General features: G+C 37.7%; 1 protein-coding gene and 1 pseudogene across 1 annotated transcript; both read right to left on the minus strand.

Moving 5' to 3' along the window:
- Positions 1-7037: 7037 nt before the first annotated feature.
- LOC149184643 (proteasome subunit alpha type-3) lies at positions 7038-116490 on the minus strand. The gene is made up of 11 exons (XM_089417640.1): positions 116305-116490; positions 97868-97950; positions 97721-97760; positions 97448-97531; positions 96145-96218; positions 95863-95949; positions 95607-95691; positions 76581-76627; positions 76325-76390; positions 75386-75476; positions 7038-7576 (listed from the first exon to the last, which is right to left on the minus strand). The coding sequence occupies exons 1-11, from the start codon at positions 116323-116325 to the stop codon at positions 7505-7507; spliced, it is 750 nt and encodes a 249-aa protein (XP_089273766.1). The 5' UTR covers positions 116326-116490; the 3' UTR covers positions 7038-7504.
- Positions 18111-28665, minus strand: LOC149184644 (uncharacterized; annotated as a pseudogene).
- Positions 116491-144179: the final 27689 nt, after the last annotated feature.

A 144179-nucleotide genomic window follows, 5' to 3' on the forward strand; every position in this document is an offset into this window, starting at 1 on the left:
AACAGGATGGTGATCCAGCTATTCATACGATATTGCAGCAAACATCCTAAGCTTTGGGATGAACACTTGTGTTATGTGCAACATGCTTACAACAGAGCAAAACATTCTTCTACACAGAAATCTCCTTTTGAACCCTATTTTGGTTTCGCACCAAGGTCTCCTTTGGATTTTGTCTTTGGTAAAGATACCACAGTTGATGGACACTGTGATGTGGACAAGGCAACTAGGTTCATTGAACAGATCCAGGAGATCCACCAAGCAGTACAAGAACCGCTGGAAAAAAGCCAAGTCAAATACAAGGCTAGGCATGATAAACATCGGATGGAGCATAGTTTGTAAGTTGGTGACCAGGTTTGGCTGTATATCAGCAAGGATAGGATGCAAGGTGAAGATAAAAAGCTAAAGCCTATCAGGTATGGACCTTTTAGGATACTTGAGAAAATTGGTGAAAATGCTTTTCGTCTTGATCTACCAACTTACATGCACATCTACTCAGTCGTAAATTCAGATTGCTTGAGATTGTTTGAACCTTCAATGATTGAGGACCCTGAAGAGTAGAGTCAATTGCCTTCTATTGATGCCCTGCTACCTGAATATCTGAATGAATTGCAGGAAGACACAGTCTTAGACAGGAAGGTGAGGACAACACGCAGAGGAGATGTTGAGTACCTCAGAATTGGACTCAAAGATTCGAAGCCGAGCAGTGCGAAGTGGATTGAGATTGGGCAAGTGAGACAACAATACCCTCACTTAGTCGATGCTTGAAAGAAAACCAACTTTTGGTGGTCCAAAAGCTTTTCAGTGGGACGACCGTGATTCGAATTGGATCCATAAAGAATGATCAACAGAGCCATGGTTGTACTAGGTTGGGACAGACTTCAAAGAATTTAAAACAACGATCAAAAGCACCTCTAAACCAGTGACAGTGGCAACGAGCGTGGAACGATGAGGACCTCGGTCAAAGCGTGCTAACCGAGGCCCATGGAGACTGTGTGGGAGGCGAAATTAGCCACTGGGAGGCCCCGGATCAGGAAACAGAGGGAGTTTTTGATGCGCGATTAGCGCTAATCGCGCATCGCTGGGCGAAAACCCTCAAAATGGAGAAGCCCCGAGCACTCGGTCACATGGGAGCCGGGAAAACCGTGGGACAAAAGGCTAAGCGCTAAAGGCGGGACCCGCTCCAAAACTGGCAGTATTGATCGGGGGCATCCATGGGCAGTAAGCAGTTTTGATGAAAAAGGAGCGATTCCACTCAGCGCCCGACACGTGGCAAGCGGAGGAGAGAGAAAATTGCCACTCATCGCGTGCTAACGGTCAAGCTAGTCAACCGCGCGGGACGAGCGAATGGCGTCGGATCTGAGGGCTCCAGATCTAACGGCTGAGATCGCGCCCGATGGAGAAGACGGAATTGACGGAGGGTTAAGCCGCGATTTAGAAGAATTTGAGGTCCGCTTTGACCGCCAAGGTGGCAGAAGACTCATTCCACGACGTAATTGAAGAATTGAACCGACAAAGCAGGTTGGCGCATTTCGCAGGAGGACAAGTGGCCATCCTTGAGAGCCTGATGATGGCACCGAAACAGGGAACTCCAAGTGCAGCTGCAGGCAGGCGATCCAACGGAGGCGGGAGAGGAAGCGAACCACCATGAGCTCGAGGGCTTTAAAGCCATGTATAGACAGGACAGAGGGCATGAGTCGGGAACCAAAAGACGGAACACTGAAGACAAAAGACAGAAAAGAGAAGAACCAGTGAAGCAAAAAGCAGAAAGAGGACAGAGGACCGAGCTGACCAGAGGCAGTGTCGAGCACCAGAGAGCTTGGGAGATTCAAGCCATCCCTTAGAGGATCTGTCACACCAGAGAGGTCAAAGCGCTGGCAAAGAGAAGAGTCTGTGTACTCTAGTGGTTTTGGGGAATCCAAGAACCACCCTGCCAAGCCAATTCTGTTTCAGGAGACTCATATTGAGCTCTTGCATTGTAATTCTCTGCTTCAAGACACAATAAAAGAAGGCCACCATTGAAAGCTGGACCGGAGATGTAGCCCTGAAGGATAGGGTGAACTCTTTATTAATTTCTTGTGTTCTTGTATTTGCTCACTGTATTTCTCTGTTGTTTTCCATTTCAAGTGTCTGTGTATTCATCTGATTCCAGGAAGTGTTCCTCCAAACATCAGGCCATACAGATATCCCTATGCCCAAAAGAGTGAAATTAAACGTATGATTGCAGAAATGCTAGAGGCTGGTATAATTCAACCAAGTCAAAGTTCTTTCTCTGCTCCAGTCATATTGGTGCACAAGAAGGATGGATCATGGCGCATGTGTCCAGATTATAGGGAGCTCAACAAGCTCACTATTAAAGATAAGTTTCTCATTCCTGTCATTGATGAATCACTGGATGAATTGCATGGATCAATTACTTCACCAAGTTGGATCTTCGTTTAGGATATCATCAAATCAGAATGAAGATTGACGACATTCCGAAAACAACATATAGAACTCATGAGGGTCATTATGAATTTTTGGTCATGCCTTTTGGCCTTACCAATGCACCTTCAACATTTCAAGGTTTGATGAATTCAATTTTCAAACCGTTCCTTAAAAAATTTGTGTTAGTATTTTTTGATGATATACTAATCTACAGAAAGTCTTGGAAGGATCATGTTGAACATGTTGATAGGGTGCTACAACTATTGGAGGAGAAACAATTATATGCAAAAAGATCCAAATGTTTCTTTGGAGTACAAGAGGTGAAATATCTGGGTCATATTGTATCTCATGAAGGAGTTAAGGTAGACCCTAGCAAAATTAACGCCATTAAGGAATGGAAAATACCCACATCCATAAAGCATTTGCAAGGATTTCTCGGGTTGACAGGGTATTATCGCAACTTTGTTAAGAATTATGGGAGAATAGCAGGCACCTCTAACAACATTATTGAAGAAAGATGCATTTTCATGGACTCCAGAAGCAACAAAGGCATTCGAACATCTTAAAGAGGCAATGTGCCAAGCACGAATCTTAGCTACACCGGACTTCACAAAAACCTTTATTGTGGAATGTGATGCTTCAGGAAATGGAATTGGTGCTGTTTTAATGCAAGATGAAAGACCCATTGCTTTTGAAAGTCGTCCAATCAAGGGAAAGTTTTTACACAAAGCTATTTATGAGAATGAAATGTTGGCAATACTCCATGCACTTAAGAAATGGCAACCCTACCTAATGGGAAGACACTTCAAGGTAAAAACAAATCATGATAGCCTTAAATACTTTTTAGAACAAAGATTATTCTCTGAAGAGCAACAAAAGTTGGTCACAAAGATGTTGGGTTATGACTTTGAAATCATCTACAAAAAAGGGAAGCAAAATGTGGTGGCAGATGCACTCTCAAGAAAGAATGAGGATGTGGAAGCATTGTTTTGTGCTATTTCTATTATCCAACCAGATTGGGTAAATGAAGTAAGGGATGAATGGAAGAAAGACGAAGAAGTATGGCCACTTATTCAAAAGTTGCAAAAGATCCCAATTAAAACAATATTGTCAGAAATTGAAGAGGAAGGAAAAATCATATTGGAACCTGGAGCAGTGACAGAAGAAAGAACCTGACAGCTACGAAATCGATCAATTTCAGAATATCTCATCAAGTGGAAGAACTTGCCCGCTGAAGATTCCACATGGGAGGACAAGAATTTTATACAGAAGCATCAAGAACTACTCAAGCGTTGAGGACAGTGTTTTTTGAAGGAGAGGGGCATGTTAGGCCCCTATACTACTAGTGTAACCCCTTATTGTTATTAGTACAACCCACTTATTATATTGATGTACCCATGTAGTGCCCATATTGTTACTATTGTGCCCCATAGAAACCCATTATTGTTATTATTGTGCCACTACATTATTATTGTTATGTTGGCTCTAATTATGTTATGACCCCTTAGACTCCTATATATAGAAAGGAGGTCTTTTCATTTGTATCATCCAAGAATTGTTCATTTATGTAATGTAAAAGAGGTTGCCCCCTCGAAGACGCTGAATTCTAAGACGTTGATCTATATTTTCTATCTTTTCTTGAGCTGGTTCCATAATAAGTGGTCGGTTGTCAATGTCCTACAATTGGATACTTTCTAAGATTGATTTTTGGATAAATGACATCTTCATTCGGATCAATCTAGTGTAGTCCATCTTCATGGGAAGGGGTCGATTGAAAAAGAAAGGAATCTTACATCAATTACATAATAGTAAAAACAATGGAATTGGAATTACAGTTTAGTGAACTTGGTAATTGTCTATAGGCATCAATATATAATAAATATCAAAACACACATTTCATGATACATTTTCCATTGCTAAAATTTAAACCAGAGAAAAAGGAAAATAAGAATTTTATATATATATATATATATAAACTTTATTTTAAAATATTATTATTAATAGTCATAATGAGTCAACTCAATTGGTTAATCCAAGAAATGTGAAATTGGTGAAACATATATATATATATATATATATATATATATATATATAAACTTTATTTTAAAATATTATTATTAATAGTCGTAATGAGTCAACTCAATTGGTTAATCCAAGAAATGTGAAATTGGTGAAACTTGAAAAGCCCAGGTTCAAATCCCCCTGTTGTAACCCGGGCTATGAGGAGGACATATCATAACCCCCCAAAGGTTACTGGTAGTTACGTGTCACGTGGGCTGTTGGGTTCCTCTAGGTTACACGGGAACGAGAAAAATAAATAAATAAATAATTAATTAATAATAATTATAATAATATAATTAGTTAATATATAAATTCTTCATATATACATTAAAAAAAAATGAAACAAGATTTTTAACCATGAAAATTTGCCTCACCTTTACCATGGATATTCTTAATTTGTAAATAGGTTTTGTTCCAATACCATGGACCAATGTCATGATCCTAAAAACTATAATTCACTTCATATGACACTTGTTCATAACATTTTTTTAATTAATCAATTTAATTAAAAGGGTAAAAAGAGCAAAACAAATTTGGAGATGAATCTCAACCATTGATTTGTATATTACTATGAATATTTTGGCGTATTTTATGGAGGTTAAATCTCTATCATCCACCTAATAGTTATTGATGATTAAATTAAAATTCTAAAAGCCCTATTCCAAAATAGACACGCCGATACTATTTTTGTGTTTTAAAAAAAGATATATATTTGATGGCTTATATGTAATTAGGTTGTTTAATTTACATTTGATTTTATCTTGCTATCTCACAAAACACAGGAAACCCATAAGCACAGTTGAGTGACATTTTGTAACATAGTCCCAATACTACATGGAAAAGAAAATGTTGACCGATATAAAACTGATTCTTATGTAAGCACAGTCAAGTAACATTTTGTAACATAGTTCCAATAAGGAAAAAAAATGTTTACCCATATAAAACTGATTCTTATTGATTGATCCAAAACTTCCACATCATTCCTCTTATCCAATTCTCTTATACCATCCACCTCAATGAAACGAGTAACTATTTTAAGTGTGCGCCCATATTTCTCTTTTACCATCCACCTCAATGAAACAAGCAACTATTTTTATGTGCACCCATATTTCTCCTCTTATACCATCCACCTCAATGAAACGAGCAACTATTTTTAGTGTGCACCTATATTTCTCTTTTCCATTTCTCTTGTTTCCACATGTTATTCTTATGTTCCACCAAAATTTTGGGATGGGTGAGCGGGAGCAAGGAAACACACAAAGGTAGACATGTGAGAGCACCCCCAAATTTTAGAGAAATTTAGGGGAGACAACGGGACATGGAGGTCCTTAATTTAGGGTACATATTTCTAAAACTACGTAAATAAAAATAATAATGATAAAACCCGAGAATAACAATTCCTCCCATGCAACTTCATCGTATAAAAACCAACGGAAATTCTATAATCCTTTTTTTTTCACTCTAATATTTTTTTCTGAGGGCACATGCCCAAAAGACATCCCTTGAGAAAACGTTTTCCCATGTGTTTCCCGTATAAAAACCAACGGAAATTCTATAATCCTTTTTTTTTCACTCTAATATTTTTTTCTGAGGGCACATGCCCAAAAGACATCCCTTGAGAAAACGTTTTCCCATGTGTTTCCCCACGAGGATTGTGGGAAACATTTCCTCAGGCACCCAAATCAAATCCCCGGAGCATCAGAAACCTGGGGCCACGCCCACCAACCTGGGGATGTGTCCACATGGAACAGTGTGTTATTCTATATCAGAGTCATCCATGATGTGATAATCCCAAGCTAATGAAATTGGTACTGATTGGATCGCCCCACTGAGTGCACTTTTAATAAGCTTTGGATCATGCCCCGCTGAGTGCACTTTTAACAAGCTCTACCGTGCAGTGATTTCATGAAAGACACTTGAGCAACAATAAATACGAGATTAGTTGATGTTCATATCGTAACGCAACTCTGTGATTCAGTTTGAAAGATCTAAACATGAACCTCAAGCTGATCCCACCAGCCCAAATAATCTCTCACATCCAGATATTGCAATATCGTTTTAAGTTAGAATGCAGCACAGACTACGAATTACCTAAGTCCATTACAGCAGGTGGCTAGAAATCCCATTTATGCGTCCCTGTATTACAAGAGAGACAAAACCATTTTCTGGTCTGATTTTTCTGACATAGAGAATAGAAAAACGTGTATTTCTTCAGCAAAAGCAAGTTGAGTTTGACCTGTAGGGAACATGCCAAATGAGCCAGAGCTCACTGCTTACACTCTACAGTGGAATTCCTGTCTATATTAAAATATAATTTTCCGGTCTGATTTTTCTGACATAGAGAATAGAAAAACGTGTATTTCTTCAGCAAAAGCAAGTTGAGTTTGACCTGTAGGGAACATGCCAAATGAGGCAGAGCTCACTGCTTACACTCTACAGTGGAATTCCTGTCTATATTAAAATAAAATAAAAATACTTAAAAAAACGCCGATATAAACCAATGCAACTAAAAAAAAAAATTAAAATACAGGTCTTTGATGCAGTCGCCAGCATTAGAAAATAAATCAGCTTAGGTATCATGTCTTGGTTAAAAAAATACTGTCAGAAGACACCAGGCTTGGTAAATAATTGGCCTTTCGAAAAGAGTAGTTAACCTTGCTTCTAGTTTAGAACGCAAATATCTCTTTGCCTAAATTGCCAAATTATGGGGTAGGCACCTTTCAGTCACAATATTCAAATCCTTGGTTTAATATCTCGGAAAAGAAAAGAGAATGCATAATCTGATGTTTCAACGGAATATAGAATGAAAAGCCAAATAAAAATTACTTCCTCACGTTGGGAATAATTCTAGGAAAATAAATAATTTTTGCCCCACAAGAAAAATGTTCCTATTCATTTTGGGGTACAATGCAGCGTCTGAAAAAGATTATCATTTTGAGATGTTTTCATTCCATGTGTTAATGCTTTGGACTACATGGCACTTTACTCAACGAAGAAAATGGGAAAAAGCTTTTCTGGTTTAGTCTGCATCCATGTCTTCTTGTGCGGCCTTCGCTGCTTCCTTGGCTTCTTCTAAAAGATCTGCTGGAACCTGCAAAAATGAATTGCAACAGAATGTCAAGTAAATTTCATGGTAAAATAAGCAACAGAATCTAAAGCCAATTTCACTCGTAGTTTGTAAGATCTTTCTGTCAGACAATTTCACTCCATTAAGATGTGTTGCCCAAAATACAGTGAGTACAAACAAAAAGCACATGCATAGGAAGTATACAACAGCGGTGGTGTTTAAATGTCCTGAATTTTATGGAATGTTAATAATAACAAGGCATTAGTGCAAAGGATCCTCTTCACCAAATATCTGCGCATCCACCAGCTACAGTTGAAAGGGGACTTCACAGGTAGTGATCAAGCTCGTCAACAGTAAGGCAGAAAAAACCACTCCACGGTGGGAGATCCAGGCTATCGTTTCTATGCCAAAGCCCTCTCACAGCGCCTTCCAGCTAATAGTCTTTCAACCGGAGATAATAGATTCCAGACATAAATGCCAGCGTCAAAGTAGGAAGGACAGGGAGGCTCCACATATTCCCCCATTAATCATATCCTGGGGGATTGTGCGGACTACTGGCAAAGCTCAACGGCATCAATTAGGATGGATTACAAAGCTAATCATTACACCCAATAATAGGAGGCACACCCTAACTAACTCCGAAATGGCTTAAAAACTTGTACTCGTAAGCTCTCATTGGTATTGTATAGAACATCACCCTTGTCTAACTAGAATTAATGTTCACATGTTTGTCAGCTTTGGCATATCCATATGTATTCGGATTCCCATCCCACACTCTGTAATTACTCAGGCACAGAGGCACCTTCTTACTGCCCCCTCATGATCTCGTGTTTGTTCATCCGTGCATAGTAGTTGAGGAATTCATGTTAACTAGAGAAGTAGATGGTTCCTCCAATGCTCCTTTTCATTGCTCTTATCCCTAAGGTGGGTAAGCCAGTATCCTTTGATGACTTCAAGCCTATCTCACTATGTAATTGCATTTATAAGATAATATCTAAAGCACTTGCAATTAGGCTGAAGAAAATTCTATTAGGCTTCATCTCCCCAAAGCAATTTGGTTTTTTGGAAGGCAAACAATATCACGAGGCCATTGGTTGTGCACAAGAACTGTAACATTCCATTAGATCGAAGAAACTTTCAGGTATGGTATTAAAGCTAGACCTCTCGAATGCATTCGCAAGACATGTTAGTCGTACTTGAGGTTACTTCTAATACATATAGGTATAACTTTACTATTAGTTAATCGGATAATGCAATGTGTCATGTCAATGTCTTTTGTTGTTAAAAAAAGATGGAGTTGCCTCTCTTTTCTTATGTGTTTTTGTTGGTAGTTCAAGATTTACGTTGAGCTATACAAGAGCCCAGACGGCAAGGTCAATTAGAAGTGGTGAAGATTGGGGGCAGGGAATTACTCACAGAACTACATTTTGTTGATGATGTCCTATTGTTCACTAATGGCTCACTTGTTTAAGGCAAGTGTTGAAACAAATTCTACAACTTTACAACAAGGCCACTGAAATGAAAATTAATTTAAATAAATCTACCAAGAGTTTTCATATTATAGATGAGGGTTCCTTGCAAACATTAAATCATCTATTTCCCTTTTTCTCGGTGGATTTGGATTTAGGAATAAAGTATTTAGGAACTACTTGAAACCAAATCGATACAACATATAGGACTAACAGTGTCTCCAAGGCAGAGTTGAATCAAAGATATTTTTTTGGTGCAATAGGTCACTTTCTAGAGGTGGTAGCTTAACTCTTGCTAAATATATGCTTGATGCCATTATATACGGGCAATTGTTGGCACTCGCACCTGAGGGGAACAAGAAAGGATCCGAAGGTCTTGTTTTAACTTTCTATGGAAAGTCAGATACAGGGAGTAACATCTAGTAAAATGTGACAACCAATATGGCACACCAATTAAATATCCAAAATATTTGGTATATAAAGAAATCCATTCAGGATAAAATAAATTTATATTGAATAAATATATGAGAAATGTTACAATCAGATTACAATGAGGTATATATATATATATATATATCTTAGTAGGAGTGCCCTTTCTTTTTTTGCTTCCTAGGTAATGTGAGTCATAAGATGACTGGCACACCTAACCTGTGGCTTGAGTAGCCGTGACCCAGGGGCATCTAAGCCGTCAAAATCCCCTGGGAATCGCACCTAGCCTGGGCCACACCAGTCCTTCGCATGGCTGGATTTTTGCCCATGGAGTTTCGAACCAGTGACCTCTACACCACAGAGTACCTTAACATAACACCTTGTCACTGTCTGCTTTATGCCCCATGGGCAATGGGAGTGCCCCTTCATTAAGAGTCATGTCCTTGCATTAGGATCTGTCTCTTCACTAATTATTAATCAGTGATTATTATTATTTGTATTTATATTTATTACACCAAAACCTGTACAGTCAATGGATAAAATATTGCAAGATGAGTATTAGTTTCATCACTATTTTTGTATAAAACACACATGCCTGCTCTTGGGTTAGGACAAGATTGTTCAAAGCCAACCCCGTATGTAGAATTGTCTTCATAGGAACTTGAACCTACAAGATCTTTGAATATAATATAACCACCTTTTTCTTTTCCTTTTTTTTATTATTTAATTTTATTATTATTCTGGTTGAGCCTTGGATCTCAAAGCTATATAACCACGGAGTGCCTTAACATAACACCTTGTCACTGTCTGCTTTATGCCCCGTGGGCAATGGGAGTGCCCTTCATTAAGAGTCATGTCCTTTAATTAGGATCTGTCTCTTCACTAATTATTAATTATTGATTATTATTATTTGTATTTATATTTATTATAAATAAAAAACCTGTACTGTCAATGGATACAAAAATTGCAAGATGAGTATTACCTCCATCACTATTCTTGTATAAAACACACATGCGTGGCCTTGGGTTAGGACAAGATTGTTCAAAGCCAACCCCATATGTAGAATTGTCTTCATAGGAACTTGAACCTACCATATCTTTGAATATAACCACCTTTTTCCTTTTCTTTTTCTTTTTTTTTTTTTAATTTTATTATTATTATTATTCTGGTTGAGCCTTGGATCTCAAAGCTATATAACCTAGCCTTGTGTATTGTCCTCCACTCTTGTTCATTAACCAACCCAATTCATCCTTTGACTCTCTTATCCTAATATGTCCTTTCTTAAGCTCCTCCAAGTATATGTTCCACCTGGCTGCAAATTCACCTTCTAAATCCAAAAACCTTGATGATTGCCAACCTCAATGCGAAATATCAATTCTGTATACATTGAAAACTTGGTCTACCGTAAATATCCCTCTACCATGTAAGGATAGGATCAAGACTTCGTGAAGGAAAATGCTATTTCTATAAAACAAGATGGCATTAGAACCAACCCTAACCTGCCTGCCAGTCCCAACCCATCAAGCAAGATATTTAGCAATGATTGGAAATGAAAATACCAAGGCTTTCTAGTGGCTAGAGTCACCCTTTATATTTTTCTTTTTCTTCCTAATATAATCCAACATTGGTTTTCGAGCAATGTACTTTCGTAATACAATTATTTACCAAAGAATCCATTTGGATGAGATTTTACAGGAATCTTGCTGCTAAATTTGTATCAAAAAGATGTATATGCTTAAGTCCCTAGACACAATCTTGCTTTGATTGAGCAATACCTTGTTATTTTATGTAATAAATATAAATTCAAATCGATTATTATTAATATTAATATTTGTATTTATATTTATTACATTTGGGAGGACACATCTCAATGATTGAATTTGGATGACATATGGATTGAAGATAATGTTGATTCCTACTCGCATACCTAGTTTCAAAGCAGGGAATTGAAGTGTTTGAGAGCAATCCCTTTTCTCATTTGCAAGGGTATTTGGTTGGTGTGCAATGGGCTAAAATTTGAGAGACCAGAACTTACTTTCCATGTCTCAGCTAATCCTTGTATCATCAACTTATGAAATTCGGTTCCACTATAAGGACAAGGCACATCGGAGAACTTCTAGTCGACAGATATTGATGTTGCATGCCAGTAGGAGGAGAATATATGTAGCTTGGGAGGAATTTTATATTTCTCAAACTCCATTTTATAAAATTGAAGGCAATTTTGGCAAGTGTTTCCAATAATAAAGTAGAATTCATAGCACTCTAGTCCTTATTAATGATAGCACACTCAAGGGAAGTTCAAAATTTGCAGCTTTATGGAAGTTCAAAATTTGCAGCATACTAATCTATGGGGGATGGCCTCTCAAGTGCTGGAAAATACTTCAGAATTTGATCATATTACTTTCACTTATATTTTTAGAGAACATAACGCAGAGGTTAATATTTTGATTAAATAGGGTATTCTTTAAGAGACTGGGTACTTATGGTTGGATGAACATAATGATGGTTCTTGAAAAAGAACCAACAGAGTATATAACTTACTTTTCATGACTCCCTTTGGAGATTGTGCAAGACTTAGTTTCGACAAATGACAGCCATATTATGTGATGATTATAATAGTGATTGTAAAAAGTCAGGATAGATAATGATGGTTTGCATAAAGCTATTTGGGTGATAATAAAGATAAAAGAATGGATGTTTACTGATCCTAGAAGTCGTTTTCTATACAAATATCATAGTGCTATAGCACTCGAGTCTTGTATTATTTATTTTCTTTTTGAGTATAAAGTACATTATTTTTCTTTGGAAAAGAATAACCACCTACAGGAAAAAATACACTTGTTTTCTTTTTAATGCACTTTCTCATAGCTAAAATAGACCCTACAAATTTTGTAAGGAGAGGATTCACTAAAATTAAGCCTTAAATAATTCACTTCCCTGAATAGAGCACACCACTCTCTAGGTAAACATAGCAATGTAGGCTCATAAATATAGCATGAACGACTTCCCTAGACAAAGTGTTCTCTAGCTAAGGTCACATGAAAACTTCTCAAGGCTCTTGATGTTCTAAAATAGCTAGTACACCACCCCACCAAGACCCTCTTTACCATTGCAAAATGTAACCTATCCCTAAAATTTCAAACTGTTGTGAATGCCCTGAAATCTAACCCTGGTAATGCACGCCATACTAGGTATTCAAAAAATTGGTGACCATGTTAAAAATAACATTCTAACACCAGCTTGAAATCCACTAAAACTGGAGCCATAGGTAAATCTCTCAACCGGGTTCTCAAATATGTAATCATCCTATCAATTGGACCACTCCCAAAAATAGTTAAAAAGACAGGTTAATAAAAATAACAACTTCTCATTTTGGTGCTTCAAATTCAAACCCCGTGTAAAGCAACCCAAATGGTGCCTAAATCTATAATTAGATCCTGAAAAGTGTTTTTAAGTCTGAAAAAACCAACATAACCATACCTTTTGGGGGTACTCAACCTCCCATAGCTACTCTAAATACTACACTGAACCTACAAGTATGGGGTGCTTGCTCCACTGAAGCTCTGTCCATCAATATATATCTCTGACTTGCTCCAGAAAATATCCAATAATTTGCCCCGAAATAACAAAAACATGCAACCATGTGCAAAGTTTGTAAGGCACTCATTCTGGGACATGAAAGTGGGAATCTGCCTAGATGCTACCATAATTGAAAGTTTCTTCGATCAAAAGTGCATTCCAAAATGGGGATTTGCAAGAAGTGTATGTGGAGAAACTTGAAGGATTATATGTTTAAGGAGAAAAAAAGCTGGTATGTAAGTTGGTGAAGGCCTTTGACGGAATAAAACAAGCCCCTCGAGCTTCGAGTGTGGTATGAAATTATGGGACATGAAGTGGGAATCTACCTAGATGCTACCCCATAAACCATTCATATTGCCAATGTGTTACCACCTATATTGCAACAGGATTGTACATGTGGCCCTTGGTGACATGAATCAAACTTTTGCAGGGCGACATTTTGATCCTAACTTTCAAAAAGTAGGGATGTTGATGAAAGGCTTCTTCAGTTGTGCACCATTGAGATGTTCAGTTGGCCATGTCTCACTTCTCCTAGGTGTTGTGCTTGCTACTTATGTGGTGGTACCTGGTTCATGGTCGCGTGAAACTCTGAAGTTTATGGTCTCAGGGGATCCTTTGGTTAGTGGTGAAGCACTCTATGGTATATCCTTAGTAGATGTTGTCATGATTTCCCTTGGACTCCTTTTCCAGTGACTAGGGCTTATTCACTTCTATAACCATGGTAAAAATCCTTTGTGAAGTATACCCCATTGACATACATGTGGATGCAATATATTATTTTACAAGCCAATAAGCCACCCCCTACGTCCATTCATTAAATCTTTTTAGTGTTGGCAACATTACTATGAGTTTCACCCTTTACACCATGATCCTTTCATAAGTCTGACCATATATTTCATCTCTTCCATCTGCAAGGAGCTCACACGTATAAAAAGGCACCTATTTATTAAACCTTTTGTTTATTTTTACCTTATACTATAATGAACCACTTTATTTCTAAGAGGGGATTCACCCACCATATAAACTCAAATCCTATATACCATGGTGAAACACTTTAATTAAAAATTATATCGACCCTATCTTTAACCCCATTTGCTTAATAATAACACACATGCGGAGGCATGATAATGTATTTTATTTATTGAGAAGCCACCTTAATAAAATTGTGGGTTCTAGCCACCTTGTCATGATTCCCCTTTTGTAATGGCAAGGATACCATAGGACATGGTATGAACTCAATGCTATATCATTTGAAATAGAGGTGTCCTTTTGACCCAATCGTTGTGGAGTTGTTTTGGTTATAATGCATTTCCAAAGATTATTATATATGTGAACCACATCTTACCTTATCAACTGTGGCATGAAAGAACCACCTTGTCTAAACTAAGACCATGGAGAACCCAACCAGCATCAAGCCACCTATTTTTTCATTTGCCCACCCATTGTCAAGAGGAACATTGAGAGGGGCATGCATATGAAGTCACATGCCCACATTCTCAATGATTTTCATGTTTAACATTGTATCAACCTACGAATTAGGGCACGAGGATGAGACATGTAAATCAATTTACCTTTTTCCAATGGAGCCAATATTATGGTGGACCATAAAGCCACGACGCTTCATTTGGGGTGTGTACCATGGAACAAGCTTTTCCATAAATAGTCTTCTAGAGGCAACTGGGACCGCTTTCACATATTATTGTACAGGTCAGCTAGATTTTCGTTTGCCATGAATGTGGTTAAGGGGAACAACAAACTTGTTGAGATGATTCAACAGAATGTACCATGTAGTTGCCTTTTCAATCAACCATTACATACTTATAAGTTAGTTTGGATCAATGTTGCAGGAATTGCCTCCCCCCCCCACCCCCACAACTCAAAGGCCGAAACCACAAACCGTGCAGATCAATGCCCAAACCGCATATAGAAAAAATGGAACCGTGATTCACAAGTAGAATCATGGTTCCTCGACCTGTGGGAATCATGACAATTCTTGGACCTATGGGAAACCATGACGGTTTCGTTCGCAGTTCCGCAAGCTGAACCACGATTCCGACATAGTTCCAATACACTTCCCATGCGGTTCCTGATGGCACATGGACGGTTCCACGGGGAGGCTATTTTTTTTAACGTGTGGGTTAAGTGGGACCGAGGGTGAGTTAAGGGTGAGTTTAAGGAAAGGGGCCACTGGTGCATTTCACGCAGTTAGAGATAGAGGGAATCTGTCTTCTCAAGAGTGGTGGAACATGCATGGCGGTGCTACTCCACATCTACAATGTTTGGAAATACAAGTGCTCTCACAGGTGTTAAACACTTCTTCTACAAAGAAGTGTTGGAGCACCTATAGTTTCATCCACAGTGTTGAAAGAAACGAGATAAATGTAAATTGGGAAAAGATCTTGGTTTATGTTTGTTACAACTTGCAATTGTTGTCCCATTACTATGAGGAGGAAAAGAAAACTAAAGACTTTAAGGTTTGAGACAAAAATCCAAAGGACAATTTGGAGGATAAGTGTTGTATTTAGAGCAATTGGAGGATGCTCTTTTCCAAGATGATGATGATTGTGTTGAGATGCCATCCCCATCCAGTGCAATGGCCCCATGTTCCAGTCTTCAACAAAACCAGCGGGGCTTCATCTTCAGTTCCACAACCACCATCTTCTTCATTGCCACCACAAGGAGGCTCACGTAGTGGTTGTGGTGGTGTAAGGAGGAGAAATTAGTAGATAGATTCATAGTTCACTACTTTTTTTGTCATATTCTATAGATGATAGATTAGAGTCTTAGACTTTAGTGTTGTGAATTTGAACTTTTCAATCTTCCTAGTTCATTGTGCAGTTGGTGGTAGCCACGTGGCCTATTTTGTAAACGTTATTATTTGGTCATGTCAAAAATTGCTAACTTGTTAGATAAGTTATTTGATGTTTTATCTTCTAATGATCCACTTTCTATTATATGCTTAAAAATTTGATGTTTGTTTGGAATTGCTAGAATCTAGATGGTTGATGCTCGAATAATTAATCATTGATGTACTATGGATGCCATATCTATCTTGGTTTATGTACAAATATGCATGTTTTCATATCTTTTGCAACTAATTTGGTATTTTGGATTTTTTTTAATATATAAATGCAAAATAAGATTATGGGGGCTAAGATCTGAGACCTACCATGAAATTAAACACTAAACAACATTGAAACAAAAGAAAGGAAGCAAAACAATAAAAACCAAACAATATGATAAAAACTTGATTCTTAATTAAATGGGAAAGAAATACTATTACATCTACATCATGAAACCTAAATGTCCTTTTGAAAGGTGAGACCTGTTATTTATAATATTTTCAATGCCTCCTTGAGTTGTATCTTTTTACCAAAGGCGGATACCACTTTCCACTCGGATCAATTCCTCCCCCATTAGGATGTAATGATCCCCATTGTGTCTAGTGCCCGCATGAGAAGCTACTGCTAAATGTGTTTCCTATTGAATTTTTGTCACTATGGTCGGTCTTCATAAATTTTTAAGCCCTCAAAATATGAAAGAAATGACAAATATAAATGTATACTTCAAGACGACTTCAAAAGAGGGAAATTGAATTTTTGAAATTCAAATTAATTATCTCCACAAGTTCAAGTCGGCCAGCCTACATGACACACCAGTTTGGGTTCATGAGATGACTATATAGAGGCTACTCGTCCTCCTCCTCAAGGCACCAATCTGGAACACATATACTCGTCTTTTGTTCACACGTGGGAGTTTAGAAGAACAAATTATGAGGTAGCAAACCGAGATTCTTTTGAGGTAGCACACTAGGATTCTTCTGAGGTAGTAGACCAAAATCTCTTGAAGCATAGTTGATCGAATTCGCAACAAGCCGAATTTGTCTTTGGTTGACCAGGTTTCACCTAAGTATGTTTGTGGTCAGTTTGACCTTGTTTTCAACCGGAAATCAGATTGCATCTCTTGTTGAATTGGACAATTTCTCTAACAAAAGGTTGTTGGGTTTTTCTCCAGTTAGGATTTTCCTAGGGTAAATTTGTGTCTCGTGTTTGGTTGTCTCTTCATGATCCTACTGTCATTATTGTTTAATTGTTGATATTTCCTATGTGTAATTGATTAATTATAAATGGGACAAAAGAAGAATTGGCTAAAGAATCATTAGTAGTAACTATCAGATTAGAAAGTCTTGAAAAATCAACAACTCCTAGTGAGTCAGTAGCCTTGATGAAGAAGATATGAGCCAATGGGAGTGGTTAACCCATAACTGTAGGTTTGTGATGACCCATAACCAAGTGTTGTTGAAGACAAGGGTTTTATGTGGTTAACCCATAATCGTGGGTTTGTGGATGACCCATAACCAAATGCCAATGAAGACAAGGGTTTTGCATGGTCGACCCATAATCATGGGTTTGTGGATGACCCATAACCAAATGCCAGTGAAGACAAGGGTTTTGCAAGGTCGACCCATAATCGTGGGTTTGTGGATGACCCATAACCAAATGCCAGTGAAGACAAGGGTTTTGTGTGGTCAACCCATAATCGTGGGATTGTGGATGACCCATAACCAAATGCCAGTGAAGACAATGGTTTTGTGTGATCAACCCATAACTGTGGGTTTGTGGATGATCCATAACCAAGTGATTGAAATGTGCCATGTGTTAACAAAGACAAAGGATTTGTGTGGTTGACCCATAACCGTGGGCTTCTAGATGACCCAAGGGCCAAAACTGTGTTGTCAATGGCAAGCTTGGAGAAGGGTTTTGTGTGGTTAAACCATAACCATGATGATTACAGTCCCTCAAGTGTTGAAGAAAACAATGGTTTTGTCTGGTTAACCCATAGATGACCCAAAACCAAGTGTACATGAAGACAAAAAAAGGTGCAAACAGAAGTGACTCAACAACCATAAGCTTTATCAAATGTTTAGAGATGGTCTAGAGGTGCCATTCAATGGATCTCCAATGGTGTCAGCAATGACATCAACCTTGTGGGGATCAGACTGTTTTGGCCCAAGAGTCTCGGCATGCTCGAATACACCAGCCTCAATATACTTTTTAGCATTGTCCCAAGCACCGCCAATGTTAAAAGCATAAATCGCAACCTAGACCTCCAATGTCAAGTCCCCAAGAAGAATATCCATGTCATACTTCATACCACAATCTATATATGGAAAATGATACCAAATATAAAGAAAGACTTGTAGTCAAAGGAAAATATCATTGTCTATCTCCAAAAGCATAGAAAAGTTAGTATTGGTTAAGCAACAACAATATTGGTGTTCAAAAATCAATGCTTGTAGGAATTAGGGTTAGATTCCTCTTTCTTGATAATTACTTGTGAATTATGTTGGCTTCTTTTACTTCTTTATTAGTTTATCTTTCATCAAATAATTACCAAATTATATGTATATGAAGATCACAAGAACAAGAGACACAAGATGTAGGCATTCATCAAGGGCAAAACCCCTTCAAGGGGAAAACCCAATCCAACTCTTCCACTAATAGATTCAAATCAAGAGGAGACAATCCAAGACACTTTAGACCTAGACAAATACCTCCTCCAATCAACAAGTCATCCTTCCTTCCAATAGATGATCCCTGTCAAAGTCTCCAAGTGACAGCTTCCCAGTAGCAACTACAATCCAGAATTTCGGCCCCCAGCAACAAATTTTCAGCCCTCAGCTACAAAATTTTGGACCTGCAGTAGATTCAGAATTTCGACCCCAACAACTGCCTAGAAACTACGCACGTGTGAGAGATAGATAACCCAAGAACTCGTTTTAGGGCTTCCCAACTTCTTTCGTCCCTCTCGAGCTACTTCACTCTCTTTTCTGCTTTTTTTCCTTGTAGATCGAACTTGTTGAGTGAGTGTGACAAATCAATGGAACTACATCTCTATATATAGCCTTTCTGCTAGGTCCAATTGCCCTAATGTAGGCCGACTTCATGGGGACAAGGCCGACTTGGTGTGGAGATGATAAATAACCTTTTTGTCTCGAAAATCATGTTTACATGATACAAAAGCCCAGGAAGGGTTTAATAAAAATGACAATGACTTTATTGACTCGAGACAAAACCTAGAACACTTCAATGGAGGCTTTGACCTACAAAACATTGACCCAAGCATGAAACCCATGCTTTAATAAGTCATTTTCTTTAATAATAGTATTTTTTTTTACAAGTACAATTATAAAGACCGACACTAGTTACATTCTTCAATATTCCCTCTTAATTAGGGAGGTATTCATAATTACATATATAAAGGTACCTAGAAGATCTCAAAATTATATGAACTACGAATAGTTCTAGCACACGCAGTGCTACAGATTAAATACATGACTAGGGTGTTGTAATATGGTGGGACTAAGGTGAAATCAAGCTTTAGCCACTCTAGATACCATCATGCTTTTAAGCTCTATCACCAACCCATGGATCTAGGTGCGTAGCCAAGGTCGAAGCTCCATGACCAACGCCACCCTCCCTACTTCGAGATATAGACATCAACATATAGGTCGGCCAAATGTCTCTCTCTATCAACTAAATTTGTAACATCAACCCATCGAAGCATGCTTTTGAAATATTCAAACTTCTAATTTGGAAGATATTTCATCAATATGTCAGCTACTTGTTCATTTGTTGGAATATATTGTAGCTTCACGACCCCATCTTGTACCAAATTCCTAATGTAGTGGTACTTGTTGATATGCTTCGTCCTGGCATGAAATACACAGTCTTCAGACATCTTGATGCTGCTTTGATTATCACAATTTATCACTGCAGGATCTAGATGCTTTCCAAACAAATCTGACAATAATTTTCTTAACCAAACAACTTATTTTCCTACTTCACATGTAGCAACATATTCCGCTTCAGCACTACTTTATGCAACATGATCTTGTTTTCTACTCATCCATGAAATCTTTGCAGATCCCAAATTCAAACAGCCACCAGTAGTGCTTCTTCCATCAGTCTCACTACCACCCCAATCGGAATCGGTAAAACCTATTAACTTGACTTCCTTTCCATCATACTTCAGGCAATGATGAATTGTGCCACGTAGGTATCTCAAGATATGCTTGGCAGCGATCTAATGGTCATGACGAGGCTCCAACTGAAATCGAATAAGAAAATTTACAGCAAAACATATATCAGGTCACATATTCACAAAGTACATCAGAGAGCCCACCAACTTACAGTAGGTTGTAGGATCAACGAGACTAGAGTCAGAGCTTCTCAACTTCTTGAGATTTGTTATCATGGGAGCAGTCATAGGATTGGAATCCAACATATTTAACTTTTGTAACATTATAATTATGTATTTACCTTGACCAAGATATATCTCACTAGGTTTCTACCAGACTTCCAAGCCCAAGTAATAGTGCATGAGTCCTAGATCTTTCATTTCAAATTCTACTACCAACATTTTTTTGCATTCTAGAATTCTACACTCCACACCTGTAATAAACAAATCATCCACATATAGTAGTATAATGACAAGTTCATTCTTCACTATCCTAATGTAGAGGTTTGCATTGACAAAACTTTTGACGAACCCAATCCTTAAGATATATGCATTCATTCTTGCATACCAAGCTCTAGGAGCTTGCTTCAAGCCATATAGAGCTTTCTTGAGTCTGCAAACATGTGTATCCCTGCTATTTATTTCAAAGCCTTCCAGTTGTTCAATGTATACTTATTCATCAATGGTTCCATTTAGAAATATTGTTTTGACATCCATTTGATGGATATTCCATCCCATAGTAGCAGTTAGCGAAACCAAAGATCTTATAGTAGTATACCTGGTAGTAGGAGCAAAGGTTTCTTCATAATCTATTCCTTCTTTTTGTGAGAAACCCCTTGCAACAAATCTAGCTTTGTATTTGTCTATGCTTCCATCAACGGCATGTTTGATTTTGTAAATCCATTTGGAGGTGACAACCGATTTGTCACTTGGTCTAGGAATGATTTCCCAAACCCCATTCTTCATGATGGATTGATATTCTTCCTGCATCACCTTCTTCCATTCTTCTTGATGAGTGGCTTCTTCAAAGGTAGTTGGTTATGCTTCTATTAATTTCGTCATGTATGTTGCATATCCTGAATATATCTTCGGTCTTTTGCTTTCTCTAAAAGATCACTCATGTCCTTTGGCATCTTCAAGTGTAGCTTTTAACCAATTTGGCCTCTTCTTCTTCTTCTTGGTTTGTAGTTGTCATGTCATGATGCTCTTCTTCTTCAAATAGCGATATATCTTCCTCATCGGATTCAATTGGTATATCCTTGGATCTTTTGTAGGCATGGTTTTCATCAAATATAACATCCCTGCTAACTTTGATTTGTCTTCCTTCCTTGATGTAGATTCTATAGGCCTTTGAAGAAAGGTTATAGCCAATGAAGACCCCTTTTATACTTGTTGAGACCAACTTCTTTCGCTTGTCTTTTGGAACATGGATGTATGCCGGACACCCAAAGTTTCGGAGATGGTCTCCACATGTCTTCTTCCCCATGACAGCTTCTTCCAGTGTCATATGATCAAGGATTCTATGAGGACTTCTATTTTGTATATATATGATTGTCATGGCTACCTCTCCCCATAGAAATTTTTGTAGATCTTGATCAAATATCATAGTCCTTATGCATTCTTCAATGGTTCTATTCTTCCTTTCTGCAACTCCATTCTGCTCGGGGTTGTAGGGAACAATGAACTCCCTCTTAATACCTACTTCTTTACAATATGCAATCAGCGCTTTTGAAGTGTATTCCCCTCTACAGTCGGATCTCAAAGTGTTTATCTTTCTTTCAGTTAAGGTCTCAACTTCGGATCTAAATTCCTTGAACTTTTCAAATACATTGTCTTTTGTCTTGAAAAGATAGAGCCATGTCTTTCTAAAGTGATCATCAATGGTCACATAGTAAAGATGGCCACACACATCGGAATGAATGAAGTCTAGTATCTCCTTAGACCTTGTATCAATTCTTGTAAAAGGTTTCCTACTATTCTTTCCTAAACCACATCCCTTGCATACTCCTTCATGATCTTCTTTGATGTTGGGATGCCTTTTACCATTTGACTAAGAGAGGGCATTATCTCATAATGAATATGCCCATATCTTCTATGCCAAAGTTCAATAGGGTTTATTTCCATATGAACTAGGGCTTGAGGAGATGGTGTTATAACACTATATAATCTTCCTTCACAAACTCCAATAACTTTTGCCTTTTCAATACTTGAATCCTTTCCCAAAACCAAAACTTTTCCATCTACAAAAGCAACCCTATCTCCTTTATCTTCTAAACAAGAAATGGAAAGTAAATTCTTTTTCAAACCTAGGACATAAAGGATGTTCTTGAGGTGTAGCTTTGCTCCACTTTCCAACTTCAATGATGTATATCCAAGGCCCTTAACTGCATAGTTGTTGTTGTCTCCTAGCTCCACTGCATGTGATGATGGTTCCCTTGATAGAGTATGAAGTTGTCCACTTTCTCCTGTCATATGTCTTGAGGCTCCACTATCAATGATCCATGCATTGTCATCATCAAGAGTACCTGTAAGTGCAGCCAAGAATCCTTCACTCTTGACTCTCCTAGATAGATTGTAGATGATCCTTCCAATCCAACTTCCTGCAACTTTTATGATATTGAGACCCATCTTCAAATAATTTTCCATAGAGGAGTAACCTTTTCTTCCAAGATTGTTTTTCCCTTCTTCAAATGATAGCCAACAAAGTGATCTTCAACCTTCTTCCACCTTAGCTTTGATACCATGTTGAGAAATCAATGCTTATAGGAATTAGGGTTTGATTCCTCTTTCTTGATAATTACTTGTGAATTATGTTGGCTTCTTTTACTTCTTTATTAGTTTATCTTTCATCAAGCAATTACCAAATTATATGTATATGAAGATCACAAGAACAAGAGACACAAGATGTAGGCACTCAGCCAGGGCAAAACCCCTTCAAGGGGAAAACCCAGTCCAACTCTTCCACTAGTAGATTCAAATCAAGATGAGACAATCCAAGACCCTTTAGACTTAGAAAAAGACCTCCTCCAATCACCAAGTCAGCCCTTCCTTCCAATAGATGATCCTTGTCAAAATCTCCAAGTGACAGCTTCCCAGTAGCAACTACAACCCTGAATTTTGGCCCCCAAAAACTATGCACATGTAAGAAATAGCCCAAGAACTCGTTTTAGGTCTTCTCAGCTTCTTTCGTCCTTCTCCAGCTACTTCCTCACTTTTCTACTTCTCTTCCTTGTAGATCGAACTTGTTTGTGACAAATAGGTCGAACTACCTCTCTATATATAGCCTTTTTGCTAGGTCAAATTGCCCTAATGTAGGCCAATTACATGGGGACAAGGTCGACTTGGGGTGGAGGTGACAAAAAACCTTTTTGACTCAAAAAAAATTTACATGATACAAAAACCTAAGAAGGGTCTAATAAAAATGGCAATGACTCTATTAACTCAAGACAAAACCTAGAAGCCTTCAATGGAGGCTTTGACCTGGAAAACATTGACCCAAGCATGAAACCCATGCTTTAATAAGTCATTTTCTTTAATAATAAAATTTCTTCTGACAAGTACAATTATGAAGACCAACACTAGTTACATTCTTCAACAATTGGTACCAGAATAAAAATTGCCCCATCGGAGCCCCTAGTCAAATGGACATTCATAATCAATGAGATCAAGAAACATAACATAGTTGCAACATTGCCACTTGAAGGCATTCATGCTCTCTCTGCAGCTAGCTTCTTTACTGTGAAAGAAGATGCCACTAATGCTCGATGTTGTTGACGTAGACGACAATTTGGAACACAACCAAAGCTCTAGTTGAGAAATTTTGCACTTTTCCTTTCTCTAAATCTTTCTCCCTCGTCAATGATGCCAACACAATCTTCATTTCCAAAGCTATGAAAATTTTTGCATACAATCCCAACAAAGATATTTGAGCCCCTTCAAGGGTTAACAGCGCAACAAACCTCGCATCTTCTCCATTTTATGCATTGGTTAACCTCAATTGACCTTCCAATAAATACATAATAGATAGAAGTGCAACGAGGAGTGCAAACACCTAGATAAAAACCTCAGGCTTGATGTCAAAGGAAAGTGTGTAACGACCACAAAGGCAAATGCACATGTCATAGCTCCAACAAGCAAGGCATGTAGAATGGGAGTTTGAATAAAGAAATCAGCACAAAATGCCAAATGTGATCCCAACAACCACGATGTATAGTAGTCTATGCTCTACAATGTACTGCACTGGAATAGTTTTGGTAATTGTAGCCAATGAAGCAAGTAAGCACGATGGCCAAGATGGTTTCTTGGCAACTAAACCATAGATGGAACTATCATCTATAGACTGCTCATGTATGTGCATCAATTTAGATTGAAATGACCATGTCTCTGGCAATGGAGATTGCATAAATATAAGCAAGACACCAACAACCACCACCAAAAGTAGCATACACTTTACTTACTGGATGTGGGAGAAATGTCATGCAATAATGTGAACACATGCTAGACCTAATAATAGAAAAATAAATCTCAAAACAAACCATCTGATGGTGGTCTTCCATTCCACCACTGGAGAACTTCAAAGATTGTTTGTCGACAGTGCTAGACAGAGAGAGTAGCAACAACAACGTATGAAAAACCTTGCCACAATTTCATTCTTGAAGTTATTTTACCCCTGTCTTTGTAAAGAAGCAATGGAGGAGACACGACCACTAATAGGATGATTGTCGCCCGCAAAATAGTCTTTGAAGTGAGAACAAGCATTAACAGTTTTGTTGCATACAAATATGTCAAAATCCAAACTGCCTTGGGACCAATTCAATTGTCCAAGGCCAATCCTCTTCCCAACGCCAACCCTAAAACTGTCATTGTGATAATCATGTAACTGGGGTAAATAACATCATCCTCAAAACCAAAGTAATAGATGCTAGTATAGCTAATTAATTGATTCGCAATATAGTAGACTACCAATGTGTGGATTATAAGACCACATTTTGTCACAATACAAACCTTTGGAGGAAGAAGCACTAGGCTTGGAATTACCATGGTCAGCACAACGCTTGCAACGTTGTTGCAAACGGATCCCAGTGGTTGTGTACAACAAACCAAGCAATTGGAAAGCTTGCTAAGACAACAAATATGACATAAGATGATAGGTCTTTCTTGATGAAAAACTGTGATATATAAAAACCAGCAACAACTAGGACAAGTAAGAACTTGAGTGGCATGTCAGTGACAATCGACCCTGTTGAAGCCCACCAAAATTCACAAGACAGTGAATGCAGTCGAGCCAACAACATCATTAACTAGACCAATCCCATTAACTCTTGCTGCCAATGCACCTCCTGGCATGGTAATTGCTCAGGCACATAATTCCATGGAAGCACAACATGCAAATATCGCCCAAAGGAATAAAAGAAAACCCTAATTTTTAGACACAATTGCAACTACCAATGCAATTGCACCATTGATGACCCGAATTTGTTGAACCGAAGCAAGATCCTTTGAAATGTACCACAATGCACCAAAAGCTAACACATAGTTGAAACATCAAAGGCACAAAACAAAAACGGGAAGAGGAACAATGGCCATGGAAGAAGAAATGACAGAATGATGAGATTCAATCTAAAGCAACAGAGGCAAAAATAGTAGAGTTATGGCATGAAGTGTGCATTCAAGCGGACCAAGAATCAGGACTTCATTTGCAAGCTCACTGCCATATTGTTTTTCGGCCTTGTTCTTGGAAGACGACTGTCGAGGCAAAGAATATAGCAAATAGAAGATGCAAAGAATCGCAATAATAAAATAATAAAGCGTGTGATCCATTCCCATGGCCAGATAACCGACGTGAATGTAATACAGGCGAACAGGAATCACTCTAGTGTTACAACTATGGACGGATTCTCAAGTTGGATCCATCGGAATTGAAGCAAATCCCACACACACCGATCAGAAAATTTGCCTTCTAGCACACGAGCACGACAAGTATGTATAGCGGCCAAGAATATATGGCAAAGAGAGTCGAAACCCCGAGCATGAACACCAACTGCGAGACAAGCAGGGTTGATCAAATGCCAAAGAAGGCGCCTTGTTTGTGCTGCAAAAAGTCAAGGATGTAGGGACCATAAACCCTACCGTCAAAATCACCATTACTGGAACACTACCCACTTCTACCAAGAGGGCGGCAAATAGACCCTATAGGCATTGATCACCAAATCGCCCAACTTTGATAAAACCTACTTCAAACCCTGGTTGCCATGGAGTTGTAACCTGCTCTAATACCACTGATATAGATCTTGGGGGCTAGATCAAGGACCTACTATGAAACTAAACATTGAACAACATTGAAAAGAAAGAGAGAAAAAGGCAATAAAAAACCAAACAATATGATAAAAACACAATTATTTATTAAATGGGAAGGAAAACACTATTACATCTACACCATGGAACCTAAATGTCCTTTTGAAAGGTGACGCCCATTATTTATATTATTTTCAGTGCCTTCTTGAATTACATCTTTTTACCACTAGTAAATACTGCAAATGGATACCATGGGTGAATACCACTTTCCACTTGGATCATACATATATATATATATATATATATATTGGAAATCTACAAACCTCAAGATGAAACATGCATGAATAATGGGAGAGATGGCTTAGACACTATATTGAGATCCCAGTGGTTGTGTACAACAAACCAAGCAATTGGAAAGCCTGCTAAGACAACAAATATGACATAAGATGATAGGTCTTTCTTGATGAAAAATTGTGATATATAAAAACCAGCAACAATTAGGACAGACAACAACTTGAGTGGCATGTCAGTGACAATCGACCCTATTGAAGCCCACCAAATTCACATGCCAGTGAATGCAGTCGAGCCAACAACATCATTAACTAGACCAATCCCATTATCTCTTGCTGCAAATGCACCTCCTGGCATGGTAATTGCCACCAGCACATAATTCCATGGAAACACAACATGCAAATATCACCCAAGGAATAAAAGAAAACCCTAATTTTTAGACACATATCGCAACTACCAATGCAATTGCACCATTGATGACCCGAATTTGTTGAACTGAAGCAAGATCCTTTGAAATGTACCACAATGCACCAAAAGCTAACACATATTTGAAACATCAAAGGCACAAAACAAAAACAGGAAGAGGAACATTGGCCATGGAAGAAGAAATGACAAAATGATGAGATTCGATGTAAAGAAACAGATGCAAAAATAGTAGAGTTATGGCATGAAGTGTGCATTCAAGCAGACCAAGAATCAGGACTTCATTTGCAAGCTCACTGCCATATTGTTTTTCGGCTTGTTCTTGGAAGACGACTGTCGAGGCAAAGAATACAACAAATAGAAGATGCAGAGAATCGTAATAATAAAATTATAAAGCGTGTGATCCATTCCCACAGCCAGATAACCGACGTGAATGTAATACAGGCGAACAGGAATCACTCTAGTGTTACAACTATGGACGGATTCTCAAGTTGGAACCACCGGAACTGAAGCAAATCCCACACACAGCGATCAAAATTTGCCTTCTAGCACACGAGCACGACAAGTATGTATAGCAGCCAAGAATATATGGAAAAGAGAGTCAAAACCACGAGCATGAACACCAACTGCGAGACGAGCAAGGTTGATCAAATGCCAAAGAAGACACCTTGCTTGTGCTGCAAAAAGTCAAGGATGTAGGGGACCATATACCATACCGTCAAAATCGCCATTACCAGAATACTACCCACTTCTACCAAGAGGGCGACATAGGGACTAAGGGCTATGGCGATTCAGATGTTGTAGACAAAGGAGGCTGAGGGGGAGAAGCGCGGCTCACCTGATTGGGGTCTTTCTTATTGGTTTAGTAGTGAGGAGCAGTAGTGGTATGTCATTGATTAGTTTTCTTCAGCAGAGGCTATCATGGGGCTCCCCTGCGGAAGATATCTCATAGCAAACCCTACAAGATATGGATAGTCATCCTTTGTCATCATTTTGGAAAATATAGAGATTTCTAAGAAACTAGGTGGGTTTTCATGGGGCTTTATAGGGTGGATCAGAGCTTCTGCTCTTGCTCTGTGCTTCGCAATGTCTGTTCATGATTATGCTGAGGAGTTTCAAAGCGCCTCTGAGAAGGTTCTTATCGACACAATTCCTCAGCAGAGGCCGTCATGGGGCTCCCCTGCTATCTCATAGAAAACCCTACAAGATATGGATAGTCATCCTTTGTCATCATTTTGGAAAATATAGAGATTTCTAAGAAACTTGGTGGGTTTTCATGGGGCTTATAGGGTGGATCAGAGCTTCTGCTCTTGCTCTGTGCTTTGCAATTTTTATTCATGATTATGCTGAGGAGTTTCGAAGCGCCACTGAGAAGGTTCTTATCGACACAAGTGGGGATGTTGTCACCCTAATTGTAAGAGCAAATCACACTAGCCACATTGCCATCTAGCCCACAACTTTTGAATGGTGGGTTGTATGTATCCTCCTCTAAAGAAAATGTTTATTGATAAATAGACCCTATAGGCATTGATCACCAAATTGCCCAACTTTGACAAAACCTACTTCAAACCCCGGTTGCCATGGAGTCGTAACCTGCTCTGATACCATTGATACAGATCTCGGGGGCTAAGATCAAGGACCTACTATGAAACTAAACATTGAACAACATTGAAAAGAAAGAGAGAAAAAGGCAATAAAAAACCAAACAATATGATAAAAACACGTTTATTTATTAAATGGGAATGAAAACACTATTACATTTACACCATGGAACCTAAATGTCCTTTTGACAGGGGACGCCCATTATTTATAGTATTTTCAGTGCCTCCCTGAATTACATCTTTTTACCATGGGTGAATATTGCAAATGGATACCATGGGTGAATACCACTTTCCACTTGGATCATATATATATATATATTGGAAATCTACAAACCTCGATGAAACATGCATGAATAATGGGAGAGATGGCTTAGACACTATGGCAATAACCATAACAAAATAAACTCATCAAACAACCAAGTGAAAAATGTGTTTTGTGGGCCAATAAAAGATGCATAGACCCATAGCTCCATTTAGAAGGTAGCATTGGTAAATGATGTAGGAGGCCCCAACAAAAGTTGCACGAAGTGAGGATGTGTTTTGGAAGCGAAGAGTCGGAAGCGTGATTTTCCAAAAACATTTGGAAGCAAAGCATATTGAAAGCGTAAGAATCATGATTTTCCAAAAATCTTTGGAAGAGAAGCATATCAAATATTGTACCTATATGAAAGCTACGATTTCGACCTACATTATGAAGCGTGTACTTATATGTGAAACCTCAACTAGAACTTCCATACATGGATGGGAGAGCCTAACTACCCGTGAGGTAGGGTAGATGAATAACTAAGAAGGACAGAAGATTTCTTAGAGGAGTTTTGGTGCAACAACAAAGGAGGATGTGTACGAGGGTACTTGGACGTGTGGCACAATGAAATCAGACCGTAGGTCCGAGCGAATGTCTTTTGTGACCTGTTACGGTGACAGCGACCCTAACCACCCGTTTTAGGGTGATTTATCATCTGATTCAGCGGAAAGGTTGAGGAAGGTATACCGCACTTATGTCCAGCAGGAGTAGAGGTTTGTTTGATGTTTTAGAGGTTGGGTTGAGAACCCTTGCCCTACCTTGAGGGTGCTCACCTAGAGTGTGTGGGATTTTTAGAGGTATTTGCCAGGAAATTGGGAAGCTAGGCTTGCGAAGCTTACACCTAGAATACTTGGAGGCTTTGGCCATTGATGTATATTGTATTATTGCAAAAATATTATATTTGATATTGATATATTTAGGTGGACCAAGAGGGTCTCACTCCACACATTATTGGTGCACATTTTATATCAATGTTTATACACAACATTGTGACAGTTTATTGTAGCACATTTATAAATGTAGATGATACATGATGTTGATGGATGAATATTTGGCATTATACTTGTGTTACGATTGAATGTTAATTTTGTTGAGAAATCAATGCTTAGGGTTTGATTCATCTTTCTTGATAATTATTTGTGATTTATGTTGGCTTCTTTTACTTCTTTGTTAGCTTATCTTTCATCAAGCAATTACCAAATTAAATGTATATGAAGATCACAAGAACAAGAGACACAAGATGTAGGTTAACACTCAGCCAAGGCAAAAGCCCTCCAAGGGGAAAACCCAGTCCAACTCTTCCATTGGTAGATTCAAATCAAGATGAAACAATCCAAGACCAATTAGACCTAGACAAAAACCTCCTCCAATCACCAAGTCAACCCTTCCTTTCAGTAGATGATCCCTGCCAAAATCTCCAAGTGTCAGCTTCTCGAATGCAGCTTCAATCCAAAATTTCGATCCCCAGCTACAGAATTTTGGAACTATGGTAGATTCAGAAATTTTGGCCCCAGATATAGTTTAGTAACATCGCACTTGTGAGAGAGAGATGCCCAAAAACTCTGTTCTTGTCTTCCCCAGTTTCTTCCTTCTTTCTCCTCAACTTCGGTCCTCTTTTTTGCCTCTTTCTCTTCTAGATCAAACTTGTTGAGTGCGTACTTCAAATGAGTCAAGTTGCCTTTCTATATATACTCTTTATGCTGGGTCAAATAACCCTAATCCTAGCTGACTTCATGAGGAAAAGGCCAACATAGTGTGGAGGTGACAAATGACACTTTTGACTCAAAAATAAATCTTTTCACATGATACAAAAGCCCCAGGGTCTAATAAAGATGAAAAAACCTAGAAGCCTCTATTGACTCATGACAAAACCTAGAAGCCTTCAATGGAGGCTTTGACCTAGAAATAAATAAAAGAGCACGAAACCCATGCTTCAAAATAATTTTTTTTTTTTACAATAAATTTATTTTCTCTTTCTTTTCATCAAATACAATTTTGAAGACCGACACTAGTTACATTCTTCAACAAATTTAACAAACATAATATATCTAACACGTGACAGAAGTATAAGGGCTAGAGAAATCGTCTAGGAGTTAAGGGGCATCAAGTCTTCTAGGCGTGTGGCACCGGCATGGTTCGTCACAATGGCTTGACCAACTTACAACTACTTACACACGGACTATGCCTCTAGCACTTGTAATTCTATCACTAGTTAGATATATTATGTTTGTGGAATTAACATGCAATCTTAACCCAACCACAATGCCAACACATCACTTTGTCTTACTTCACAAAGTTGCAATCATACATTCGTTTCACAAGTATGCTACCAATTTAATTTCATCAACATATGTGTAATAACATCAACACAACCATGTACAAAAGATTTACACAAGTGTGAGGATAACCTCTTTACATTATAAAAACCTACAAATGTTACAACTCGGTTTCAACAAACTGCCTACTCCCACCAAAAAACAACTTAACTCACGTTTACAAGGTCATGCCATAATCCTCATGTCTCGCCACACAATGTTCTTACAAGGTCGTTCCACAGCCCAAGCCTGCCCACATGATGCAATACAAACAACCTACGGTTCTGCACAAACTATTGCAGCACGCAACTCGGAAACCCAAAACTTCATTCCATGAACTTGCCTTTTTCTTTGGGTGACGAGCAATCTCGCTCACATTCGCAACCCACACCTTCACATTATGCAATATGTCTCGTTGTCTTGTGATGTCAAGCTGCCTTCCTTCATTCCTTGTTCGCCTAGGTCTTTGTTTGTCAAGTTTCCCTCACAACACGTCTCCACCTTTGCTTACTTATATGTGATATGGGCATGCTTCCGAGATGCTTCGCTTCCAAGAAACACCCTGCTTTGTGCAACATTGGTTGGCACCTCCACCATTTATCCATGCTACCTTCTAAATGGAGCTATGGGTCTATGCTTCTTTTATTGGCCCACAAAACACATTTTTCACTTGGTTGTTTGATGAGTTTATTTTTGTTATGGTTATTGCCATAGTGTGTGGGCCATCTCTCCCATTGTTCATACATGTTTCATCTTAAGGCTTGTAGATTTCCAACAATTTCTAGAGTAATGGGTATATTATTTTCTTTTAATTGTGAGACAAGCTAGAGGCACTATTTAAAGTGCATTTCCCTCACTTCTTGGCATGGTTGGATTTAGGAAACTTCTCTCCCTTGGAGCTTAATAGCAAAACCCTTGGATGTGCTTCGAGAACCAATGATTTCTTGTGGGCGAGGGTGTTTGTGTATCTCTCATTGTTGTTTCCATCGTTGCTGAATTAGATAGAGATATAGTTTAGGGATTTGAATTTGGTGTATATCTCCCATCTTCCATGTCTTATTATTCAAACTTTGCTTAGGAATGCATTTCCTTCTCTGTTGATGGATTGAAACTTCACATACAAGGTTTTTACTAACTGTAGTTTTCTAAAGTATTCGGTGTCGTCTACATTTGCAATACTCTTGACTGTATTTCTGCAATATAAGGAAGCAAAAAAAGAGTAATATTGGCTTTTACATTTTAGCCATATTACCCCTTTCTCATCTTTAGAACAATCTCTCATTTGTGCCTTTGTTGTGACTCCAGTCACCCAATCGATTAGGCACTAATTTCCAATCTTGCCTTCCAATTTTTTCTGCAACTTTTTCAAACATGTTTTTGCTAGCAATTACCCTTCACATCACCTTGCACTTCATAGATTTAATGTACAGCAACCCTAATTAGGGAAGCCTCTCTTGAGCGAAAGGAGAGTTGAAATAAAGAACAAAGCAGGGTTGGCGAGTTGACAATGGCCAACCTCCCAGTTACCCAAATCTATCATCCCGATGCTTGGAGAATTTACACATTCTAGATGACAGATTGAGCAGTACCACAATGAATCACTTCAAGATATTGGTAAAAAGAAAGATAACAAGGAAGTTGTGAGAATTGAGCTTGCAGTTGGAGGATTTGCAAGAACTAGGGGACAAGAAGTGATAGTGTTTCCTTAGCCTCACATCCACAATGCCCTCAACAACCTCATCTTTTTTGGTTCCTAGAACCATAGGTGGCACACAATCTTCTATTAAGTTAGAGGTTAAAATAAAGTAGACACAAGAAGTTGACAAGCTTGTGGGTGGATGTTTTCTACGTAGTGACATTCCATTCAACATTGCCAAGAACAACCCATTCTACCAATCTATGTTTAATGATGTTATTGTTGGCCCAAGGTACAAGGTCCATACCTATGACAAGTTGAGAGAGACTATCCTTCAAAATGAAAAGGTTGATTACACTCATAAATTGGAAGAGCTTAAGAATTCATGGGAAGTCAATAGATGCATTGTGATGTTAGTGTTGAAGAAGTGTACTCAGCACGTAATTTTGTTAAATAAGGAAAACTAAATTACAAAGATAGTGAGGAATAAAGCCTATGTACCTCACATCAAAATGAGCATAAACTAATTTCTAAAAAAAAAAATATTCAGACTTCAAGAACTTTAGGATTATTAGGCTAACATTTCCCCCTTTAATTCAAAAGTTCATTTTCAAAAATACCAAGTACATTTATGAACTTAGTGAACTTTATTCTATCTAGAGGTTTGGTATCTAGAATTTGATATTCAAATGGACAAAACTAAGGCTTGATGATGTCTTTGACGTCAACGGATCTAATGAAATTGTACTTGGTGTTGATGTGCTTAGTCTTTGAGTGAAATATTGAATTCTTGGCCGTCTTTATCGCTGAGTAATTGTCAATCAATAAAATAGTTGATGACGTTTGAGTTACACCAAGATCTTGTAAAATCCTGTGTAACCATAAAATCTCACATGCTACTTCCCAAGATGATATGTACTATGCTTATACTGAAGACTAGGCAATTGTTGCCTATTTTTTGCAACTCCGAGATATTGTTGTTGAACCCATAGTCATAAAATACCCTAAAGTTGATGTGTTATCATGTCACATGCAATATCAGCGTTTGAATATCCAACAAGCATAAAATGTTTGTTTTTCTTATAGATAGGACCAAAATCTTTTGTACCTTAGTACCCTTTGCCCTAAATTCCGGTGACTTCCCCTCAGATCTTGCAAAAGTCTTGAAAGGATGTACACAAAATATAACAAATTGGGTCGAGTATTTGTCTGCTAAATAAAGCTTCTAGTCAATTGCAGGTACCTTGTATTATCCACCAAATTCCCCCTTCAAATTTTGAAAGTTTCAAATTCTACTCCATCAGGGTAAGAGAATGTTTAAAATCTTTCATGCCAAATTTCTTTAACAATTCAATGGCATACTTGGTTTGACCATGGAAGATTTGATGAGAATTGTTCAATCATTAGTCTATTTCAACTCCAAGATAATAATGAAGTGGCCACAAATCTAACATTTTCAAGCCTACTTAAAGTTCCTCCTTGACCTATTTGATGTGAACTTCATTTTTCCAGTAATGATTAACTCATCAACAAAGTACAAATATCACCAAGTGCCTAGTTTGCATTTGAAATTACAAATTATCATTCGATTTTGTTGAAAACCAACCATTTGAAGATAATCTTCTATTTTTGCATACCAAGCTCAAGAAGCTTGTTTCAAGCCATATAAAGCCTTGACTACGACCTTTTCCATAGCCTTAATTAGAAAACCAATTCTAATAATTTCCAAAAATTCTACTACCTTGTCTTCCAAGGCTTTCAACTATATTTGAACTAGAGAAAACAAAAGTTCTTTCTAGATTGTTTTTGTTTTCCAATTGTCTTACTATGTTGAGCCAATGGTTCACTAAGTCAATCAAAAGATGTAGTTGATAATTTATTAGTGACTTGTAAAGTTTCAATAAAGTGCTTATAGAATTAAGGCAATCATTTATCAAAATAGAGATCAAAAAATTATCTTCAATTTTAGGAAAGCCACCTCTGAAGATGTTCTAACGTATGCTTTTTTATCATGGAAATATACTCTAACACATTATCACCAATAGGTAAAATTTTCCTAAGCAACTTCATTTGTAAATCAACTCCTTGAGATGCAAGAGTAGTATCAAAAAAACTTGCAAACTCTATTCCAAGCAAACCAAGTAGAAGTTGAATCCTCAATATGGACAAACATATGTTTTTCTATATAGTATAGAATATCAAAACAAAGCAAGAACTTTCTCACCTTTAAATTCCCATTTAGTCAATCTTGTTGCATCAGAGTGCTTGATAAGAATAGCACCATCACAAATATCATGTCATGACTCGTTATATATCAATGTATTTTGCATGTGGCATTTCTAGGATTTATACTTATTTTTGGCCTTGACTCATTTGTGGCCATCCAACTGATCGAAATCAATAAATAAATTGACGAACTAGGACATTTTTACTAATGGTAGATGACCTTGAAAAAAAAGTGAAATTTGCAATTGATTCAAAAAATTATCACACAATGAAACCAAGTGACAACACACCAAAAACAATCACACTTCCTGCAAAAATAGTACTTTTAAGGGCTTGGCCTTGACCCTTTAAACTTCTCACTGGAGAAGAATTTGCTCTTCTCAATTTTTGAGCTTCAAGATTACAATTGTGTTTTGATATCAACTTTTCAAAATTTGACCATTTTTAGTCTTTACCAGTAAATTCAGTGCCCCTTGAACTAGTAAAGGCTTCAATTACATTAATAACCCCATTTTGAAATAAACATTACTTCTACCTTCAAACAACACCTCTTGTCTTCAAAATTACAATAAAGAAATCAATTTTCCTCATTAATTAAAATTGTGTCAAGGGGCATTTCTTCAATAGTGATATGGTTGGACAGATCAAAAGGGCAAGACCCTTCGTAAATTCAATAGTGATTGGTGCAAGATTATTATGTGAGTTGTTGGTTGGTTCATTCAAGTAGGTCCACATCATGACAGATAATGATGCTAATTATGTCACTGCTCGCTAATTGTTGATGCTCAATGACCTTGTTTTGGACTCCTTGTGTTGCACATTGCATTGATTTGATTTTAAAGGATATGGGCAAAATTGCTTATATCAGAAAATTTATATATAATCAGGCATATGTGTCTAGTTTGATGAGATCTTCTTGCACAGGCTAGGTGGAAACATGTAAAAGTAGTTCAAGACAACTCCTAGTGACCACTTAGTAAAAGTGGGAAATAATACCATCTTGTAACTTCACTTAAGTAAATAAAATTCAAAGTCAAATTCTTATATTATCTTAGTCTTAGAAATCTAAATAAAACATTCAAAAGATTCTAGAACATTAGTGAGTTAGATTTGATCTAATCTTAGCCATACATCTCATTGTTGACATAGGGTGGTCGCTAGGATTAAAAAGATTAGTTGCTAAGGTTTGGGATATTAGTTGCTAAGATTGAGAAGATCTGTTATCTCTCTCAAACCATAAATAGAACAAGATGGGAGAGGTTGATGACAGACATTTTGTGCACCAAGCAGATTCAAGAGATAAAGAGAGCTCAGTTCAACAAATTCAAAGCACAAGAGAGGAGCAGAGGTTGAGAAGAAGGCCAAAGCACATTGAATACAGTACTATACAGCAATTCAGGTGGGCAGATTCTCAATTTTTTGAGAAATCAAGGGCAACTAGATTAGGTTGATTTCTCTTTCTTTGATAATTGCCTGTGATCTTCTTTTAATTAACTTGATGAACTTGTAATTAGCTTCTTTCACTTGATTATTATTGTGTTCTTATCATCAAATAGCGACCAAAATAAGAGGATCAATACGACAAGAGCGCACAAAATATAGGTTGCTAGTCAGGGCCAAAACCTCTCCTCTTGAGAGGAAAACCCACAAGAATTCTTCTCTTCTTATAGAATCTTCAAATGACGAATTCCAAGACCTAAGACCCAAGATAAAGACCCTCTACTGCAAAAAACCCTAACTCGCACAAGTGGGGAAAAGATGGTGAATTTTTCCTTCTCTCTCTTGCGCTTGGTTTGATCTTCTTTCCTTGATAACTCGGCCTTCAAACTTTATCCTCTTGAGCCCCAAACTTTAACTTTTATCATGACTGTAATTTTCAGTCTTGCTGCAGCAAAATGATGCCCTAGATTCACACATGTGAGATGATGTAGCCCTAAAAACAATCCTTGAACACTTCGCTCTTCCTTCCTTTGTTTATCCTATTCTTCGCTTGTCTTTTTAGGTCATCTTTTTTCTTGATCGAACTTGTTGGAGATATCACAAATGAGATAGAGTACCACTTATATATAGGCTTTCCTCGGAGCCGAATTATCATCATGAGGCCTAGTTGTCCTCTCTTGTAGGTCGACTTGCTGATGGCTAGGTCGACTTGATCTTGGAGGGTCTTTAGACATGACTTTGACTCAATTAAATACTTTTGACTTGATACATGATGCCCAATAGGGTCTTTTACATATTACAATGACTCTTTGACTTCTTTGACTTTTTGACAAAGCCCTAGAAGCACACAATGGGTGCTTGACCTAAAAACTAATTGACCTTGAGCATGAAACCCATGAAATAAAGAATAGAAATAATAATTTTTTTTCTCTTGTATATCGAATACAAAGATCAAGAGTACTCCCGTTGCTAAAGCACTTTCCCAGTTTGGGAGGTCACGGGGTCAAATCTCCTCGACGCCCTCGGGGTTAGGCCTGTTAAGATTGGCCGACAGGCAGATCCCTTCGGGTGGATCTGCCCCGATATTTTAAAGAAAAAACCTTCCACTGTTCGCACAAGCATTGGCAACAAAAATGATCTGGGCATTGATAACTAGCCAGAACTTATGGACCCGTCTCTCTTACCACAAATATATATGGCCCCTTGGCACACTGGATTGGATCAGACTCCCTAATTGGAACAGAACAGGTATATCATCTATATGGAAAGCACTACTACACTCAATGCCTATGATCAGAGACAACTTGGTCTGGAAAATCAGAGACGGGACCCTGGCTAGGATTGGCATCGACCCATGGGCTGGCAGTGGAGGCAGGCACACTCTGCCACATGACTTGGTTGAACACTTACTTGCTCGCAATATCAAAGTGATTGCCCAGATTGCAGACAGGGAAACCTCTGATATTTTTCATCAGGCCTGGAGGACAGCACATCAATTAAACCTCCCTCCTAGATGGCATCAGGCATGGCAGACTTACAGGGAGGCCCTGATTGAATCTCACATCAGAATCATTGAGGGGCCGGATGAACTAATTTGGAGCCAGTCTGAGAGCGGTTATTACACACCAAAGGCTGGTTACGCCCTTCTTATCAGTCACAAAAAGCCAGAGGTTATTTTGAACTGGTGGCACAGCATCTGGAAGCTCACAGCATCACCGCGATCCAAGCTCTTCTTCTGGTGTGTCCTAAGGAACAAGGTGCCCACCGGAGAAAACCTATCGCACAGAGCTTACCATGGACCATCCTGGTGTGCGATATGCAAAGAAGCATCCGAAACCACAGAACATCTATTCTTGCGATGCAGGTTGATACAAGATCTGTGGACCGCTATCAAAAACACCATTACTTACTCTGGCAACTGGGAGGGCACTGATCTATCTGAGGCTTGGACAGATTGGGCGTCGCGGCACAAAGGAACAAAGATTATTAACCTTCCTATTCTTGTAAATTGGCACATTTGGAAAGCAAGAAACCGAATCATCTTCAATGACCAACCTGTTTTCTGGCAAATGGTGGAGGCAGGCATTATCGCAGCATATAGAGAACTACCAGACCCCCCGCCCCCGCAAGTGCGTCACCCTCACCCGCCTCCCCGAATAGATCAAAACACACCTTGGGCATATTTTGATGGGGCCGCAAACCAGCAGAGTTGTGGGGGCGGTTTTATCATATACAAATCCGAGCAACATTATTACAAAATAAAAGCAGGACTGGGAATGGGAACAAACAATTTTGCAGAGCTCATTACCCTTCGTCATTTACTTCATTTTGCTTTGAGTCATCATATCACTTGCATTAACATCTTCGGGGATTCAAAAATCATCATAAATTGGTTCAACAACATATCTATTTGTCACATTCACACACTCAGCATTATATTGAATGAAGTTCTTGAACTCAAAGCAGCTTTTAACAACATCACATGTTCACACATCTACAGGGAACATAACGAGAGTGCTGACAAACTATCCAAGGAGGCCTCGATGATGGACAGAGGAGTATGGGAGATCACAGAGGTTCAAGGCCAACAGGAGTACAAATACTACCATCGTCCATACAATGATCCGAGATATCAGCATGCACCTGAGCAATAAATTATCTGATGAATTTTTGTACATGACAGCAACAGTTTTTTGTAATCTTTAAACATGTTTTGAACAGCTAGGAAAGCCGGAAGGCATTTTTGTAAACAGGTTTTTTATAGAATATTGGAAGATGACCCTGCGAGGTACATCTGATCTGATATATATGAACAGAATCCTTTTTGTAACTAACAGGCACACTGTGAATAGTGACCTCAGGCATATGCGGATAGCATATTCAATATGTAATTTTCTATATAATGAAAGTTACGGATTTTTCCAGTGGAAAAAAAAAACAAAGATCAAGAGTACATTATGAAGACCGGACCTAGTTACATTGTCCAACACTCCCTCTTAACTAGGGAGGTATTCACAATACATACGAGGTCCATGGACATTCTCATACAGAAGAATTCTCACAAGAAGAGTCGGATTGGTAAGCCATCTCATAAGCTATCCTTTCAGCGTATACCAGTGCATCTCATCATATAAATTAGCATTTTCATATAGCAAGGCCTTGACTAACAGCTCTATCTCTACACTAGATTAGAGCACAATGTTGGGGAGACAATGACTTATCATCATTGTCTCTCAAGTCTCAAGGCACACATACCCCATCCGGATGTTCAAGGTATGTCTTTTAGGACCATTCCCATCTTGGATTTACACATCCTCATGGAATTTTCTCTTCGACTACTTTTGCCTATTGGATGCCCTACCTGATCCTCAAAAGAGTATCAGAATTCAAATGCTTACCCAATCCTCCATTCTTTTTTCATGACATGAAGACAAGAAAGATGTGTCTATCTCTCCCTCTCAACTAGGGAGTATCTATTCATTCCTATAAATGCAATATACCGAAGCTCCCTCTTAACTAGAGACTTGTTTTCAACAGTAGCTATTTGTTCCTCAGTGGAGATGATGGTATTATCAACTGCTTGTAGGGCTCCTTCTTTCTGCATCATCATGTCGTGGATGAATTTCAACTACTTCATCATGGAGCCAACTTCTTTATAACTTCTTCATAGGGCTTCAGCCATCTTCTAAATCACTTTCTTGCAACTAAACATAGTGTTGAACCAATAGTCATGTCATCCTTCTCTTCATCGGAAAGAGATCTTCGTCAACATTTGGCTATCCTTCATATTGTTACCTCTTCCAAGTCATGTCCCTTCTAGGATTTTCCATTTAAGTCTATGTGTTCTTGGCTATCCTTCATACTGTACCTCTTCCAAGTCATGTCCCTTCCAGGATTTTCCATTCAAGTCTATGTGTTCTAGTTGTAGGTGATTTTCTACAACCTTCTTTTTGTAGCCCTATTCCAACCCAACCAGATGCTTGCTTTCAAAAATAAAAAAGTGAACTTCAAAAATATAATTACCTTTTCATGATGGCCTTTTGTCAGCATCTGCAACATCAACATTATGCATATCATTTAAACTATCTCCAAGGTATTTTACTATCATGGTTCTCCTTCATCATACATATCAGGGTCTTCATATCTTCCCCATGGAGATGCCATAGCCAATTCCTTTTTACATCAGACGTTGATTACTCCTCTCATCTTTATGAACTCTTCTTCCAGCTTTATCATATGTTACTTCCTCGGGATCTCAATACATAGTTCCTTCATCATAGGAACCATGGTTGCCAACCACCTCACGTTCTTCATGAGGTCATACAATATCGATTCTATTATGCAGAAGAGTTCAAGGCACATTGTATTTATGCCTCCATGCATCATCTTTATGGAAGAGTTTATTTTTTCTTTCATCATGCTCATGAGATAGAGAATTCTAATCATTCTACCTGCAACTATGTGATGGCATGACTTTATCTATCTATTACCAAATATATACATACCTCTCCTTTCATGTGATCATCTACGTTTCCTTTAGCAACTTCCCTTTCCTTGCTTGAAAATGAAAATGCTTCAACTATCTTGTCACGTTGCTCTTCTTTGTCACCATACCTTCATCCTTCTAAATTGTAGATTCCATACTAGGTGGAATGTGGACTATCTACGTGACACTTGCTTCTTCAAGTAGAGGTGAACCTTCTAACAAAGATTCCAATGGAGGCTCATGACGATCCTTTATTTTGCAAATGATTCTTTCTAATGATGATGATGTATGATGATCTCTTTATCTTCCTATCTTGCTAGATGACTTTCTTCAACCATTCAAACTGCTACTTTGGTTTCATTTCATGCTCCTAATGTTGATGTCACGAGCTACTTCCTTTCTATCATGTAAGTTGATTGCTTCAACCATGTTCACTCTTAAAGAAAACCCTCGCTGCAAGAAAAACTCTAAGGTAACCTCTAACCAATCTTTTGAATCGAAAGCTAGCCCTTTCAATTCGAAGGGGGGTCCCTTCTATAACTCAGTCAAAACTGACTAGTTATGTACTTAGCACATCGACTATATCTGATTGGATTTAAACAAAATTGGTCTAGAAAGAACAAGAAAAACCATTGGGCGTGGAGTCTATTTGACAAGAAGTTATTGATTACAAGCTATATGAACAAAATACAGAGGCAAGGTAGCAACAACTTTCTTAGACAATTCCTCATTTAGCTATGATAGAAGCAGATAGAAATAAATACCAAAAACAGAGCAACTGGTGAATTCTGTGAAAGATATTTAAGTCAAAAACATATAACACTTTGGCAATGGTAAATCTGAGTTGATAAACAGAATTCAGATTTAATAACTCAATTTCCAAAACGTAGAAGACATATGGATCAGATTATGAGACAAAAGAAATGACATGCACTAGAAAACAGACAAGAAACCCATCACACAAGAATCTCTGTAAATCTGAACAAATAACACCGATCACAATAATTTATTAATGTCAAAATGTATACACATTATACCAAGGTTTTGCAAGAAGTTTCCAACCCTTTTTCATTCTTCAAAACTCGTCTTTATAGAAAAGACTACAACTTAAATATATTCTAGCATATTCTTAATTACAAAGTCTAAAAATAACAGCGTACATATCAAATACATGCATATAAAACTTTTCCAATCCTATCTGTATCTAAATCGTAACAACATGCTACAAATCTGGCTGGAAAACAGGGTCAAAATGGTGACTAATCTTCTGCCTCCTTCGCTGGAATTCGTGCTTTGTCACCCCTCCAAAAACATCTTTTGTTGAACATCTCCTCCTTTCGGGTTTCCTAATCTGATAGCACTAACAGTCTCGTTGTTATCTTTTTGAAGCCGGAATGACAGTTTTGCTGACTGGCTTTTATCTAAGCCGCTTGCCAAAAATGCGTTGAAAATGAAATTGTTAGCGCCCATTTACTTTACCAGTGTAAAATCATTGATAGGCGGGTTGTCAATCTATAGATCAAAATTTCACCTTGACAGTGAGCGATCAAAACTGTGTGGTCAAAAAATCAACTAGCTAAGTGTGCTAGCTGTCTCCAGTAGAATATCCACATTTGTCCTCCTCTGTCTCTTACTCTTTTGACCCTCAACAATAACCTCCTTCTTTGAGTCCTTTTCTTTCTTTGATCTTTTTGAGCTTGTAGCCTTCTAAGGAGTTTTGTCTACATCTATGACCTCCTTGGCTAGCTCAAGATTTTGTTTCAATTTGATGTTTAGTCTTAGTTTGTTCCATGGCTTGGTGTGGGGTCTCTTTCCACCTTTAAACATTTCTGCCAAGGTGGGTTCCTTCTCTACTAGTGTCTGCTCAACTTCGGGCTCAATCATTTTTCCCTTAGCTTTCTCTCTCTGTTTGTTGTCTGTAAGTCAGTGGGAGGAGGGGTCTTCTTCATTTTCTTTAGCCTATCACCTTTCCTAGTATAAACCCTTGATAATTGAGGAGCCGGAGGAGGAACTAATTATTCCTTTTTCTAATTCCTTGTTTGTACAAAGGAGGTTCTCTGAGATGAAGTCCCTACTTTAAGGTTTTGTGTTTGTCTAACTTTCTTTTTACTTCCCTTCTTCCTACCCCTTTTTGGTTTTGCAGGCTGAGGTTGAAACCCTCCCCAAAACAAAAAAAATGCTCCCAAGTCCTCCCAACTTTTCTTAATTGGCTTTCAATTAATAGTTTTATTAGACCCTTATGATATATAAAATGGGAGGATGCATATGTTCTTTCTCTAACTCTAGCAGACATGTGCTTTAGGCTTTCCAACAGAAAATAAGGGGTATTGATTCTCAACTGACCTGCTATGTGAGCCAAAAATCGGAAATGATAAAGATTGACCCGATTGTAGCGTCCTTCGCAGGTAAAATATGATTGGGTGATTCGCAGGAGACAATGTCATTCATCCTTTAGCCAAGACCTCTGCACCCCTGATCTCCAATTCATTTCTTTAAATTCATCTTTCAGAAAGAAGGGTACATCAACGCCAATTAAGACATGACTTCTGAACGCTCTCTCTCCATCTGTAGGCAATCCTGTGACTTCAACAATCAACTCCTCTGTCACCTAAAAGGTAATTCCTCCAACAAACACTTGTTGAGCACCAAAGCCTTCAGCAAACGCTCTAGCGACCTCGTCATGGTAACTTGCACACCGATTGAAAATTTCCTCCTATCCTGCTCCCTGAAACCACTACTGGATTTCAGGATACACTTCAAGTAAGTCAGAGCCTTATGAACTTGGTGCAGGATGGGATCGTGAGGCTACAGTATATCCCGACAAATGATTAGGTAGCTGATATACTAACAAAGTCTCTTTCTAATAAGTTTGAATATCTTAGAAGCATGCTTAGTTTAGTTGATATTTCTGATCTTGTTGATGATGATAAAAGTTTGGAAGAGATTTGTCGAGGCTTTGTACGTGAGACACATTGCGTGGGAGGACATCTGGTCGGAACTGTGTGTTGATGTCTGGATCCTGAAGTAGGGAGGGTGGCATTGGTCATAGAGCTCTGACCTCGGATACGCACATGGATCCATGGGTCCACGGTTAGCTAGTAAGACTTATGGTACCTAGAGAGGATGAAAGCTTTAGTCCATCTTAGTCCCACCCGAATAGATTGCCCGGGTCAGCAATCTAGTCCATGGCATCATGAGTGCTTAAACTGTTGGAAGACCTTGGATAGATTGCCCTAGTCAGGAATCTAGTCCATGGGATTGGGTTGCCTAAACTCTTCATAGTTAATATGGTTTGAGATCTTGCTTGTACTTGTTATTATGAATACCTCCCTAGTTAAGAGGGAGTGTTGAAAAATGTAACTAGGTTCGATCTTCATAAATGTATTTGAGTCATTATGTAATGTACTTGTCAAAAGAATGAAAAAAGAAAAACTTTTATTATTATTACAATGACTTATTAAAGCATGGGTTTCATGCTTGGGTCATCTTTTATTAGTCAAAGTCCCCATTGTGGACTCCTAGGATTTATATTGAGTCAATAGAGTCATTGTACATTTTATGAGACCCTTCTTGCGTTTTTGAATCATATAAAAAGATTTATTGAGTCAAATTAGGTATTTGACACCTCCACACCAAGTCGGCCTCAAGGAGATCAAGTCAGGCTCAAACAGGGTAATTCAACCTCACCTCAAGCCTATATATACAAGTAGATCGAATTCATTTGGAGCATTCACTCACTCATTCATAAGTTCGATATCTAGAAAAAGGAGGCTAAAAGAAGTGTGAAGCTGGGGAAAGAGGAAGGAAAAGAGAAAATGGAAATTTTGGGCTATCTATCTCTCTCTCATTTGGATTCCTCTGGTAGATCGGAGTTTTTCTTGTCTAGTCGAAGTTGTTGCTACTATTGTTGCTGCCATTTGTTGGGTCAAAGTGTTGTTGCTTCAAGGTCGGAATTTTGGGTCGAAGTTGCTAGAAGCGGAGGTTGACTTGGTGGTTGGAGGAGTTCCGTGTCTACATTGAACAGTGTCAAGAAAACTATTGAAGGAAAAGATTTTGTCTAGGTTTTCCCCTAAATAGGGGTTTTTCCCTGGCAGAGTGCCTACATCTTGTGTTTAATGTTTTTATGATCTTCATACATACATAATTTGGTAATTTGGTAAGTGCTTGATGACAGATAGTATAACAAAGAAGTAAAAGAAGCCAACATAATTCACAAGTAATTATCAAGAAAGAGAAATCTAACCCTAATTCTACTAACATTGATTTCTCAACAGGGTTCACTCCTTTTACATCTTCAGAATATCCAACAAGGTGGAATAAGTCTATATCCTTTTACATCTTCAGAATATCCAACAAAAATACATTTTTCACTCTTAGGTTCTAAAGCTTTATGTTTCTCATCTAGAATATGGGCCCATGCTTCACTTCCAAAAACACGAAAGTGACTTACATCTAGTTTAATTGAGCTCCATGCTTCTTCTGGAGTGATATTCTTTAAAACCTTAGTAGGAGTGTGATTTACTATGTAATTTGCACAGTTAATTGCTTCTGCCCAAAAATTAAGACTAAGTCCTTTAGATTGAAGCATACAATTAGCCATTTCCTTTAAGGTGCAATTCTTCCTTTCAATCTAGAGCCAAACATTCAGTCACTTGTACTTCCCCTGAAGTTGATGCTACCTTATACCGTCAACTTGTAGGAAAACTTTTATATCTGACCCATACTCATCCTGACCTTTCTTTTGTTGTTGGCCTTATTGCTTGGTTTATGCAAAACTCACATGAAAGTCATTGGAAAGCAGCTAAAAGAATACTTCGTTATGTTCGAGGTACAGTTTAGTTTGGGATTCATTACAGTGTAGAAGCATCTCCTCTATTGGTTGGTTTCACTGATTCCGATTGGGTTGGTGACCATGATGATCGGAAGTCTACTACAGGTTATGTGTTCACTCTTGGTTCAGGAACTATTACATGGGCTTGCAAGAAACAAAGTGCCATTTCTCTTTCTTCAGCAGAAGCAGAGTATCATGGTGCCGTAGAAGCTAGTAAGGAAGCTGTGTGGCTTCATCAGATCCTGTCAAAGTTTGGCTTTCAGTAGCAACATCCAACTACACTTTGTTGTGATAATCAAAGTGCCATTCAACTATGCAAAGATCCAATCCAACATCAACATAGCAAACACATTAAACTGCACATGCACTTCATCAGAAAGCTCATTCATGACCATATTCTTGAAGTGCAATATTGTTCAACGAATGATCAAGTTGCAGACATCTTTACAAAGGCTCTCACAGAGGTGAAGTTTATTAAACTTCGATTTATGGCTGGAGTTCAGGAAGTTGTCACTAAGGGGGGATAGGCTCTAATGCCTCCTTCCTTCTCCTATTGTGTCATATTTGTACATCCTTCAATCTTATCCCAAGTTGTTCTTAAGGGGGGACTTTAGGATATTCCGACACATAGAAAATAGTTAAGTATAACTTGGTCTAGTGTAGAGTTAGGTAAAGTGTGTTTCTTTACTATGTACTTTTGTAACTTACAATCCGACGGTCACGATATGTTCTAGACATGAAGTGATCTAACAGTTCATTCTCTCCTCGGTATTACCGACACTTTATCCATGGCTTAACACCCAATTGGTCCATGATCTCTATTTAAAGAGCATGGGCAGTCATTTGTAGCGTAACCGTTCATGAGACAATCTTATGTAAATTTTCATTCTTTTATTAATAAATTGCCTGAAGTGGCCGCATTCGCTCAGGCCGTGGACTATTTCCCTCTTTGAGGGATTTAACCACATCAAGAATATTGGTGTATTGATCTGTGATCTGTTTGTGAGCGATGTCCTTTGCTATTCTGTCTGAGGAACTTACCCTGTAAATTCCTACATGATCCATGATTTCTCCTTGGCTGACGTGGATTATGCCAGCGCAGTATAAGACAAAAATTTAAATTTCTCCATTTGGCGTTGATACCCTGGATGTTAACGTAATTTTAAATTTTCGAAACTACAATAATGTTGACACTCTCGTTGTCAATGCTTTAACCCTATTTATTACAAATTCGCGTTGACACTCAGTTGTCAATGCTTTAAAAAATTACAGACTAAAAAAATGTGATAACAAACCATATCCTTTTTCATGCTTCTAGAATGATGTCACCTCAATTCTACTATAATGCATCTTGTAATGCTTCCTACCAAGACTTGCTAACTTCTATATACTAAAAATAAACTAAATGTGTATGTGAGAGACCTCTTAATAGTAGAGTTATTTCACTTCTTCCTTCTTTGTCTTCTTCTCTTCCACTTCTTCGATCACATGGGCTTCATTTTTTTCTTTTCTTTTCTTGTTGCCCTTCTTAAGTTTAGGACAATTCCTTTTGAAATGCCCATATTCATTACATTCATAGCATTGGATTTTAGACATATCAATTTTCTTTTGAAACTTCTTTCGAGGCTCAAACTTTCCAAATTTTCCTTTCCTCCTTGTCATTGATGCATATGCTTGTGTTTGCTCATTTCATCCAACATCAGTCTTCGCCTTTAATCTGCTTTCTTCAATTTTACATAGTGACCACAGATCACTAAATGGAGTCGTTTCCTTCTTTCCATAGATGCTTGATACAAAGTTGCCCCATTCATTTGGTAATGCATTGAGTACTAGAGTGGTCATTTCTGGATCTGACATAGTTTCTCCAAGTTCTTGTAGTTGATCTCTAATTTGAGATACCTTCATGAGATATGAAGCTACCCCTTCTTCTCTTGATACTTTCATCTTGTATAGTTCAATTCTTAACAATATTATCTCCCCTGCAGTACTTACAAAAATCAATTCCACCAACTTGTCATAGATCTCCTTAGATGTCTTCAATTTTGCTACATAGGGGATGAGAGAATCCTTGATTGATTCAATGAGAATTCTTTGAGCCCTTATTTCTCCTTTCATGTACTTTGATAGTGCTTGAGATTGCTCTTGTGGTGGTTTGGTGATTGAGCCCTTAACATATTCAATAACTTCATTCTCCATGAGAATTAAATCAATTCTCTTCTTCCATGCAAAGTAGTTCGAGGTCCCAACCAAATTATTGTTCTCCTTGTAGAAAGAAGTCATTTCGTTTGTAGAATGAGACATAAAAAATAAAGTAATTAATTGTCAAATGAAGGTACTTCCTTGATGGAGTCTTCCACTTAGATGCTTTCTTGATGATGTCTTCCTTCTTTAAGAATGATAATGCTTCTTTATGAGGAGAGATGTTCCTCTTCCTTCAAAGATGTTTGAGATGTGATCCTTTTCTCCAATGAAAGGGAGGTCACTTTGGTTTGATGATGAAGTGTTCTTCTTGCTTCCTTTGGTTGATGATTGTAGAATGTATAAGCTTCCCAAGAATGCTTCAAGAGTATAGAATTTTTCTCTCTTTGAGTGGAGGTAGGGTCCTTGAGGTCTTCTTCTTCTTCCAAGTGTTGTTCCTTGTAGATGATATGATCCTTGAGATGTGACGGATAAGATAGTCCACTTTGATGCTTCTTAGTTCTCCTTGATGATTTGATTTTCTTGGTGCTCTCCTTGTGCTCGGCTCTTATGTATCCTTTTTCAATGGGATGATATTCAAGTTGCCTTTCCTTCTTGTTGTCACCGTAGCTCTAATACCATGTTGAGAAATCAAGGGCAACTGCTTGTGATGTTCTTTTAAATAACTTGATGTACTTGTAATTAGCTTCTTCTTTCACTTGATTATTATTGTGTTCTTATCATCAAACAACTACCAAACTATGAAGATCAATGAGACAAGAGGACACAAAATATAGGCTGCTAGCCAAGGCCAAAACCTCTCCTCTTGAGAGGAAACCCCATAGTAATTCTTGTCTTCCTATAGAATCTTCAAATGACAAATTCCAATACCTAAGACCCAAGACAAAGACCCCCCCAAGACCAAGTCAAACTTCTACTTGATTAGCTTGTTTCTCACAACGTTAACCCAAGTCAAACTTGCTTCAAAACTTCAGATTTCAACGTTTTCTTCACATTTTCGACCACTGCTTCAGGGCTGTAATTTTCGGCCTCTACTGCAAAAACCCTAACTCGCACGTGTGGGGAAAAGATGGTGAATTTTGCCTTCTCTCTCCTGTGGTTGGTTAGATCTTCTTTCTTTGCTAACTTGGCCTTCAAACTTTATCCTTTTGAGTCCCAAACTTTAACTTTTATGATAACTATAATTTTCAATCTTGTTGCAGCAGAATGATGCCCTAGATTCGCACGTGTGAGATGATGTAGCCATAAAAATAGTCCTTGAACACTTCGCTCTTTCTTCCTTTGTTTCTCCTCTTCCTCACTTGACCTTTTAGGTATTTTTTTCTTAATCGAACTTGTTTGATATATCACAAATGAGGTCGAGTACCTCTTATAAATCGGCTTTTCTTGGAGCTGAATTGTCATCATGAGGCCAACTTGTCCTCTCTTGTAGGCCGACTTGTCCTTGGCTAGGTCGACTTGATCTTGGAGGGTCGTTAGAAATGACTTTGACTCAATTAAATACTTGTGACTTGATACATGATGCCCAATAGGATCTTTTACATATTACAATGATTATTTGACTTCTTTGACTCTTTGACAAAGCCCTAGAAACACACGATGGGTCCTTGACCTAAAAACTAATTGACCTTGAGCATGAAACCCATGCTATAAAAATAGTAATAATAATTTTTATTTCTCTTTTACATCAAATACAAAGATCGAAAGTACATTATGAAGATCGAAGCTAGTTACATTTTCCAACACAATTGACCAACATGCAGATTTATCTCACTAAGTGCAGATCTGATTTTTTTTATTTATACCAAACCTTGGAATATTTAAAGGAAAATCTGAATTGAGGGTGTAATTATCGGTGTATTGTATTTATGTTTTCATTGTTCATATTTCAACTATATGTGTGATTGTTTCATGTTCAAAAACATTTTTGAGGTTTAAATAAATTCAGATATAATTTATTTAATAAAGAGAAACATAACCTAGGGCTTAAAAATTGACATGGTTTAAAAGCATGGTCTCTAAGTGAAATCCTCGGGATTTGCAGTAGTAAATATATCGCAAGGAATAAGGACCAGAAGTAAGAGAATTTCAAAGTTTTTATTTTAAGATTTGGGAGTTTGTGCAACAATCTCAAAGATGGTATAAATGAACCTCCGATTTGAGGACAGAAGTAAATGGTGCCTCCAATTAGTTGTCCTAGAAAGTCGGGGTAACGCTACTATTGGAAGAAAACAATCTCTAGGATATCATTGAGAAATAATTACTCCACCTATAAATTTGCAGTAGTTGGTATCACACAACAAGAAGGAAGTTATGTTGCAGGAAACGATCCCCAACCTAGCATACCCCTCTTTGAAACACCTAGTGTTTCAATGCAAATCCACCCATTTACGCGATTGTTTTTGCTTCTGCAGGCTCACTCAAGCACCCAAGAAGGGCGTGGGAACCTTCTATAACGAAAAATAAAATAATCTACCACTAAATTTATCTCTATTCACTGCACATAATAATTTATCTCTAATCAATCCATGCTCTTATTCTGTTGAACAGGTACCTTGTTCTGCTTTTGTTGACGAGGATGAGGATTATTAGGATATGTAATTGTATTTGTCTTTAGCTCATGTTTTATTTCATTTTCAACACATACAACTATGTATAAAGGCTGATTTTGGATGTAGAGCCTCATCTTTAAAGGCTAATTTTGGATTTGCATTGTGTAACCCTCAATGAGATTTACTATAGACATGGTTTTCCTTCTAAAATGTCCTTTATGTGTCAATATTTGTCTTGCAAGATAATATGAATCTATGACGTTTCACCAACGTTTCCATTTTGGGGAGATCACATTTCCAAGCGTTTCTATTTTGGTTACTTCCAGACAATTCCACATTTCATGCAACTCGGGAAGGAAGCAAAGGCAGGGTGACCTTGGATGTCGTAAAGGATCACTTGATTCCTCACCTATCCAAGAAGAAAATGACAAAAGAGATGGTCAATGCTTTGGTTAACCTCTACCACAATGAGAACATAAACAGAAAGATGATAATGTGCAACAAACTCAGATCAATAGAGATGACCACTTCAGACAATGTTCCCAGCTACTAGACAAAGATCACACACATTAGTGATTAGCGTGCAACAGTTGGGAGATGGTTGTAGATGCAAAGATGGTGAACATGGCATTGAATGTATTCCTAATATCATGGAACCATTTGTCGAAAGTATCTATGCTCATGAAATTTTTCCTAATTTTGAAAGTTTGTAGGATGATTGTATCTAGAAAGAAACTTGGATGGAGTCAAAGATTAGGAAGAATAATCATGATGAGAACCTAGCCCTATTCTATAAGACATAAGAGGACAGAAGCAAGTAGCAACCTCTACAGAAACTCAGATGAACGAGTTTGTTGCCAAGTTTGAGAAAGATTATCAATAGTATCTTTCCTTTCTACCCAAGTTACCGGATCCGGCAGAGGCAAGTGGAGTATTGCCGAATCCACGGATCTGAACCAGATCCAGATACGGATACACCAAAAATACATCTGAAATACGTATTTTTTAAATATGTGCTTTTTGGAAACGTACAGCCTTTCCAGGATACGGATCCCGCTGGTGGCTACCAGAAGCAGTGAAAGGCTACCCGAAAAAGTCAAAAAAGGCAGAATTTTTTTAGGTTTCATTTTTCGCTTTAGGGTTAGATATTATGTGGTCCCCATATATATTGTAACCTTTTCCTTTGTCGGGACTCTACTTTGCCTTTGTCCGCTTTTCTTTTGTCGGCATTCACCAGTCGGCCCCTTCTACACGCATTTATTTGTTCCGGGCCCACCGTCGGCCCCCCTGCACACAGCACTTGAGCCTCTGTTCACGCCTCTGTTCACACTGTTGGGACCCTGCACATAGCACGCAGCACCGCTGTTCAGCAATGTTATTGGTGCTTCATACTCCAATCTACAGGAAAAGGTCAAAGTCTCTCCTCGGGGTGAGATAAATGCAATGCTAATTCCATTTCTTAGCTGACTCTAGGCCCCATTGAAGTGCATGGTCCAAATCTGTTCACACCCGCACACAGTCAGGCAGTCAGGCAGCAGCTGCAGCACACAAGGTATTTAAATTTCTAATATTCATTTGTTGTTATATAGTGTAGTGTTATATTGATATATAGTATAGTGTAGTGTATTTAATTTTATTTTCTTATTTACTAATTTACTAATTTACTGTAGTTGCAAGTAACCAATAGATATATACCATACCATATACCATAGTCTATACCATAGGTTAGAGTTTACTAATAGATATATATATTTTTACTATATTTAGTATTTAGTTTTACAGTTTACGAGTCATAGACTATAGTAAAATTTAAATTTTAAATACTAATTTAAATTTTCTAATTGTCTAGTGGTAATTTTAAATTACTAATTTGACTTTATTCAATGTCTCAAGCCATCATTCAATGTCCTAAGCCATCATGCTATTTAAATTTTTAAAATGTATTTAAAATTTAAATTTAATTTTTTTTAATGTATTTACAATTTAATTTTTAATTGTTTATTGATAATATATTATAATTTGACTTTTATATGCAGTTGCAAGTAACCAATAGAGTCTATACCATTATCATAATGGAACCATCACAAGATTCACAACATGAGCGTAGTGAAGGGGAAATCATCAAAACAGACCCAAAATCTCCTCTATGGCAGTATGTGGAGATTATTGGAAAAAATCACGGAGGTGGTTCATTTAAATGGAAGTGCAATGAATGCCAAGAAATAAAAAATGGCTCATATACTAGAGTGAAGGCCCATCTCACCGGTCAAACTAACACAGGGGTGCAAATATGCACCAGGCCAAAAGATACAAATCGCAAACCTGGCCAAGGTTTGAGTCGTGGAAAAATGAAATTCTAAGCATCTTTGCAAGAAGCTGCTGATAGAAAGCTTGCTAAGGGAAAACACCCTGTGCAAAGCTCTACAACTAGGCCTCCATTGCCATCTAGGCCTGCTGCCACATCTAATAAAAGGGCCACTCTAGGCCCTCTTGAAGCGTGTTTCAATAATCAAGGTAGAGACATAGCTGATGAACATGTAGCTCGTTGCATCTATGCAAATGGGCTAGCATTCAACTTGGTGTGTTCCCCTTCCTTGCAACAAATGATTAAGGCAGATAATGAAGTGCCAAAAGGGTACAAAAGCCCTCGATATGAAAAGGTCCACACTACCTTGTTGGCATCAGAGAGACAATCCGTGGATAGACAGCTACAGGCAATCTGGGATACATGGGCAGAAACAGGGGTGTCCATCATTTCTGATGGATGGAGAGACCAAAGAAACCGCCCATTAATTAATGTTGTTGCAGTATGCCCCCAAGGGGCAATCTTTTTGAAGGCTGTTGATTGCAGTGGAATAAAGAAAGATGCATCTTTCATATCCACAATTCTTATTGAATCAATAGAAAGTGTGGGGCCACATAATGTTGTCCAAGTCATTACGGACAACGCACAGGTTTGTAAAGCTGCAGGTTTGATTGTGGAGGGTCGATATGATCACAGCTTTTGGACTCCATGTGCAGTACATTCATTGAACCTTATGCTTGCCAAGATTGGTGAGATTGAATGGATTAATGACATATATGTAGCATCAAAAGAAATCCAAATGTTCATAACAAATCATTCAATGTCCCAAGCCATTTATCGGGGTTTTGCAAAGTTGGAGCTACTGAAGGTACTTTTTTTAATCAATACTATTTGTATTAAAAATTCTTATTTTTAATTACAAATTTATATATGGTTTCTCATTTGAGATTTGACTTTTTGAAACTTGTAGGTTGCTGAAACTCGTTTTGCCTCTCACACTCGTCATAAAGAGACTTGTGGAGGTGAGACAAGCACTACAAGCAATGGTCATTGACCCTCTTTGGGAATCATGGAGGACTTCCACTTCTGATAGAGGTCAAAAAATCAAGTCCATCATTCTTGATGATGCATGGTGGGACAAGGTTCAATATCTTCTACAGTTCATTGAACCAGTCTTGACCTTGATCAGGGCATTTGATACAAACACACCTTGCTTGGGGAAAGTTTATGAAAACATTGATAGTATGTTGGAGAGGATAAGGGAAATTATTAGGGCAAGTGAAAATGACCCTCATGAAACATTCTATTATTTAGTGAAGGACATAGTTACAGAAAGGTGGAACAAAATGACCACACCATTACACCTTCTAGCATATGCATTGCACCCTAAATACTATCATTCTAAAATTTTGTCACAGCACCAAACAAAGATTCTGAAGTGGTACAAGGATACAAGACAACCTTGAAGAAAATTTATAGAGATATGGGAGTTGCAATGGAAGTCCACCAAGAATTTGGAGGATTTGTACAGTCTACTAGTAGCTTTTCAGATCCAATAGCTATGGATGATCGAGGACATCTTGATCCTATTACTTGGTGGAGCTTCCATGGTGGGAATAGCATTCATCTCTCTACTCTAGCCACCAGGTTGTTATCACAGGTTGCTAGTTCCTCATTAGCTGAGAGGAATTGGAGTACATATGGCTTCATCCATTTAGTGAAGCGAAACAGGTTGGGAGCGGAAAAGGCTGAGGATCTTGTTTATGTTCATTCCAACCTCCGTCTTCTATCACATGTTGAACCAGAGTATAAAAAAGGTCCGAGCAAGATGTGGGATGTGGAGCCTGAGATCTCTGACTTGAACCTGACACTGAATGCCATGACTCACCTCAACCTACTTGAGGACAATGTTCCACCACCAGTCCAGCCCACTGATGCAACTTCCTACATTCCAAGACCCCCATCATCTATTCATGATGTAGAGTTGCAATATGCAGAAGATGTAGATCCATTTAAGGATCTGTAAATGTATTTACTATTATCATTTATGATATTATGAATCATGATCCTTTTTGTTACTTTGTATGAGGGACAATGCACCATTTCAATGTTTCAATCTTCATATTTATCATTCAATGTTCTAAAAATGTTTGATGGTTTCATGGAGTATTTGATTTTTTAGCTCTAAGGTGTTTTTTAAAATTTTATATATATATATATATAGATATTGTACGTGACGTATCCTTGCTATATCCGGATCTTAGATTTTCAAAAAACTAGCGGATCCATATCCGTATCCGAAACCTGGTAACTTAGCTTTCTACCAACATGATTCTTACGAATGTGTGGTATGTGGACAGTGGAACATCTCGTCATATGCGATCACCCTAGCACTTGTTTTCTAGTCTAAAAGAATAGGAATTTTGAGTATACGTTGAGCTTGGTGATGATGCCAAGTATTTAGTGGCAGGGGTTGGAACTATTCCCTTCCAGCTTGAGTCAGATTGAGTCAACTTACTTTTAGATTTTGATGATGTTTTGTTTGTCTCAAATCTCAAGAAGAAATTGCTTTCAATTTCGATTAAGGAGGATAAGGTCTACGTCGTAGAGTTCAAACCGATAGGCCACTTATCAGGAAGAAGGAATCTAGCCCAGAAGAGGTTGATTTTGAAGTCGTTGATCTATCTTTTCTTCTATTTTGTGAGTTGGTTACATAACAGCAGCACAGGTGATAGGAATTAGGGGAAGTATATTTGTACATGTTACAAGGTGAACCTATTTGAGCCCTATTTTGTATCAATAACAGCTTGTGTGAATTATGGCATAAGAGGAGACACCTACATTATAAAGCATTGCCTATTCTGAAGGAGATAGTAATGTTGATTTTTTTAGGGCACCTACTAGAATTAAGTTTTTCTTCACTTGATAACTACTTAAATAATCAATTAAATATTAGTTTCACATAGCATTAAATTCAATATCATTTAGGCAATTATACTGAATAAAAACATCAACTAATACACATGAAAGAGCGGTAAGTAACCATGAAACAAGGAGACAAGAGATACAAAATATTAGGCACACAGCCATGGAAAAACCCATAAGGGGAAAACCCAGAAAGTTCTTCCTTATGAGAGAGAGAGAGAGAGATTCCAAATTCATCAATACATCATAAATAACAAATCGCAGAATAATAATCAAACCAGTAACCAAAATCATGATGAAGTGCCATGTCAAAATCCATGTCCCTAAAATTTTGGCCATCTCTACAATTTCGGCCTCCTGAAATTTTGACCTCCTCCTAAAATCTCGGGCCTCCTATAATTTCACAAGATCAGCAATGCACGAGACCAAATTGATCTATACAAATGAGGAGAAATGATCTCCTTTCTATAGCCTTCAAGTGGGGGTCAAATGGATGCCTCTTAGGGGCCCAGTCGCCCTAATAAATTTGGAGGAAAATTTAATAAATTCCAATTTCCATTTATTTTTCAAGATGAAAATATCGACCATGGCTACCATATTTTCCAACACTCCCTCTTAGCCAGGGAGGTACTTTTCATTCTCTCTCTCAAGATCAATCTTCCCGACCAATCATAGGTCTCACAACCCACAGCCTAAGGAAGAGATCACAAATACAAATCTCTCTCTGTCAAGATCAATCTCCCCGACCAATTATAGGTCTCACAATGCACAACCTAAGGGAGAGATCACCAATCTCATCATAAGGAAAGATACATAGCATCCATCTCAAATCATCTCCCTGACCAAGAGGTTTCACAGCACACAACCTAAGGGAGGAATCAAGAATACATCTCCCGAAGCACAAGGTCTCACGGTACACAGCCTACAGGAGGAATCAACATTACATCTCCTGGACCACAAGATCTCGTGGCACATCTTACAGGAGGAATCAACAATACATCTTCCAAACCACAAGGTCTCACGGCACACAGCGTATAGGAGGAATCAATAATACATCTCTCGAACCACAAGGTCTCTCAGCACACAGCCTACAGGAGATGGTCCATAATATGATGCTATGTAATGCTCCTCCTTCAAGGGGATTTTCAGTCATTCCAATTTCTTTACATCAGCGACAAGTTCAACATCAAAAATGTAGCCATGGTGGATCTTAGTACTTTAACAAACATTTCAGCAAACAACGACATTCAATTGTTCATTCAACTTCAACCGAGGATTCTCTCATCAGCGATCAACAGACAATAATAGACTTCAACATCGGCTGCTCTCAAAAGCAATCATCGGCAACCATAGTAGAGTCCAATAATGAGTGGCTTCTCACAAAAGTAGGCGTCAACAACCATGGTAGAACCAAGCAAACCATAATCGAATCCAACAGATAATAAATGGCTTCAGCGGAACATCATCTAATAGATCAACAAACTAGTCAATATCAAAGTCTTGCAGCTTCTTCAAATCATTCATCAGGGAGATGTTGATGGACCTGCAATCCATTGTGCCAAGGATATCACCAGGTTCATACCTCAAAAACAACTCCCTCTTACACAGAAGTCTTCTACATAGAAGAAAAGTCACAGGCTCATTTTTAGCATATCTAGAGTAGCGTCGGTCTTCAAAAACTTCTAATCATCTTCATAGAAACATGCTTCAATCAAGCTAATCTTGTCTGCTCCCTTTGAGTACAAAGCCTATCATGAGTCTTTTTGTCACATTGTTCTTCCAATATTTCCAACAATTTGCCACATCTTGGCATCTTCATTATGTACCTGCAATTCTCACGGGGGGCATGGAAGAACAAGAACATCCAAGCAAGCCAAGAGACTCATAATGAAACAATCAAGATAATATTTATCTTTTGAGAGTGTGTCAGCTCCCTCTTAATCTTATCCTTCTCAAGTCAAGTCAATCTCATCACATCATCAGGGAGTCCGTACCATCATCAAGGAGTCTACATTACCACTGAGTCCATATCTTCATCTTTATCAAGGAATCTACAATATTAACAAATTTATATCTTCATCAATATCACAAAGTCCATGTCATTGTCAAGAAGTTGACCTTATTGACCTTATCTATATCATTATTGAGAAATTCATTCAAGGAGTTCAATCGACATCATCATCAAGGAGTCCACAATAAGAAGTCCTAGTCATCATCATTAAGAGTCCATATCATCAAGAAGTCATATCAGCATCAAAGAGTTCACAAGGAGTCCATCATCCACATCTTCACATCAACATCACCAAACAGTTCACATGCACATTATCAAGGTGTTCACATCATCAAGGAATTCAGCATTAAGGAGTTCATCAATGAATCCATATTATCAAGGAGTCTTTAACATCAACGAGTCCATGTCATCAATGAGTCCATGCCATCAATGAGTCCACATTATCATCATCAACATTATCAACAAGTCCATATCATCATCAAGGAGTCTAGTCCAATTCATCATCAACGAAACCATGCCATCAACAAGGAGTCTAGTCCAATTCATCATCAACGAGTCCATGTCATCATCAAGTTGTCAAGTTCAATTCATCATCAATGAGTCCATGTCATCAACGAGTCCACATTATTATCATTAATGTTATCACCAAGTTTGCATGATCATTATCATCATATCCTTGTGGATTCCACGTCATCATCATCATATCATCATTAAGAAGTTGACCATATCATTACAGAATCTACATCAACATCAAGAAGTCATCAAGCAATACATATCATCTATATCACTAAGGAGTCTATATCAACAATGAGCATTCATTTAAGGGGTTTGATACACCTCATCATTGAGTCAGCATCAACAACGAATCCACATCATCAACAAGGAGTTATCAGGGAGTCCATATCATTATTGATTCAGCATCATTAACGAATCCACATCATCAACATTCATGTCATCAAGGGGGCCTTATCAAAGAGTTCATGTCATTAGTAACGATTTAAAAAATAAAACAAAAGAACACAAGATACTTATCTTTTCAACTCCCTTTCAACCTTTGGCCAACCTACAAATCAACCTCATCATTAACATGTCAAATCTTTTAAGAACTAGGGTTAATCCACAAGCCCTGTACATTCATTTTAAACGCCTTTTGTCTTGATAGGGTTTTAATTTTAAATCCTAATGATTAGGGTTTTCAAACGCCAATGCTTATCTTCATAAATCAGACCTAGGGGAATTGCACTTCATCATTTTCAACATTCTACGATTTTACACATCCTAGGGCTTACATGAACAAAACCCTTATAAGAGTACAAAATTTTTTGAAGATCATCAAGAGAGGCAGAGGCAAGCAGCATCGAAAGCAATGGCCTGATGCTACTTTTGCAAGCTTGCAACTTGAGACACTTAGTTATCCATCATTGTTGACAGCTCATAGGGCTAAATAGGAGCAAGGCTATATAATAGATTCTCCAGTCTTAAACATATAAAGGGATGGCTTTGGGTCAACCTTTTTTGCAGTGCATATTGACTAGGACTTGTATGAATAGCACATTACTCATCAGCAAAGGATCAAACTTTCAATCCAAATTTGGATCATGCTTTGGGGGTATAGCACTATCAATCTTTTCCCTTTCACTTTACAAGATAGCATATGATTGGACTTCGGTCTCTTATCTTTTCTTCATAGGATAGAGTCTCCTAAAGGTGTCATTGACCCATCTTGGTCTGAATATTCTTCAAGCTTGTGACACAATGATGAGCTCGAACCCTTGATTGCGCAAAGATGATATTAGAACTTGTCAAGCTTCAAATGTCTAGGCATTTAAAAATATTTAAATGGAGGGCACAAACTATTCATTCCATTTTCCACAGAGACGAAAATAACAAGATTTGGACACTTGTTAGATTCAGGCTCCTTTATAAAATAGCATAACTAAAGTAATAGCATTATTGTAGCTTAGCATGATAGGACCACAACAATGTTTCTCGGTCGTATCAAGATATACGATCACATAGAGAAAATTTGTATAAGAGTGCTACAAAGGAAATTTGCATACTTCGGAGGACGAAGTCAGATATGAGTTTGAATGAGCCATCATAAAACTCAACCTAAGACTAGATTCTAGATGATATTGGAGTAAGACGGAACATAGAATTCTGATCCATAGAGAGAGCATGCTCTACAGGAACACGATCTTAGATTTGATGCATGAGGACAGAGATAGGAGCTTGTCATGACAGAATATGAAAATTGTAGAGGGGATCACAATATATAGACTAGAACTTGTCTATATTTATAGAGAGAAAAAAAAATTACACAAAGCTCATATGCAAAGATCGCAAAATTCAACATAGCCTCAACAAGGGTTTTCAGCCCTCCCTTTATTACTCAGATTTTACTCCAATCTTCAAGAAAACATCATCACAAGTTGCTAAGGAAAGCGAGTTACATACCTCATCATCACAATAAACTGAGTTACATACCTCAACACATAGGTTCAGAGTAAAGTAACCATGAGACAAAGAGACAAGAAACACAAAAAATTAGGCACACAACCAGTGAAAAACCCACAAGGGGAAAATCTAGAAAGTTCTTCCTTATGAGAGAGAGTTTACAGATTCATCAATACATCATAAATAACAAATAGCAGAATAATAACCAAGCCAGTAACCAAAATCATGATGACGTGCCATGTCAAAATCCAAGTGCCTAAAATTTTGACCTCCTAATAAAATTTCGACCCTCCTGTAATTTCGTTGGATCAGAGATGCATGAGACCAAGTTGATCTATCCAAATGAGGAGAAATGATCTCCTTTATATAGCCTTCAAGTGGGGTTCAAATGGGTGCCTCTTAGGGGCCCAGCCGACCTAATAAATTTGGAGGCAAATTTTAAAAATTCAAATTTCCATTTATTTTTCAAGATGAAAATACCGACCATGGCTACCATATTTTCCAACAAGTAACAAGGCTTCCAGAGTTCAGCATTGAACAACAAAGGGTATGCCAAGGGTGCACGCTTAGCAAGCATGCCAAGGCTACCTTCCCAAGCAACGATAATAGGTCTAAATCAATTATAGGCCTTGTACATTTATATGTTTATGGACAAATGTCAATAATGTCAATAAGAAGCATATCTTATGTTTTCTTTGTTAATGATTTCTCTTGCAAGACTTGGATCTACTTCTTAAAGACCAAAAATGAGCTTTTTAACAAGTTTCAGGAGTTCAAAGCTCTAGTTGAAAACCAAACAAAAGAAGATCAAAGTCTTAAGATCAAACAATGGGGGAGAGTATACCTCCAAGGATTTTGAGGGTTTGTATAAGGAGGCAAGAATAAAGAATAAGCTAACAATTCCATACAACCCACAGTGAAATGGGTTGCAAAGCAAAACAATTGATCCATCATAGGGGTTGATAAGGATAGAATCCATGACCAAGATTTAGCCATGTTTATTTGGGAAGAGGCATGCAACACATTAGTGTACATCCAGAATTGGTGTCCTCACAAGATTTTGGAGGACAAGACACGAGAGGAGGCAGTTACTGGTGTCTAATTTATATCTTTGATTGTCCAATTTATATCCACGTAAACATAAAAAGGAGGACTGGCCCATAGCCCCCCACAGGGAGGGCTTATATGTGGTTTACGGTGAGACTTCAAAGGCCTAGAATGTCTATACTGCAGAGTAGAGGAAGAAAGTACCAAGCAAGGATGTAAATTTTGAGGAAGCATTTACATTCAGGAAGTCACATAAGCTCGTTCCAGTGATGGACGATGAGGAGAAAGAAGCTTCGAAAGTTGAGCCAAGGCCACCAAAGACACCAACAATTTTCAATCCAAGCTGACAACCTTCAAGTGAGGAGACATTGGCCCCTTCCAATTTCGTCAAGAAGCCTTAATGGTTCACACAAACATTAAGGGATGCTCAGGAGTATATTATGACTCCTGGAGACACATTTAAGGTGAGTAATCCTCTAAAAAAATTCCTACTTACATGGAATTGATGAGAAGCATGATTGATTCTGAGCCTTACAGTTTTAACTTTTCAGGAGGCAACAAGCCACCAGATATGGTGAGATGCCATGTTGGAGAAGTACATCTCTATCAAGATGAGTGATGTTTGGTATATGGTGCCAAGATCATGCGTGCTACAAATGGCAGCATTGAGAACTTCAAAGCGAAGTTCATAACAAGAGGGTTTTCCCACAAAGAGAGATGACTACAAGGAGACATTTGCCCCAATCACCATGTACACTTCCATTAGACAAATTATGTCTACAGTTTCAGTCATAGGATGGAGGATACGTTAGATGGATGTGAATATAGCCTTGTTTAATAGGATCATTAAGGAGGAACTAGTTAAACTTAGCAGTAGCACTAGCAGAGGATGCCAGATTCTAGCTTATCCTTCTTTTAGAGGATGTCAAAGTCCAATGCCAACGCTAATGCCTTCTTCATCTAAAGGAAAAGCCATTATTAGAGGCATTTCATCTACCCATAAAATAGATAGAGGGAACCATTAGTTTATTTATCTAATATTATTGAAGATGGTTAATGATCATGAGATACATTTTTTATATTTAATGACGACATGTTGAGGCTTTGGAGTAAAGACTCAAGACATGATTAAGTATTGATGTAGAATGTATCACTAGACATCTTATCCATCTTATATATCAGTTTTCTTTTCATATTTATGTGGCAACGTGTTTATTTATTTGATGTGTGTTAGCCTTAGATGTTTAAAAAATTGAAAGGAATAATAATACTTTTGTATTTTTTCAAGTTTGTTGATATTTTTCCCAATGTTACCGATAAGTTGTTTTTCAAACCCCAGGCAATATCTTCACTGACACAATTTTTGCAAACATTGGTGTCAAATAATTTAAATATATTACTTGATCTTTTTAAGTCATTATACGTCTAATATTCTTTGTGCATCTTTCCATTCATTTGTCTCTTACAAGCTTGTACAACTCATGCCTTAAAACCTCCTTAGGTCTTGTGGACATAAGACATGAGTTTTGTGGGCCTATAGGACTCATTCCATGATTTCCATTTGGACGCTCATAAATTTGTCAAAGAAATCAGTGGCCACATTATTTTTTAGTCAATAGCACAGATTATAAAATATATCTATATACACAAATGATTCTCAAATTGCACCTCCATTCATCCAAACACATTTCTCCATTCAATAAAGTTTACAAACTTGATGGACTCAAGTCTCATATGGCATGAGCCTTAAGGACATACATACTATGAGTCGTGTGGCTCCGCAAATCTTAAAAGGATTACACACCATGTGTTGATTTTCTAGGGAAAAATTAGAAATTATTTTCTTCAACAGATAACTACTCCAATGATTAGTTAGCATTAATTACATATACATTAACCATTATCATTAAGTAGTTATACAGAAGAAAAGTCAACCATTAACACATCAAAAGAGCAGTAAAGATAACAGTGCAACAAAGATACAAGAGACACAGAAATTAGGCTTGAGGTCGAGGCAAAACCCACAAGGGGAAAACCCATCAAAGCTTTTCTTATGAGAAAATATTCACTTCATCAAGTACATTACTCAAAACAGAGTATCAAGAAAGATTTGAGTGTCCTCCCACAAGTGCCAGGCCTCTCCCCTTCAATTTCAATTTCCGTCCTCTTCTACCTTCTCTCTGCAATTAGAACAGAGATAATCCTTGAGCTAATTCAATGATCAAATGAGGAGATGATCTCACATATATATAGTCTTCAAATGGGGTCAAATGGGTGTCTCCAAGCGGCCCAACCGGCTTGATCCTTGCGAGTGCAATAAATTCAAAATTTAACTTCCTTTTTCTTTCTTTTATTTTTATTGATGGAAATACTGAACATGGCTACAATTTTCAATACTCCCTCTTAGCTAGGGAGGAATTTTTCATTCTCTCTCATATGTACATGTCTTATCATAAGGAAAGCAGATAGCATCACAATCCAATCTCAACACTCCCTCTCAACCAGGGAGGTATTCTTCCGGCTGCACCATAGATCTCATGATGTCTCAATCCATAGAAGAAGATTGATCCACAACCGACGATAAGGGAGATCGATTTACCACAACCAAGTCCATGGAAGTCATATATAACCTTGGTAAAGATCACACACCCTATGTTCACTAATTGGTTCTCACCCAGCTTGATCCTCAGCGATCAAGTGGGAGAACACCTGCATCCAACACCTAGGGGAGATTAATTTACCACAACCAAGTCCATGGCAGTCGCGTGCGACCTTGGTAAAGATCACACACACACAAGTCACCTCACCCACTGGCCAAATGGGTGCAATCCAGAGAAGCTTAACCATCTCAACATGGCCCTTGGTCAATAATGATACAAAGGTGACTTGCGGGTAGGATGCATACAGGGGCATGTACTCAACCAAGTCCATGGCTCCAAGGAGTACCCTCACATCCAAGAGTTGCTCTGCTCAGCCCCCCTCCCCCCCACAAATTCCATGGTTCGTCAAAATACTGGGGGCAGAACATATACTGAGTGTTCTTAATCAACAATGTTCCCTCTAAAGGAGGGACACATTCTCTTGCACTCCAAATTGGTCTCTAAAGAACAAGAACTTTGATTTGGGCAATGGCTTGGTGAGAATGTCTGCAACCTGCTCATATGTCAAGATGTGTTGGAGCCTCACCACTCCTCTTGGTACCATATATCTGGCGCAATGGTACATGATCGTGATGTTCTTTGACCTGTCATCGAACACTAGATTATCTGAAAGTATGATCTCGCTTTGATTGTCACAGTATATCACAGTTGCATGTGGCACATGATCAAACAGCTCTACAAGGAGTTTCCACAACCATGCTACCTCACAACTAGCCATACTAGCTACAACATACTTTGCCTCGGTTGTACAAATATTTGCTTCTTGCTCATCCAAGAATCATGGCAGACTCCAAGCTAAAGCAACACCCTGATGTGCCCTTTCTGTCTGTAACACTCTTAGCCCAATCTGCATCTGTATACTCATGTAGTCTCATATCATCACTGGAGGTATACCTTAGTCCATGATTGATACATAAGCCAGCAAACAGCTTAACTGCTTCTCAAATCAGCTATGCAACAATAACATCCTTGTCAACCAGGCTACCACATCATTCAGAAGTGCTCTTTCATCTATAGCATCAGCAAATTCATGCATCAAATAATTCAATGAGCCAATCAAAAGGATTCATCAAGTCAACCATGCCAAATCTTCAACAAGGATGTCACACTTTCATGATTCATTATTCAGTTCCTTCTTACATTGGGCATAGAGGTCCTTAGCTTTTGTTAGAAACATATCATCAACACATAGTAGGCTAGTCTTCAGCGAATTTGGATCAACATCATTCTCCAAAACCTCTAGCCATCTTCATTTTGGAAGTGACAATTCACTTCTCTTCGCCATACATCAGGACATGCTTTAATCAAGTTGATCTTGTTTACTCCCTTTGAGTCCAAAAGCTCATCCAATCACGAGTCTTCTTGTCTTTGTTATTCCATCCTTCTTCATTTGCTACCACAGCCCTAACAGTGTTCATTATGCACCCGCAATCCTCACTAGGAGGCCATGGAAGAACAAATACAGCCAAGCAAAATATAAAGAGACAAGAGACACATAATGAAACAATAATAGAAACAATTAAGAAAGTACTTATCTCTTGAGAGTGTGTCAGCTCCCTCCTAACCTTAGTATTCTTGGGTCCAATCAATCTCGTTCAATTCATCAAGGAGTTCACATCATCAAGGATGTCCAACTTTGTCGACATCATCACCAAGGAGCTACGGTTTCTTCTTTCAGCGGAAGCAATCTTAGGGTTTGTTCATAAGCTCTAGCTACATATATGTCTTTCAACAACAAAACTTGACAAAGTTTTAGCAACAATAATACTTTATCCTCAGTTAGCCAAACCCAATAGCAACACAACATTCTATCCTCATACATTAGCACCAACAGTTATACAGGGCTTCAATTATATATATATATATATATATATATGCAACATCGCACTTCTTATGTTCCTACTCATCAGAGAATACTTATGCAGAGGTATTAGATCAACCAAGCAATTTCACATTTACTACCAACAAACCACAATCAAGTGACCAGGGCTTATCTAAATATCAGTAGCAAATTTGAGTATCCTAGCTAGGGTTTGAACAAAAACCCTATCAATCCTCAACGCTTAAGGATTTGGTCCGTAATTGCAATCAATTAAACCGTAGACCATCCAATATTCAAAGCCTCAAACCCTAGATCATGGTTGGCTTTCTTTTCAACTTTGATTAGTATCTGTTCTAGGGTTCTATCCAAGATCTTTCTTGCTTAAACTATTGCTACAACAAATTCAGTTATGTGCTTAAATTTCAATACTTGACAAGTTCATTAGCAGAGGAAGTAGCCCTGGTCAATGGCATATGATGATGGGATGCTTGTGTCATTTCACAGTAAATCATCGATATACTTGCCCATCTATTGCCCTTATGATATATAACCAGCGTAATCGAGTTAACAAGACTCATATTCCTCACCATGGATCACTCGATAGAGATATTGTTCAAACTTGAGTCATGTATGCTCCCAAATTCTCAGACGAGTTCATCAACACAACTCCAATTCAGATGATTCATGATATTTAACAGACACCAAGGTTGTTATGGTTGTAAAGCTCCATGCCTTTTGCATTTGTATGCAAGGTTATCCAAACTTGAAGGTTAACAATACAACGAACTTCAGGCTCAAGTTCTTCACAAATTTGTGATCACCTTTTTCTAGTTTGAGCAACGTTGCAAAAATTGGATAAAATAAACCAAGCATGAAGGCCCATATGGATACGAATGGCATATACCAGTTCATTAGATCACATTTACAAAATAGAGGAAACTTGATGTTAGATGTGTTGAAATTTGGGGCAACTTCAAGATGAATTTCCCCAAGAGAAATCCAATTGCCCCAAAGGGAAACCCAACTGCCTCAATAGAAGCCCATCTCACCCCAAAGAAAGAATTCAAATGGGATTAAAGAAAAATTATCATTATTATTTACTATAGAATAAATTGATATGGGCAAGTATTTATGTCGGCTTCAATTAGAAAATTTGAATTTGTGTTTTTCCCTCCAATGTTACAAGTTGGTCCATCGATGAATTCATGTCGGATCCGTGAAAAGTCATGTCCATTCGCCCTGAGGAACAACTATATAAAGGCATTATTCACTCCTTCTTAAAGCCATGTCAAGAGCTCGCATATACTCTCTCTGAGGCAGCTCGCATTCATGTAATGTATTGAGAGTAATTCCAGTGATGTATGGTCATAGTCTCACAATAGTGATGTATGCCAATGATGTATGATGGTAACCTATATGACAATGATCTAATGATGTGGGGCAATGCTTCTATGATAAAGATGTGTGGGTGTATTTTATGACAATGATGTGCATCACCAGTGATGTATGACAGTATCCTTTATGGTAGTATTGTGTGGCAGTGCCTTTATGACAATGTGATGTATGGCGATGTACAACAATAAACCTATAACAATGATACATGGATGTATGGTAGTGTTACTTATACTCTTCTTGAAGATAGAGATCTATGCTACTTACAAATATCTGAAAGCAGTCTCAATGCCTCAATTGTCTTGACAGTTGCCATCTCATGAAGATCCTGTATGATCCAGGATTGACCCTTATGAGGTTTTGACCTGGTTTATGACCTGAATCCTGGTGTCTCTATTGTGTATGATTTTCTTCTATTGTTCCTTATTGTTCCATTGCATTGTTGATGTTAGTGTTCTCTCTACATAATTGTTAATGATGATATGATGTTCTGGGGTGAATGTAATGTGAAAATGTTGAAAAAGTTTTAAAATACAATTATCTACAAGAAAGAACAATCTAGCCCTAAAATTAACAATATGAAACCTAACAAAGGTAACTCGAATACCATAGTTCAGATCTTGGTCTTGGTCCTGACTTTTATGCAAGCTCGGACTAGATTTCATAAATCCAGGCTTCCAACAAAGGGCTCGGGCTTGATGCCAAATGCTTGAGGCTTGAGCTACTTTGTCACAAAATTCTGCTTCAACCTCTCCTTCACATCAGGAGAACAATTCTTGCTCCACTCAAATTTCTTTAGATGAAGTCTCTTAGACATGGCTTATCAGAACTCGCAATTAAAAAAAAAAGGATTTGAACACAATGTCGGCCCTTCATTAACCATGATGTATATAAATATTATATGAGATTGCCAACCAGAAATAACCAGGAGTGGAGTCCTGTAACATTTTCAAATCACTCTTAGACAAAATCCTGTAGCATTAGATCTCAGTCGAAGTTCCTCAATAGATTGGACTTCATGGATTATAATTCAAATTGACTTGAACCTCAATCTTGAAATTGACACACACCGTATTATGGATTTTTCTTCGGATCTTTTTCCTCAGAATCTTAGACTTATTACTCGGATTCTAAAATCTCTCACAAGACTTTGGACTATGCTTCAAAACTCGGATCACAAAAAGAAAATAACGTTGAACACTATTATCTATAGTAACCTCCACATGTAGATGATCTTGGATATGTATTCGAATCTCAAAAGCATGGATTTCTCACAAGACTTTGGACTATGCTTTAAAACTCGAATCACATAAAGAAAATAACCTCGAACACTATTATCTACAGTAAACTCCACCTGTAGATGATCTTGGATATATACTCACATCTCAAAAGCATGGATTTGGATCATCAATAAGAGAACAAGCTTGGATTTCTATCAAAGCTATTGTAGTCAACTCGGAGCATAAACTTGGTTTAATTTTGATCTCCAACCAATGATAAACAGGGCTAGGATTTCCGCCTAGTAAACCCCTGACGTTGTGAAGCAGGGGTACCCAAACCCAGGGGTGGGGTTCTGGTACCTGTATTCGATTCGTGCACGTAAGTACCGGAAACCGATTCAAGTTCTTCTAAAACGCACCCTTTTGAACCCGGTTCGGGTATGAAGAACCCGACACTAAAAGTTAAAAATGGGTTCTTTCTTTGTGACGGGTACCTTGTAAAAGGGTGAGTGGTTCCCTAAAAATGGATACGCGGAGGGTACACCTACTTAGTCACAAAACTAAGAGGGTTGAGAACTTAATCTACATTCATAGCACATTTTGTCTCATATCTCGAAAAGACCCAGGATACAAGGAGGGTCCTTTCGAGAGATGGAACCAATACATAGATGATGCTACATGTGTGAACAATATAACCAGATGGTCTTATTGAGCTACCTCCAGTTGCTATGGATGAGCAGGAGCCTCCAGATGAGAGTATCCCTCCCTAGAGAGCCTATTGACTGATGAGCTTAGTGATCTTGATCATGATCACATGGATGTTGATGAGTGATGACATGGCTTGAGGAAGCCAAATCAATTATCTTGAGACTTGTTCATTGTCAGTTTCAATTTTCTTTGGAATTTTCTATTTCATGTGTGGAAATGCCTTCAGGCAAATTTTGAATGTAGTATGATAATGGAGTCCTCGACACATAATATATAGCTATTATCATGATTCACATCTCTCTACTTGTTATTAAATTTGAAATTTCAATGTGAATGTTCAATGTTTCATTTTTCTTGCTGTAAATTGGAAGATTTTAATATTGAAAATTCATAATTTGAATTTCATGATTCATATTTCAAATATATATATATACCCTCACTGAACCCACGCACCCTGTTTCAAAAAGTGATGTATCAGTACATGTCCTCGTCCCTGTACCCATACCGAAACTCGCGTTTCCTGGCAACTTAGCCCTAAAGTAGTCACAGTCACTGTGATGATTCGGACCTCCAGGAAATACCTTCAGTCAATGATATCACTTTGGAATTCTGCTCATATGTCAGTCCTCTAGCCATAAGTAATTCGAACAAGGGACAAATCTCAGGTCTTTGGTCAGGCCACAACGAATAGAGTTTTGAACTAGTTGAGGTAACCACAAAAAAAATTCCAATCAGAACTTCAGTCCCTTGAGCAGAATCGCTTTGGATCTTCACAAAAACAAGTCAGAATTTGCTATGTATAAGCAGAAAACCAGTCCAGAACTTCGCTTTAGATCCTCAGAGAACTCTCGCACTTCCAACTTTGGATCAGTATGGAACTCGAGCCTTATGAAACAGAGGAGTAAATAATTCGGACCTCTGTTCAGGAGAGACTTGTTACCATATAACTCAGTTTGTATGCACAAAGATTAGTTGCTCTTTAACCTTGCTCTGATACCATGTTGATTTTCTAGGGCACAACTAAAAATTATTTTCTTCAATAGATAACTACTCCAATGTTTAGTTAGCATCAATTATGTATACATTAACCATTATTATTAAGCAGTGATACAGAAGAAAATTCAACCATTAACACATCAAAAAAGCAGTAAAGATAACAACACAACAAAGGTACAAGAGACACAGAAATTAGGTCTGAACCAGGGCAAAACCCACAAGGGAAAACCCATCAAAGCTTTCCTTGCGAGAGAATACCCAGTTCATCAAGTACATCACTCAAAACAGAGTACCAAGAAATATTTGACCAGTAAAGTGTCTTCCCACAAGTGCCAAGCCTCTCCCCTTCAATTTCATCCTCTTATACCTTCTTTCTACGATTAGAACAGAGATAATCCTTGAGCCAATTCAATGATCAAATGAAGAGACGGTCTCATATATATATAATCTTCAAATGGGGTCAAATGGGTGCCTCCTGTAGGAATTTACAGGTTAAGTTCCTCAAACAGAACACCAAAAGACACCGCTCACAAACAGATCACAGATCAATACACCAGTGTTTTGACGTGGTTAAAACCCTCAAAGAGGGAAATAGTCCACGGCCTGAGCCAACGCGGCCACTTCAGGCAATTTATTAATAAAAGAATGAAAATTTACATATGCTTCTCTCATAGACGGATTACCCTACAAATGACCCTCCATGCGCTTTTAAATAGAAATCATGGACCAATCGGGTGTTAAGCCACGGATCAAGTGTTGGTAATACCGAGGAGAGAATGAACCGTCGGATCACTACATATCATGACCGTCGGATTGTAAGTTACAAAATGTACAAGGTAAAGAAACACACTTTACCTAACTCTATACTAGACCAAGTTGTACTTAACTATTTCCTATGTGTCGGAATATCCTAACATTCCCCCTTAAGAACAACTTGGGATAGGATTGAAGGATTTACAAATATGACACAATAGGAGAAGGAAGGAGGCACTAGAGCCTATCCCCCCTTAGTGACAACTTCCTGAACTCCAACCATAAATCGAAGTTCAGTGAACTTCGCCTCTGTGAGAGCCTTTGTAAAGATGTCTGCAACTTGATCATCTGTTGAACAATATTGCACTTCAAGAACATGGTCATGAATGAGTTTTCTGATGAAGTGCATGTGCAGTTCAATGTGTTTGTTGCGCTGATGTTGGACTGGATCTTTGCATAGCTGAATGGCACTTTGATTATCACACCAAAGTGTAGTCGGATGCTGTTGCTGAAAGCCAAACTCTGACAGGAACTGACGAAGCCACAAGGCTTCCTTACTAGCTTGTACAGCACCACGATATTTTGCTTCTGCTGAAGAAAGAGAAATGGCACCTTGTTTCTTGCAAGCCCATGTAATAGGTCCTGAACCAAGCGTGAACACATAACCTGCAGTAGACTTCTGATCATCAGGGTCACCAGCCCAATCGGAATCAGTGAAACCAACCAATAGAGGAGATGCTTCGACACTGTAATGAATCCCAAACTGAACTGTACCTCAAACATAATGAAGTATTCTTTGGATTTGGTTGCTGCTGAGCGGCTAATGCTTTCTTAGAAGAGTTTCCAAGATGAAGAAGACCAAGGTGTAAGAGTTTTTTTTGTTCTCTTATTAAAGAATCACAAAAGGAATCAAAGGAAGGGGACTTGTAGGTTTGTCCTTGAGAAATAAAAGCTTCTCTTATAGAATGGAAGGTGGAAAGAAACACAGAATAGACTGGTCCCAACTTAGTAAGAATGGAGTAGATAAGGCTACTATCTTCTTTCTTAACCTTAACACCTTCCAAGAGAAGTCCAAGGGTCTTGAACTTGGACAAAAAATCTTCAATGCAAGAAAAATTATTGGGGTCCAATGTAAGCAATTCATTTTCAAGTTGATGGGCTTTAAGTTCATTTTTAATTCCAAAGACTAGTAATTTGTTGTAGTGCTTCATCAGGAGTATCAAGTTCTGCAACATGGAATCTAAGATCTGGAGAAATAGACATCCCTATCAACCCACGTGCTTGGTCTTGCCTATTTTCCCATTTAGCTGCCTTATCTTCATCTTTCGGTTTGGTCTCTTGGCCTGTGGCTATTCTGTAAAGACCTTTACTTCTAAGTAAATCCACAATATAAGACCACCATTGGAAGTAGTTAGTGCTATCAAGAATGACTTGGCATTATCTTTCCATTTTTAACAGAAACTGAAGCTGTAGATGCTGAAACTAAGTGTACCAATGGAAAGATCTCGAAAAATTAGACCGTTTCAAAAAAAATGGTTCTGCAAATTAGTGCTATCAAGAATGACTTGGCATTATCTTTCCATTTTTAACAGAAACTGAAGCTGTAGATGCTGAAACTAAGTGTACCAATGGAAAGATCTCGAAAAATTAGACCGTTTCAAAAAAAATGGTTCTGCAAACGGCTTCCGGATGAAGAAGTTAAGGCTTTTTGAAAAAAAATTGATGAAGTCGCCGACGAAGTGCGGGAATGTGCGGAAATGAAAAATCCGCCCCCAAAAAAATGGAGACTTGAACCCAAGACCTCTACTCTCATAAATTAGCTTTGCACCAAGTGAGCCATACAAAAAGTTTGAGAGAGAGGGGGGGGTTGATGCTTTGGGTTGCGTGCTTGCTTTGAGAAGGCAAAACCCAACACGGACATACAAAAAAAACGAACCTTGCGGCTCGAAGTTAGCTTTAGCCGAAAAACTAAATATTTTAAAAAATGAACCTTGCGGCTCAAAGTTAGCTTTAGCCGGAAACTAAATATTTTCCTCAATGTTTCTGATTTTCCGAGATCACACTAAGGCGCAGCGGAAAAGAGCATACGCATGAGAAAAATCCTTCCTTTCTGTTTCTGATTTGCCTAGATCGCACAGAGTCGCAGGGCAAAGAGCATACGCAGAAATGAAAGGTATAGATCCGGTAATAAAAAAAGCTAAATAAACCGAAACCGAAATAAACAGAGAGAAAATAACTGTAAACTGCAAATAAACACTGTATACCTCTAGATCTTAAAAATGACGCAGCTAGGGCTACCGGAAACCTTTTCGCGTGAAACGAAAGGGGTTCCTCACTGGAACAGATGCTCCCAACACAACAGAGCAGTTCTCTCGGCCCGAAAGCAGTCAGAAACAGTAGATCTAGGAAACGGCAGTCGGATGCAGTTCTACCGGCTTCAGATTTGGATCACCAACGGACGCGGCCCTCAAATAGCTCTGATACCATGTAGGAATTTACAGGGTAAGTTCCTCAGACAGAACACCAAAGGACACTGCTCACAAACAGATCACAGATCAATACACCAGTATTTTGACGTGGTTAAAACCCTCAAAGAGGAAAATAGTCCACGGCCTGAGCCAACGCGGCCACTTCAGGCAATTTATTAATAAAAGAATGAAAATTTACATATGCTTCTCTCATAGACGGATTACCCTACAAATGACCCTCCATGCGAATTTAAATAGAAATCATGGACCAATCGGGTGTTAAGCCACGGATCAAGTGTCGGTAATACCGAGGAGAGAATGAACCGTCGGATCACTACATATCGTGACCGTCGGATTGTAAGTTACAAATGTACAAAGTAAAGAAACACACTTTACCTAACTCTATACTAGACCAAGTTGTACTTAACTATTTCCTATGTGTCGGAATATCCTAACACCTCCAAGGGGCCCAGCCACCTCAATCTAAGGGGGAGCCAACTTGATCCTTGTGGGTGCAATAAATTCAAAATTTAATTTCCTTTTTCTTTCTTTTATTTTTATTGATGGAAATACCAACCATGGCTACAATTTTCTCAACACAATTACCCATGTAGGCTTGTAAGCAATGAAGATCAACCAAATGATACAGAAAAATATCTGCATCATGTATGAGATACAATTTTAGATTCAATTACTAAACATAAGACTCACTATTTTAGTAAGATGAATTACAAAAAAGAATTACTTTTTGAGAATACCTTGAACTACTTCTCCCATGATCACATTAAAAATGTGCAAAAGTTCCTGTCCAAGCTATAATTTTCAACATTCGTGTCTCGAAATTTATGCAAGGTAATATTTCCATTGGTTGATTCCTCAGATCATTTTCTTACCACACAACTTGCAACTAAACTTTTGTTGATAATCCCTGTCGATGGGATCATCATATTCCCACATAGGGTCCAAATTTCAAAGTTTTCGACATTATCAGAGTACAATGGTTAAACCTATAGGGAAAAAAATGAAAATCAACATTCAAAAAATCAAAATGCAATAATGCTGCATAGACAAAAAAGGATCTAGATTCTAAATATGATAGATCTCCCACAATCCACTAAAAATTAAGAAGGAGAGGGAAGATCCGCCTCCCCCACCCCCATCTCCCTAGTCTTTAGCCCAAAGAAGAAGAGTGGAGGCCTCCTTTGCTGTCAAACCCTGTTAATGTGTTTAGATAATGAGATTAAATAATAATAGAAAAGTAAAAATCAGGTTATAAACCTATCTTTCTGCATATTGGGCAATATTTTCCATCAAATAGCAAACATATTGCCATATTATTGACCTTTGAAAATATCAAATAGTTTAAAGCGATATTATCACCAGCAAAGGCACATCACAATATATCGCAATGTTAGCAATAATATAGCTAAGTTTGCAACACTGATGCCAACACATACATGACTGCTGACTTTTTTGTACTAAAGCAGAAAAGATATATATATATAAAAGGAAAAAAATAATAAAAGAAATTTAAACATGTCGAGAAAGAAAACCTGTCCTACCAAAAATGAAAAATGGGATAGAAATTTCAGAAACCAAGAGAAGGAAGAGGAAAGTCATATTTTTGGATTCATGCTGCAGCAATAGCTGGAACAACATTTGCTCTATTTTGATCATCAATCAGAGTAGACCTCTATTAAGGATACTATATGAAACCACCAGACCTATTCACTTTTACATTTTCCTTGAATAAAGCTATGGACCGCATATTCATGTATGATTGAATCAAAAACTTGATAGAGAGTGAGTCCTTCAGTCTCACACTATAATAGAGAGATTAAGAATGGAAGTACGATAGATCCTACGATGGCAAACCATATAGATTACTTAGCCTGATTCATATCAATAAAGTAGACATTATAAAAGAAAGTTGGTATCATGCTGCAATGTTACAATTTCTGGCTTCAAACATACCTTTTGATGTCGCCTTTTTGATTCATCACAAATCCAGCTCATTTCCAACTCAAATGCTTTATCCTTCGCTTCATCATGTACTCCATATATGCTGTAAATGTCATGCATTCCATATATGATCATTTTCAAAAAATCAAATATGCTTAGGCCATATACAAAGAGAACATTAGGTCATACGTATAGAATTACAGTAATATTAAAAAACAGGTACTTCAATTTGCAAATGAAAAGCAATTTGGTAAATAATAGTTTTATTTACTCCACCTCATAGTTTGTTAGTTGTGCATATATGAAACTTGAAATAACAAAAAAAAAAATACAACTAAAATATAAATTTCATAAAGTCTGCTATTCTTATCTATCCTATTTTGTATGACAATCTGCATGGCAATATACCCATTCTGATTTTCAAAAAATTCCTCAATTCTTTAGAGTCAGTTATCTGATGTCTACCCACGTAAAGGTGACAGATTCTTTTCACATTTTGTTTTTCAAGGAGCTGTGATTTCCAAGTAGATGTTGGAGCCATTGTTCTTTCTAAGTGAATAATTATGTTTTGTAGCGATGGGCAGAGGTGATGTTTTTCCAACCGGTATGCAACAGTCAAAGCCATATGGATAGTCTGCAACTTAATCAACACATAAAGAATCTAAACAGTGAGTTTCTGAATCTCTCGTTTGCCTTGAAGAAACCCAAAAACATTCATTAAACCTCTTTAGTGCTTTGAAGAAAAAAAACTTTCTAAACCATGCATTGCTTTGAAGACACCATAAAACTTTCTAGATCTTTCTGAAGCTTTGATGAGCCACAATTGACCTCCAGATAATCTGAACACTTTAGTGGTACTATTTCATTACTGCTAGGCGAAAAATGAATTAAAAAACTCTGTTAAATTAAAATTGATAGCCATCTGTCTGTGAAACAGATACCGACACTCACATTTTTGCAACTTCTATTACTCCTTCTCTGCAAGTCATTTCAGAGAGCTTCAACTTCTCAATTTCACTGTAGACATTTCAACATATGGATTAAAATGTATTTCATCAATAGATCTAAAATAAGCATCAGGCAAAATGTTCTCAACAGAGTGTATATGAGTATCTCTAGGCCAAGAAAATGATATTACCCAAATTAAGGACGCTCTTATTTAGATAAGAAATTGATATGAATTAAAATCATGATCCACTGAACTCACGTTTTTGCAGCCTGCCTGCCTTTGCCAATAGCTGTCCCAAAGTATCGCTGCACATGCATTAGAATGCCATGTGAGTAGACTCAATTTCCATGATATCAAATATTTAACCTACATCTGATTTCTGATATAGCATAACATAACATCTTTCCTTGATATAATCCTCTCCCTAAATTGCATGCAGTAGTCTTGACTCTCAAATATAACTGGCATATTTTAGAGGCTATTAATAACAATAATAAGCTCCACTAACGGACTAATCTCAAGGAGTTCAAAAAAAGGACAAAATGCATGCCCAGCTTCCTTCCGATTGATTCTGCTTTTTGACAGGGTTTCAAATAATAAACCTAGGAAGGAATTAGCGAAAGGAATTATTGTGAATCACAGCAAAACAGGCTTGATTGTCTACCAAATAGGTAAAGGGAAAGCTCCAAGCCTCTAAAAATAGCAAAAGAAATGGCATTAATTCAATGCCTGAAAAGTGCACTGGAAAGGCACTGAATAGGTGGAAACTCCAATTTAACACTTAATTTAGCTAAAGGAAAATAGTATCTATAAATCCATTAACTATGGATTTAACTGAAATATCAATGGCCTACTTAATATACTAAAGTACAGTCGACCAGTATCACAAAACTCAGCATCAGCAAAAAATTGGAGGACGACATCAACTCAGCAAAATCAGCAAACTCAGACACCTGAAAAACTAAACAACATAAAAATTGGGATAATTAAGAGTTTTACAACACTGCTATCAATTCAATCACGTTCCAAGAAAGACAAAGTGACATGGATAAATTATTCAATCTGAGCAGTGAAGTTGAAAATGAAAATGACTAGGTATAACACAAGCAGGTGTGGAGAAAAACAATAAGAAGAGTCACTAACTATAAGAGCACTAGTGGCTTGAACATTGAACCCTATACTCAGTATTCCAAATTTCTATTATTACCTGCATTACGCAGGAGGCCCAGCAGTTTTTTAAGTCCTAACTATGAATTGAAGCTGCAAGAGAAAGAGGAAGGAGCATAAACAAGGACTAATTGAACTGATACTTGGTACTAGGCACAGAGGAATGTGTTGAAGGAAATGTAACTAGGTTCGGTCTTCATAAATGTAATTTTGATATTTGTATTTATTCAAGAAAAGAGAAATTATTTTTATATTATTTGTCAATGAGTTTCTTGCTCATTGAAAATAGGTCAAGCACATTTTAAAGTGCTTCTAGAAAGTCAAAGTCAAAATGTAATTATGATGAGACCCTTTGAGGGCATGTTACATCATATATGTCAACATACAAGGTCATGGGAACACCTCCAAGCATAGTCAAATCCTCTCCTAGCCACAACGAAGTCTCCAAGCAGCAAAATGATAAATAAAATATGAATTATCAAGTCGGCCTAATGGACAGTCAAGTCAGCCTAAAGAGGAGGGACAGACCTCTATTTATAGAGGCTGTCCACTCCTCATTTGAGATTACTTCACTCTGAAATCCGCAAGCAAGAAAGAGGAGGAAGAAAAGCAAAGGAAAAGGGTTACAAGGGCAGCGGGATAAGGAGACAGTTTCTAGAGCAGCTACAGCCACACGTGCGAGGTTAAGGAAGGTCTGCCTGCGGCCATAGCAGCAGAAAAGTAAAGGTCATCCTATCTCACCGTTTTGGGTGCAAACAAGGTCTACAAGGCCTCTCTCTACAAGCAAAGATTGAAGTTGAAGGGACTGTTTTCTAGGATAGAAAACAGTTCACACATGCGAGAATCAAATCTCTTTATACAGTCATAACAGCCCTACATCCAAGTTAGTTGATTGGTGGAAAGAATAAAGGAACCATCATAAAGAAGAAAAGTCTCATCAATAGTGTCTTCACTAGAGCAAGTTCAACAAGGTTACTAACAAGTTGAAAGAAGAACGAAGTGCCGGAAGGAGGAGGGCACTAAGGTCAATGTGCCGGAAGTTATAGTGCAAAAAGAGGAAGGATTTTACTTATGCTTGGATGTGATGCAGGAGCATCCGGACTTAACCAGCAATGTGAAAGTTTGTTCACATGTTATGTCTAAACAAGTTGAATTTCATTGACCTGATTGGTCAAAAGTCAATTTTACTGAGAGAGTTGGATCTCTCAAGAAATGAGTTGTATTTTATTATTGTAATAGATAGAAATTGTCTTATTTTAGGTTCAAAGATAAGTTGTTAACATAGATGTGTGGTAGAGCTAGGAATTAGAGATTTAATGTTAGATTGATTAAAAATAGAGATTGAGTTGTTAAGCACAGTTAGAGTAATCTTCGATTGTACAAAGGAAGAAAAATGTAATATAGAGAGAGACAGAGGGACCAAGAGAAAGAGATTGAGTGAGCGAGAGCCAAGAATTAGCATGTGGATTTTCGTTGAAACAGAGGTCTTTTCATATGTTGTAATCGAGCCAAGGCTGAGACTCTGTACCTTTTGTTATTATGAATAAATTGTTGTTGTGCGCGTGATTATTTATCAAGCCTGTGGAAATCCTCATTATGCTTTTGTTTTCTTTGTATTCGGGAGAGAATTGATGATTTCTTTGTTTTCACGCTTCACAATAGAAAACACAGACTTAACGAAAAAAAACGCGATCTTTTGTATTTTTTTTTAGTGTTGAGCCAGATCAGATCTCAGTCGTTGATTCCTGTTTGAACCAACGGAGAGAACTATCCCCAACCGTTGGATCATCATTTATCGCATCGCAAGTTTATTTAAAAGGAAGGCAGACTCAAGTCTTCAAGAGTTGCGATTAGCGACTCCCGAAATATCGCATCGCAATAGTGGAGTGGTATATGGTAAAGGCCCCACCCTTGAAACCTCGCGACATGCGACTGCCGATATATCACGTCGGAGCATTTGAGTAGGAGCGATAAGACCTTAAGCCAGGGGAATTAGCGGTTGTCGATATGTGACGTGATCAGTGCAATATATCGCATCGGGACTTTTAAAAAGGGGAAACATTACATCGGCGACTTGCAATTTAATCTGGATTGTTGGCTCATTTAGATCGTGATCTCCGATGAATCACGAACCTTTCTATTTATAAAGGGGAAAAACATTGTTTTGCCCTTTTTTCCAAAGGCATTCCGACAATAAAGGAAAAGGCAAAATTGTAAAGAAAGGGTGAACCGCGAGGTGATTGTTGAGATTTCTGAAGCCATTGTTTCCGCCTGCGTCATTTGTGGTATCAGAGCAGAAGTTAAGGTTGATTGCAGAAAAAATGCCGCCAAGGAGAGGAGCTAGCATTGGTCGAAGAAGCCCTGAAGCAAATGCAGTTCTATTGGAAGAGATCCGGAGTCTGCGTACGAGAATGGAAACAATTGAGACTACTCAGAGAAGAACACCTGATGAAGGAGCTGACAGTGCTAAAGAAGAATCTTCTGAGGAAGAAGAAGAGGAGGAAAATGAAACTACCAGAGTTATCAAGATGTTGGCGAAAGTAGGAGGAAAACCAAAGATGGAAATTCCTACATATGAAGGGAGTCTCAATGCAAAAGAGCTAATGGATTGGATCAGTTCATTGGACAAATATTTTGACTATGAAGAGGAAGCTGACAACAAAAAGAAGGTGAAATTTGCAGTTACCAGATTGAAGGGTCATGCAGCTATTTGGTGGGATGAATTACAAACATCCAGAACGAGAAAAGGAAAGTCCAAGATCAAGCAATGGGATAAAATGGTGAGTAAAATGAAAGCTAAATTTATGCCTAAAGATTATCAGTTAAATCTTTTCAAACAATTGCAGAATTTAAGGCAAAAATGAATGTTTGTTAAAGAATATACAGAAGAGTTTTATAGATTGTGTATTAGAACAGGACATGCAGAGGATGATATGGAGAAGGTATCCAGATATATCAATGGCTTAAGGTATGACATCCAGCATGAGATCAACTTGTTGAGTCTGAAGACTATTGAAGATGCCTATCAAGCAAGTTTGAAGGTAGAAGAGAAGATATTGAGAAAACAAAATCAGAGGAATAGAGGAAGAAGCTCCATAAGAGGTAGAAGAACTACAAGACCAAGGGGACAACAACATCAGCATGAAGCAGGAAGTTCAAGTAGTAGACCATCACAGAGAGGAGAATTTAACAGAGGAAGATTTGCGCCCAGAGGAAGAGGCCAAGGAAGAGATATTCGGTGTTATACATGTGGAGAATGGGGACATGTGTCATGGGACTATCCTCATAATAAACCAGCAAGTCAGAGGAATGCAAATGTGGCTGAGGCAAAGCCAAAACCACCTCAACTTATGGAAAAGGAAGAATCCCCTGAAGTAGGAGAATCCCTGTTATTGAGAAGGACCTTGCTTAAGACAAAGAAGGAGATTGAAGAACCAGTGCAGAGGAAGAATTTATTTAGAACTACCTGTAAATCAAAAGGTAAGTGTTGTAAAGTAATAATTGACAGTGGAAGCACTGACAACCTTGTTTCTACAGAGATGGTGGACAAGCTCGGACTAGCAAAGACAATACACCCTACTCCTTACAAAGTGTCATGGTTACAGAAAGGACATCAGATTATTGTGACAGAACAATGCAAGGTTGAGATACAAATTGGTACATATAAAGATGTGATATTATGTGATGTAATGCCCATGGATGTATGCCATGTATTACTGGGAAGACCATGGCAATTTGATCGAAAAGCTATTCATGATGGGAGGAGAAACACTTATACTCTGGAGAAGGATGGAACTAAACATACATTGTTGCCATTGAAGGACGACGCTGACAAAGGAACACCTGGAAGTAGTATTATGCTGATAAGCGGAAAGGAGCTGCTACAAGAGGTAGTGAAAAATGAGGAGTTGCATTTTGCTATTATGGGAAGACCAAAGGTAATTTTAATTTCAACAAACTTGAATGATTTGCCTGAAGGAGTTAAAATTATGTTAGATGATTTCGCTAATATTATTGTGGATGAGTTGCCAAATGCGTTACCACCGATCAAGAGTATTAGTCATCATATTGATCTAATACCAGGAGCAAGTTTGCCAAATAAAGCAACGTACAAATTAACTCCTCAAGAGAATGCAGAAGTTGGAAGACAAGTGCAGGAGCTGATGGATAAGGGGCTAATCAGAGAAAGTCTTAGTCCATGTGCTGTACCAACAGTACTCAGTCCAAAGAAAGGAGGAGAATGGCGTATGTGCACAGATTCTAGAGCCATAAACAAGATCACTATCAGGTATAGATTTCCTTTGCCACGCATGGATGATTTAATGGATTGTTTGAGTGGATCAAAATATTTTACTAAAATAGATTTGAAGAGTGGATATCATCAAATAAGAATTCGAGAAGGCGATGAATGGAAGACTGCATTTAAAACAAACAGTGGGTTGTATGAGTGGTTAGTGATGCCTTTTGGACTCACTAATGCACCTAGCACGTTCATGAGATTAATGAATGAAGTCTTGAAGGAATATGCAGGCAAGTTTGTTATTGTTTATCTTGATGATATTCTAGTTTTTAGTAAAAGTAAAGAAGAACATCTAGAGCATCTTAAGTTGGTTCTAAGAACTCTGTAGAAAGAGAAGCCACTAATAAATCTGAAGAAATGTAGTTTCATGAAGGAAGAATTAATTTACTTGGGATTTGTAGTTTCTAAAGAAGGATTGACAATGGATCCAGAGAAAGTCCAAGTAATTTGGAACTGGCGTATTCCCATAAACATATTTGAGGTAAGGAGCTTCCATGGTCTTGCAAGTTTTTACAAAAAGTTTATCAAAGGATTTAGTCAGATTTGAGCACCAATTCTTGAAACAATTAAGGAGATCAATCAGTCGTTCAAGTGGACAGAAGCAACAGATAGAAATTTTAAATTGTTGAAGAGGAAAATCACAAAGGAACCAATTTTAGCTTTGCCTGATTTTGAAAAAGTATTTCAAGTTGAAACAGATGCTAGTGGAGTTGCAATTGGCGCAGTTCTGAGTCAGGAACAAAGACCGATAGTGTACTTCAGTGAGAAATTGAATGAAGCAAAGAAGAAATATTCTTCTTACGATAAAGAGTTTTACGCTATTGTACAAGCCTTGAAAAATGGAAACATTATTTGCTGCCAAAAGAATTCATATTGTATTCAGACAATCATGGCTTACAGTTCATCAATAACCAGTCGAAATTGAACCAGAAACATGCCAAGTGGGTAGAATTTTTGCAAAGCTTTACTTTTGTGATAAAACACAAGAGTCGTAAGTCAAATAAAGTCGTTGATGCATTGAGCAAGGTAAGTTTTGTTGTGAAAGAATTCAAAGTGGGTGTTGTAGGATTTGAGGAAATGATTGAAATGTACAAAGATGATGCAGATTTCAAAGATATCTATACAACAGTTCAGAATCCAATAGTTCATAACAGAAGTCAGTGGTTGGATTATCTCATTCAAGGAGGCTTATTATTTAAAAGCAACAAGTTGTGTATTCCCAAATGTTCTATGAGGGAAAACATAATAAAGGAGAAACATAGTGGAGGATTATCTGGTCACTTTGGACAAGATAAAACCTTTGCTCAGGTGAATTCTTTTTATTATTGGCCAAAAATGCAGATTGATGTTAAGAAATTTGTTGAGAAGTGCAGAATATGTCAGCATGCTAAAGGGAGGAGCCAGAATACAGGATTGTATCAACCATTGCCAATACCAGACTGACCGTGGGATGCAGTTAGCATGGATTTTGTTTTGGTATTACCAAAAACCCAGAGAAGGAATGATTCCATTTATGTTGTAGTAGATAGATTTTCCAAGATGGCACATTTCATTGCATGTAAGAAGACTAGTGATGCAACATATATTGCTAATCTATTTTTTTCAAAAATTGTAAGATTACATGGGTTAATTGTAAGTATTGTGTCTGATCGAGATACAAAGTTTGTAGGGCATTTCTTGGGAACTCTTTGGAAGAAACTAGGAGCTAACCTCAGTTTTAGTTCAGCATACCATCCTCAAACAGATGGACAGACCAAAGTAGTAAACAGGAGCTTGGGAAACATATTGAGAAGTTTAGTGTATCAAAATCCTAAGTAATGGAATTTAGCACTAGCTCAGGCTGAGTTTGCTTATAATGACACTCCAAACCGAAGTACTGGAATGAGTCCATTTCAGATTGTTTTTGGAATGAATCCAAGAGGTGTGTATGAGCTCAGAAATTTGGGTAAACAAGAGACAAGAAGTGCAAAAGCTGAAGAGTTTGCGGAGCAGATGCAAAGACTACAAGAAGATGTCAAAAGTAGATTACAAGAAAGCAGTAGCAAATACAAACAGAGAGTGGATATGAAAATAAGAGAAAAATAATTCCAAGTGGGGGATTTAGTAATGGTATATTTGAGAAAAGAAAGATTTCCTGCTAAGACTTACAATAAACTAAAGATGAAAAAGATAAGACCATGTAGAATTGTAAGAAAGTTTTCAGCTAATGCATATGAAATTGAAGTGCCAGAAGGGATTGGAATATCGCCTATTTTCAATATTGCAAATTTGTATCCATACAAAGAGACAGAGACAAAGCTAAAGGAGGAAATTACAGAAGATGAAGTTCAAACCTTGAACTGGGAAGAACTAGAAGTTGTTTTGGAGAAAAGAGTATCCAAAAGAACCAGCGGGTAGACTTATTTTCAATATCTAGTCAAATGCAAAGGACAGCCAGTGGAGGATTCTAGCTCGTTAACCACAGTAGAGTTGCAGAAGTATGGAGTAAGCCCTGAAAGTATGAAGGATTCTTTCTTCCCCAGGAGTCTGATGCAGGAGCATCCAGACTTAGCTAGTCATGTGAAAGTTTGTTCACATGTTGTGGCTAAACAAGTTGAATTTCATTGACCAGATTGGTCAAAACTCAGTTTTACTTATTGAAGAAATGAGTTGTATTTCGTTATTGTAATAGTTAGAAATTGTCTTATTTTAGGTTCAAAGATAAGTTGTTAGCATAGGTGTGAGGTAGAGCTAGGAATTAGAGATTTACTGTTAGATTGATTAAAAATAGAGATTGAGTTGTTAAGCACAGTTGGAGTAATCTTTGATTGAACAAAGGAAGAAAAAATGCAATATAGAGAGAGACAAAGGGACCGAGTGAAAGGGATTGAGTGAGCGAGAGCCAAGAATTAGCGTGTGGATTTCCGTTGAAACAGAGGTCTTTTCATATGTTGTAATCGAGCCAAGGCCGAGACTCTGTAACTTTTGTTATTATGAATAAATTGTTGTTGTGCACGTGATTATTTATCAAGCCTGTGGAAATCCTCATTATGCTTTTGTTTTCTTTGTATTCGAGAGAGAATTGATGATTTCTTTGTTTTCACGCTTCGCAATAGAAAACACAGACTTAACGGAAAAAACGCGAGCTTTTGTATTTTTTTATAGTGTTGAGCCAGATCAGATCTCAGTCGTTGATTCCCGTTTGAACCAATGGAGCGAACTATCCCCGACCGTTGGATCACCATATATCGCATCGCAAGTTTATTTAAGAGGAAGGCGGACCCAAGTCTTCAAGAGTTGCGATTAGCAACTCCCGAAATATCGCATCGCAATAGTGGAGTGGCGTATGGTAAAGGCCCCACCCTTGAAACCTTGCGACATGCGACTGCCGATATATCGCGTCGGAGCATTTGAGTGGGAGCGATAAGGCCTTAAGCCGGGGGAAATAGCGATTGCCGATATGTGACGCGATCAGCGCAATATATCGCATCGGGACTTTTAAAAAGGGGAAACATTACATCAGCAACTTGCGACTTGCGATTTAATCTGGACCGTTGGCTCATTTAGATCGCGATCTCTGGTGAATCGCGAACCTTTCTATTTATAAAGGGGAAAAGCATTGTTTTGGCCTTTTTTTTCAAAGGCATTCCAGTAATAAAGGAAAAGGCAGAATTGTAAAGAAAGGGTGAACAACAGGGTGATTGTTGAGATTTCTGAAGCCATTGTTTCCACCTACATCAGGATGATATCCTAGTCAAGGGTCTAGGGTTTGGCAGTTGTTCAAATAAGAAGCTTCAATAAGAGAAAACTTAAAAAGGGTTTTCCTCTCAAGAGTGGATAGGTTTTGTCCCTGGTAGAGAGCCAGACTTTGTGTTCTTATTATTTTTTTTTGGTAGTAGTTTGATGAAGTACAGACATATGCACTAATAAGAAGAAGAAGAAGCATAAGCTAACAAGAAAAGTAAAAAAACTCCACAAATTGTTATCAAGTAACAAAGAATCACACTACACTACTTTGCCCCAGATTCTTTCACAGAATGTCGTCACAAAAGAGAAACGAGGCTAACATTTTTACATCGTGCACCTAAAAAGCAAGAGGACATCAGGAAGTTGCTCCTAGACAAGCACAAATTTTCTGAAACTGATAATTACTTCTAATGATATTGTTATTACTTTAGCACATTCCAGATTATCATTAACCAATTACACTTCAGAAAAAATCAACCATAAATGCAATAGGGCAGTGAGATCACATTAGAATAAAATTGCACAAAAGACACCAGAAATTTACCCTGGGAAAACCTTGGCTAGGGAAAAACCCAGCAATCTTTTCTTAGGAGAAATTTGTTCAATTCAACAAAAGCACAATCTGAGTTTTATAAGTTAACCTAAGAACTCTTAGGGCTAGACCAGCCCTTCTCTCATGAACAACAGTCTTTCAAGGTCTCGAGCCTGCCTTTATATCAACCTGAGATTACAATGTCTCCTTCTAGGGCTTATTATCTCCTTCTGTGGCCTAAACAAGGGATTGTCCAGCCCTCTTCTAGGGCTCGGATCTCCCTTAGACAGTAATATGATCAGAACTTCAGCGTCCTTAAAGCATCAGACAGATGAATACATTCAGCCTCTTTTCTTCCTCCGACACACAGGTAAGTAAGTCAGCCTCTTCTTCTAGATGAGGAAACACAGATCAGACTATCTCTTGATGCTACTCAACCTTCCTTGCTCTGTGGCTTATTTCTTCTTCACAAGATTATCTGAATTGGTCTCAAAAGGAGGGGGTCGAGTGTCCTTTTTATAGTGATCTAAGGTGGCCCAAGTGGTGTGTCTTTATGGCTGGGTCGACCTGATCTTTTGCGGTAGACTAGATCTTTTTGGAGGCAAATTAAATTAGAAATCTAGATTTTAAATTTCTTCTTTTCGATTTCTTTTGAGGACCGACTAGAGTAGTTAGGAATACCGACCGGAGTTACCCCAAAAATCAACACTCCCTCTTAGCTAGGGAGGCATTCACCTTGACTTCTTCAAATGTCCATTTTGTTGAAAAAATTCTCCTTCCTAAGAAAAGATTGAATTTACCTATCCACTTCATGTGGAAAGCATCATGCTCAACAAGTCGTCACTTGGACCCTGGTCAGTATGTCTAACATATGGTGAAACCCTGGGAAATTACCATTCCTACATGCCAATTGAATGGTAATACACTTGCCCGATGCTAAAGGCACTCACTATACCCACTAGCCAAGCACCTCTTGGCAATATAGTAAGAACCTTCTAACCGAGGGAGCACTTTGGGCCTTGATGCTTTTTGGACCATTTCAGCACTCTACCCACTAGCCAAGCACCTCTTGGCAATATGATCAAAACCTTCTAATAAGGGGAGCACTCTGGGCCATGATGATCTTTGGGCCATTCTCCCTAACCATGTTACATGGTAACCTGGTCAATAACTTTGACCTAGGGAGAATGTTTGTCCCTTGATGCTACAACATCAACACTCCCTATAATTGAGGGAAGCATTCCCAACTACTCAAATCTTGTGCCTGATGTATACAAACTTCACCCTTGGACAGAGGCTTTGTGAGAATGTCAGCATCATGCTTGTCTGTAGAAATGCATTGGAGCCTCACTGCTCCCTTTTGTACCATGTCTCGAATGTAGTGGTACTTGATCTCAATGTGCTTCAACCTATCAAGGTCATCTCTAGCACCTGATCAAACAATCCTGTGAGTAGCTTTCGAAGCCACACTACTTCACAAATCGCCAAACTAGCCGCAATATACTCTACATCTTTAGTGTTTAGTGCAATTGAGGTCTACTTCCTGCTCATCTAAGATACCATAGCAAAGCCCAAACTGAAGCAACATCCTGATGTGTTATTTTTGTCTTCTGCACTCTCTGCCCTATTTGAATTTGTATATCCTTGCAATTGTACTTCATCATTTTAGACATATCTTAATCCATATCCAACTGTACCATGTTGGTACCTCAACACATGTTGCATCGCATGCCTCAGCTCAACCATAAACTAACTTGCTTCCTTCAATGGAACCATCGCCACAGTTGCTTTCCAGTCCCCCTGACTGGGTGCTTCCTCTAAAATTGAAATAGATCTTCTTGTGGCAATCTTAGATGCTCCCTCTGCCATTGGTGTTTTCTGATCACTTAATCATATATGTTGTCTAGTATGGTCCACTATTAGAAGGCATATTGTTCTTAGAGACTTCCCATCTAGTCCAACAATCTCAATCTCAATGACAGACTATCATCCCAAATCTCTAAAGGGTCTCAATACAATACTTCCCTTGACCAAGGAAGTAATGCATCAAATCTGGATCCATCATCTCAAACACAGAGGTCAACTCCCTCTGAAGCAGAGCTTCCTATGGTGATCCTAACTGCTTCTTCTATCACGGAAGCAAATCTTCCTGCCACTATTGCTCCATTTGCGATTGGAGAAAATGTCTCTCCATAGTCCTCACCCTCTTTCTAAGAGAACCCTCTTGCCATGAATCTCGCTTTGTACTTCTCTATGTTGCCATCTACTACATGCTTGATCTTGTTGATCACCACTTGGAAATCAACACTGGCTTCCCTTCAAGTCTCGGCACGATTTCCTCCAACATGGCATCCTTCAAACTTGTTGAGTTGTTGCTTCTAGAATAGAAGTTCTTTCGGTCATCAGTACAATTTCTCCCTCTTGAACACAAATTGATCTAGTTGTGTTTATGCTAGATCCTGCAAGAATCCTCTTGCCACAAACTTTGGTTTGTTCTTCTCGATGCTTCCATCTGCTACCATAATTATTGCCTAGGCAACCTTCATGTTGTACTTGCAAAGACCTCACTTGATTCTTGATTTCTTGCAGAAATCATTGAAATCCATCTACAAATTCATCATGCTAGAAATGCTCATCCTCATCCTCATCATCAACTACCAATGCATGTTGTTTTTCTTTCCTTTCTTGCATGAATTGTATGAGCTAGGATTTCTTCAAGTTATCCAGCTACACCAAAGGCTTAACTGCAAGTTGTGACATCTTTATGCTAATAGAAAGATGAATCAAGAACCACCTCCACTAACATTTGGCACTCTAGGTCTCATTCTAAGGTTTCACAAACCCTTGGGACCACGACTTCAATACAAGTCATGACCTTTCTAGACTTCTAGGGTTTACAAACCCTAGGTATCGCAAATTATCCTATTGTAGTCAATATAGGTGGGACAATTCCTCAAATCCATCGCAAATGCATAAAACATAACCAAGTGTCCAAAACCATAAGTGGGAAAATAACGTGTCAGAGTCCCCATGCCTTTGCATATGTGATGAATTTGTCAACAAGGTGATTTCCCTATTCCATTATGTTATCAGTCAATCGAGGATCTTTCATCTCAGTGAAACTATCAATATCAGTCCAAGAAAAACATATCAAGATCAATGATCCAAGATAACCTTTGTAAGGCTTGTATTCTGCCTCTTTATGGACTAGCACTATAAAGAAACAATTCCCTTCATCTGTCATGTCAACAAAGACAAAATATTGTAGGTCGAGCCACATTTACAAATCTCCAATACTTCATGAAAGTAAGATGTCTTCAAAAAAAGATAATACCATGGCATTCCAACGAACTCGCTCCATCAACCAATCCTCAATATATAATATTGTAATGTGTTGGTAGTGAAGCGTTAAGCATGCTCTCCTCGTAATACATTAATGACACTCTTCATTTCATTTTGACTGCCTTGATGTGTAAAGAATAAACTCCAACATACTAGGCTGGGCATCCACTTATCTAAGTGGATGGAGTTTGCAAACATGTCACATTCACAAAATTGGCCCCATCCTTAACAATTTACATCACTCAAATACCCCGGCATTGTAATCAACCATATTCACAATGTCCTTGGATTGTTAGGATATAGCAACAGTTTGCACGTCAGTTGATATTTTGGTCCCTAGTTCGGATTCTCATCAAGCTAGTGTTCCAAGGAATGCAACCAGAACATTCCATTATATGCATAATAGATTTCAAGAACTCTGATTTTTCTATTTCAATGAGGGCTTCCTATGGGAAATGGCTTGAGTTGTCATCAGTGCTACTTTTGCATTCGATTGTTTACAAGGCCACCAGCTAAAAGCCTGTGTAGAAGACTATCATATTGTCCCATATAGTATAGTGTGTCTAATGCCCTTTTGTTGCAAGCCACTCCTTGCATACGTATTACATAGACTGACACAAACTTTGGAGGGAACTCTTTCCTTCCCAGGCTTGCTCAACTTTATACACCAAGCCTAACTTGTCAAGCTAATCAATCAATACAACCAACATTTCAAGTCCTCACTAGAAGCCATCAATTCAAGATCCAAATGTAGGTTTAATGCTTTGTCATCAAAGCAATACTTATACAATCTTGAACCTAACCTGCAACTAGAGTATGTACCTTTTGTATTCGACACATAGAGGGGCTTAATCTTGCTTAGAGCCAGAACAGAACAAGAGACCTTGTTCAAATTGCATCAACTCAAAAGGAAAATTAATCCATGCTTGCTTGAACACAATTTATGATCACAGAGTCATGAATGAAGGTGTCTTGCAAACTTTACAAAAACGAAAAATGTATGCATGAAGTTCTCGGTCCTGGACTTCATCAATTTGCAGCTAGGGCTTCGATACCAAGACTCATCAAACTTTGTCATGTGCAAGTTCTAGTCAAGCATTGTTCCTTGAAAGAATTTGCCATTGATCCATTACATGATACCATCATATCATCTCAAAGTAGGTCACTTCAAGTAGTGATCTCAATGCCCTTTCTTAAGCTCCCTCTGATACCATGTTGATTTTTCACATGCAATATAGACAAGCACAATTTCTCTAAAATTGATAATTATTTCTAATGATATTGTTATTACTTTAGCACATTCCAGATTATCGTTAAGCAATTACACTTCAGAAAAATCCAACCATAAATGCAATAGGGCAATAGAGATCACAATAAAAAACAATGCACAGAAGACACTAAAAATTTACTCTGGGAAAACCCTGACCAAGGAAAAACCCCGCAATCTTTTCTTAGGAGAAATTTGTTCAAAAAGTAAAATCTAAGTTTTATAAGTTAACTTGAGAACTCCTAGGGCTAGACTAGCCCCTTCTCTCATGAACAGAGATCTTTCAATGTAAGATACCCTCTTGATATATCTTAAATTTATCCTTTAAAATTTTTGAGTTTGAACTGAGTTCTCAGTGGCACATTTAGACAAACATTTGTCAAGACTAATAGTTGTAGGTGATTTTCTTAAATTTATTTGAATGATCAAACATCACATCATCTAAATACCCATGGAAAATACTTTAGTCCAACAACATATCTTATATTTAAACTCAGAAATTGCACAAGCTACACCAGCAATGATAAACACCACAATATATTTCAATCTAAAAGCTGATATATACATATAAAATGATTGTAAACAGAGATATGAGAAATATGGGTTACATCAACAATATGTAGTAACTCTCTCACAAGTACAGTGACCAAATCTACTCTCAATACGCACAGGGTATGTCACACAAATGGTGCTAATTTCAACCACAAGTATGACAGGAGGTTCATGCTCTCTTTCCAAGCAACCACAGTCACCACGCAAGGAATGAAAGCATACTCTTCGCTAAAGGAACTCAACGCAGAACAATATATAACTCAACCTCTTCACTATATGAGATCTGAGTGGCTAGCTTCAGTTGTTTCAGTCCAAAGCTCAGCCCAAAATAGTGGTAGTCGTGGCTCTGAGAAACAACTAGAATCTAGAGATGAACCACAGAGAACTTGGTCCACTAGCAAAGGTATACACAACCCTTACCTTCGATTTATTCTCAGCCCAACAAATGAAACCACATGTCTCTTTTAAATGGTAGACTCAACCTTTACTACAATAAGAATAACTCGACCATTTAGCAAAGATAAACTCAACCACTCCAACAAAGATTCCTAATCACTTTAACAGTAAACTCGTCCTCCTTATAACCAGATATGAGCTTGGAAGTTTGATGTCTTCTTGGGTATTCTCAATCTTTCAAAAATATATAAGAAACTTGAAGTTAGAAGATAAAATCAATTGATAACACATTTACCTCTTTTATCTTCTTCGAATCTTCTTCCTTAATGAAGCACAATGGTGAAATATGAGTGATCTCGCTCTCCAACTAGCTAGGGTGTATGGTTTCAACATCGAAACTAGCAATCTGCAAGTAGAATTTCCAAAACTCTAGTCTCTTCTCCAAGAGCTCTCCAAAGTTCATTTTTCTCAAATGGCAAACGACTAAAATGAAAAGAAACTCTTCATTTTCCCTTTTTATAACTTGTCCACCACTTTTGCCAATTTTTTACCTTTTTATTTTTATAAAGTCACTTTAGTGGTTTTTTCACTTTATAAATTAAAAGTGACTCTTCATTAGCCTAGGACATGTCCTCATTTTTGTCACTTTAGTGGCTTTTTCACTTTATAAATTAAAAGTGACTCTTCATTAGCCTAAGACATGTCCCCATTTTTGTGACTTTAGCATTTATTAATGTTTTCCATAACTTGTCCACCACTTTTGCCAATTTTTTACCTTTTTATTTTTATAAAGTCACTTTAGTGGTTTTTTCACTTTATAAATTAAAAGTGACACTTCATTAGCCTAGGACATGTCCTCATTTTTGTCACTTTAGTGGCTTTTTCACTTTATAAATTAAAAGTGACTCTTCATTAGCCTAAGACATGTCCCCCTCTTTGTGACTTTAGCATTTATTAATGTTTTCCCTAAGTGAATCATGTTCCCTTAGTTAATTTCCCCCCCGCCTCAGCCTACGTGAACTTTATTAGGCTAGCAGAAATACCCCATATGCCTCCTAAGCGGTTGGGGACATTACATTCAAGGTCTCAGCCTTGCCTTTATATCAACCTGAGATTACAAGGTCTCCTGGGGCTTCGACCCTCTTTCTCAATACACACCAGACCTAGAACTTTGGTGGCTTATTATATCTTTATGTGGCTTAAACAAGGAATCATCTAGCCCTCTTCTAGGGCTCAAATCTCCCTTACACACACTGTAATATGATCAAAACTTCGACCTCCTTGAAGCACCAGATAGATGAATACATTCAACCTCTTTTCTTCCTCCAACCCACAGGTAAGTAATCCGGCATCTTCTTCTAGATGAGAAAATACAAAACAAATTATTTCTTGATGCTACTCAACCTTCCTTGCTCTGCAGCTTATTTCTTCTTCACAAGATAATCTGAATTAGGTCTCAAATGGAGGAGGTCGAGTGTCCTTTTTATAGTGATCTAAGATGCCCCAAGTGGTGGTGTCTTTATGGTTGGGTTGGCCTAATCTTTTGGGGTCGAATTGAGCATTTTCGAAGTAAATTAAATTAGAAATTTAAATTTTAAATTTCTTCTTTTCGATTTCTTTTGAGGGCCAACTAGAGTAGTTGGGAACATTGGCCGCAGTTGTCCCAAAAATAAACAGTAAGTGTTGAAAATGTAGCGAGTGAAGGTCTTTTGGCTTGTGCCTTAGCTAGTGAAGACCATGAGTTTGTCTTTTCTATAGCATGGTGTGAATTCATGAGTTAGACTTCAGTTACGTGGAGTCTCCTCCAGTTTAACTACAAGACAAGGTAGCAGTTACAAGTTCGGTTAGAACGAGTTAGTCTTCAGTATTGATTGGAAAGAGAACGAGTTAAGACTCCAGGTGTTGATTGGAGAGAGAACCAGTTGAACTCTCAGTTAACTTGCAATCACAATTCGAGCTTCTAAATTGAGCTAGGCCTACTTGCATGCTTGAATTGAGTATATAAAGAGAAGGACGAAGACACAGGATCATCACAATTTTGTGAGATCATTCTTTGTGTGTGTGCGCAGATTTGAAGAGCTTGTGCGCTAAAAAATAGGAGGCCACAAGTACGCAAGGAAATAGGGAAATTGCGCTAGAAAATAGGAGTCGCTATTTGTGCTAGGAAATAGGAGGATTTGCGCAAGGAAATAGTGGTTGCCAATGCGCAAGGAAAGAGGAGCAGAGATCAGGGATTGCAAGGGCAAGTCAAGGCTATTCAGCAGGAGAACAAGTGTATTCTCAGAAACAGATCACTAGCTGTAGAAGGCAGTGAATTGTAATAGATCCAATTGCTCAAGAACTATCAATAAAATACCACAACAAAAAAAGCAGGTTTTCCCATTTGGGTTTACTAGGTAAACAAGTGTGTCAATTTGTGTGCATGTGTTTTTGTCTCTAGAGTTTTTTCGCTGCTTAATGATTGTTAAGAAACTCTGTATCTTGGTGAAAGTAAATTTCGTTTCAGTTTACAATTGCCTTATTTTCAGTAATTCATCTAAGTAGTTGCAGAGTTTCAAAAAATTTAAGAGTAAGAACATTATACAATCCCACCAAATTGTTTGTCAACTACAATTGCTTCAATGTAGCTGCAGACCAAATCTAGTTTCATGAACTTTGGAGGGAATGAAACCAAGTAAGAAAGGATGTGGAGCACACAAGAGGCAGAGGCAATTTCAAATCCAATCTATTAGAGAAGTTGGATGAGAACCTATCCAATTTAGGACTTATTGTAGAGAAGGTGCAAAAAGTGGACTGATAAACAAGGAGACCTGTTGGCCTTTCCTCTCTCTATCCATCATTTAGCCAACTGTTAAGCCAGTCAAAAGTAAGAATATTTGGATATATCTTACACAATTGGTTAGCATACTCGAATAGTGGAATGTTTCATATGTTTAAAAGTCAAGAAAAATGACTATCAGTTTCAGGAGCTAAATTGTATCCAAGATTCCAATAGGCACTATGATTATTTTGTAAAATTTGTATCGCAATTTGACTAATATAATTTACCAGAAAACAAAATAAAAAGGTACATGTCAAGATTGCCTAAGACTCTAGTGTTTGTTAATTTTTTTATTGCAAGTCATAGAAAACAACTGACAAGCTGCAAAAAAGAGGGTGGAATAGATATATTTACAAGCATCACAGCACTACTTAATATACACTAACTAATTGAAGGGACACCTACATAACAACTGACAAGCTGCAAAAAATAGGATTGAATAGATCTATTTACAAGCATCACGGCACTACTTAATATACACTAACTAATGAAAGGGAAACCTTACATAATAACCGCCTACAATAATTTATTTTCATAAAGATCAGCCATGGTCATCTTTGATGAATCATTAATTTGTGATCTTATGTCAACAAAATGCATTTACCGCATCTTCACAGTTATCAGTGCACATTATGAAAAACAAAGGAGCAGGTAATAGACAGTAGTGGCATCTATTATAAAGCTGATAGTAGCCTGTTGAGAACATAATTTTTGGTCCATACAAGTTCGGCATTTTTCTCACATCACATTTGAAGTTGTTCTGCTGCAAGTGTGTGCTTTAAAATCAGTACATATATCTTCAGATAACAAGCCAATAGCTTCAAAGTTACAACATTTTAAGTATATAAGTGGGAGCAACAAATCCAATCCCATTTCAGATAGCAAGTTGCCCAGATCTGAGTCACGGTTATGAAGGTCTCAATGCTTCCATTGAGCCCTTTAACAGTAACTACTAAGATCAATGCAATCCATCCAAACTAAGAGAAAGACCCTCCCAACTCAAGTATGAAAGATATGACATAATAGTTTCATAATAGTATTACATTATTGTAAGATTAGTTTCAACGCTAATTTACAATATGACATTCATACATGCTACCAAAATAGTGAACTGGAATAAGGAAAGAAGAAACCAAACCAAACAGATTACAAGGAGAATAACTGGAACCAAACAGACTTACATAGGCTACTCCTGATGGCTCAATCATATATAGTTGGGGCCCATCTCTATCATAACCTCCAAGGATAACTCCAGATCCAAAAGGCCTGCAGGCTTACAGATAACTGTCATGCTAAATGCAAAAACAAAGCCTAAATCTCAGTCCACAATTCCAAATTCAGTCATGCAAGAGATTCCTCGTGATACTCTCTCAAAATCATGAAGAGAAAGATAAATGATACTGCATAGCTCTTTATTGATAGACTCGGAATTCTGACCTTAACCACCAATATAGTGTGCACAAATGCACATAACTGGCAACACGTTCACAAAGTTCCTTAATAGGGATCGGCTCACCATAAGTGCTGCACGTGAAAGATATTAATAAATTAATTAACTCCATAAAAGTCCATGATCTGCATCTAGAAAGGATAATATCTTTACCAGAGAAAAATTATTTTCTTCGTCAATCAAGATGAAGGTTCATATCAAAGGAGTTCCTAAACTTTCCTGGTGAGCACCAATATTAAAACTAACTATAATAAACCAGAAATTCATACTTTTCATAACTCGTTGCTTCTGATTTAGCACGAGCCACAATTTGCCTACCATCTGCTGCCAATCCAGCCACACCCTGAACAACATATTAATTTATGCAACAGTTAGAATTTGTTATAAAAAAAGCAAAATCATAGTTTCATTAAAAGGAAAACCAGAGCTGAAGACATATATGTTCACACTCCCCCTTTCCATTTTTTCAGGTCCCTATCTGCAATTGCAATATACCCTTACCAATGCTATAATGACAGACAAATCCATTGCCAGTGAGCCATTTTAAGACCTGACTACAATAAGCTTTCAACTAGAAATAACACTAGCATATTACTACTATTTTTAGCTACCACCAAAAACCATAACAAATTTCCATACCAATCTATGCTTGTACACAAGGTTAATGTAGTATTTACTATTTACTATTTAGCAAGGATCAAAGATACTTTGGAAATTGGCAAACACCCAAAAATCCATAAAAACACTAACCATGATTCACATGGTAATCACATCTGAATCAGTCTCTGCCAGACCTTACGCCAGGTACATAAAAATTTACTAAATATCAACATAATAGAATATGTATCCAGATTCACTTGGATGAATTTAGGCCATAGGGAAGTAGGACACAGTGAATGTTATCTTGTTCCAGAGCACAATCCAATTGCCAGAAGAGAAGCATTGATGTAGAATGAAATCCCAACATAGAAATATGCCACAGTAGTGAGATGGCTTCCAATCACATAGATAGCAACCACAAGCCAAAGACTGCTCACAAGGTATTACACCAAAACTCAATGACATTAGTACCAGAGTGAGGGAGGATGCTATAGTAGATCAAACTAGCAGATTCGACTCAGGGTAGAAATGCCCTGTTTCAGACCTGGAACCATGTTTTCGTCATTTTATCTATGCCAAAGAGAGCAAACTGTGCATGAACCACTTATAATGGGTTTGAACCGAGTCAGGATAGAACTCATAAACAGATTGGTTTTACTTCTCTGGCATAAACCACAGGCCTGTTGCTATAACTTCAGGTGGCATCCAGTGAATATGGCAGTATAAAGCTAGAACAATTGTCCAACCAAGGGATTTATGTCATAAAATATGACCAGGCTCAAGATTCTTTCACACCCTTTTTCCAGAAATTCCAAAAAAGATGGACAATGAAACACTAACAGGTGTTGGGAAGGTCTTCAATAAGTATTTCATCGACATATTTCAGGAATTCAAGAATATCTTCAATCAGATATCCATGAAAAGACGATAAATTGCTATAAACATTAAATAAGATGAAGACCGGTTCCATACCATGCCAGCATGACTGTGAACAGCATGAATTCTTCGATTGGATCCTTCTAGAAGCATTTTAGAAGCAATGAGCTTCTCCACCCCCTGCCATTCTTGTTCAAGAAGCAAACATTATGAGTTTTATTTTTCTTTACTTGATAGAATGTCATCAACATTAATGGAGATATAGAAGGCATCTTGAATAGATATAAAACAGAAAAGACAAATCAAATGATATCCCTGTGAATGTGAAGAACATAAGGAAATGAAAATAAGACATGCAAGAAAGCATACCAAAACAATCCCATCTTTGCACTTTATGCCAATCACAGTTCTGCAATGCAGTGTAATTATCCAAAAATCAAGAGTTATTTTTTGGATTCAAGCAATTGCAAAAGAAACAGAACTATTTGACCAAAAAGTAAAGGAAAAATTTTATACCCGCTATTATCGACAGCTTTTGTTGCATACTCTATTTGAAAGACTCGTCCATCTGGGGAGAATGTTGTAACTGACAAATCATACTGTCATTCACCAGACATATGTTAAAGGCATCATAAGCATTTGAAGAAGCGTAAATACTATCACAGCCACAATCCCAACTAAAAAAGAGAGATCCTCGACTCATTATCAGCTCAAAGCCCACATCAAAACAGTAAATAATGTGCCCACAACATATATCCAGCTACCCTGTCTTCAAAAAAAAAGAGTAGATTATGCATAAGTGACCAAAAGGCAGTATTGGTGATTTCACACATACGAAATATAAACGAAGGAGTGCATATAGCACCTTCAATAAAAAAAAAGTGTACACTATTAGGACCTCAAATACGTCTTCTCTGAAATATAGTAATTTAGATTTCTGGAAAATGGAAAAAGCAGAATTTAGATTTGAAAATGGAAATCCTGGGAAGAACAGTTGAGCAAGTCACCACAGCAAGTCTCTGAAAGAGATCAAAGGTTAAGGACAAAATGCTTCTCCTCAGCAGTCACCTCCAAGAAACTGAAACTGACTGGGATTTGAATTGGGCACGTATTGGGCAAAGCTGGGGAGACATAACAGCTTCAAATCTGTCATCCTCAATGGAATTGATCCTGCCAAGAGAAATCCAGCAGAGAAGGCACCGGAAGCAAGTCCTTAGTTCACTAGCAAGCCTCTGCCCTCCAGATAAAAGCCTTTTTGGAAGATCAGGTAGTCTCTGTTAGTTCCATGTATTGTTTTTGGTTTAAATACAAGAAAGCCATTGATATGGCATAGTATTGGTCTTGACAGACCATGGACAGTCTGGAATTTGATTATGTCATCAAGGAACTGTTATTAGTTTTTAGGTTGCCCGGTCTATGGGAAAATAGATAATCCAGTTTCTGCTGTGTATGGGACTGTTACTGGATATTAGATTTCCAAGTTATCAAAGACCTTAGATTCTTCCCACCTTTCTGGTAACCAGTAAAACAATTACGTTTTTTCCAGCAAAAATACCATATTGCAAATCAGTGAAGGAAGATGAGATTGACAAGGTCAGTGAAGTTGTATCAGGTGGATTTGTATCATCTATAATATCAGAATAGCACTGAAGGTAGATGAAATTGACAGGGTCAGTGAAGTTGTATCAGGTGGATTTGTATCATCTATAATATCAGAATAGCTAACTCAAAAGAATTGCCCTGATCATGGAATTTCTCCTTTCATGTGTAACACTCTATCAAAAATTCTCTGAGCAAAGAAATGGGGAATCAGGAACTTCAAGGACACTGAAAAGAGTAAACGGGTTCATTTTTTATGGAGGAAAGAAAGATTATGTAGTTTCAAGTTCATGGTACGTAATTCCATTGGTAAAGCTTGGAACTTTAATTTTGGTTTGGGCTTGTATTGATAAAGAAGTCAAGGCCCAAGACACATATGGCAAGAGAAGTGCTAATATGAATGTCGCTATGAATCAGTTTGTATTTAGGCATAAACAGGAAATCACAAATTTGTGTAGCAGTTGCAGGAAATCAAGTTCAAATGCTAGAGCAAGCAAAGTTGCAACAAAATATCTTAATTTACTGTATCTCTAGACTTCACTAAATTTCTTTACGTGTTCTGTGCCAGGTATTGCAACTTTAATCATCAAATGCTCAAACTGGGTAGCCTTTTGATTTTTTAAATGTCTGCAGTGGCTTTCATGCACTTCAGTGACAATGGCTTATAACAAATCTAGTCTATATTAAGTTGAACCAAGTACTATCCTTCATGCAACACGCATCTGAAAACACATTTTGCTTTCTCAGAATTGATTGAAGGACATGTGAGGGTAACTTGTATGATAAAGAGCACTAGTTGTCTATAAAAGACACAGAATACATTAAAAATACTTTCATTCTGCAGATGAGGGAATGAATTCATCATTATCCATCACCATTAATAATTCAGTTTCCTCAACTAATTTTAATCTACCAAGCTAGTTACCATATTATACAATCAATTCTTCCATGTGAGGGCAGGAAAGGGGTATGATCAGCAATAGAGAGTCACCTTGATGTGGTGGAATCATCAGTTCGAGCCAATTGTTCCACCAAGTTTCCAGGATGGGAGAACACATGAACAGGGAAACACACAGGGGGGGCGTGTGGGAGCACCTCCAAATTTTAGGGAAATTCAAGGGGGATGGGGGGATCTCTCTCTCTCTCTCTATATATATATATATATCATAATTCAAATTCAATAATGAAATATATTGATTCATACATCAAAAATGATTCAGTGAAATAGAAATTGTAAAATATTGCATACATTGATTTAAATTCATCGTTCATTATTCTAGAATCTGATTAGTACTAAGCAAAATAGTAGATACTAAAGTCTACAGACTAGAATAGTAAATTGAAATTACTCAAACTCAAAAATAGTAAAAAGTAACGAGTCAAAGACTTGGTCTAAGGTCATCAGCATCTAAAAACAGTAGATACTAAAGTCTAGAGACTGGAATAGTAAATTGAAATTGCTCAAACTCAAAAATAGTAAAAAGTGACGAGTCAAAGACTTGGTCTAAGATCATCAGTATCTAAAGTCAAGACTCAAAAGTTGAAAATTAAAAATGGATAATGGATAATGAATCAATGTTATCAGAACCACATTGGTGATTGAATCAGTCAAACCCAAAACTAAGAACTGGATTTAAAAAAAAAAAAAAGAACAAAAAACCGGTCGACCAAAAAATACATGAATATTCAAATTTTGAAAAGAAATAAGTAAATATTCATGTGAATCCATATGAATCCAAACCATTATACACAAATATGCAAAAGTTTCTCATATATATAGCAAGGGTGCAATTTTGTTTGGGTGATGGGTATAATTTTACAAGGTCATGACAAAGGAGTTCAATAACCAATGCCACCAACATCAAGGTACACAAAGGGCTTGGTGCTCTTGATTAAATGCTAGTTCCATACCCTCATACATAATAGAATCCAATGGAAACATTGTAATCCCCCCAATCCTGAAATCATGAAAACTGTTAAGTCCGCTGGATTTTGAGTGACATCTAAAATTCTACTTTCTCCATATGAAATCCAATGAAGGAAATCCTCTCAAAGTTCCCTAGTCAATTAATGGTAATGTGAAAATCTTAAGTAAAAAACTTTTACTTTAAGAATTTAACATTACTTACATAGCATTAGTAGGGCTCTAGGGTTGAATATTAGGCCTCCCCACTCATAAAGACACCTAGCACCTTTTGAGGGTGGACTCCCTAGTGTTTTAAAAACCAGTCGGTCTGAACCGGTAACTAGTCAAACCGGCCAGTTAGCAAGCCCACCGGGTCAAACCGACAGAAAAACCCGCTTTGACCCACCATTTCGCCAAAAAAATGACCTAATCAGCCAGTTTAGTATGGAACCGGCCGGTTTGTGGTCAAACTGGCCGATTCGCTGCCAGGGCTGCGGAGGACCCACGCAGCGCCTTTTCCCAAGCGTTTAGAGTGTTTTGGAGGGAAAGTGAGTGTTCTATCCCTCCAAAAACACCCTCTCCAAGCCTTTAAAAGGCCCTTCTCCCTCTCATTTGTCTCACACATCTCATTTGGAGTATTTGTGAGTTTCATTAGGAGCTTGGAGAGTGTTGAGTTTTTACTAGAGTAGTGGAACAACAAAGAGTTTAAGCTAAGTAGTAGTCATCATGCCTCCAAAAGCCAAGGATACTGCATGGGTTCATTGTGATATGATTGATGGCAAAATGATCTGCAAATATTGCCAAAAATCTATTGGAAGGGGTATTAACAAGTTCAAGCAACACTTGGTTGGGATAGGAGGCCATGTAAAGCCATGTGAAGCACCAAATGACTCAATAAGGCATATTAGGGCAGAATAACTTCTGAAGTTTGAGACTCAAGTCAATGAACCAATAGAGAAGTTTGTGACTCAAGCAGTTGCAAAGTTTAGGAGTCGAGACTCAACCAACTAAGTTTGATCATGATGACTGATGAGAAGTTTCAAGTGATAATGTTCATCACTATTATCATATATGTAGACTTGTCATAGGCCAGTGGCCCCATAGTTTGTAGGCTTTGTTTTTGCACTCTAGAGGCCATTTAGAGCCTCATTGCTTATGTATTTTGTCGATGATATGTATTGCACTCGGTGCCATTTCGATATATTCAGCTTTACATGGTATATAAATGAGAAATCTTTGCATATTTTGTCTCTATTGGCTTGGAATCATGGTTTTAAATCTTAAAAATAGTTTTTTCATTAAAATTAATTATTTAATGTATTTATTCAAAACCGGTTCGTTTAGACCTGACTAATCCTGGTTCGACTGGTTCCGGTTCGAAACCCGATTCATTAGGTGGATCGGTCCAGTCACTGGTTCCGGTTTTTAAAACATTGGGACTCCCACAAGCACCCGTTTTGGGAAAACACATCCCCCACATTGGGGAATATTTCCCTTGTGCATCACCCTAAGTTTGCCCAAAAGGGGGATGCGAGGAAACATTTCCCCAAACATTCCCCCTCGTCCCGAGAGTGTGGGAACCGTGGGGAACATGCCCCCCACCCTGGGGCATGAGTTCCAATGGAACACTGGTTCGAGCCTAATAATCCCTAAGCTCGACATAAGCCTTTCTATTTTGCAATTTTTTCCCTCATTTGTCGTAAGAGGTTCAATCGATTGACATGAGGGGATAGGAATGTCTATTCTCAAAGTGAGCTCCAGGCATATATGAAGCAAGTGGATACTAAGGTTATGCCTAAAGACGATTTTATCATCTTTTTCCACCAGCAAGCTAAAGCACGTATGAATCTCATGTATGCAACATCAAGCAATTCCACTTTTTCACCCTAAAAAATGCGATATACAATGCACTAAAATGGTGAGAGGGCTTTTCTTTTAAGCCCTAGAAAGCAGTCATTGTTAGATTTTGGGCACTAGATTCGCTGCAGACACACAACAGATCTAGTAACAGTCTCAAATTAACTTTAACCCAACTAATTAACTGAAATACACAGATGTGTCTAACTAGAAACAAATTATGCACAGTGTAACTTATAAAACTAGCAATTGGATCATGCACAGTAAACGTATTACACACAAGTTTTTCCCAATCAACAGTTCTTCATTAAATTCTTTCTCAAAACCTACCCAGGCTCCCTTACTGTGACAATGGCCCTCAAGGAAATTACCAACGTTGTGAACATCGCGATCAGGATTATGTCAGCAAGGGGAAAAAATCAGAAAAATCAACAAAAAATGGGGAAAAATTGGCAAATACAAAAATATTCATTTTTTTTTCAATTTTTTAATATCTAAAGCATCTACAACATAAAATAAAGCATTGACACATAAATATGATAAAAAAAACTAATTATATGATGTGTAACACCATTTCCAGTGCTACATCACACATAACAGTGAATCATGTCATGAGTCATAATGTCATGTACAATGAAATGAACCAAATAATTAATACTATTGATTTCCTCTGCCCCTCTTGTGAGAAAATGCAATAGCTTTCCCTCTAGATGTAGATGGTGGTGGAGTTGGCAGTGGACTCTATTGTGCTATAGAAGCTGAAAAATTAGGAGCTACAAGAGGTAGACCACGTCCTCTACTGGTGGCAGGGGTAGCCTAGGTAGGTGGTGTCACCTCCTCCTCCCCCTATTGCTCCTCCTCCTCCTCTACCCCCTCCACTACCTCCTGCTCTAACCAATCAGCAGCAGACTCCATGAGAGGCCTCTCGGCCTCAACCCTCCATGCAGCAATGGTGTCAATCCCATCCAATGAGATGGCCTCCATATCAAGTGTCCTCTCAAGTTGCCTCACCCACAATCAAAGATTGTAGTAGACATAGACCATGTCATTAAGTCGTTGGGACTCCAACCTGTACAAGGGTCATAAAATAATAATTATAAAAAAATATTATTTAATGAATTCAAAAAATTAATTGGAAATTTGGAATATTTTAAGTTTTAACCTATTGCGCTTCTTGGTGTGTATTTTTTCAAATACACTCTAGTTGCGCTCGCATCCTAAGGAGCTACATGTTTGGCTGAGCACTCGAATGGCAAGCCTTTGCAGATTGGGTACTCTGCCACCATAGCTTATCCGCCATGCATATACAACAAAATTACAAATAAGATAAACATAAGAAAAAAAAATGAAATTTGAAAGTTGAAGCGAAGCATGAAGTTATGAACTTGAAGAGAATGAAATTTGACACAAACTAAAAATACCTGGCATTTTAGTCTTCCTATCAACCACAGCCATGTCAAAACTAAATGTGCCACCTGCCATCCTATATATCTCCATTTCTTTGGAGATTTCTACATGTTCCACTAGAGATGGCACCATCCTCTGAACACAGGTGAAGAATCCATCCATGACCTCAACATCAAATAAGAACCCACAAGGGTAAGCAAATGCGGGGTTCAGGTAGATCCCTGCAGCATGAATGGGACGATGGAGTGTGTTGTTCCATCGTTCATCAATCACTTCCCATAGGAGGAGTTGTTTCTGAAACCCCTCATCTCCCTTATCATCATAGTAGGTCTGAATGGATTCTTTGGCCCTATCCATGGCCTCATACAAGTAGCCCATTGCGGGCTTGTCACCATCAACTAATCGAAGAACCTTTACCAAAGGTTCAGTAATGTTGCACACCTCCTGCACTCCCGCCCAGAAGCTTTCCTGGTATGAAACTAATCTGCATATGGCCTCTCCCTCTGGTTTGCGACTAAATGCCAAAGCACGCCATTGATCTGAAAGAAACATTCTCTTCACATCCCACATAAAATTCAAGAGGGATTGAAGAGATATGAAACTGGTGGCAAACCGTGTAATGGCGGGGCGCACCAACTCCTTGTTGTTGGTGAATGTTCTCATCAAATGAAGCACAAATGCATGATTATATATAAATTTTGTAATGCTTTTTTATGAGTCAACAATATCTTTGACAAAAGGAATTTTTCCTATGTCCTCCAACATCAAATCAATGCAATGTGCAACACAAGGTGTCCAAAATAAAGTAGGATGCCTCTCCATAAGCATCTTGCCAACAGCAACATAATTTGCAGCATTGTCCGTTATGACTTGGACAACATGTTCTGGACCCACCTCCAAAACAGTGTTCCACGGGGACGCGTCCCCCAGGGTGGGGTGCGCGCACCCCTCGCACCCCACGCACCCGGGACGGGGAGACTCTTGGGGGTGCGTTTCCCCACGTCCCCCTTTTGGGGAGACTCGGGGAGACGCAAGGGGGTGCGTTTCCCCAATGTGGGAGACTCGACTCCCCGAAAGGGGTACTTCTGGGCGTCCCCCCCAAAAATGGGGTTCTTCTGGGCGTCCCCCGAAAATGGGGTTCTTCTGGGCGTCCCCCCTTCATTTTTGTCTAATTACCCTTTATAAACCAAAAATAAAAATAAAAAAATGAAAATTAATTTATTAAAAAAACATAAAAAATAAAAATAAACTAAATTAACAATTACAAATAAAAAATTACATGAACAAGTTAGGGTTAACTCCACTTTTCAAGTTTTCATTCTGCCGCCATTCATTATGCTCTTACCTCAACGCATTTTTTTCTTCCATCTGCTCTCACTGCGCCCACGAGAGCTTCAGCGCATCCTCACGCAGCGGCTTGCTGTTAGCACTTAGCAGTCGTTGCCCAACAGGTGTTGGCAAAACAGAATTAGCTAAGGCTCTTGCATCCTATTTATTTAATACTGATGAAGCTCTAGTGAGGATTGACATGAGTGAATACATGGAGAAGCATGCAGTTTCAAGGCTGATTGGAGCACCACCAGGGTATGTGGGTTATGAAGAAGGGGGATAGTTGACTGAGTCTATACGTAGAAGGCCTTATGCAGTTATTCTGTTTGATGAAATTGAGAAGGCACATACAGATGCCTTCAATATTCTACTTCAGATTTTAGATGACGGAAGGGTCACTGATTCTCAGGGTCGAACTGTAAGCTTCACCAACACTGTCATTATTATGACTTCAAACATTGGTTCTCAGTACATTCTAAGTAGGCTTGATGATGAACCTGGCTCAAAAGAGGAACTGTATGAGAGAATGAAGAACAGGGTTATGGAAGTGGCTCAAACGACATTCCGCCGTAAGTTCATGAATCGCATTGATGAGTATATTGTTTTCCAACCTCTAGACTGTGAACAAATTAAGAGCATTGTAAGATTACAGGTATGTGGTTCATCTATCGTCATTCTTTTAGTGAAAACCAAAGCGAAATAGCGGAGGTTGGTCAGATACATTAGAAGTTAGAATTTATTTATAACTTTTTGATTTAATCATATAGAAACAACTGTTTGGAATATATGTTAGTTTCAGTTATTATTTTGGTTTTCAATGTAAATTATAGAATGATGATTGATGAATGATATGGATCAATGTACATTGTATTTGAATATTTGAATTTCATATTGAATTTTATTATTGAATCTTATGGTATTGAATCTTGATGAATTAGCATTATTGAACAATGAATATGAACATGAAAATTTCAAAATTATATACATATATATATATATATAAATTTATAATATATATAATTAAAAATTATATTATATATACCTCAACGTCTCCCCGTCTCCCCTAAATTTCCCTAAAATTTCAGGGTTCTCCCACACGTCCCCTTTGTGCGTCTCCCCGCACCCACGTCTCCCCGTCCCGGAGACTTGGTGGAACATTGCTCCAAAATAAACACATCTACCAAATCACATAATAATCGTGCATCTTTGATATGTGCAGATGCATCAATAGATTTCATAAACATTGTCCCCTTGGGACAATTAACCAAGAAGTTTATAAGGCTTCTACCCTTTTGATCGGTCCAACCATCTGACATCACATTGCATTCTGTGTGTGCCCATGATGCCCTAAACTCATCCAATCTCTTGGTGCAATCAATCTTTTCATTTTGAAGAATGTGGCCTCTAAAGTCATCATAAAAAGAGACTTTGTACCCTGGGCCAACAATTGCAATAGCATCAACAGCAGGATGGAAAAATGGATTATTCCTTACAACGTTGGAAAGAATATCACTCCAAAGAAGAAACTTGCCCAACAACTTGTCAACTTCTTCTTTCTCCTCTTTTGTAATAATTGAAGAGATAGGTGGTTGTGAACCAGACGTGGTTCTAGGAACAAAATATGATGATGCAGCTACAGGGTTAGTTGTAGATACTGATGCTGAAGTAGAACCAGTGCCACTCTCATATTCACCTCATAACACTCTATTCCCAGTTAGTTGACTCTTCAGATCTGACTTGGACAGTTTGGTTTGTTCTATTTCTTCCAATGATCTGAGGGATCTTAGGATGATTTCCAGATTTGTATTGGTGCAAGGCCCAACCTCATGTCAAAATTTGTGCAAAGTGCTACTTCAATCTATATACCCCCCGTCATATGATGCCCACACAACTTGCAAGTCAAGTTTGATCTGTCAAACCCTCCATCAGGTTCACTAAATTCCCACAGAGGGTTTGGCATGTTTGTAACTTTGTTGAACTCTTGAGTTTTAATGTAAGATGAAGTTTGAAGTTGAACCTAGGGAACAAGAAGAATTGCAAGTTAAAAAAAATAAAAATAAAAATTTACATACAACACATTGAATTTTTTACAACAACAAAAAAAAAAAACCTCAACTCAACGCAACAATAATGGAAAAAATGCACATTCAAACCCAAGCAAAAATGATGCAAAATATAAAGCACAAGAAGAAATTAAACTTATAAATCTAACAATCAAGTTTTTGCATTTTTGACCAAAATGAACCCTCTCCACTCTATGCAACAAAAGTGAAAAAAACAATCAAATCCCACTCAAAAACCATTGAACATCAATGGTTATACAAACCCAAGCAAAACAAGAAAAAAACCAAAAAAAAAGGCCAAATTTGGTGCCCATACCTGGAAACCACGCTTTGCTGATGAAACTTGGTCCAAACTCGAATTTTTCTTGCTTGGCATATTCAATTCTTTCGCTTTTCTCCTCTCTTTCCTTTGTAGATGACTTCCTCTCCTCCTCAACTCTCAAACTTGCCCACTGTCTAAAAAAAATGACAAAAAAAACCCAAAATCGGCTCTTAAAACTCGTTGTTTCCGCCAGTCACAATTTTTTCTAGTCAGATCGCAATTTTTTGGCGATTTTTTGAAATAAAAAAATTGCAAAAAATATCGCAATTTTTTTAAATTACATATACAACAATTACCCTGAATCTGATCCAGCAAATCAAGCCCCATAATTGTCTTTGATCTAGCTAATCTGGATCTCCTTTGCTACTTCGTGCTCCAGCCTCGGACTCTGCATAACTGAGCATCTCACTCACAACAAACTTGCAATATTACTCATGCAAATCTCTTACTTACTTTAGAGAATCTCTCTCTCAATGTCTCGTGCCCCTGTCCATCTCTGTGCTTTGCTCGACCCTCTAGGCCCTCTTGGCCCTACTCGACTCTCTTGCCAAGCCACATTCCACAAGCCCTCTTGGCCCTCAAGGGGTCTAAGGCCTACTCGGCCTTCTCCTCCACAAGATGCTCTCTTGCCGACCACCACATGCTCTCTGCCCTCCAAGGTCTGAGGCATACTCGACCTTCTCCTATTAGAGCTCAAAGGAACATCTCGCTCTGCCTCCAAATCTACAAGGTATGTCCCTATTGTTGGTGTTCTTGGTCCATACTCAACCTTAGGAGCCTCTTGCTCCTGATCCTCTACCCCTGTTGGCTCACTTGGCCCTCTTAACACTTCTAGTCCTTCACAAGCCCTCTCGACCCTTCACAAGCTCTCTCGACTCTCTTTCCAAGCCATAAGACAACAAGAATGAATCACTCACCCTTATACTTATACTTCTCCAAAGGGTGTGTTGAAGAAAATGTAACTAGGTTCAGTTTTCATTATGACTTGTAAATATAATATTATGTAAAGAAAAACACAATTATTATTATTCCTTGCATCATGGGTTTCATGAGCAAGATGTGTTTACCATAGATCAAAGACATCTTCTTGATGTCTGTAGGATTTTGTGTCTTAACATAAGTATTATTGAAGTCATGTTGCCAAAGATCTACGCTTCAATAAACAAGTGTCACTATCCCTTGCAAGTCGGCTAAATGAAGACAATGATCTCCTTGATAAGTCGGCCCAGCTTATGGCTCACGTGTCGGCCTAATGTATGTCAATGCTGACCCATATATATAATGCATGAAGTGGCATCATAAAGACAGAACTTTGGATCATCTCTGAAGAAGTAAGCGAAGAAGAAATACATAGTGAACCACAGTGACATACCTTCCTCTCAGTGAAGCTCATATACTAGTCTATCTCTCGATGAAGCTCAAAACACAGTCTATCTCTCGGAGAAGTCATCTATCTCTCTGTGAAGTCATCCCTCGGTGAAGCCCAGAACATAAGTTATTTCTCGATGACGTCTGTCTCTCGGTGAAGCTCGGATGATCTATCTTCTCTCGGTATAAGACTGTCCTATCATTGCCAGTATAGCGGAGAACTCAACACACTGTCTCAAAGATTGTGTCATTCAAGATAAAGTGAAGAACTGTGGTAGCCGAGAAGCAGTGGACTGTGATAAGAAGGCGAATGTACAAGGAGGCCGAAATCTAAAGGCATGCAGTGCCATAAAGACAAGAGACTGTGAAACGAAGACCGAATAGTGCAAGGGATAGTGACAAACATATTGGAGGTAATCTTTAGTCAAAGTTTTGTCAAGGGTCTTGGTATTCATCCACTACACATCCATAAGAAGAGATTCAAGGGTTTTACTCTCAAGAGGAGAGGTTTTGCCCTGGCTTGGAGCCAACATATTGGGTACATGTTCTACTGTTGATCTTCTATTTTGATAATTGTTTGCACAACACACTAACATAACGAAGATAAATAGAGAAAGACAACACAAACGTTATCAATAAGTTTAAGAAGAATCACTAAGCCATGAATTGCCCTAGATTCTTCAACATGGTATCAAAGCTATGGTTCAAAGAGGGCATGAAGGAGATCAACTATATCATAGAAAAGTTGGTAAAGAAGTGTTCATCTTTCGCTGGACTAATCAAGCAATACTTCAAAACAGCATGGAGTAAATTCTTCTCTTCCCAAGATCCAAAAGATTCAAGAAATGAAGGATTGTTCTCAGCTCTCTCCAAAACATTCCAAGATGAAAACATATGGGTAATAGACAGTGGAGCTTCAAGGCATATGACCGGGTATCACAAGCAACTCAAGACCTTGTCTAAAGGAAAATCTTCATACTCAGTGGAGCTTGGTGACAACAAGAGCTATCCCGTCAAAGGAATTGGATCAACATCAATTGCGTTGGAAGGTGGAGGTAACATTCATCTCAACAACATATTATATGTTCCAGGTTTGTACAAAAATCTAATTTCAGTTTCATCTCTAGAAGAAAAAGGAGATATAGTTGCTTTTATAGATGGTAAAGTAGTGGTTTGGGCCAAAGAATCAAGCATTGAAAAAGCTAGTCATTGGAGTTAGAGAAGGCAGACTATACAAACTCTCATCTCCTCAAAATCAAGCATTTGTCCACATCAAGATAAGCCCGTGTGAATTATGGCATAGAAGATTGGGCCATCTCCATTACAAAATTCTACCAACCCTAAATTCCATTGTAAATGGGATTCCAAATCTCAAAGAAGAACATGAAGGAGTCTGCAACGGTTGTGCCCTGGGAAAGAGTACAAAGAAACCATTTGCTAACAACACATCTAGAGCTCAAGAGATCCTGAATCTCATTCACTCTGATGTATGTGGGCCTATGTCCAAATCTCTTGGAGGTCATCTATACTATGTTAGATTCATCGATGATCATTCAAGGAAAACTTGGGTTTATCTACTTAAAACAAAGGATGAAGTATTCACAAAATTTCAAGAATTCAAGACAAAGGTAGAAAATCTTACAAAAAGAAAGATAAAGATCTTGAGATCAGATAATGAAGGTGAATATACTTCCAAAGAACTTACTGCTTTCTGTAAAGACTCTAGGAATAAGAGGGAGTTCATTGTTTCCTACAATCCTGAACAAAATGGAGTAGCTGAACGAAAGAAAAGAGCTATAAAGGAAAGTGTCAAGGCTATGCTCCATGATCAAGATCTACCAAAATTCTTGTGGGGAGAAGCAACAAAAACTGCAATATATGTTCAAAATAGTAGTCCTCACAGGTCTCTTGGCAATATAACTCCTGAAGAAGTCTTTACTGGAAAGAAGCCTAACATTGATCATCTCTAGATATTTGGATGTCCAGTATATATCCACATTCCCAAGGACAAAAGGAAGAAGCTAGATCCTAAAGCAAGAAGGGAATCTTTGTTGGATATAGCAACTCTTCCAAAGCCTACAGAATCTACATAAAGGAAGGACACCAAATAGAAGTAAGCAAAGATGCAATCTTTGATGAAAGCATTGCCTTCAAAAAATCCAAGGATCTCCCATCTGATTCTCATGAGGAGGATATCCCTATGTTTGAAGAGGAAGCTTCTAATGAAGAAGAAATCTCTTACCATGAAGAAGAAGGCCCCAGTGAACCTATCACTATCCCTGAAGGAAGGAAAGGACCTTACTGGTTAACATCCACTATTCAAGAAGTGGAAGGTCACACGGCAAAACGAACTTTCAAGGAAAGCAAGAAACCAAAAAGATACTCAAGAAGAGGTAGCCAAACATCAAAAATGGAAAGATGCAATGAATGACGAGTACCAATCTATCATGAAGAATGGAATTTGGGAAATTGTCCCAAGACCAGATGACAAGTCCGTGGTAACCTCCAAATGGTTATATAAAATCAAGCACGTTGTCGATGGAATCATTGACAAACGCAAGGCAAGCATTAAATATGAAGAAACCTTTGCTCCCACAGCAAGGTACACCACAATCCAACCTCTGATATCTCTGGCAACATCCATGGGATGGAAGGTACATCAAATAGATGTCAAAGCAGCATTTTTGAATGACACCATAGATGAAGAAGTCTATATCGAACAACCATTAGGATATGAAGTAAAGGAAAGGAAGACTCACGTTTGTAGATTAAAGAAGGCACTCTATGGCCTCAAGCAAGCTCCTAGGGCATGGTATGCCAGAATGGATGCATACTTGCAAAGATTGGGTTTCAAGAAAAGTACTGCAAATCCAAACCTTTACATCAAAATAGAAATGGATGAACCTATCATCATACTTCTATATGTAGACGATCTTCTCATCACCGGGATCGAAGAAAGAATTCAAGAATATAAGAAATTGCTAGCAGCAGAATTTGACATGAAGGATTTAGGACTCATTCACTACTATTTGGGTCTAGAAATTTGGCAAGAGCCAAATGAAATCTACCTAGGACAAGGGAAGTATGTGATCGAATTACTAAAGAAATTTGATATGATGGAATGCAAACCCATGACTACTTTGATGATCACAAACTTGAAGATGTTAAGAAACTCTGAATCCAGTCGCGTAAATCCTACCAAATATATACAACTAATAGGATCTCTGATGTATCTAGTAAATACTCGGCCAGATATATGTTTTGCAGTAAACATTCTCAGCCAATTTCAAATAGAACCAAGACATGAGCGTTGGATCGCTGCAAAACACATATTAAGATATCTACAAGGAACCATCCACTATTGCCTAAAATATGAAAAGGGAAGAAGTGTAAATCTAGAAGGATTCACTGATTCCGACTGGGGTGGAAGCAAGAAGGATGGAAGAAGCACTACAAGAGGATGTTTTAACCTAGGATCCTCTATAGTCTCTTGGATGAGCAAAAAGCAAGAGACAGTGGCATTAAGTAGTGATGAAGCCAAGTAGGACCCTACCGTCATACATTGTGATAATACCAGTTGTATAAGACTATCTGAGGACCCAGTATTTCATGGGAAAACGAAGCACATAAACAACAAATACCACTACATTCAAAAGTTGGTACAGGATGGTGTGCTGAAGCTGGAGTATATCCCCACCGATGATCAAACTATAGACATTCTGACAAAGTCTCTACCCAATAAAAAGCTTATGTATTTCAGAAATAAGCTTGGCTTGGTTGACATATCCTCCCTAGTTGAGAGGGAGAGATAGACACATCATCCTTGTCTTCATTTTGAAGAAAGGATGGAGGATTGAGTAATCATCTGGCATCTGATACTCTTTGAGGATGTGTAGGGCATCCAAGATAAGAGTAGGCAAGAGGACCGATATTCTTTGAGGGTTGGGGACCCAAGATAAGAATAGTCCTAGAAGGTCATACTCAGTGAACACCCGGGTGGGTATGTACCTTGAGAGACAATGATGAAGGTGTCTATCATCATTGGTCTCACCAACATTGTGCTCTGATCTATTAAGAGATAGAGTTGTTAGTCAAGGCCTTGCTATGTGACAATGTTGGTTATCATGATTCTATACAGATGGATTACTAGTCCGACTCTTTTTATGAGATCTCTTTAGTGATGAATAGCCCTGTATCATTTAAATGAATACCTCCCTAGTTAAGAAATGTAACTAGGTTCGGTTTTCATTATGACTTGTAAATATAATATTATGTAAAGAAAAGAAACAATTATTATTATTCCTTGCATCATGGGTTTCATGAGCAAGATGTGTTTACCATAGGTCGAAGACATCTTCTTGATGTCTTTAGGATTTTGTGTCTTAACATAAGTATTATTGAAGTCATGTTGTCAAAGATCTACGCTTCAATAAACAAGTGTCACTATCCCTTACAAGTCGGCTAAATGAAGACAGTGATCTCCTTGATAAGTCGGCCCAACTTATGGCTCACATGTTGGCCTAATGTATGTCAACATTGACCTATATATATATATATATATATATATATATATATATATATATATATATATATATATATATATGTGAAGTGGCATCACAAAGGCAAAACTTCGGATCATCTCTGAAGAAGTAAGCAAAGAAGAAATACACAGTGAACCACAGTGACATACCTTCCTCTCGGTGAAGCTCGTGTACTATTCTATCTCTCGATGAAGCTCAGAACACAGCCTATCTCTCGGAGAAGTCATATATCTCTCTGTGAAGTCATCCCTCGATGAAGCCCAGAACATAAGCTATCTCTCGATGACACTTGTCTCTCGGTGAAGCTTGGATGATCTATCTTCTCTCGGTATAAGATTGTCCTATCACTGCCAGTATAGCGGAGAACTCAACACATTGTCTCAAAGACTGTGTCATTCAAGATAAAGTGAAGAACTGTGGTAGCCGAGAAGCAGTGGACTGTGATAAGAAGGCAAATGTATAAGGAGGCCGAAATCTGAAGGAGTGCAGTGTCATAAAGACAAGAGACTGTGAAACGAAGACCGAATAGTGCAAGGGATAGTGACAAACATATTGGAGGTAATCTTTAGTCAAAGTTTTGTCAAGGGTCTTGGTATTCATCCACTAAACATCTATAAGAAGAGATTCAAGGGTTTTACTCTCAAGAGGAGAGGTTTTGCCCTAGCTTGGAGCCAACATATTGTGTACTTGTTCTATTGTTGATCTTCTATTTTGATAACTGTTTGAAGAACACACTAACATAACGAAGATAAATAGAGAAAGACAACACAAACGTTATCAATAAGTTTAAGAAGAATCACTAAGCCATGAATTGCCCTAGATTCTTCAACAGGGTGTAATACCATGGATCTATAGCTGCAAAGCCCCATCACTTGGCCCACTTGCCCCACACATGAGAATAATCTTGATGGTACCCAAAACATCAAGAATCATGAATTTAGTACCCTATGAAAGTCACTACAGGCAGCAGATGGGTCCTACCGTCAAAATCTCAATTGTTCTATGCTGATTATGAGGAACAGTTAACTTTAGCTTTAAATTTCATGGTGTGTCCATAATTGCTCCCAATGAAGTAGATGTAGCATAACTGTATTTATCAATGGCTGATTTCAGATTCTATCTATGCATTAAGTATTTTTGCTTGAGCGTTTTCGTAGAATCATCGCATCCATCTTTGAATGGGCATTTCAGACCAGCCCATTAAGTAATTATGATTATGCCTGCAGCCATATGTGTCAGGAGCTTCAATAAGCTAAGTGTCAACACAAAGACAAGCATATAATTTTCAAGAATGGATTTCAAACTAGGAAAGCAATTCCATAGTTTGAGAATCTCCTTTAAGGAAGAATGTGCAGTAAAATATTCCTGTGAAATGTGAGATTTGGTCTGTATATCAAACCAAATCTGGCTAAAGGCCTTAGTTTTTTATAATTGTAAATTATGCATCCATTATATGGGGAAAATTACATTTGTTATAGTCATTAATGATTGCTATGCTAACACAACCACCATGTTATATGGTCAATTAGGTTTATCTCAGGAGGTCAGAGAAATGATTGTTATTGTCTCCACCGAGATTAAATTCCGGCAAGTGACATGATGAGCTTTGTTGTAATAGTTTCAAGCCTTGTTGTAGTCCTTCTGAGGACTGAAACATGTATATACCTCATATGGAATATAAAGATATTTCCCATAGAAAACCCAAAAAACACACAACAAATGTTATATGTTACTTCATAGTCCAAAAGAATGAGTTCCAAGTCTGAAACTCTCTATAGGCGAACCAAACTTGCCACAAGCAGATGGAAAAGCTCACGCGTCAATTATAAAGGCCAAAAGCTAAAGACAAAAGGATATTTTAATTTTTTCTACTTTCGGACAAAATTCTAGTCCAATAAAATCCAAGATGTACGAGTGCCTAAACACAGACGAATTCGCCCTTTTCCTCTGTACAGTCCGATAAACTAATGCTTTGAAGGACCGGGGAAAACAAAACAATCAATATATTTACATCTGGAGAATTGAATCGCACTTTACTCTATGCCATATTTGTAAGAGATGGAGCTGCCTGACCAGGTAATTAACCGATAGCTCTAAATGGTTGAACCGTGAACCATCGCATTGAAGGATGTTCCAGCTACCCCTTCTTACCTCGCCTAGAGTTTACGGTAACAACAACTTTAACATATATAACGATCTACCCCGCGTATACCAACAGGCAATAAACAAACTCTAACAAGAACAGCCAAAAAACCCTAAGTTTGTCGTGTAAGGAGACTTGAATGATTTAAGTACGTATGAAGCACAAAGGGGCTTGAAGCTATCCATTACAGTGAACGGCCTAGCTTACCCTAAACGTACTTAAACCTACCTATTATAACTTTAAGAGTCGATAAACCCTAATTTTTTTCGAAATGTTCAGAGGAGACCAGAAAATGGAAGTTATTTGAGGCAAATAAATTCAGTCGTACGTCCTGGTTATTGAAGATAAAAGTATGCATGAAATGTGGCAGGAGCAGAGAAAAATGAGATCAAATATATATATATTAAATAAAACGCACCCCGGTTCCAATGCTACCCATATTGGTCCTGCGATCTGCTCAGCACGTGAAGGCAAAAATAGTTCTTTGTGATGTCGAGCTCCTAGGCTTCGGCTCCGAGATTCAGACGAGATACACAGATTTCACGACTTGTTCATCAAGCTTTCATAACACCCACCAACAACAGGGAAAAAGCAAAAGCGAAGAAGACCAGTGGCGTCCTGACACACTGAATTTAAAATAAATATGTAATTTTCATTTTATTTCTGAACGTCCTAAAAATTTAATAATAAAAGGTCGAATTATAAACAAAGTGTTTTGATTTAAGGTGTGTTCGATGACTTCGTCGTCAAGTTTTATTTAGTTCAATTTATCGATGAAGTTAATTTTTTTCGATATATATGTTTATGCTAGGTTTATTGAATTTGGGAAAGTATGTGAAAATGGTGGTATGTAATATTTGTTTATGTAGAGTGTTATCAATTTTTTAATTTTTATTGATATGGACAAGGAAAGTGAAAAGTTGAATAAAAAAGCTATATTCATTATGGGATTAATGAAATATTAAGTTGTTTCTCTATGGTAGTTTAAGTGGCGATCCTCGTGGAATGAAGTTTCATTGAATGGGAGATTTTGGGTTTGAATCTTGTGCTACCCTCCCTCGTAGTGGGGTGAATAATAGACATGTAAAACTTGAAAATAAGAGAGTCCTACCAAGCTTACAAAAAAAATGAAATATTATTTAATATAAGGCATCCTAATTACTTTTAATAACATATGGGTCATGGTATATTAAAATTTATATTTTAAAAAGTAATGTACGTTTAAATGAAATTTGTCAAAAAATCATTCTATGAATTTATTTTATTTTTATATATTTTAAGTGGGAAAGAATTGACTTATTTTTAAGTTTTTAATAAATTTGGATTAAAATGAATTTATGTTAATTAATTAATTATTAAAATTTGATTTTATAAAGGTGGGAGAGAATGCATTAATAAAGTTGAGATGAATTTATGTTAGTTAATTATTAAAGCTTAATTTTATAAAGGTGGGGAGAGACTTTATTAGGGATTAAAAATTGAAGTCAAATAGCATGAATGGGTATCAAAGCTTATTATTTGGAGAGTATTAAAAATTTTAAAATAGTTTTTGTTGTTGATATCTATGGTGAAATTAGGCAAGATTAAAAAGTTACGACATATTAGAAAAGGTGCTCATGTTGTGGATGGAGAAGATAGGCATGTCTAGCCCTTCCATTATCTCGCCTTCAATCCTAAGATGTGTAGAGAATGAGAAGCATCTTTATCACTACTATCAATTATGTGTAGATAGGTTGAGGCATTGTAACAAGAGTGGTGAAACATAAGAGAATGGCATGGAGAAAACCAATAAAAAGGTAAACATTAAGATGAAAAATTTGATGAATACAAGTTTTAAATTTTAATTTTGTTGATGATAATAATATTCTATCAATATTCTTCATCATTTTACTGTTTTTTCTTTTCTCTCATCCGCAACCCTAGAAACCCTACTCAATCCCCTTATGCGTCTCCGGCATAGCCTGCCCGAAGGGGCCTCCTCCCCCTCCATCAGATGATGCGGCGGCCTTTTACGCCCTGATCACATCTCTTCCAAAAAATTCGAGGACCACGGACCAGGGGCTAGCATTCCAAGTTCGTGTAAAGGGTGGAAGGCATTCCTTTAGTTGCGCTGCCTTCTGGTTTTCATCGCACTACTTTGGCTTTTATGGTTGGCCTTTGGTCAGAAAATTTATTGGGATGCGGTCGTCATCAAAGTCCATGAAGCAATCGACAGAGAAAACCTGGGAGTTGATGATGAGAGGAAATTTGGGCATTTACACCTATGGGAATGATTTCTTGCTTTTATATTCGAGCTAAAAGGAAGAAAAAGAAGTAGTTTTTAGAAATAACCCTTATTTCTTTGGGACTGGGGGAATGTATCTGAACAAATGGTCTCTAGACTTCGACTCTGTTGAGGATATCCCCAATGGTGTTCCAGTTTGGGTGAAATTTCCCCGACTTCCTCTCTTGCTAGAGTGATGACTATCTCAGAGTTGTAGGCAATGGAGTTGGAAAGTACTTAGACAGAGTTGAACCTAATGGCAGTCAGTTTGCATGTGCCAAGATATGTGTAGAAGTTGATTTAGAAAAGGGGCTCCCTGTTGAAATCTTCCTCACAGTGGGGGATTGGAAACACTACCAAGTTTTGGAGTATGAATAACTTCCCTTCAAGTCCTGGATTTGTCATGAATATGGGCACTTTGCTTGGGACTGTAAAAAAGCCCAAACCAATAAAGGAGACAATGTTAAAGAGCCCCAAGAGGAGCAATGGAAAACCCAGAGGAAAGGAGGTAATATGCGGAATGTGGCAATGAGCATAACCAATGCTCCCTAAGGCAATAATGTTCCCTCCTCTTCAACAAACCCTTTTGGGGCTTTGTAGTCCCTCGAGGTGAATCAGTTGGAAGAACCCGCTTAGGAAATACAACCCACTTCTCTTGTGGGTGGAAATGAGGTCTAAACTCAAGAAGAGGGTGAAATCAGGACTTGTCGAAGGACATAGGTACATAAGTGATTGGGACTTCTCCAATCCCTAACCCTAAAAGAGACATTCCATTTGTTGAAGAAGGTCATATTCTCTATGACATTTTGTAGTCATAATCTTCTCCCAAAGTTTTGCGTGTTCCTCAAGGTGGACCAAGAAACATTATTATGAGAAACTCAAATTTGAATTATAGTGGGATAGACGAAGAAAGTAGTTAAGACACTGAGAGCACCACTAAGAAATGGGGTAGGCACTCCAAAAAAGAGATTAGAGAGAATGAAATGGAGCAAAATAAGAAGTTGGGAAAAAACCTCAAATTTATGACATATTAAGGTCCTTGAGGAATAAGGGCTTAGCAGGAATAATAGAAGGCGGTATCAAATCTCAATCACCTCCTAAGGAATTATGAAGCTCTTATCATGGAGTATAAGGGGTATGGGAAGCCCTTCAAAATCCCTATTGGTCAAAGACTTATTAAAAGCAGAGAAGCCCTCTATACTTTTTCTGCAGAGACTAAGCTAGAAGATATTGAACTTATGAATGCGACTAATGGTTTTTAGAAAGACAATGGTGGAGTTGCATAGAGCTCTCAGGGTGCCTCTAGGGCTGAGCATTTTTTGGGATAAATTATCCTTTTTCCTTATTGGTAGTCAAGAGAATTCTCACTAGATAGCCCTTAGTTTGGAAAGGAATGGTTCTAAGGAAATATTTAAGGTAGTGAATGTTTATGCTCCAATGTTATATGGCGATAAAGTAGAATTTTGGGATAAGCTCAACTCACTCAAAGATGAACAATGGAATCATGGTTTTATTGTTAGAGGTGATTTTAACACAGTTATTTTTGCATTTGATAAAAGAGGAGGAAATGTGGTATGTGACCCTTTTAGAGAAAATATGGAGGATCTCATTGTTGAGTGGGATCTAATTGATATCAGACCCAACAAAGATAAATACTTTGGTTGAATAGGAGAAGTGGCTCTAGTCACATTTTGGCTCGTCTTGGCCGCTTTTTAATCCATAACTCTTGGATTATTCAAGGGTTGGACTCCTCTTCATCAATTTTGGCTCAGAGTGAGTCAGACCATCATTTGATTTTGTTGGAGCTAGGAAAGAAGGAAGACTTGGGTCTTATTCCTTTTAGATATAACCCTGGATCGCTGAAGGAAGAGGGAGTTGTGGACATCACCAAACAGGCTTAGACTTCCCCTATTCGTGGTTATCCAACCTCTATTTGGGAATTGAAATTAAAGTATGTCAAACAAGCTCTGAGAACTTGGAAAAAGGAAGTGTGTGTTCCCCCTAGTAAGCAGAAAGTCGAATTAGTAAAAGAATTGGAGCAACACTTGACAAGTATGGAAAACAATGAAGTTGAGTATTAGCACCTGGAGAAGGAAAAGGAAATAAATAAGTAGATCTTTCAAGAAAATCGAAAAGAGGAGGAACTTTAGAGGCTTAAATCTAGAAGCATTCGGTTAAAGGCGGGTGACCCAAACATGGCATTCTTTCACAAATAATCAAAAGCAAAGGAACTAAGAAATAAGATGAGAGAGATTACTCCCAAGGGCAAAATGAAAATTTCTTCCTTCCCTGAAATAAAGGCAGAAGCCTTCCCACACTTCCATGCCTTATATTTTTCAGGAAGCGAGATGGATTCTTGTAAGGATGAAGAATTTTTGTCCACATTTCTTCCAAATATCTGTGACTCCGAAAATCTCTAGCTCATCAAAGAGATTGATGAAGACGAGGTGATTGAGGCGATATGGTCAATGGATATAGATAAAGCTCTTGGCCTATATGGCTTCCCTAATAGTTTCTATATGGTTTTATGGCCTATGATTAAAAATGATATGGTTAGAATGTTAAATTGGTTAAAATGCAAAGGCAAAGCTGGAGGGAGCATAAACTCATCCTTTCTAGCCTTGATTCCTAAGGATTCTAATGCAATGATTTTTTCTCGCTTTCGCCCTATTTCATTATGTAATGCCTCTTATAAAATATTATCAAAAGTTATAGTAGGAATACTAAAGAAAATTTTTGTGAGAATAATCTCTAAAAACCAAGGGGGCTTTATTCAGCAAAGACACATTTTGGATAACTTCTAGTGCAGGAGGCCATTCACTTGAGTAAGGAATGGGGTGAGCCTTGTTTTATACTAAAATTGGATTTGGCCAATGCCTTTGACCGGGTAAGACATTCTTTCCTCTTTCTCATTCTCGAAAAGTTGGGTTTTTGTAGAGAATTCATTGTCTGGATTAAAACTTGTATTGGGTCTCCGTGGATCGCCCCATTGATTAATGGTAGAGCCACGTCATTCTTTAAAGCTTCCAGAGGACTTCGACAAGGTATTTACTCTCTCCCTTATTGTATATCATTACGACGGAAAGTCTAAGTATAAATTAGAGAAAGCTATAACAAATGGGTATTTGTCGGGAATCAATATTGCCAGGAATGTCAAAGACATCAATCACTAGTAGTTTGTAGATGATATGATTCTTTTGGGAGGAGCATGAAAAATAATAGTTAAAAGTTTCAAGGTGATATTAGATGACTATCTAGACATCTCAAGGGGTTTGGTGAACGAAAGGAAAATCTATTTTTATGGGTGGAATTGCTCTGACTCAACCTTGCAAGAGATAGCTTTAGCCTTGGATTTTCTAGTTCAACTAAGTTGGAAATCCTTCAAATACCTAGGAGTCCCAATATATTTGGGGATCTCCTTCTGGGAATATTGGGAGGAGATTGTTCAAAAATTTAAGAAGAAAATTAAAGATTGGGGATCAAATTAATTAAATATAGTCGGAAAAACTATTATAATCTAATTTGTTTTATCAGCTCTTCCGATATATTTGTGTTCTAGTCTCCTTTACCCTAAAGCATTCTTAATCAAATTGGTATAATGCTTAAGAGGATTTTATGGCAGGGGGTAAAAACAATGATAAGAATTTTTTTTTGTTAAACTGGAATATAGTTCACCTCCCAAGAGATTGTGGAGAGTTGGAGATTAAAGATCCAGAATTCATGAATTTAGCATTGGGGAAAAAAATGTTTGAAAATTGATTTCAGATTCCAAAGAATGGTGGAAGGAGACATTTCTAAATAAATACTTCCACAAATCTTGTCTTCCCATAGCTAAAAAATCCCAATGGAATGGCGATGGCTCTAATGTATGGAAGCTTTGGAAGGTTGCAACCCCTTTAATGATTGAAAACCTGGGATGGCAGGCAGGAAATGGGGCTCAAATCAATCTCTGAAAAGTTAATCTTCTCCCAACTTAAATAAGTAATGGCCATATTAAAATCAATGAACTCATTGAATGGTTGTCAAAGAAAGGCATTGTAAGATTAAAAGTGTTGAGAAATGGCAACAAGAAATTCCAGTTTAATTTGTCCTTGAATTAAACTGTGAATTAAAATAGAATTCTTTTTCTCATAGCAATTTGAAAATAATTAATTAAGTTTAAATAACTTAATTAATTTGGGAAAATTGAATTGGAAGTCTTGTAGAAGACATGTATATGTTCTCCCTAACTTATAGGAGTTAAGGATGAGTTATGAATGAGTTGTAATTAGTTAACTCAGTTTATTGAGTTAAGTCCAGCTAAATTAGTTCCAATCAGTTTCAGGAACTAATAGTGAGTAAACAGTCAGTTGGGACACTAGTGAATTAGTGATACTCTAGTTAACTGAAGATTCCACCATCAGAAACTCATGCATGTTGATTCTTATAAAGACCCAATTGAGACTAGAGTGCAGGGACAGTGTACTAATTGTTTTAGATTTTTCTGAGTTGCACTAATAGTGCATGCATTCAGGAACTGATCCTTAAGGGATTGCACTATTTTTAGAGGCTTTATTTCCCTTTAAATACAAACTATCCTTCATAGGAATTACACATTGGAATAGAGACTTGGAGAGCTTGTGAATTGGCTAAGCTTTGGCCTTGAGCTTGCTTATGAGTTGGAGATTGAATTTGCTGAGTGCTGGGATTGTTCTAGAGAGAACAAGAATTGTAATTTCATCTTGATTTTCCGGATTAATACAAAACAGATAGTGGGGTTTTGAGTTGTGGATTTCCCCAGATATTTATTGTGTTATGTGCCTTTGATTCTCTTCCTCTATTGATTATTGTTTGCTCAATGTTTATGGGCTTCCGCTATAAAGAGTAGAAGTAGATTCTTGTCTCTTGTTTTAGTAGATTACATGAGCTTGTGAATCTATAGGTTTTTCTACAAAAAGGCATTTCCACATAGGACAAGTCTAGTGTTTGGAAAGGCTAGGAGTGTCCTGCTCTACGGGTGTATCTTCACAATCAGTCGGTTTCTCTGATCTCCTCTCTGAAAGGCCTTACTCCCACTTATTATGGTTTTATGGATATTTGAACATGGAAACCTAATAAATCCCTTCATTACTCTGTCGAGGAAGGTTTCAGGTTATTATTGCACAAGCTCCCACACTTTGATCCCTTGAAAATTTGGAAAAAGATATGGCATAAAGATGCACTCCCTAAGGTAAATTCCTTTTGTTGGATGATGGTTCATTGGAAAATTCTTACTACTGAAAATCTCAAGCGCAGGAATATTCATGGTACTTCGTGGTGCATTCTCTGCAAATCTGAGGAAGAATCTATTCCTCATTTATTCCAGCATTGTTCCTTCTCCTTATTTGTTTAATAATTGGATTTTGAAAAAGTGCATGTTGTAAACTCTATTCCTCTCAGTTGGCAGGATATGTTTGAAAATTGGACAAAAAATTTCCCAAGTGAGAGAATGTAGTCTTCTCTTTCTAAGATAATTTGGGTGTCTCTACCAAAATTATTGTGTTGTTCTAATTGGTTAGAAAGGAATACAACAAACTTTAAGGAAGAGCTCCCCTCTCTTCATCGCACAACCACGAAATCCTGTTTCCTACTTTTTGAGTCAATTTCAGTTAAGGCCTCAAAGCATCGGATGTAGAGGAATTATTTTCAGATGAGAGGAATTGGATAGATATCCATACTCCTTCAGATCAACTTGCCAGCTTCAATCCCCACCCAAATGCTCCTAAAATCCCCCACCTAAGAATGGGAGTCATGGATTTTTAATCCAAAAAAATAATTCAATAATCAGCTATGTTGTTTTTAGACAGAGCCTTGAAAGGAAACCCAGGCGTGGCAGGAGTGGGAGGGGTGATCTTCAACACCAAAGAACAATCAAATATTAAATTTTCTTAGGGATTGGGCATTGCATCAAATAATCGCGCTAAATATTTGGCATTATGGAAAGGTCTGGACATTGTCATATGCAAAGGAGTAAGGAGATTAAAGGTTCTTAGGGATTCAATGGTAGTCATAAGGTTGATCTCCAAATTGAAATATGAAAGAGGTTCTTCCATCACAATAATGGTGAAAAGGATTTCATTGCAAATAGAGAACTTTGAAGAGATTTCCATATTCCACATCCCCAGACATTTAAATGAAGATGCATATAGGTTGGCCAATCATGGAGCAGAGCTCGATCTAGGAATATTAGATATTAATAATGATCATGGGTTCTTTCCCCCATCCCTTAATCCAATTCCTATGTGAAAGTGAATCATCTCAGCCGTTTCTTGAGTCACGGGGGCATCATTGAATGGGATGGAATGGGCATAAGAAATGTGTGGAGTAAAGTATCTCATCCAAATGGCGTTGTTTGTAAGTGGCTTCTTATACGTGGAGGGGAAGAGTACTCCATGTCTCTTCCTTTGATCTTTAGTTATTGCAGACCAGACAGTGTGGTGCAAAGATTCATTTTAATTGGGATTTGACGGGCTCATTCATGTCATTTATCCGACTGAAATTCCCTATAACATTATTCTTTATTTCTTTGGTTCATTCTTATGGTTTGGAAGTATTTTGTATGGTGAATCCCTCTTCTATTGTAAGCTTATGAATCTGAGAAGATCCAAAATTAATGCCTCCTCTAGGTACTTGTATCAATAAGTGCGAAAGAAATGATAAATTCACAGGGGCTCTTTGGCTTCTCCTCACTTCTCCCTTCCACTTCTTGGTTCGTTCAGTGCTTTCAAACTTTGAGTCTAGTAAGAATGAATATGGCTATGACTGGGGGACATGCCTCTGATCTAGAGCTAGAAAGGTGGAAACAATCATTTTAGAATTTTATCAAAGTGTTGATGGGCATGGTCGAACTCTCAACCAGAAGGTTGGAGCTTTTGGAACATGAGAAGGAAGTGAAATTCAATTTGTTGGAGAAAAAATATGAGTAGTTGCAAATGAGAATGGGCAGGAAGATTTCAGGTTTAAAGTTTTAGTTTCTCATGTGGAAGTTGAATGCCATTGGAAACGAGTTGTTTGTGGGTGACATGGGTTCCAAATGTGGTAACATGGATACTAGTATGGAAGTCTAGACGGAGGAGGCTGGTTGCACTGCATCCAGAGACGGTTTATTCTGCGGCAAGACGTGATCCAGAACACCAAGCTGAAACTAGGCCCTCTTTTAATATTATGTTTTTCTATGTGCTGCAAGTATGTAAAAATTTTGGGGCAATTTTGTAGAGATTATGGGAGGTTTCAATGTAAAATCATAGTCCAAAAATCTCGTAGAGGCAAAAAAATTTGTCATGGTTATACTGGAACATTGAAATAGCAAAAATCACTAAAGCATGTAAATGCTTCTTGCTGTGCAATCAGATATTTTAATTATCCGAGAATTTTGATTATTATTTAATGTCTATGCATAAACATCTTATTGTTATTATAATTAAGATATACTCAATAATGTTGATAATTGTATTAAACAATTTGTAAATAAGGGTCGTCTTGGGTGGTTAAGTGGAATGGTTGTTCTCTTCCCTACCTAGGTTCAATTCCCCACTAGTGACATGATGAGCTAAAATACCTTAATAAATATTGTTGTAATGACTTTGTGCCTATGAATATTATTCTATTGGCTTCGAGTCTTGTGAACTTTTAATATGTGGGTTGGCCTGATACCAACAACCTTACTCTATCCCTCGGGTTGAGAAGGGAATTGATTTATTTCCTCAAATAATAATAATAATTATAAGTAAATAGTTACAATGAACAATTTAAAATGATAATAATAAATAATAATAACTTTGGGAAGAGAACTAGAAAAATTAAGAATATGAGAGATGGAAGATCCATATTTTTTTAGAAGGTCACTCAGAATACACTCCTATCACATAAAACTTCGGCCATCTAAAAATACATGAGCTATAAACTCACATAATAATGTTAATAATTACAATGAACAATTTCTAACAAACCAAAAAAATAATATTTTGGAAAACAAAACTAAGATAATTAAGGATATATGATATGGAAGATTCACACTTAAAAAAACAATTAAAAATCATTGGAATTCATTCCCCTCACATGAAACTTCCATTATCTAATAATACATAAGCTATAAACTCGCATAAGAGAAATACATGTTCATCAAATCTTAATAACCAAAAGCAATTAACTTGTCTCTTGCCTCTATCTCCTGGCATTAAAAAGCCTCAAAATCAGAAATTTGTGATAAGATAATTTGTTTAGGGTTATCAAATCAATTATTGGTCGAATTACAAAGAAGGTTATCAACTAAAGGGGGTTGCATATTCTAAGATGGAGTAAATGGTCAAGATAGTTTATAATCTAATTGTAAACTACCATCACTCAAGCATACATGATTAAATTTTAATAATATGGGGACCTTGGTAGTCAAAAGCATTCATTCTTTTATAGCAATTAGTGGGGACAGTGAATCTTAACAAAAATAACATCTATAAGAGAGGACTCATGACCCATCCCAATATATAATGTGTTTAAGTGACCTAAACAATTTGGACACAATTGCCCATGTTTCCAACCAATGTGGCAATTGACACAACAAGGATGATAAATAATATTCCTTGATCAAAATATATAGCAACAATGACATTCAATTAACCAAAATGTAACTTTCAAATCTATGGTGGGGACTAGGATGTTGGGAATTATGAATTGAAAAAGTGGAGAGTAAACATTATTGCACAGAAAAATTGTGTTGAACACTTTGTTATCTCAATGTGATAGTACACATATAAATACATGAAGCTTTGGCTCAAGATATACGAACTATCTTGATCACACAATCATCCATTTGAGGAAATATCTCAACCATGAACTAATCTAGGAAGGTAACTAGTTATAGAATATCTCTCAAACCAGTAAACAACCTCTTAAATACTAGGAACATATTGTTCTCATAAAAATTAACTCTACTAAATAATGACCAGTAATCTCAATAATCCACAAACATGATCACACCTATGACAAGTAGGAGCTACATATTCCAATGCTCCCCTTTAATGATAACTTGTCTAAATCTCCATCAGTAGAGATCTTCATTAATATGTTATCCTTTATAGTACATGATCCATTATGAAGTGAAGTACCTCCTAATAAACAAAGTTGATGTTTGGTTCAACCTGGCATTTACACATCAAACATCTATCATGCAAACGTTACCAAAATGTTGGTGTTCATATAAAGGAACAACCATCCACTAGAATGCATGGGTAATCAGCCATTGTATCCATCAATCTAATAGGATGTCCCTTTGTGTACATGTTTCACTCAACCATACTTGACTCACCTATATTCATGCATGTACCTTCATGATTTATTTGAAACCAAAACAATCTTTTTTAACAAACCCAATTCTTTTACAATGACATATATCATGAGGTAGTACTTGATAACAAAGGCTCTGATACCAAATTAGAAAAGTGGAGAGTAGACATTATTGCACACATGAAATTGTGTCAAGCACTATATTATCTCAATGTACTAATACACATATAAACAGATTAAGCTTATTCTCAGGATAGACAAACTACCTTGATCACACAATCATCCAATTGAGTTAATATCGCAACCACATATTAATATAGGAAGCTAATTGTTTTGAGAACGTCTCTCAAACGAACTAGATCTAATGACCTTCTAAATACTAGGACTTGACTCTTCTCGTAGTCAAGTAGGAGTTACATCTTCCAATGTTGCAAATGGGGGTGTGTAGATTTGGCATCACTAGATTTTTTTTTTAAACAAATATGTTTCTTTGCATAACATTAACATTGTGGTGTTCATCAATCTTGTATCAAGTGCATTCAATGTGCTTAAGTCTTATAAATGCCACGTTGAAAGTGCATCGTAAGCATCAAGGTAGCATTGTTAAGTTAATGTTTCTATATCATGAATGTTTCGACTTGTTAAAAAAAATTGTGCTGGGAAAAACAATGATGCAACAAAGCTTACAAACGACCTAAACTCTTTCCACATATTAAAGTATTTTACAAGTTTTACGTTTTAGTTTGGCCAACCTGCAAATGAAATTCATATAGTGGATAAAAAATTGTTGCACTAATAACAAGCAAAGCACGGTAAGGAGGACTTGTTTCCAATGAATATTGCAAGTAGACAAATAACTTAGGCAATGTGGAAAACATTGCAATATGCACGTCTTATAATTTCCATGTGTTTTCTTTTATTGAAATGCAATACAACACACATATCATGGGAATACTCAATGTTGCAAACAAGCATACCATGCAGAAAGCCATCTTTTTACAAGGACACAAGCAACACGTGAAGATCAAGACAAATCCCAACAAAGAATATTGAACAAAACCATCAATACCATTAGAGGTTTAATATGTTTCACAATAGAAATGTCCGCCATAAATTCAAAAGAAAAGAAAAAATCACAAATATATGCAATAATAGACCTTTAAAACTAGTTTTCCTTTGAACATTTTATAAAATCTATATCTTTAGTTGGGGTGACCTGTAATATAATTACAAAGCACATGGGAACTTCTTGCTACAATCAAGCATTTCATGTTAAATTCTACATTTTTAGAAGATCACAAGCAACATTAACAAAATTGGCAAGAATTACGTGGATTCCAAACACCTTGCTATAAAGGTGGGTGGAAACAATACAACGAAAGTGATAAAGGAACAATAACAACATGCAACACAAGACCTAGAAGAAAAAGTACATCCAACAAATAAGATGCAAAAAAATACAAATGAGTGGAAGAATGCAAACATCATAGAAAGGTACAGTCATCGTGGAACACAAATGTGGGGTGGTCAGTTTGCTTCTTGTTGGTTTATTTGGTAATTCATTGTTGGGAGGTTGGGTGATGGCTTTATTGGAACAAGAGGACCTACTGGAAAGTTTGGTGTATCACATAAGGGGTAAACAAAGCACTTAATTTGGTCATAATAGTTTATAATCTAATTGTAAACCATCATCACCCAAGCATACATGATTAAATTTGAATAATATGGGGACCTTGGTAGTAAAAAACATTAATTCTTTATAGAAATTAGCAAGGACGATGAATCTTCACAAAAATAACATCTATAAGAGAGGACTCATGGCCCATCCTAATATATAATGCGTTTAAATGACCTAAGAAATTTGGACACTTACTCATCAATTACCCATGTTTCCAACCAATATGGCAATGGACACAACAAGGATGATAAATAATATTCCTTGATCAAAATATATACCAACGTTCACATTCAATTAACCAAAATGTAACTCTCAAATCTATGGTGGGGACTAGGATGTTGGGAATTATGAATTGAAAAAGTGGAGAGTAAACATTATTGCACAGACAAAAATGTGTTGAGCACTCTGTTATCTCAATATGATAGTACACATATAAATAGATGAAGCTTTGTCTCAAGATATACGAACTATATTGATCACACAATCGTCCAATTGAGGAAATATTTCAACCATGCACTAATCTAGAAGCTAACTAGTTGGAGAATATCTCTCAAACCAACAAACCACCTCTTAAATACTAGGAATAGACTCTTCTCATAAAGATTAACTCTACCTAATAATGACCAATGATCTCAATAATCCACAAACATGATCACACCTAGGACAAGTAGGAGCTACATATTCAAATGCTCCCCCTTACTGATACCTTGTCTAAATCTCCATCAATACAGATCTTCATTAATATGTTCTCTTCTATAGTAAACGATACACTATGAACTAAAGCACCTCCTAATCAACAAAGATGATGTTTGATTCAGCCTAGCATTTACACATTATACATATATCATGCAAACATTACCAAAATGCCAGTGTTCTTATAAAGGAACAACCATCCACTATAATGCATGGGTAACCAAACATTGTATCCATCAATCTAGTAGGACGTCCCTTTGTGTACACATTTCACTCAACCATCATTTAATCACTTATTTTCATGCATGTACCTTCTTGTTTTATTTGAAACCAAAACAATCTTTTAAAACAAACCTAATTATTTTACGGTGACATCTATCATGAGGTAGTACTTGATAACAAAGGCTCTAATGCCAAATTAGAAAAGTGGAGAGTAAACATTATTGCACGCATGAAATTGTGTCAAGCACTCTATTATCTCAATGTACTAGTACACATATAAATACATTAAGCTTTGTCTCAAGATTAAAAAAACTATGTTGATCACACAATTATCCAATTGAGTGAATATCTCAACCACAAACTAATACATGAAGCTAATTATTTTGAGAACATCTCTCAAACCAACTAGATCTAACCACCTTCTAAATACTAAAACTTGACTCTTCTTATAGACAAGTAGGAGTTACATATTCCAATATTATGTCCCATATGGTGACTTGGAACATTAGGCTAAAGTGCAATATATACATAGTTATAGTGTCACAAATTTGTGTTGTTGTAGTCCTCATAACCTTGAACCCATATTCTTCCTATAGCATGTCATGTATTGGCATTATAATTATGTCAATGTTGCATTGCGGGGTGTCGATTTGGCATCACTAGAATCTTTTGAAAAAATATGTGTTTCTTTGCATCACATTGGCATCGTGGTGTTCATCAATCTCGCATCAAGTGCATTAAATGTGCATAATTCTTATAAATGCCATGTTGAAAGTGCATCATAAGCATCAAGGTAGCATTGTTAAGTTAATGTTTCTATATCATGAATGTTTCAACTTGTTCGAAGAAAAAAATTGGTGCTAGGAAAAACAATGATGCAATAAACCTTACAAATGACCTAAACTCTTTCCACATATTAAAGTATTTTACAAGTTTCACATTTTAGTTTGGCCAACCTGCAAATGAAATTCATAGAGTGGATAAAAAATTGTTGGACTAATAACAAGAAAAGCACGACAAAGGGGACGTGTTTCCAAAGAATATTGCAAGTAAACAAATAGCTTAGGCACCATGGAAAACATTGCAATAAAATCTACATGTCTTGTAATTTCCATGTGTTTTATTTTATTGAAACGCAATACAACACACGTATCATGGGAATCCTCAATGTTGCAAACAAGCATACCATGCAGAAAGCCATCTTTTTACAAGGAAACAAGCAACAAGTGAATATCAAGACAAACCCCAACAAAGAATGTTGAACAAATCTATCAATACCATTAGAGGTTTAATATGTTTCACAATAGAAATGTTTGCCATAAATTAAAAAAACAACAACAAAAAATCACAAATATATGTAATAATAGACCTCTAAAACTAGTTGTTCTTTGAACATTTTATAAAATATATATCTTGAGTTGGGGTGAAATGTAATACAATTACAAAACACATGGGAACTTCTTGCTACAAATAAGCATTTCATGTTAAATTCTACATTTTTAGAAGATCATAAGCAACATTAACAAAATTGGCAAGAATTGTGTGGATTCCAAACACCTTGCTATAAAGATGGGTGAAAACAACACAATGAAAGTGATAAAGGAACAATAACAACATACAACACAAGACGTAGAAGAAAAAGCACATCCAAAAAATAAGATGCAAAAAAATACAAGTGAGTGGAAGAATACAAACATCATAGAAAGGTACAGTCATCATGGAACACAAATGTGGGGTGGTCAGTTTGCCTCTTGCTGGTTTATTTGGTAGTTCATTGTTGGGAGGTTGGGTGATGGCTTTGTTGGAGCAAGAGGACTTGCTAGAAAGTTTGGTGTATCACATAGCAATCCAATGAACACATTGATATTAAAATATAGGAAGCCAAGGGAAAGCAATTTGGTATCCTAAAACTATAATGCCACAAATAGACATCCTCGATTGAAGTAGGTAAGGTCGAAACAAAATAAATTATAATCATTTGTTTGCAAGCTATCTTTTGGTAAGAGAACATTAATACATGAGCTTTTTGAAGGAGAATGGAGGGCAAGGAAAACCATTAAACAATGAGAACACAGTATTAATGAATCATATGCACAACAAGGTGCATCAAACATTTCACCCACGGAATTATAATAGTGTCAACTATGTTAAGAACTCCATCAAACCCAACAACATCAAGCACTACGATCTATGTAAATTTTCTTTCTTTTACATTAATAAATTGCCTGAAGTGGCCGCGTTGGCTCAGGCCGTGGACTGTTTCCCTCTTTGAGGGTTTTAACCACATCAAGGATACTGGTGTACTGTGGATGGCTTACAAAGAGAAAGAAAATTATTCCTTAGATAGGAAGACAAAGCTTGACTTCCTAATTCATTTTGTATCATATTCCTAGGGGAGGGGGTGGAAGGACAAACCCCCCTTGGAACATGGATTCTTTTCCCTTGCAACTATGGTGCATAGCCACTAAAAGCATGAAAGGCATTAATTTTGTCAAGTGGAAGATAAGGGAAAGTAATGTGCCATCCTATGAATAAAATGACATGAATAAACAACCTCGATTAAACTCGACAACTTCAAAAGAAATGAACCTGAAAACATCTATTTGCAAAATGCATGTTGAATTGCATAAAAAAATGCAAGACTAAAACAAAACCACCTTTATAATATTTGTATCAATAGTGTTGTGGTACCAACAACTAATTAGAATAGTCACAACAATATTTCTTGCACAAGCTACAACTACCAAACATTAAAAAGTGCATTAGCAAAAATAGTAGAAGTACAAAACCTTTGTCTCCAAATCTATAAAACTTTTTGGACCACATATGCAATGGCCATTTATTTCAAGAATAAATAGTTATCACAAGGCTCTTACTTATGGGCTTTCATTATGTTTCACCTAGGTTGTCTGATGTGTTTTTCCCTTCCAAGCCTCTCCCGGTGATCTAGGAGAATCCCTAATGGCCAAAAAATCGAAATCTTTAAAACTCAACAAAACTAAGACCAATTCGAAGATATCATCGCAAGGAATCCAATGGCGCAAACGACACCTCAATTCGAGTTTGTATGTGAAAGTTATGCCCAGTCAAATTTCCAGTCAAATCTTGGCAAAAAGACAGGATTTAGCTAACACCAGATAAACTTGGAGCATTGCCAATTTGGCGGTCTATCTAAAACAATAGTTAAATTTGGTGGAGATTGGACAAATTTGGTAGAAGGATTAGTTGGGGTAAAGTTAGTGGAACCACCAAATATAACAACAATTCCACTAAACTTTGAGACAATTATGTGGCCCAATATAATGGGGCCACATGGAACCCAACTAATGGCCAAATTGGCCCCACCCAGTTGGGGATCAAAATTACGGTTTGATTGTTAAGCCAACCTCGGCTAACAGATTCAACGGTTGGTTAAATATATGGCAAGTCAAAATTTTATATGGTGGTTCGTTTGGTTTAAAACCAAATGGAAGTGAACGATTGAAACAATATTTTATATTAATAAATGTAACAACGACAATATATAATATATATTAGTTTATAAAAAAAAAGGGATGAACCCACAACCTCACTGCATAATCGACGGCTTAACCCTTGTATGTCATCCAAACCACTAGCACGACAGAATTTGATATGTTCATTGGTGCCCACACTTATAAATTTGCCTCTTTTTCTTTCGACCTGGGAGGCAGTGGACGACGAAAAAACACAGAGGGAACCGACAGGGCCGAGCAAAACCCCGACTATGCGGTAGAACCCTTACGTAGGAATAGTGCAACAGAATCTCGCACAAATGCACAGATCGAGGAGGAATATTCTATGGGACTATTCTCTGAATATTCCCATAGAATCTGTTGTGGAATCTAAAATATTCTCTGAGGGGTCGAATTTGATAATGACATAATATAGTCAAGTTTGTACTCAAATTACTAAGAATTTCACAAGGATTTCACTTGCGTAGCCTATTTTTGGATCCGAGCAGCCCATTTTCAGGTCTCTCCCAAAATTGGAGGTATAATGGTGTATTTTTCCATTTGCTCATTTTCATTTTTGTCGAGATGAATGAAGAGGCCTCCCCAATATTGAAGCAAGGCCCAAAGATGTAGTCCACATTGGACGAACTCTATTATCAAACATTGTGTGCATTTTCTTTATGGTATCATTTTATGTTGCTTCTTCTTTAAGTGTTTGCATATATGGTTTTTACACGCTCTTTCATGCAATTCTGAAAACATCATTGAAGAAAAGATCTCGGGTCATGTTGGTATTAGAGCGATCTTCTTGTGGATGTGAATTGTGAGTGTGGATGATAACCAGGGCCAAAATCAAAGAGGGTGAAGGAAAACTTAAGTCTTTTGACCCAAAGATTGGATGTGCAACACGAATAAGGAAAATGGAGAATGACAATGGTCGCACTGAGAATGAAAAATCTTTCCATAAAGTTTTCTACATGATGGCAAACATGGTAGATAAATTGTTTACAGATTATGAGAAGAGAGTAGGAAAGAAGGAAAAGAAGAAGAAAGAGAAAGGAGAGGACAATGCTTTGGTAAATCAGGGAAATGGAGGAGAGCTTCCTAAGCCTCCATCTACATATTCAAGTGAATTTTCTACTTCTTCATCTTCTTTTCATCATTCAAATATACAACATAGAACTGCTTCTAATTATTTTTTTTTGTTTTTTAGTTTTTGGTTTTTGTTTTTTTGTTTTGTTTTTAAGTTGGATGTAAAATTTGCTTTGTCCATGTTTAATGGAGAATCTAATTTAGAAAAGATAAACAATTGGATCATACATATTGAAGTATATTTTTGAATACAACACATCAAAGACGATGAGGCAAAGATCCAGTTGGCATCTCTTCGACTAGGAGGCGAAACTCTTGTATGGTGGGAGAGAAAACTTTAGAAAGGTAATAAACACAATGGTAAACTCCTTTCTTGGTCTAAGTTTGTTTCTCCATTAAGAAGGAAATTTTATCCATTGGGATACCAACAAAATGCCATGATGGGATGGCAATATCTGAGACAAGGCAAAGGAAAAAATGTTCAAAGTTTTACAAAGGAATTTAGGAAGCCAACTTTGGCATTAGGTACTCCTTTAGTTTCACTTGATAATTTGATGAAATATATCAACGCTTTACATAATTATCTTCAACATTCATTATTGTTGTTTGTTCCCACTACTCTTGATGAAGCTAGTGTGAAAGTTATTCACATTGAAAGCAGGGGGAAGCATGAACAAGGCAACCATGCAAAGAAAACAATGATAACAAAGAAAAAGGGAAAAAAAACCGTCTTGCAATCATTGCAATAAAGAAGGGCATGATGAGGAGCATTGTTGTAAACTGCATCCAAAGTTGAAGCCTACGAAGTATAACAACAAAGGGAAGCATAAAATTGTTGCTACAGTGCAACATGACCTAGGTTCTAATTTAGGCATTGAGATGAAGATCACAACTATTAGGATTGCAGGTGATGAACCAATTGTCCTGGGTTCTGATTCAGGATATGAGACAAATATCACAACTATTAGGATTGTAGGTGTTGTACCAATGATGGGAAGAACATCAAAGAATGCATGGCTCCAAGAACTTGAGGAGATCAACTAGAGCATTCAAGCAGAGAATGATGAATTGAGAAGATTGCTACAAGAAGCAGAAGAGCATAAGCATGGCTTGTAGCTTTAATAATAAGCCATGGAAGAGGCCTTGGAAAAGTTGAAGTGCAGTGAAGGCTTAACACCCGTTTTGGAATTGGCAATTGAGGTAAATAGTGTCAATTGTTCTTAAGTTTCATGTTCTCATTATGATGATGATTTCATTACATATGAAAGACACGCCAAACCCACAGAGACAAGGGAGTCTTCAAGTGACAAGTCTGAGTTAGTGCATGATGCTGAGAACACATCACAACCTTCCAATGATAGTAAGCATTTCAAAGGAAGATCTAAGTCAAGTTTGCCTCACCAAAGCCGCATCAAAGACAATCATTTAAGGAAGGTCATGTTGCCCAGGAAGGAGACACAAAAGAAGGTCAAGAAAGTTTGGAGGAAGAAAAACCATTGTAGCCATTGCAACAAGGGTGGACATCAAAAATCCACATGTTGGAAGCTCCATCCAAAGTTATGCCCAAAGAAGGACCAAGAGCATATGAAAGCACATGTAAAGGAACCGACCAATGAAGTAGTTCAACAAGGAAGCCAATTATAGGAAGAAAGCTCATTAGCCTGGTTAGGTAAGAGATGGGTAGAATTTTTAAGTAGTTGAGTATGGCCACCATTATAAATCACATGTTGCTTTTTAAAGACCCCATAGATGGGCAAAAACTTGTAAAAGTGATGAAGTGTATAACATCACTTATGAATGCAACATAGTGATATTTTGGCCTTTAGTTGGATAGCAAAGGGTATGGGTTCTATTGTAAAACTTGACCATGAGTGTTATGTAAACTCTTGGAAGGTAAACTCTTGTTTAGAATCTTGCAAGTTGGACATGTATTGGCAGCTACAAATTTGCATATGGATACAGGTGTCGGCTTCATCATTCCTGGTTCCGAAGTACAAAGGTGAAGGAAAGGAAAGGTGGCCTATCAAAGACATTTGTTATGTAGATCAATATTGCAGTATTGTTTATACTTTTGGAGGACCAAAAGTCCTTCAATGGGGAGGAATGATCCAAGAGGATACCTAATGGCTCAAAAATAAAATTCTTCAAAACTCATCCAAACCAAGACCAAGTCGAAGAGCTCATTACAAGGAATACAATGGTGCAAACGACGCCTCAATCCGAGTTTGTATGTGAAAGTTACACCCAATCAAAGTTTCAGACAAACCTTGGCAAAAAGATAGGGTTTAACTAATGTGAGATAAATTTGGAGCATCGTCAATTTGGAAATTCGGCCCAAAAAATGGTTAAACTTGGCAAATCCTAGACAAATTTGGCAGAAGGATTAATTGGGGTTCAAGTTAGCAGCACCACAAAATAAGGCGACAATTCTAGTAAACTTGGAGATAATTATGTGGCCCAATATAATGGGGCCACACAGTCCAATCAGATGGTGCCACATGGCACCTAACGGATGGCCAAAATTGACCTCAATTGATCCAATTAGTGATCAAATTTACGGTTTGATTGTTCGACCAACCTTGGCGAATGGATTCAACAATTGGTTAAATATATCACGATTCAACGTCTTATATGGTGATTCCTTTGGTTTAAAACCAAATAGTGGCGAACAATTGAAATAATTGTTTATATTAACAAATGTAACAACGACAATATATAATGGTTAATCAACAAGCGACGTCTCTCTCTCTCTCTCTCTCTCTCTCTCTCTCTATATATATATATATATATATATATAGATATATATATATATCGTTTGTTTTATAAAAAAGGGTCGGCTGGGGGTTGGAACCTGCGACCTCACCACATAATTGACGACTTAACCTTTGTGTTAGAGTCGGTCTAGTAGCCCTCCACCAGAGATCAAAACTCTTTGCATTTCATGATTAGGTGTCCCATCACTGTGATCATGTTGCATTCCGTTAGGCATGCCATAATCCTGGTGGAGGGAGTTTGTGTCTTTTATTCCCCTCTTGTTTGGCACTGCCGGTTCAGGTTTGTTTAAGTTAATAAAATCCTCAAAGAGTCATTCATCTTGCTTTAAGTTTCGAGGTCTTAGGTCTAGGGTTGAGTCCATTTTTGTCTTGAGAAGTCATAAAGGACCAGCAAGCCAGAGGGATGTCCTTCATAAAACATCATTTCAATAATTCTCACTATTGTACAGCTAAATTTTCACCTTGTTTTCAAAACTCTATTTTTGAAAAACAAAGGTCATTATCTCGTTTTTGTAAAAAATTCTCAAAATTTCAAATTCTTCAAATGTCGAAGTGCAGCCTTGGTCTCCTTTGCCAAAGCATCTTAGAAGCTATCCCTGCAAAAATTTTCAGAAGAAATCATCATTTCAACCAATTTTTCAAAGAAAAGAAACCAGAAGTCAGAGCCAATTAATTCAAAAAAAAGTGGCAACATTCAAACATTATAAAGTGGGTTTTGGGCAAATGAAAATCTAAAGGAAGCCTATAAAAGCACATCACTCTTCATTAGCAACTCATTTGCCTCTCACAAGCTAAGTGAATCCTTGCAAAGGCGATTTTATGAGTCATTGAGCAAATTGGGCAGTTTCAGAGGCGCGCTACGCATCAGGGAGGGCGCGCTACGCGTCAGGGGCGCGCTACGCGTCAGGGGCGCGCTACGCATTAGGCTGCCTTTCTCAGTGTTATTTTGCACGTGCGCTACGCGTCAGAGGGGCGCTACGCGTTGGGCAAGGCGCGCTACGCGTTGGGTTTTTCGCCCAATCAACTGCCAGTAAGCTATCAAATCGACTTTTCTCTCAAGCAAGTTGCAAGTAGGCCTCTCCTCCATGGCTAAATTTGGTTTTGCAAGATGAATGACAAATTAATATGTTTAAATGCCATAAAAATGAGAAGTCAAAACCCTACATTGCTATGGAAGATTTAAAGTCTTAATGGTGCTAGGGTTTCAAATTTCTTTTGCTGTCCAAGGTTGCCCATTTGTAATCCCTCTTTTCCCTTATTTCGATCAACATTCTCCTTCAAAGTTTCCTAAAATTTCATAATTTTCCTCTCTAAAATCCCTAAAACTTACTACATTCCCAAACCCCATTTCCACCTTAAAGTCCCACAATATTATAATTTCCCATGTTGCTATCCCTAAATTCCTTATTTTTGTTTATTGTCCCTAATTCCCTCATGTTCCCCTTTCCCTAACAATCCCCTTGTATTTATGTCCCCTTGGTGACAACATTTGAAAAAGTCAAACAACAGTTAATTGGGTGCAAAGTCAGCATTACATTTCAGCTATCTTGCCTTCAAAACCATGTCAGAAACCGAATCAGATTATCAGCAGAGTTATGACAGTGATTCAACACCGGAGGTAGAAGTGCCAAGGAGGCATCACAAGGGTGGTAAGGGTGGTCGGCATGTCAGGGAGGAGCCCACTTGCAGGACATGTTTTCAGTATCAATCATACCTTGGATATTGTGAGCAGATCTCACATATTCAACATCACAGAGAACTAGTCCGCTTGTTTGTCCTACATTTGCACAATGGTCATGTGAACCTTGCAGGAGTGGACTTCACCCTATCACCTGAAATTGTTGCTCAAGCCACCGGGATACCAAATGTTGGGGAGGAGTGGAACAAGCGCAAGCAGCTAGACAGATTTCATTATCAACCATACATCAAACCCGGATGCATGAGACACCTAACTGCTGTTTTTCCTTTCAGATTCCTAAGGGATGAGTATGCACCCTTGATGAGGCTCATTATGCGCTATTTCACTTGTGAGGGCAGATTTTCACGTTTATATTCGTACCATATCCGTTTGTTGATGCACTTCACCCAGGTACGAATGATGAACATTCCATTTTTCATGTGCCGAAATATAGAGAAGATGGTGCCCGTAGTGCAAAGGAAGAACCCCGCACAGCGACACAAAAGTATATATCATTATGCACTAATCGAGATCATAGTGATGCATTAGTTGGCACAGCAGGGTATTGCTTGGGAAGACTTCATTTCTCGCGACTTCTTCATGGTGCCACTGCCACCTCCTGAGATTGTCCATGATGAGGGAGGGCCTTCACAGCAGTTTCACATTCCAGAGCCCGAGCATGTCAGCGCTCCAGCATGTGTGACATATCAACGAGGACACAGGGCCTTATTTGCATCTGCACGGCGAGTATTATCTCCACACCAGGTGGAAGGGGTCTCGCCTTCTTTGCCAGCACAGCGAGTGTTATCTCCACATTAGGTGGAAGGGGCCTCGCTTTCGACAGCAGCACAGGTACAAGAGAGAGGCAAGCAGCCCATGATTGATGAGGGACCATCAGGTGATCCGGACATAGACATCATTGACCTTGACATCAGTTCTCCTAGCTCGGAGCCAAAGGAGATCATTCAGCAACTAAAGGCTGAAAATCACTTGTTGCAGCAAAAGTTGGAAATGGCAAATTGGACAATCACATACTTAGAGCAGCGCAACAAGCAATTAGAGGATGAACACACTCTTGATGAGTTGCGGAGGATCCGAGAAGACCGGAACTTGGCTCGCAAGAGACCCGGTGATTTGACACCTATTGAGCAAGGGTCTATGCTCATTCGGGTGAACACTCATTTAGAGAGGTTGATAGCCAAGGCAAACAGGGACAAAGATATGCTCCGCCACATGAAGAATCATTATTGGGCCCGCATGCATGTGTGCAAAGCAAAAATGAAGGTACTCAAAGCACGCTTGGCCAAGGCACTAAAACGGAGGAAAAGGCCCGATCCACTTCAAATTTTGGCTGAAGCCACCTTGAAGGAGCATGGTGCTCAATGATACACCCTCAGCTCAAAATTCAGAAAATTTGGAGCAATTTTGGTCAATTTTGAATTTTTTTTGCTAAAAACAGGTTTTTGCCCTCAACGCGTAGCGCGCCGCGCGCTACCCTTAAGTTGGGGAGGTCCATTTCACAAAAACTCAGCATTTTTGGATTTTTCATGACAAATTACACTTGCTCAGCCACTGCCAAGACATTTCATGGAGATTTGAGCCCCCAAAAGGTCAAAAAACAAGCAAAAAATGACCTTCTGCCACTTTTTGGACACACAGGAAGCAGTCTTGGGAGATTGCATTTTTGGAGGGGCAAATGGCCACCAAATTGAGAAATTCCACTTGGGCTGGAGAGTAGACATCCAGACCTTTCCAACAAGCCCACTTGTGCCTCATTTGGATGCCGGGAAGTGCCCCAAAAGTGGGCTCAAAGGCGCGCTACGCGTTGAGAAATGGCGCGCTACGCATCAGGACATTTTCTCAAATTTTCACCTTCAGCTTAGGAAAACGCAACATTTGACCAGTTTTGACTTTTTGGTGCGATTTTTCATCCTCCTTGATGTAATTGATGTAATTTCATGTTGACATGACACTTTTTTACCTATTCTAGAAGATTCATTCATAAAATGGCAAAAAATTAATGAATGAATTGGTTTCCTAGCTTATAGAGGCAAGTTGTTTTGATTGCCTAGATTGTAGTGCTCAGTTTAGAATTGGTTGAAACAGCTCCTAGGATGATGAGCTCGACCCCTAGAGGCAAGGGAATGTGTTAGCTTGCCTATATTATGTATTTTCTTAGTCATTTTCATGGTTGGACTCTTGAGGGATAAGCTTAGACTGTTTTACTCTTTGTATCTCTGCAATTTTGGCAAAGGAAAGACCAGGGTTTTGCAGCACTATTTGGGATTCCTGTGGTGATTTGTGTTGATGGTGTGCTTCTCTCATGTACTTGTAAGTTTGTTATGTGTATCATTTTCCTACTCCTCTCTTCTGCAAATTAAGTAAATGAAGTGTTAAGGTAGAATTCATGGTTTCTATGCTCTGCCTTTAAGTTTGCTTAATATCTATGTTTTCATCTATTTAAGGAGAACTCTCGATGGTTTCTTGCTCTCCTTAGCTCCTCACCGGTCATATCTATCCATTCACTTATTTCAAAGGCATCAAGACAATCTCCTACCTTGCCCCAAAAAGACCTCTGCAAAAACTGTGTCTCATCCCCGCACCCAAAATTGCTGTGCTCAGTTTTCCAACAAAACCCTAAAAATTTAAAATCAAACTTTCCCTATCAGTTTACTAGCCTAAAATCAGTGTTCTTTATTGGTCATCTCAGCCCTTTGAAGACCTTTTTCCGAGATAGACCCGGAGAGAGCCCTCTCCTGTCCCCGTAGGGCTAGCTACGAGGCTAAGTGGTTTGATGTTGCCTTGGATTTTGTCTTTTTCAGCCTGAGGCCAAATTCAAGCGCTAACACTTTGTATGCCAGCCAAACTGCGAGCCAGACAGACTTTGATATGTCTGTCGGTGCGCACACTTATAAACTCTCCTTTTTTTCATTTGATAGAGGAGGTAGCAAAGGATGAAACAACGCGGAGGGAGATGATAGGGCCAAGTGAAACCCCAACTATGCGATGGAACCCTAACACACAAATAGTGCAACAAAACCTTGCACATGCATGTAAATCAAGGAGGAATATTCCCATAGAATTTGTTGTGAAATCTAAAAGATTCTCTAAGTGGCCAAATTTGACAGTGACAAAATATAGTCAAATTTATACTCAAGTTACTTAAACTTTCGCAAGAATTTCACTAGTGCAGTCTATTTTTATATCCGAGCAACCCATTTTCAGGTCACTCCCAAAATTGGAGGTCTGATGTATTTTTCCATGTAATCATTTTCATTTTTGTTGAGATGAATGAAGAGGCCTCCCCACTATTGAAGCAGGGCCCGAAGACGTTGTCCACATTGGACGAAGTTCATTATCAAACATTGTGTGCATTGTATTTATAGTCTCCTTTTATGTTGCTTCTTCTTTAAGTGTTTATATATATGGTTTATACATGCTCTTTCATGCAATTATGAAAAAATCATTGAATAAAAGATCTGAGATTACTTGGAGGCAAAGAAGATAAGCATTGGAGCAAAACCCTACTTAATCAAGTGTCGACCACATGAGAAAGATTGGAAGCGTGGAAAGGCCCACATAATAATGGTTTTTCTCATACGTATCCAAGCACCCCACCCTCCAACTTGCAGGCAAGGGTAAGATAATATTTAGGTTTCAAGGTCTTTCAACAATAAGGCTAGAAGCCATTGCAACAATATATACTCAATATGAGCTCAACATGTCACTCATGGGAATTGAACTTGGGTGGGGAGAATAACATTTTCCTCCTAACCACCCAATATAAACCTAATTGACAAACCACATATTAATGGTACTTGTATATACCTCACATTTCTTCAAAATTATTAGAAGGACAAATCTTCTAATATAATATTATAAAAATGTCGTACACATACTTCTCCATGTGCACTAGAAGGGAAAACCTTATAATTTGTCGTTATCCCCCTCATCCTTGTAGGAGTAAGGTCCCTCATCTCCCCCTACTAAGGAATGTAAAAGAGCAAATATCTACAAGCAAACATATATCTAATATGATATGTCTACTCACAAACGCATTAGACATTGGACAAGGACATTGTATGCTAGAAACCATCACAAAAATTTGACATTTAGCATGAGCACAACAATGGAGATGATAATAATATACATCCATGCATGGACATGACATTAAGCTATTCAACCTTGAAACTAATCTGTAATAACTATAAGGAACAACTAGTTGCAAATGAATAAGGGAAAGGTGATTACAACATGCTACCCTTTGGAAAAATAAGGATTATTTCACTTTTTCTCTCATAGAGAGTGGCAAAAGGTCAAAGGAGTATAGGAGAAATTTTAGGTTGATGGAGATTTTTCAAATACATGTCACATAATGAGATTCTTTTATAACATGCTTCACACATGTTTAGGGACATGATTGAATGCCTTGCATTACCATTGTTTAATCTCCAATCGAGAACCTTGTTCCCAAGCTAAAGCCTAGGTATGGGTACATATTGGTGATTGAAAGGAGTAAGAAAAGAACCCTATTGTAGAAACACTCTACTTGTGGGGATATCTAGGGCATGAAAAGTGGTAAGATTTGGGTCAAATGCATCATAAGGAGGAGAACACCCTACTTGGTCTGGGCTATGGAGCATGATTCAAGGCAATATAAAGTCCAAAAGAGTAAATTACCTAACCTAGAGGAGTCATAGGACAATATAGTCAACAAAAGAGAAGTTAAAGGAGGAATTCCCTAGCTTGTATGAGATCACATGATAGTGGCAGCATTCATCTAGTCAAAGGAGCTTAGTTTGTCATAAGCAGCCAACTTCAAGGGAGCAATTTGGTTACTCGATCATGAGTCTACCCATGTATATGATGGAAATTATGGGAAACAAACCATTAAAAGCACATTAAAATGACTTAATGGGGAATTACACATTGTTCAAGGCATTTTCCACTTATTTGGAGGTATGTTTCACCTTTGAGACATGTGAGGCAAAGACACATGGTTTAAGGCATGTTCTACATATTTGTAGGACAATCATTTTCTTGAATAAATGCTTGATCCAATTGGATCATTATATTATTTGTCATCTATCTTGATGCTTTCAAAGTGGAAAAAATTGGAG

The sequence above is a fragment of the Pinus tabuliformis genome, chromosome 3_2 (assembly GCF_031772625.1).
Source record: "Pinus tabuliformis cultivar Carrire ecotype Pingquan chromosome 3_2, CPIR1, whole genome shotgun sequence".
NCBI lineage: Eukaryota > Viridiplantae > Streptophyta > Pinopsida > Pinales > Pinaceae > Pinus > Pinus tabuliformis.

Coding starts and splice junctions, on each gene's coding strand:
- LOC149184643 (XM_089417640.1), bottom strand. CDS start 116,325: ATGGGTAGCATTGGAACCGGG. Junction 97,761..97,867: donor AAAGCTGTCGATAATAGCGG/GTATAAAATTTT, acceptor ACTGCATTGCAG/AACTGTGATTGGCATAAAGT. Junction 76,391..76,580: donor GGCAGGCAGGCTGCAAAAAC/GTGAGTTCAGTG, acceptor AAATGTCTACAG/TGAAATTGAGAAGTTGAAGC.